Source organism: Amblyomma maculatum, chromosome 2 (assembly GCF_055883805.1).
Source record: "Amblyomma maculatum isolate TAMU_Amacu chromosome 2, ASM5588380v1, whole genome shotgun sequence".
Lineage (NCBI taxonomy): Eukaryota > Metazoa > Arthropoda > Arachnida > Ixodida > Ixodidae > Amblyomma > Amblyomma maculatum.
Window position 1 is genome coordinate 15463856 of NC_139345.1, and position 119266 is coordinate 15583121.

Genomic DNA, 119266 nt, shown 5'->3' on the forward strand with positions numbered 1-119266 from the left:
TCCTTAACGCTACCGCGTTAAAATCAAAGGGGCAGGGGAGGAGGGGGCAGCTTTGCGCATGCTTCGACGGCTACTCCCACTTTCAGCACCCCTTCTCGCTTCTAGCAACTGCGAGGTTATAAAACAAAAAGTAGCGTGGTTTTATGCTGTTCTCGACACTTTATCGGATGGAGAAATTCAAACCCGCCTTTTGGGAAGCCGTCACCAGCTATGAAGGCTGATCGAGAGCAAAATGATGCTAGCTCGGGTATCTTTGTTGTATGTGTTGCTTCATTTGTGTGCAGGCATGCTCTGCCCCATTGCGTATTTCATGTATTCCCTGTGTCAACTAGCTCACTGTTGTTCTCAATATAGTCATGTGCTTCGAGCTTCGTCGGATGGAATGAAGACAGAAAAAGCAGAAAATAGACAAAGTTGCTGTCATATGTGAAATTTGCCACATATACAATATAACACATTACCGCCATATATGCCATTATAGGACAGAGAAAATACTAAGCGAGTAAATGTTATCTGATGCTGCACGTTTACTCCATATAAAAGTCAAAGCCGACAGTTCAAATTCTCAAAATACAATTTTTTTTTGTGCACTTTAATCTACCCAGTATGTGTTTTCCTTACTTGATATGTCAAAATGTGATTAAAATAGTGAACTCGTTTAGTATGCTACGAGGCGAATTATCTGTACTGGCCAGTATTTTACAAATACGTGATCACCCACACAATTTTGGGAACTCGATAAAGTTTATTCTCTCTCTCCTCCGGGCGTGCTCTATAATCTCGGGCACGTTAGCAAAGCTCAAGAAAAATACAACGAAACATTTCCCTCAGAGTGCTTTAGTTAGTGCCAAAAAGATGTATCTGCATGCAACTTCTTCACTTGCATGAAATGGACCTGTCGTGTTTTAACGCACAGTAACGATTTTATTGTTTGTGAGGAAAGCAGGCTTATTTTAAAAGTTTGCTCATTTCGGCGAAGCCTGAAGGGGAAAAGGGACAGGGACGTGAAAGAGATACAGGACACAGCGCTGTCCAGGGGGTTTCTGAAGCCTTGATCTTTGAAGTTGGACCTTTGTCCTTTCAGCATCTGCCGACGTGACCACCTCGGGCTTCGCCATTGAGATAGGAGGGTGAAATTGTAGTGCAGCCTTCCAAGAAGGACCACCAGTGAACGCAGACACTTTCATATGGCTTGTTTAAAGCGAGATCTTAAATCTACGTCGGCTGGTCTTTTGTATAATTTGATCGTTACTATTATATGCTAATTAGTATGTGTGGGATAACAAGCAGAAATTGAAAGGTTAGTAGCAAAGTGAATTTACGGGAACGAGAATCCGCAACGGGAGCCGGCAAATGGGAACCGTGAATGCATTCACGCCACACCCTTAAAACAAACTCAACTCTCGTCGCAGTTTAGACTGCGTGTGCAACAGCGGCCGAGAAGACAGCGACAGCATCATCTACATCTACCATGTAAGAATAAACTACATCACACTAGTGCTTTCGCTCGTTATTCTGTCTTTAGCCACATTAAATCTCCACGCTAAATTTTATTTGCGAAGCTGACAGCATACAAAGGGTTGGCGCGCGGTTATAAGGAATTTAAGGATACAAAGAATGAACTGTTTTAGCCGAAATCGGAAGAAATCAAAGGATTATTCTTCTTGACAGGAAGAAGAGCAGCAGCTTTGTTTGTCCGAAGAATAAGCGGGGTTGTATTTCTGCTGGCTTATCGCTAAAGTACTAAAACTATATATCATTTTTGGTGACGACCTTGTAACACTTGCTTCCTTTGCCTTAAGTACAAGTAAGCGTCACCACGTAAAATATCTTCCAGTTATTTCTGTTCTCGGTCAAGTCTGAAAGACGAATCTCATGTAAACAAAACCGAAGCCAACTAGACGCTTATTGATGCTTAATTGGTTCCTTTTTGGTTCTGCTGTATCGCACTGTCATTTTGAACTAAAGAGAGGGTGAAGAGATACCGATAGCTTCTTGCTATGCAGTTATGCCCATACATTTATACGAGAGCATCCACTCTAGACCAACATGGATAAGTGACGAGCGCATTTAGGACTCGCGTCTCAGAATGTGACAACAGGGATTGCCGAGGACAGTGGCATCGCTTACAAGCAAAAGTACGCCACATTGTATTATTCGCAAGATTCAGGCAAGCGCGAAAGAGCGTCAATTGGAATATCATTTCTTGTTCCCTTCGGAGGTGCTTTTTCGTTTTCCCAAATACATAGGCCAACACAAAAAAAAAAGCTAAAAAAAAAACATATAGCTTGACTGACTTCTTTTTCGTCGTGTTTTATTTTTTAGTGACGTCACCCAGCACTTCCGTTGCTGCAGTTTTCAGGGAAATGACAATACTCCTCGGAGTGTCGATAGAAACTGTCTGCTCGGATGTTGTCAGCCACACAGTCATCACCATCGTCACCAGAATCAAACGACGCCTTGAGAACTGGATAAGGCTGACTAGATAAATGGTGTTGGTGGCGTTGCGCCACGGCGGGACAGACTCCGTCACAGTAAGAAATTTACTTGGCTAGGACCTTTATGGTCCACCTGGTAAAAAAGGGAAGCCTCATTACCAGTCCAATCCAATCTAATCCAATCCGCACTAGTAGCTTGTTTCACGTTGGCCACGTTCTCAGGAAGAACCTGGTCCGTCTGTCATTTGCTTAGTCCATGTCCCACTTGGCTCAGCTAGCAATCCAACGTTCTGATTCTGACAAACCAGTTCCCAGCCGATTGTTCCAGTTCTGCGTTAAGTCATGCAAAAACCGTCGGCCGTGCCTCCTCCTGCATCAGTACCTTCTGCCGAACCGATGTCGCAACAACCAGCGCAGTCTCCGCGTCTTGGTGCGCCTCCAGAAGAACCTCGGGCGTCCGCTTCGGGTTCCAACAAACCGAACGTGGACGCCAAGGGCGACGGAGTGAGCCTCGCCGCAGTGCCATTCGCTCCGCGGGCGGCTCAGGCGAGTTATGTTACCGGGAAGACGGCGCAATCCACAAATGTCTCCAAGAGCGTGAACGAACTCTTTGAAGGAGGCTGGACACAATGCGTGATGTACCTACTAGGCTTGCTTTGCATGCTGGTGGTGGTTGTCTCCGTTGTGATTGTCTACCTGCTCGTGACTTCGACACCAGCTGCGCAAAGGAAGGAGACATTTTGTTGTCCTGCTCCGCTGGTAACCGGCAACGAAAGCGTCAATAGCGTCGGCGAAAACGTTACTATTTCAGAGGATGTGGTGAGCGAAGAGCAGAGCTCTACCCTGGCGCCATATATAGAGAAAACAGACTGAACTGCGACCGCACAATCTGTGCCATTTGAATAATATCTGACTGTAAAAATATTCTCAGCTCATCGCTATAAATTTTCACTTTAAGAGAAGTAAAAGTAAATATCTGGTGCACTTCGTTTTGCCGGGTATTTTACAGGACACACACTCACTTTTTGTATGCTCAGTCTCGCAGCGTCAGCGAAAGTACATTTGAAAAAATCTGACCACTGTTTTGCGATTATTTCGCTTATTTTGCAAGAAACTGCTTTGCCAAGTTCCGGAATCCTTCATACCAGATGTTCTAGATGATTTTCTATAAAATGTCGGGTAAGATGTTTTGAAGTCGCACCCATTATTTAGTCCTCTTGTGGCATCAGTGGTTAGGATATCGTCATTGACAAACGTAGCAACAAGCAGAACAACACAGATGTTTAATATGGCGACGCTCGCCAAACCGCCATTCTCATTCCAGGGAGCAAGACGCTCGACGATGGGCCAAGTCTTACGGTTCGACCACATGTTTACACCGGAAGCGTGTCACCCGGTTGGCATCAACCCATCTCTTCCAAGAGGCATTGACTCCATGCCGCACGGGCAGGGAAGCAGTCTGTAAGTGGGGAAAATTATACAGCGTCAGTGTCTTCAGCAGTGGAGGGAGACCCTGGAAAGGGGCTAACGCGAGTGGCACGGCTTCATTCTCGCGGCATGGGCTACTTAGGAATAAGGCTGTATATATGAACGGGCAGTTCCTTGCGGGAGTACCTTGCAGTTCACCTCGGTGAGGTCTCGTTGTGTGCAGAGTATCGGCGAAGAAGCTTTCCATAGCGCCCTTGACGAGAGGCTTCTGCGTCACAAACAAATTGATCAGCGTCCACAACAGAGGAGGGAGCAGGCTCTGGAAGAAACATGTCATCAGTTATATCCAAGGCTTCGTAACCGTGCACTAAATGAAGTGAAGCGCGTCGTTTTGTGGAGTGCAGTGTTTACCCGGACTTGATTTAAGGCAGTATTCGGTCCCAGTTAGCGTGGTCGCCGTCGACAGGTATCGAAATCACATCTTCAATGGGCTTTTTAAATTCTCAGTCTATACATTTGTTTGAGGATGGTAGGCTGTTGTCTTCCGATGGCTGGTGCCACTGAGTCGAACTACCTCAATCGTAAATGCCGACGTAAACAAGGTTCTCTTTAGGTTAACATGACTGTTGAGTAACTGTGACAAAGCATAATGTTCTGCATGAAGAAATGGGCAACTTCGGCTGGTGACAACAGTGGCAGCAGCAGATAAGGAAGAACTCCGGAAATGCGCCGGGTAAGTTCATGGGGACCTGCTGAAAAGGAAATTGCGGGTGATCGACCGGCCCCTGCAGCCCGGCTGAATTAGACTGCGGCGTCTTCCGGCGCTCGCACTCACGGCAGGTTCGTACGTAGCGATAGACCACCGTAGCAAGCCTGGGCCAGTAGTACTTTTTCGGTATCTGCGCTAACGTGCGGGAAAACCCGAGGTGTCTGGATATCGGATCTGAGTCTTTGCCAGAACATTAGCTGTCGAGCTCATGCTTTACTTTAAATCAGGCCCAAATGACCTTCATGTAGACGCTGAAGCATTTCCACCCTCATGGACTTAAGGATGAGTATACCATGGCCCCCTTTTACACAATTCCTTTAAAGAAAGACAGCTCTAACCATTATCCCTCCTATCTCCAGCCGAGCTTGCCAACCATTAAGCCACGCCGGGCTCGTGAGAAACATTGTAACTCTCCTTCTTTTGCGTGAAGATGAAATCAATTCCGGCGCATCACCGTTTTTCGCAGCCCTAAAAGTTGTGACTACCGTAAAGGCGATGACAAATGAGCAAATGAACCAGCGCATGCTTATGACTATAGTGGCGGAAGGGCCTCTCGGGACTTGATTATATTTTTACGGATATAGCCGCTGTACTTGTCATAGAACTGAACCCTTACGTTTCCACGCAGAACTTCGCCATGAAGCGTTGTAGGTTGCAAACAGATAAACAGTTTTTGTTGGGCCGCAGTTTCTATATACCACACCACCCCACAAGCAAGACGACGACAATTTGAGCTTGAAGAGTCGAGGGGAAGATAAAGCAGTTCCTTCGAGGTACTCTAGGAGGGTCAGCAGTTCAGTTTTTGGTTTTAAAAAGTTGCCAGTTAACTTCAACAGGACTCTCTTTATAATTGGCTGCGAAAGTGTCACAAAAGACTTCTAGCTCAGCATTTATACCTGTGTAGTCACCTTTATCATAGATTGTTAAAGTTTTTCTTAATTTTTTTTTCTGACCGAACTGCAGTGGAGCGGGCCACAGATTACAGCGTGATCACTAGGAAAGTGAAAAAAATTAAGCTAAGAATAGATATCTGTATGTGTTGTTAAAATTAGGTCAATAATATTAGATGAGTGCTGAGTAATACGAGTGGGTTCAGGGACAAGTTGCGATAGACCAAAAGTCATGCACGTGTTCAGGAATTCACTTTCAGTGTTGCACTTTGACACGATAGAAGCGGGATTGATCCAGTTTATCGAAGGATAATTAAAATAACCAAAAGGAACGACGGCGGTATTATTATACATAGTCGAGGACTTGCAGTGAGCTATGAAATAAAGATATGAAGGAGTCGTCATTAGATGGAGGATAACAAACACCAATTAGCAAGCGCGGAAAGATAGCTTTACAACTAATCCAAACCATTTCTAGCGGGGTAGGAATACTGACCGGTATGCAGCGCAATGATCGGTTAGCTGCGATAAGAACACCAATACCACGTGTATTTCCAGGTCTACCTTGCGAAAAATATCGAAATGAGGGATTGAAAGCAAAATCTCGAGGTCGGGTATTGATGAATTAAGCCATATCTCTGTAAGAAGCAGCAAATCACTAGAAGAAGAAGATTGAGGCTGCAAATTTCATCACATTTTGATATAATACTACGGATATTGGTGTACAAGAAATTTATCGGGGAATGACTAACATTGGGGAATTTGCGTCGTACTTGCACTTCGCGCTGGGATTTTTCAACCACTTTTTGTGCTACATGATCATAAATGAAAGTTTTGCAGTTCGCGATCACCACATTCGCGATAACCATATTCACGATGACGCGATAGGGTAAGCTACCAGCCAAAATATAAAGCCCCGCTTTAACCGAGCTGTATAAACGGGCCTGCGTGGCCTAGGAATAATGTGAATGCAAGGGTTTTGGCATAATATGAATGCAAGAGTTTTGGCAGGCTGATTGCGATATCACTCTCCCATATGAACGGAGACCCTAGTTGGCAGCTCCTGCCAAGCGCAATGTCAGGAAGCCCTACGTCCAGTTAGTGCTCGGCTACCGCCTCCCATGACTACTTCTTCGCTCTTCAGACAGGCACGGACAGGCGCGATGAAATAGCGTCAGTCAGTCAGTTCAGTCGTTCAGTCGTGTCCGACTCTTCGTGACCCTATTGACCATGTCACGCCACGCTTTCCGGTCTCTCACTATCTTCCTAACATCACATAACTTCATCTGCAGTGCCTCGAGGATGCCATCTAACCATCGCGTTCGCTGCCTACCCCTTCTCCGGCGACCCTCAACCTTTCCCAACATCAAATCTTTCTCCAGCGACTCCTCTCTTCTCATCAGATGACCAAAGTAGCTGAGCTTTAACTTTAGAATTTGACCCTCCAATGAGCAGTCAGGGTTTATGGTCGACAATATTGACTGATTTGATCTTCTGGCAGTCCAAGGAACTCTCAAGAGTCTTCGCCAGCACCACAATTCAAACGCGTCAATTCTTCGGCGGTCAGCCTTTTTCACAGTCCAACTCTCGTATCCATACATCACAACTGGAAAGACCATATAACGAGTTATACGGATCTTGGTTGGCAGACTAATGTCTCTGCTCTTTACTAGGCGGTCAAGGCTAACCATTGCTCTCTTTCCCAGAAGCAGGCGTCTCCTAATTACATGGCTGCAGTCTCCTTCCGAGGTAATCTTGGAGCCCAAGAAGAGAAAATCTGTCACAGCTTCCACTTCTTGTCCCTTGATGCTCCAGGACTTGATAGGGCAAGACGCCATGATCTTTGTCTTTTTAATGTTCAGTTTAAGCCCAAATTTCTCACTCTCTTCTTGCATGCGCATCAGAAGTCTCTTGAGTTCCGCTTCACTTTCTGCCATTAAAGTGGTATCATCCGCATATCTAAGGTTGTTGATACGTTTTCCAGCAATCCTCACTCCAGCTGAAGACTCGTCCAGACCGGCCTTCCTCATGATTCACTCTGCATATAGGTTAAATAGGCAGGGCGACAGTATGCAGCCTTGCCTCACTCCTTTCTCAATCGGAAACCAATCAGTAAGACCATGCCCAGTTCTGACTGTGGCCTCTTGCCCTTCATACAGGTTCCTGAGGAGACAGATGAGGTGAATTTGAACTCTCATCTCTTGGAGAGCTTGCCACAATCTGCTGTGATCTACGCAGTCAAACGCTTTCGCATAATCAATAAACAGAAGTAGATGGGTTTCTGGAACTCTCTTGCTTTTTCCATGATCCAGCGAAGGTTGGCAACTTGGTCTCTAGTTCCTCTGCCCTTGCGAAACCCAGCTTGCACGTCCGGAAGCTCCCGATCCACATACTGCTGCCGCCTACCTTGGAGGATCTTCAACATCACCTTGCTAGCATGCGAAATAAGCGCGATCGTGCGGTAGTTGGAACAATCTTTGGCACTGCCTTTCTTTGGAATGGGGATGTAAACTGACCTCCTCCAATCCTGTGGCCACTGCAGGGTTGTCCAAATCTTCTGACATAATGTATGCAGAATGTTAACAGCGTCATGGTTGAGGTTTTGAAGCAACTCAGCTGGAATGCCATCAATTCCGCTAGCTTTGTTCTTATGAAGGCTGGCTAAGGCCCATTCAACTTCACTCTTCAGGGTGCCCGGCTCGAGATCAGTGATCGCAACCGTCTTATGTTGGGTTTGCACATTCGCGTCCTTCTTGTACAGTTCTTCTGTGTATTCCTGCCACCTCTTCTTTATCTCTGCGACTTCAGTGAGGTCCTTGCCTCGTCTGTCCTTTATCACGCCCAGCTTAGCACAGAAGCTTCCTTTGATATTTTTGATTGTCTTATACAGAGCTCTTGTGTTCCTTAATTGGCTGTTGTCCTCAACTGCTTGGCACTGTATGTTCAGGAAGGCATTCTTATCTTTCCTTGCTAATTTCTGAAAATCCGCATTGAGAACCTTGTATCTTTCTCTTTCCCCCATAACTTTTGCCATCCTCCTTTCGTCAGCTATTTGCAAAGCCTCTTCAGATAACCAGTTTGCTTTCTTGCATTTCTTTTGCTTTGGAACTACCTTAGTAGCAACTTCTTGTATTATATCACGAACATCGGTCCACATCTCTTCGGGCTCTCTGTCTTCTAGATCTAATTCTTGAAATCGATTCCTCACTTCCACAGCATATTCTAATGGAATTTGATCCAGATCATACCTGAAAGGCCTTCTAGTTTTCTGCGTTTTTCTCAATCGAAGCTTAATTTTGGCAGCAAGAAGCTGGTGATCGGTGCCACAATCGGCCCCAGGCCTTGTTTTTACTGCTTGTATAGCGCTTCTCCATCTCTGCCGGCAAAGAATATAATCGATCTGATTCCTGTACAGACCGTCCGGTGAAGTCCATGTGTACAGGCGCCTCTTGTGCTGTTGAAAATGAGTATTCGCTATGGTCAGGTTGTTTTCTTGACAAAACTCTACTAGCCTCTGCCCAGCTTCATTTGGCTCACCAAGACCGAACTTGCCTGTAATTCCGGATATTTCTTCACTCCCTACCTTAGCATTCCATTCTCCTATGAGAAAAACGACGTCTGATGATGGGGTGCGGTCTAAAAGGCATTGTAGGTCCGCATAAAATCTCTCAACGTCAGCTTCTTCAGCAGTAGTGGTCGATGCATAGACTTGGATAACTGTTATGTTGAAAGGGTGACCTTGGATCCGAAGTGAAATCATTCGGTCGTTTTTGGGGTTGTACCCTAGCACTGCTTTGCCCATTCTTCTGTTTACTATGAGAGCGACCCCATTCCTTCTCTTGGATTCGTGCCCACAATAAAAGACATAATGGTCGCCGGAGTTAAATTCTCCCATTCCGGTCCACTTGAGCTCGCTGATACCCAAGATATCAATGTTCAATCTGTCCATTTCTCGCTTGACGATAATCCAGTTTACCTTGCGTCATAGATCTTACATTCCATGTTGCTATGTGATACATCTCCTTGCAACATCGGACTTTCCGGTCGCTTCCCGACACATCCACGACTGAGCGTCCTTTTGGCTTTAGCCCAGCCGCTTCATTCGTCCTGGAGCTACTAGGAATCGCCCTTTGTTCATCCCCAGTAACATGTGGGACGCCTTCCAACCTGGGGGGCTCATCTTCCGGCGCCATATCATTAATGGTATTGTGACTGGCCATAGGGTTTTCTTGGCAGGAAATACTGGAGTGGGTTGCCATTACCTTCTCCAGTGAATCACATTTTGTCAGAACTCTCTGCCGTGACCTGTCTATCTCGGGTGGCCCTACGCAGCAGAGCTCACGACTTCATCGAGTTTCGCAAGCCCCTCCGCCACTCCAAGGCAGTGATCCATGATCCAGTGATCCATGAAATAGCGAGACTGTGGCAAATGTAGCTTTCGCTACAAAAACCAAGTTCAAGCGAACAAAGCCCTTTCTGTTCAGTTGAACGAGGCTCCTCAGTTCGTGGGAGGCTCAAGTAAAAGTTGGCAACAATATGCTCCCCCTTTCAACAGCACCATGCTGTTGGTCTTAGCTCTTCAGACATGGCAACTGCTAAAAGCCTTAGCCCTGTCAACCGTTATGACGAATGCCATACAAAGCAAACACTCGCAAATGGTTATACACGCAGTCAGCAGAAGACAACAAAGCTGCTGGATGGCCCTAGCCTGCTCATTTCATGAAGCAGATCTGTGGTCGGCGTCCACCGTGTCGTATGGTGTCGGAACGCCCAGTGCCGAGCTGCAATATCAGATGGCTTGTCGTGGCACTCGTGGCCCTATAGGACACCTGGTTCCCAGAGCTGCAAATCTAGCAGCCGTAAAAGATACAGGAAAAAAAATGTGTACAGCAAAACTCGGACCACTCCCACGACTTGTGAGTACTCGCATGCTTCAGGCTTGACTTCTCTGCTGGTGCCACAAAGCCCATGCGGACGCTTTTGACCCTAACCCCGGTTTACTTTAGCCATGTGCAGAACTTTAAGGCATTTATGCAGGTTCAGCGTAGCTACTCAAGCTTACTGGTCATGCACATAGTTACGCTCCCGGCTGCTACTAAGGAGGTGCAGTTATCCTCTTCGACGCATCCAACCAGGTTAGCCATGTCGAGACCAGTCCGCACTCACCTCTGACTGCAGTTACCTTGGCGAGAAGGGCCAGACGTGCTTCTTTGCACGCAACTGCTGCAGAATCCTGGCCTACAGTTTTTAGCCGGCCTTCTTAACGTGGATCCTCTGGATACGCAGTCTGCTTTCGTGGATAACAGGTACTTCGAATTTACAGGCATCTGGTTCGCCTCGCTACCCTACGCGGCATTCGGTAGCGTCAGTCTCCATCGGTATCTAGTATCTGGCTTCTAGACAGAGGCGCCGCGTCTACGGACTCCCGGCCACATCCCTCGATTGGGCCTCACTTTGTACCGCCCAGCAGACACGGAATTACTCGGACAATGCCAGTCATCCCTGCTGGGACCTTCACGTTACCCTTCGGTGTACTGCGGAAATCTGCGTGGATGACATTGGCACAACCCAAATGCTAGTCCAGTCTCAACTTCAAAAAGACCAAAACGCCTCCATAGAATTTACTCGCAGGCACGTGAATTAATTTGAGGTTGCAGCGATGTGGGGACTTGCCTCGTTCCGGCCTCTAAAGTCACGTCTTTCGCACGAGGACTTGGTAGTTACCTTATCGAGAGAGGGCGCCGGCGAGTTCGGCATCGAGGTCGGCATGCGAGAAATAGCGCTTGCGATCATGCGGTTACGTCAGTGATCCGAAAGGTAAGCCGCGAAACGACGGAAGAAACGTATTTATCTCCCTATTGTAGCCTCACAACGCGCAAATGTGCGCATTACTCCAAATGATGCTGCTCCTGAAGCCGTTCGTCTAATGAGGTCAGTAAGAACCGGCAAAGCGAATCGTAGATGATTTGATAAAATTCTGGCGAAACTTGCGATGAATATTTGGAACATATTGCGCCAATAGCCTTCCGCTGAGCAAATATTTTCTCCGTCAGTACTCTTTGAAATTAAGGTGAAATTTCGTAATGGATGCAGGCAGGCCATTGCGTAAAAATTACTGCCTCTCCATTAATCGAGAATAGGTGCAAGCATGAAAACGTTACGTTGTCGGAGGGGCGAGCATTTTCAGCATTGATGGACATCTTGCAAAGCGCTCTCTTTCCTCAAGTCGCTTTTTAATTGATCGTCTTAAGCAGCTGTGACGGCGACGGCGTTGAGATTCTGAACGATGTAGAGGCGTACGCGGCCATAAGGAATGAAGGAGAAGCAGCGCGTTCGAGTGCTTCCCGAGCGTGTATACAACACCTGCTGAAAAGGGAAACGCCGTGAGCTGACGCCGTAACTCGGCGCTGGATTTGATTCCAAATGACCGATCATGCTTTGAACGGCTGCCGCGTAAACCGCCGGCGTCGGGGGGTGTTCTACGCTTGAGTGTAGGGCACTGGGGTGCCATCCAAGGGGAAGATGCCTTAGAGAAAGGTAAAACTAGTCTCATTAAATCTAGTTCGTTGCGCGGAAGAAGGAGAATAAGTGTCCAGATATTCGCTTTCAATCTTGATAAACTTATCGTGAAGACGTCTAGCAGGATGGTCAAAAATCACATCAAATCCAACCAGGACTAAGCGTTTTTGAGAGGTAACTGACGGATTGCTAATTATACCTCCTGTCTTGCGAAATAGTCGCTGGTAAAAGAAGAGTAATCTACTGGTAAAGGCATCAGGAAAGTTTTGAAACGCACGCCCATTTCCGAATCTTGTATACTAGAAGCAGCACTAAACAAAGTCGAGTAAGAATCCACAAATACGGACATTACTTCGCTATTTGTTACCGGCATGCCATTGGGCATAGTTTCCGAAAAAGAGTTTCACAGCCCCATGACGGCACTAACAGTTGTCGTTCGTCTCTTGAAATGTGGCACGTACCCATCATGTGGGATAGACCGAGGAGTGGTGTCGTACACAAAGTCGATTACAGGCGAAAGATTGGCGTAAAGCGAGAATGTAAAGAATTATAACAATGTAGCGATATAAATTGTGGTTAGGATTTGATAACAACCATAATAATTTTGATGCAAAAAACCTGAAAGAATTTCGGAGAAAGGTTAACGATGGAACCGTTCGAACTGGGAAATCGCCAATATTCTAAAATTAGGGATGGTATATACAGAAGCACTAAGGGTTGATCTAGGTAAGAAATCAGCCACCTCGTTTGAACGAACGCACCACAGTGGCCAGGGACTCAGACAAAACGGACTTCTTTCAAGGTACGCGGAACAAACAAACAAAAAAAAAAGCGCGCAGGAATTGACTCAAAAATATTTTGTGAGGTTTCAAGCGAGACGAACGCTGATAAACAATCAACAAGGGTAATATCTAGTGACGCATGGCATGAAATTTTGTGTATAGAGAATCCAAGGACAGAATTCCGAAAAGAATATGGGAGCGGATTCATGTCAAATGCTACGAAAATATGCTAACTGCAGCTTTCTCGCTGCTGACTGAAACATCAGTAGAAACAGTTTGATAGCGATGCTTTTCAAGGTGATCAGAGAGAAGACCGTTTAAAATCCTCGCAGGCATAAATTTCGCGTGCAATGGGAAAATGTCGTCGTAATGGAAGTCCACTGCGGCCTGCGTTTCATGAACCCATTGCAAAAAAATGAAGTCGGCATGAACTGGTACGAAATTTTTCTGCGTTAACGTATCTCGTGGTTGTTTATAGCGGGGTAAATGATTAGAGGCAATAGGGTCAGTTGGGATGCCAAAATGCAAAAACGATTCTTTTTTTTTCTATGCATAGAAGTAAGCATCGCTAAATTCTAACATGTCGCGAAATGTCAACGCACCCAGTGAATCTTATTCATCACTGGAGCGCAAATACCAATCACAATATATTCGCCAGAACAGCACAATGGGCTTGTTGGTGATTCCTTATGGGTTAACAGCGCAAACAACGTCACGGAAACACCGGAGAAGAGGACGACAAAACGAGCAGCGCCCCTTGCGTCATCTTCTTTCTCATGTGTTCCCGTCACGCTGTTTGCGCTGTTAACCTATAACCAATACCTTCGAGTCAATTCTGTTCCTACTCAGCCGTGGTTAGAAGATTCCAATTAATTTCCTAATCTCGCTATTCTTTTTTAGTCATCCGCATGGACTATGAAGCACACTGCAAATACAAGGTATGAGGAGAAAGTGGTTGCTTTTGCTGAGGGTCAGCCATCATTTTTTCAAGACCATGACTTCAATATTCGGCAAGATACGGCATCCGTGAGACAGTTCTACCTACGGAAAGTAGGACTGCGGTGGGATTTTGACTGTGATTACAGGAAGTGGACGCTAAACGACCAGTTTATCGGCAACCTAGGTGATTATTTAAGGAAGACCTGTTTGCACTCTGTCTTCCAGCTTTCACCTACTCCCCGCTCCCTTTTCAATATGCCTGATGGCAAACTTCTCGAATTAAAAAAAAAAATGTAAGCAATGTTGTAATGAACATGGCGTCGCATGAATCAACCATAGGGTTCAACACCGGGTGGCGTGTGTATCAACGCTGTGGAGATCAGCGTGTTCTTGAGAGAGAGAGAGAGAGAGAGAGAGAGAGAGAGAGAGAGAGAGAGAGAGAGAGAGAGAGAGAGAGAGAGAGAGAGAGAGAGAGAGAGAACGTTTATTCGTCCAACAAAGTGACTATCCCGCTCTTCGGGGGTTAGAGTAGGACCGGGCCGCCAGGCTTACCAGAATCCAGCCTAGAGGATGGAGCCGCAGTCACGAAATCATACGCAAACACGCTTATTCGAGCGAACGTTTTTTTTTTCTTTATAGGGTTGAGCAGCGCCCTCTACAATCAGTACTGCCATCAAAACGGCGCCACTAACATCTGCATAATCACCATCATTAATGTTACGTTCTTTTTTTTTTTTCTTCAGCAGATTGTTCACGGGACTCGCGCAGCACGTTCTTGGAAGCCTTGCCAGCTTGGTCCCGGCCAACTTGATTTTGATCCTGCACGGTGGCGTTCTAATATTGACAAGGCCTATTCCACTCCTAGCTAAGTTTTCCAAACCTTCCAAGTCAAGACATGCAGATGCCATCGGACCAGCGGTTCCGCAAACGTGCATCGTCCACCAAATATTTTACATCGTTGACGCGCAAGGTGTCTACGTTTCCCGAAGTCGAAGAGTGGCCCCCGCAGCAACTGCAGGAACCGTCGCTACCGCAGGCACAGCAGGCACAGCAGGCACAGCAAGCACAGCAGGCACAGCAGGCACAGCAGGCACAGCAGGCACAGCAGGCACAGCAGGCACAGCAGGCACAGCAGGCACAGCCGCCACAGCCTCAAGGCCCTCCCGGACGGTTCGCAGCGCTCATTTTGGGCCGCAACAAACCGTACGTTACTTCTACCACTGGAAGAAAAAGCTTTTTCGCCGAGCCGTTTGCTCCTCTGGCCCCACGCGCAATGCAGGAGGCCCAGCCAAAATTCTTCATCAAAAATATTTCATCAGCGTGGTCGAATTTGCCAGACGAAGACGATATCTTCGAAGGGGGCTGGGCACGGTGCATACTGCACATAATTGGGTGCCTCTGCATGTTAGTGGCAACCATATTCGTTGTGATCCTCTACATGTACATAATTAGACTGATGCAGCCCCGGACCGGAGAGCAGCAGATTGCAATGGAGCAGTGGGACCCGACGCACTGTCACTCCCCTGATCCTGTGACTTTAAACCTCAGCGCGTCGAGTACGGACTCGAGCCATTACGTCGTCGAAGAAGTTTCTGTTGTAGGGACGCCGACGAAGGAAGGAGAACTCTACGCCAGCTCTGAGGGAGAATGAGACTGAATGACAGAGGAACAATTCTGTGAGGCTGAGTACCGCCGAACTCGAGAAATATCCGCCACTCTATCGTTGGACTTGCTGGTATGGATCAATAAGAATAATTTGTTCGTACGCTTCATGCTGTCAGATATTTTCCTTAGTGCGCTATAGTCTTTCGTATACGTTGACCTGAAACATCTTGACACTACCATATTGCAAGTGACTGGAGGTCTGCAGCTCTCAGAAATCAGGTGGATTTGGAAATTATAAATCTGAATCTGGCACGTCACAGCTCCAGCGAACATTGATCTGCACTTTGCATTGAAGGAAATACTGCTTCGAGTTTTAAAATATGCATGGCTGACGCTAAACGCATTGGTTTCAGCCGCACACTAAAAGGAAAGCATTATGGCATTATGTCGAAGAGCGGGCAGCTACAGCGCTCATATGAACCCGTGAAGATATTCGTCTTACGCAACGTCAATTCAATATTCGTAACGAACATGATGCCTTTGTTTATTCCGATTCTCGGACATTGTTCGACTGTGTCCTTTGAGAACTACGCACTAGTGTGCACGCTTGTTCCAGTTCATTGCTGAATATAGTCACATTGCATATAGCACAAATATGAGAAGTGTGTGTGCAAAACGCGCACATTCTTAACAGGCGCTATCGCTTTTTCAGTCTGCTTTCGTCAGGTCCAATTAAATAAATATCGAATGAAGCTATTCCATTAAAGGGGGTGATTTAACCTTAATCTCATCTTGGCTGTCTCACAAGGAAACTCCCATGATACAACTATATGACAACTATCCAAAACTACCTTCGGTTGCTGTCCTTTAGATGACCGTCTAAAGATGTTTTGTCACTTCATCTGGAAGAATAACTTTTTATATGCTCATAAAAGTCATTTCAGAATTCATAAGTCGTGCAAAATTTCGAGACGGAAACAATGACGAATGCCGCACTGAAAGAGCGTGAGCCATAATGCGAGCCTGAAATGAGCAGATGAATGATGGGCACGTTGACAGGTAAAAAACAGAGCTATTTAATTTTTGCAGTTGCGAAACTTCCCATTGGTCCCATGTATAAAAAAAAAACGGTGTTTTCTTTTTTTGGTCAAAATTCGCGTGTCTACGAATAGTGGCGGCACCCGCGGCCACAATAGGAAGCTGTGTCTAAATTGCAAACTTTCAGATTGTTGATAATTGCACAATAACTGGGAAAATAAAATACGTTCCAGAGTTGCAATAGCAAAAATTCTTAGACGCAAGATCCCTAGAGGTAATTTATGTTAAAGAGAGGAGAGAAAAAGAGTGCTTTTAGGAATGCAAGACGGCAATAGAAGAAAGCTTTTATTGACCGCTTCTAGATGGCGCGGCCATTTACAGGCATCTGGCATACAAAAAGATAATAACGAGCGGTTAACGGGCGTGATAAGGCTTCATTCGTGCGACGTGTACGACTTCGGATGTCGGCCGTCGAGAGCAACAAACTTCATAGTTAACTTCGCTGAGTTGGCGGGCCACCTCATACAGGCCAAAGTATCGACGAAGCAGCTTTTCAGACCGGCCTCTCATACGGATTGAGCTCCATACCCAAATTTGTTCTGCGGGCTCGTAAGTCGCATTTCTGTGGCGTAGATTTTACCGGTGAGCGCCTTTTTCTTGGTGGCGCCGGATACGCTGTCGAGCAAGTTGGCGGGTGGCCTCGGCATTAAGAAGGAATTCATAAGCAGCCATGACGTGGGGTTAGCATTATCAGGAAGCAGCATTGCGTCCAGTATAGTCATGGCTTCGCGGCCGTGGACTAAACGAAACGGAGGGAAGTGTGTCATTTCTTGCGGCGCAGTATTATACGCGAATGTGACATAGGGATGTATTACGTCCCAGTTCCGATGGTCCTCGTCGACATACATTCAAATCATATCGCTGATTTTCTTATTAAGCATTTTGATGAGTCCATTTGTTTGCGGGTGATAAGCGGTTGTTCTTCGATGACCTGTGCCACTGAGTCGCATAACTTCCTGTGTGAGCGCCGAGGTGGAAGACGTTCCCCGGTCAGTTATAATGACTGCGGGTGTACCGTGACGAAGTGCAATGCTCTGCAATAATAAGGTCGCAGTTTCAGCAGCGCTTCCACGGGGAAGAGCTTTAGTTTCACATATTGGTTGAAATAGTCGGTGGCGACCACAATGTATCGGTTACCGAGTGAGGACTCTGGAGACGGGCCGAGTAAATCAATGCCGACTTGATGGAATGGGACTTATGGCCTTCGATTTGCGTGACTTCACGAGAACATGTGGCTGAGTTCAATGGAGCAGATGTCGGGTCTGCTAGCGCCTTCCAGAACTGTAGGAGAACTGTAGGAGTCCTTATCACTATCAAATAAATGCACCGCCATTATTACTGCTAATGTCATCACTGTAATTATCACTAATTTAAGCGTTATTATCATCGCTACTATCATCCTCACAGTAGACGAGGAAAATTATGATGTGCGTTTCACGATAAATCGGCATTATTCCTGCAGCCAAAACTTCTTTCTTTTTCGACTACATAACGGGGCTTGCCGGTTAAAGCGTGGTTGCAAGAGAAAGGAATTTTTGTCCCATGCGGAGTCCGCTGTTTGTTATGTAATAAGGATGAAACCATAGAGCATGTTTTCTTGGACTGCTGAAACGCAGTTTTCTTCTGGGACGTCCTCTAAAGGACTCTTAAAAAGGATTTTCAAGTTCAAGTTCAAGTTTATTTCCTTTTAGCAAGAAAAGGAGGGGCCAGAACTAAAAGCTGTAAAAACAGCTTGACGGGGTCCTGGCCCCCTTGACCCTCACGGAATCAGGTATCTACCGATTGAAAATGAGGACGGACGGTATTTCATATGATCCTTTAATGGCGTTGGGCCTGCACAATATATGGAGAAGCAGGATGGCAGTGCGTGGTGTACATCTTGACGCACGGCCAGTTAGAGAATACTTCAAGGAAAATGTTGCAAGATATTGTAAACTTATAAAACTTGTGGATTCAGCACCTGACTGCCTCCAGCGCATTGAAATTTTGAAATCTTTTAAAGAATTTTAACCCTGGTACGTCAATTAAATACGGCTGGCGGTTCCTGCATAAGTATTGTATATGTTGAGTACAATAAAAAAAAAGTGACGCAATTGGTTAAAGCGTTCAGCTGAGGATGTAAGGTGTGGTGGTTCGATTCCCCGTGGAGGCAATATTTTTATTTTTCTGGTCGCGTCAACGTGATGTCATTTGATTTACAGCAGTAGCGACTGAACGAACACCGACAGTATGAGCCACTAAAGGCTTTCGCCTAACCATTACAAAGATCCTGTTGGTATAGACTTTATACCGCTTTCGGGCTTGTATCTCGAAACTGGCACCAGAAGATTAACTCGATTTGGATCTAAGCGAGTCACCAAAGAGAAAGAGGAAGAAGATCGCATGAAAATATTTGCGTCTGCTGAGGACACAACAACAACAGCTTACCAGCTAGGCATCGGTGTGGACTACGAGAGCCACAATTCTAACGTACGAAATCATCTTCATGCCCCTCCGCAGCCTCACCCCATCGGCCTGGCTCAGTGTGCTTTCTGGCGTCATTATCCAAATCGTGTCCTGAGTGCACAGCGTATAGCCTATGGCGTTGGCAACGTTCCGCAGGCTGCTGAGAAAGGGCTGCGTTCGGCTTCGCGCGCTCAGTCGCCAAACATTGGAGGACGTGGAGTTTATTACTCAGCGAAGGCAACGGTATGCTGGAAGCCTTATTTTTCCTTGCTGTTTATCTGAGTGCTATTCTTTACGCCGCGATAGGAGTTGTAGCGAAGTTCGACGAACCTGCTGCCTCATATCGTTACTTGTTCATTTTGTGCGCTGGGAAGCATCCCTATTTATTGTGCCTTCATATCCTCGCAACCGTTATAGATTCGTCTAAGATATGAAAGTTCACGAAGTACTGCTTTCACCTGACAGTTTTGTGAACTCATCGAGTAATAAAAAGGCTTATTCATGGCTAGCCTCCATGCCCTCGTTTCCTTAGTCCCCCTGGCTGCTCGGAAGTCTCTGGATACTTGATACTTATACTTTAGATTATAACAGTTTTGATAAGTTCGCCATGACTAATACCTTCTGCATTCTGCAATACCTGTCACAGCAGCCGGAAATGCTACTCGTGCTGTTTTTCCCCCTCCTCGTGACTAGTTTTCTAGCTTAGGCTGGTCACATGGCGCTCCGGCGGATTTAGTCGCTTAGCAGCGGCCGCAAGAACTGCTGCCGCGCGGCGCCGCAGCCGTGGAACAATCAAGGAGGCTATAAAAAAACTTGTAGTGGAAGCTGCCAATACTGGCTAATGGGCTCCTTGAGAAGCGCAAGCAGCCCCCCCCCCCCCCCCCCCCCTTCCCTCCTAGTGCTTGGCAGCATGTTTCATTTGTTTGACGCATTTTTAAGTTCTAATGCAGCACCGTGGGTTATCAGGCGAGCCATACTGGACATCTTATCGATTTCAACCATCTGGAATTGCATAAATCGCAAAAATATCCGAGTGTTAGGGTGATTTTAGCAGCTCTATACTGAATAAAAACTCTCTTCTGAGGAGGTGGAGGTTAAAAAAAAAAGCTATAACCTCCTTGATCCTGACTAGCTTAATGCGCAAGACTTACTCTTATTCTGGCGTTCTGTACGCTGTTTACGTATGTGGTGCTAGCGCAGTTAAAATTTGTCTTGTTATGCTGTTTTTGCGTAGGCCGTTCCGGTTTCGCGTGGCCACAGCCGCTTACCTGCTGACGTACGCGGGGTCAGTGTGCCAGTGGCCGTACGAGTACCAGTTCTACGGGCAGAGGGGACTAGCACGACGAGACATCTACGCCATCCTGGGCATGCAGCAATTGGCGCTGCTCTTGGGACCTTATATGGCATGGCTGAGCCGTCAGAGATCTACAGCATCTGCCATGAGCGTCAAGTATGCTGTTGTTCGACACTGGACTAATCAACCTCCTTCATGCTTTGTCAGGTGTGACTATATAAAGCGATCGCGGGTAGAGTGAAGTTAGATTCCCCGCACAGTACGATTGCGTGCAGTACTCTCTAGAACTGTATTCGCGAGCTCTGAGGCTTCTTTAGCGTTTCACGAAACACGACGCGCTCGCTGTGCACACGCTTGCACTTGATGACATAAATTTTTCATTCATGTTACGGTATGAAAGTAGATGTACTTAAGTTTGGTGATCGGTTTTTGCGACCGCATAGCGACGAGTGCTAGTGTGCCACATAAATTGGTGCTGCATGAAAATTTCTCCGCACGCTGAAGGGCTCGTGACATTCAAGTTAGCATGATGAATTTCGCGACATCTATTTAAATGATGCGCTGAGCCTTTTACAAGAGAGCTAATGTTTCTACAAGAAATGTTTGACAGCGTGATTGCTCGAAGAAGACCACTGCTTTATGCACTACTTGTAATCTTCTTATAGGTCCTTCAGTGGCCTTGGGCATAGCCTCCTATATAGGTGGCTATCATCTTTGGAGGACATAGAAGAGGTCATCTTTATTATAAGAGACTTAGCCCTGGGACATTGGAATTTTGAACAGTCATAACCATCAATGCCCTCGCCACATCTAGTGCATCTGGCAGCAATGGGAATGCAGTTACTTGTCGCACCCCACCTTGTCGCCGTGTCACTCGTAACAGCGATGTTATCGTTAGTTGCACTTTTTTTGCCTTGTATCTCGAGGCAGTGGTCGTGCACTGCGTTTTACTTCAGAAGATAACAGAGCATAGGGTTTCTTACTCTTACCTAGAGGAACAGCTGTGCCGCCATTTATGGAAGAATTTTCATGGACGACCGGTTCAGCCACCATAAGCGCCCGAAGCATTATGGGGCGAAGAGCTACCGAGTGCAGAACTACAACTTTTTACCAAAAATAAGGCAAGAATAAACGCATGTTCTACAAAGAAAAATGTCCTAACATTCAATATTGTGAATATTGTGCAAAAAATGAGCGAAACAGCACGCAAGTGTAAAATTTGTTCTAAATAAGCGATGGCTTTGTCTCCTGTTGGCTAAGTATTGAGCAGTACATAAACCAAAATTTTGCACCTATTAGGCACACTTCCAAAAGAAAAAAAAAGTTTTGAAAATATATATGTTTGCTCAATTAGTTTCAGAAGTTTTTTAGTGGCACTTCGGAAAGCGAAAACGTTTTATTGACATCGTCTGCTTTTGCACATTCACTACTATGGCTTTTGCACTCTCGAGATGATGGGGATGATGAAGAGGAGACACCTTAGAAACGCCACTCTGTGTTCCCCCAAAACTTCGACTGTCCCGCACGAAATAGAATACCAGCCCATGATTCCTAGCGCGTGCTCATAGTGGCTGAAGTGCTGAACCGCGAGCTTTCCTACAGGTAAGAGTAAGAAACACTATGTAACAGAGGTTGATCGACTGACAGTCAGCAGACTATTTACTAGTCTATTGCCTGCCAACTAACACCCTGTCACGGCCATATGGCGGGACAGGAGCACCATGATGCTGTGCCTTGTTGCCGCGGCGGCTGCCTGCGAAGCAAAGAGGTGCGGCCTGTACCGGCAAGCTGCGGTCGTCATGGGGCTCGGCCCGTCGCTGGCTACTTCGCTGCTCGACCTCAGGGAGCATGTGGTTCCCCTCAGACATCTCCAGGTGCGTGCGTCGTGCTCATTGCATACTGCTGCAAACTGGAAACTATGCGTAGTTGCTTCATGGTTACTAGGACAAGTGAAGCTCTGGCAACGAGTACAAGGAAGGACAACTCACGAGCTTGCTTCTGCCGTCGCTCCTCGTTCTCCTTGCCTGTGCTGCTGTTTTCACTGTTAAAGAAAAGACGCCTCAGTAATTTTTCTTTATTAGGATTATTAGTTTTATTTAGTTATTTATCGCGGGATCGAATCCCGGCCTCGGCGGCCGCTTTTCGATGGAGGCGAAAAGCAAGGCGCCCGTGTGCTGTGCGATGTCAGTGCACGTTAAGGAACCCCAGGTGGTCTAAATTTCCGGAGTCCCACTACGGCGTCTCTCATAGCCTGAGTTGCTTTGGGACGTTAAACACCACAGAACCAAACGATATTTAGTTATTTATTACGATTATTAGTTATTAGTTTTTATTTCAGCTCATAACAGGTCACTATAATATTAAGGCTTCTAATTATTTTGTTTACTCCTAAGGTATAACACAATACAAAGGCCCGATCTGACACTAAATCCCTTTAATGCGCGAAATAACTGCTTTAAATATTCTTTTCTTGCTAGGACAATTACTGAGTGGAACGAACTTAACAGCGAGACTGTTACTCAGAATCGTGTAGTAATATTTGAAAAGTTCCTGCAAATGTTATGATATTTATGAATTTAAGTTGTGTTTATATGCTTGTATTTCATTTTTTTCCCCACCCTGCTATGATCTGTAGTGAATCGCACAATGACACAACACAATGACTTTACTGTGAACGTAAATGACTTCGTGGGATTTCAGTTCACTGTACTGCAGAAACACTGCAATAGAATGTCACTGTTGGTCCTTTATGCAGGCGTACGTGAGCATCTCCACCTTTGCTGCAACAGGTGTGCTGGTGGACGTGTACGGCTTCGGCTTCGAATGCGTCTACTTCATGGCGTCCGCGTTCTACCTGACCGGCGCGTTGGTTGTTTTGCTGGGCTTAAAAGAGGCAGTCGACGTGGTACACCTCAGGCCACAGGTTGGAGAAATTACTTGTACCAATTCTCATCGTTGTCGCTATATTCTGCCTAGTGATTCCTTCCGACCGTTGCTGGTCATGTTGGTATAGCGGAGACAGCTTTCATCAAATGGCACTGCACTATAGCTGCCCATCACGTGCCGGCGCAGTCTGTGACATAGCCTGCGAAACTCACAAGCTTTGCGCAGCCGTGTGGTCTGCTTTCCGCAGCATTTAAGCATTTCCTTGCGAGCGCGCGGTTCGTGTTCGTCTCTCTTTCCGAGTCCTCAACGCCAGCGCAGTGCAAGTAAAATAAAGAAACAGCAATGATAAAACTGGCGTGGACTTCTATAAAAATACCAAAGTTTGAAAGTTTTTCTGAGGCTGGAATGTGAGGAAAAGTCGACTGCTATTTTCTCTTGCGTTTTTTACTTTGAGCAGAGAGAGGACAGCACGCGCTTTCAAGGTCTGCTTAGTTGGTCATCGTGGGTGGCTACAATTAGTTAAAATGCCCCAATGACAGTGTGAGTGGGCACTTTTGTGGTGAATGGCGATATGGGAATGCCGCGACTTTCTCGATTGCAATCTTCTGAACTAGCGCCCCCAGCCGGTTGAGTAAAGTCCTTATCCTCGTCGTTTAAACGTCAATGCGTAGTTTGCGAGTAAGGGCTTCATTCTTCCTTTCCTTAAACAGAAGAAACATAGACGATGACGCTAACTCAGTGCATTATAAGACGGTGCTAGCTTGTCGCATGCTTTCTTATTCTCTCCAACTTGATAACCCAAGAGATGCCGCCTCGAGTTTTTCAAATTGCCAAGAACGTCATTGTCTTTTACATGGTGACGCGCCATTCTTTATTGTTCACTCTGCACGATACACATCTACATCTATCCCACTGTGTTTTAAGACGAAATCCTTACTAGCCTTATTATACATGTCGTCGGTGACTGTTTTTGGAGCCGACCGATGGTCCAGCCACCACTGCGTCACACCATAGAGGACTCTCATGTCGAATGCCGGGGTATCGCATCGGTAATTAGACTGTTTTGGGCTGTACGTTTGTATGCGCATACTAAGGACCAAGACACGTTATTATTATTGCAGAAAATAGAATGCCGTCCAAATTTCACTCCCTACAATTAAGTTTCCAAACCAAATATGCGTTCTAACTGCAGTAAATGAAAACTAAACAATGAATTTTAATAAGTCACTGAGCTTAACAGCGCAATATGTTTTCACAGTTTGTGTACGTTTGGGCGTGTGCGCTTTACTCAAACGAATTTTCTACTTATCTTCCTACAGCATAAAAAGCTGAAAGTTTAATTTTGAGCACCCTGTATATAGATTAATATTGTTACAGTGTTCACGCGAATAGGCGTGGTACCGATATCCGACATCGTTGTCTCCGTCAGCGTGGGTTCAGCACGCTGACGGGGACAACGATGTCGGATATCGGTACCACGCCTATTCGCGTGAACACTGTAACAATATTAATCTATCTTCCTTGTTGTACTTTGGCTAGTAACCAAACAACAAGTAACAACGATGTCGGATATCGGTACCACGCCTATTCGCGTGAACACTGTAACAATATTAATCTATCTTCCTTGTTGTACTTTGGCTAGTAACCAAACAACAAGTAACAACGATGTCGGATATCGGTACCACGCCTATTCGCGTGAACACTGTAACAATATTAATCTATCTTCCTTGTTGTACTTTGGCTAGTAACCAAACAACAAGTAACAACGATGTCGGATATCGGTACCACGCCTATTCGCGTGAACACTGTAACAATATTAATCTATCTTCCTTGTTGTACTTTGGCTAGTAACCATGCAACCAACGGGTCAGCGTGCTGAACCCACTTATTGGCCTTTTGTTCGGCTCATTTTTTTTCGCGCACAATTAGAACCTTTATTCTCTCATATATCTCCCATGAAAGTTGACATCTCACTCTAGACTTTGCTTACATAAACTGTTGGCTCTTAATTCTTTTCATCAACCAAGTACGCCATTACAGTCACGGCAGGTGTCGAAAAACTAGGCTCTATTTAATACGCCGTGTAAAGCAGTGACTTGCCATTGATCGCAGGATCAAAAGTTCAGGCGGCACAACCGTTTATTTAGGCGGAAGCCTTTAATGCCTTATCGTTGTGAGCAGTTGTCGACAGAAATGTCACTCTTTTCTATTGGTCGAAATGGTCGTGACGTCACATTGCGCGAATTTCAAACGGGGCCAATTTTACTTTGGCTAAAAATGAATCATTACCAATTCGCCCAGTCGTCAACCTTGTTGTACTTTGGCTAGTAACCATGCAACCAATTAAAGGGATAGTATAGTCATGCTCCAAGTAAGTGAGGCTGAGTTTATTTAAATAGATAATTAGCCTAAACATCCTAATTAGGTTAATTAATCAATAATTCGTTTCCTGAATGGGGACGTACCCAAGCGAGGGTGTACTTACAATTCAGCGAAGTGATAGTCAATTACACTAATTAGCATGCGCGATTTTCAAACGGGGCCAATTGTACTTTGGCTAGTAACCATAAAACCAATTAAAGGGATGGTGTAGTGATGACTCAAGTAATTGGGATTGAGTATTGTTAATTAGTTATTTAGCAATTAGACTAACTAACATAATTATATTAATAATTAGCTAATTCCTAACAGTAGACGTATAATCAAGCGAGGGTGTACTTACAATGGCGTGAAGTGATAGTCAATTACTCTAATTAGCTAATTAGCATAGTAGGGCTAATTAACGCAAGTTTGCGCTTGCTGAACAGGAACTAAGGATTACTGATAAGTATGCCTTGTACTGGTAATTGACTGTACAATACACTAATTAGTTTGCTTGAGCTAGATTTCCAGTTCAGTCGTTCAGTCGTGTCCGACTCTTCGTGACCCTATGGACCATGTCACGCCACGCTTTCCGGTCTCTTACTATCTTCCTAACGTCACATAACTTCATCTGCAGCACCTCGAGGATGCCATCTAACCATCGCGTTCGCTGCCTACCCCTTCTCCGGCGACCCTCAACCTTTCCCAACATCAAATCTTTCTCCAGCGACTCAACTCTTCTCATCAGATGACCAAAGTACCTGAGCTTTAACTTTAGAATTGGACCCTCCAATGAGCAGTCGAGGTTTATGGTCGACAATATCGACTGATTTGATCTTCTGGCAGTCCAAGGAACTCTCAAGAGTCTTCGCCAGCACCGCAATTCAAACGCGTCAATTCTTCGGCGGTCAGCCTTTTTCACAGTCCAACTCTCGCATCCATACATCACAACTGGAAAGACCATAGCAGGAGTTATACGGATCTTGGTTGGCAGACTAATGTCTCTGCTCTTTACTAGGCGGTCAAGGCTAACCATTGCTCTCTTTCCCAGAAGCAGGCGTCTCCTAATTTCATGGCTGCAGTCTCCTTCCGAGGTAATCTTGGAGCCCAAGAAAAGAAAATCTGTCACAGCTTCCACTTCTTGTCCATTGATGCTCCAGGACTTGATAGGGCAAGACGCCATGATCTTTGTCTTTTTAATGTTCAGTTTAAGCCCAAACTTCTCACTCTCTTCTTGTACGCGCATCAGAAGTCTCTTGAGTTCCACTTCACTTTCTGCCATTAAAGTGGTATCAACCGCATATCTAAGGTTGTTGATACGTTTTCCAGCAATCTTCACTCCAGCTGAAGACTCGTCCAGACCGGCCTTCCTCATGATGCACTCTGCATATAGGTTAAATAGGCAGGGCGACAGTATGCAGCCTTGCCTCACTCCTTTCTCGATCGGAAACCAATCAGTAAGATCATGCCCAGTTCTGACTGTGGCCTCTTGCCCTTCATACAGGTTTTACGCTTACAGAATTGGGACTTTGGGTAGCCGGTAATTACGTCCTACTGTCGAACGGCACCCGTCTCTAATTACGGCTTCCGCCTTGAAGCACTTTAGTGAGCCAAAGTGCCCCCTAAATCTTTCTATTCATTAAGCGCCGAAAATAGCAGCGGTTAAAGCCACCATTCATTTACTCGTTGTAGACACCATCCTGTATTCTCGGCAGCTACAGCACGCTAGTCTCGCTTGAGCGGTACGATAGAGGTCCCCAATTTTGCATTTGCGCACTTCAGGCACTGTTGAATAGTTTATCTTATAAAATATTTACAGTTATTCTACTCATCGAATTGACTCGGCTAGGTAGTTGTAAATATATTCGCATACAAAAAATGTAAGGTAGCGCATTTCAGTACGTACACATTCGTACACGTAAGGCACCGTCATTTCACCACGGTGCTATGCGAGTTGGCGTTTTCTTCACACACATTAAAACGGTGCTTACCTCTGCATAGCTTCACTCATTCACCAGCACAGACATCGCGAAAAATCAAGTCCATTTGACTTTCGAAAACTATCAAAGCTTGCTGTCGTGGGGTGCCATTATAAACTTATGGTTATGCATAATAGCCAGAGGGGGTATGCTGGTAAGCACACGTGCAAACGCATGTCACCGCTGTGGGCTGCGTCCTATTTAGGAATTGCACGCTCCCAATAAATACAATCTTACCGGTAACGACTTACAACAAATATTTTATGGTCGAGCCTTTCATGAAGAAGCAGTGAGATCGCTATAATATCAAATAGATACTCATTTAACTCTTGCTACTGATTTTAGTCCCTGTTCAGTCGTGTATTGCAGCGCACTGAACAGACAAATGAACGAATCACATTGTGGTGGCATCTTCAATGTTACAGGTACTGCATAAAGTGGATTTTCTTCGATGGGAAAATAAAGAAATGAGCGTCGCTAAACTTAAGTCGCATTTAGGTGTTTTTGTTTTTCAACAAATAAACTAATGGCTTATTGTCTTAAACTGCCCGTAGTTACATTATCACAACATGTTAACATTTGTAATAGTAACTGGGATTTGGAATAGATGTCATCAGGCAAACTGCTCCGTTTGTTGGATGAGAACGTGAATTTTTAGCCAAAAGTTTTGCTTGACATAACCTAAGGTAGAAGCACCTTGTTTTTCCCAATCCTCTAGTTCTTCAATGATTACCCAAACAAGGACAATAATTGGAGTTGGCGAGAAATCGTCGATTGTTTACGGCAGGTAATCAGCCTATGCTATGTCCCCACCCCATCTCGCCAAAAATAGAAATATACCTTCGAAGAAGTAAATAGCAGTTATCGCGCCATCCCTGCAATTCTACTCGCACTATACTCGCAGTCTGCGCAGTGCACCCGTCAATTTAAAAGTGTTTGTCGAGGATGCGTGGTATAGGCGCCCTTTTAGCGAATGCGGCATCCCTCAAGCTTTTGGCGACGATGTGAGCGCGATCTCTAACCTGCAATCGTCTCTTCAATATACTCGGCAAAGACGCTGTCGTTGAGAAAACCGTGCCGATTGTGAGAACAATCACTAATTGTATTAGGTGTGTATTCACTTCGACAGGGAAACACTTGGCGTCTATACTTTTATCTGATTCTGTTTTATTAACTTCCATTCTGCATCTCAAGTGCTTCATTGTCGCCTGTCTCAGCAGAATGTTCTGATATTGTGAGAAACAACGTCGGAATTAAAAATGTTGCGATTTAAGCAGGCGGATGGGGAGAGTCGCGGTTTCTTCTGTACCTTCATGTTCACAACGTGCCTATCTGGTGCACTGCAATGTATCGTTTTTCGTGTCACCCTGGCATTTACAGAGCTGCGTGTCACGAAGATTATATGGCACGAAGGCGGCCGCCGCCCAGGAAACTAGGGAGAGGTTGGACTTAGCGCTCTGCCGCCTCGCCGAGTCGCTCGAAGACACTCAGAGGCTGGCAACTAGCATAGCGCGAGTCCTGATGGACGCTGTGGGCGTGCTGAACCGCGCTGTCTTCGAGGTGGCTGGCCTGTACCCGTGCGGCAGGATGGTGACTTCCATCGCCGCGGTCTTCCTCTTCCGTCAGGTCAGTGACGGCGCTGCTGTCGACTCAGAATTCGCCTAGAAATTAACGAAGCCGCTTTGGACGCCAATAACGTTGCTTGATTTCTGGCTGTTCAACGTTGTTCGGGAGATCCCAGGTAACATTTTAAGAAATCACAGCACGAACAAACGCGTCGTGTTTTTTGTTTGTTTATTGTCGTCCCAGTTGCACTTACAACATCGCATGAGCATGACAGCAGCAATTGCGTTAGCCGACTACCTTTGGCATGAGCTACACGCGAAGTGGGAGAGTGCGTTAATACCGGTCGTGTGAGAGTATAAATTTTCTGTCGCGCGCTCGTTCATTAAAAGCTCCTTCCACGTTTAGCCATGCACTGTGCAGGAACCGTGTAGCGGGCATAGTCTGCGAGGTGAATGAGCTGTTTTGGCCACAAAAATCTAATCTAAATACCGCTTGAACATCCGATATTGCCCGCAAGAAACTCTGAAGTGCTGTTCGCAGGAAAAAGATTACAACATTCTCTTAGTGCTTCGTATCGGACCTAACGCAGGACGCATACCTATTCGGCCGGTGCACTTCACTCTCCATCTGGAGTACAGCCGAATGCGGAGTAAGATGTTCAGTCGATCTTGGGACCATAACTTGGCATTGGTTACGCCTTCTTCCTCGCATAGCCGTCATTTTTCAGATGCCGCGTTTATGTCTGTTCATTTTGAGAGACTCCTGCCTCTGAAATCAATGAAATAGCGACAAGTAGTATCATCTCTTGCGCCTATATAAATTTGACATTCATATCTTGTTTAGATGAGAAAGGGCATCACATACGCGGTGAAGTATCAAGGAAATTATTTGTCACAATACCAGTAATTTATCTCCGGATTACGAAAAATTTGTAATTTCGAACGCATAAGCTGATATCCTTTGACTTGCACTGACACGATGGATTCGGCTATTGTTTATTAAGACGAAAGCAATTAATGGATCGTGACTCCAACGTGTCCGTGCGTTCGTCAAAAGTGTCCACGAGATTCCGCGAGACTGTGACGTCATCACCTGGTGACATCATGATGACATCACATCCGGTCAAGTCTAAAAATTCGAGGACACTTTGGCGAATTAAGTGATGAAGGCGAAAGCTATAGTGCTGCATTCTGCTACACGACTGTTGCGCATGTAGCGATGAATGCAGCTACGAGTAAAGCGAACGACTACTCTTTCATATTCTGCAAGTTCATTTATTCAGTGAATTCTGCTTGGCAGCGACCAGGTCGCACTGCTTGTATCTTCGCAAGGGTTCTACGTTGACTGTTGTGTGATTTATTTTACCGAGTGCGCGGCATCAATTAGTAATTGATTAATTACACAACTGTCATTAATTAGTAATTACGAATTAGGCAGTCATTATTAGTAGTTATGAATTGAATAATGAATTAGTCATCAATTAATAACTAGAAGTTTAATGATAATTAGTATCTAATTATGTGATTATTCATTAATTAGTAATTGATTTTTGATTGGAATATGGCCATATAAGGCACGTATTCGAGCATACTGTGGTGGTGTTCTGCGATTGGTCGATACCTCCATGACGTCATCCCGTCTCGACCGATCAGAGCCGCAGCAAAAGCGTGACACTTTTGCTGACGACAATGATGAGGCAATAAAGGCTTTCGCCTTAATAACCAGAACTGACGTCATGATGTCGTCACATGCGATCACACGTCACCAGGCGATCTACGCATATACGAAGATGACCCCGCCGGGCCTCCGATCCAGGCATCCGTGCGGCGCTTTTCATTTGCCGCTTTCTCGAACACCGCACCTCACAGCATATACATATTCCGCGGGATAACGACGGATTGCACTTGTCGATCATCCTGACGACGTCATCAGAAAAATAAAAATTTTCTGCAAGCGAGGATCCTGCTACGCAGAAAGACTCATCAGCCTGGCGCCGAGACTTTGACCGACCAACGACACCATCCCTGGCTCGGTAGCCCAGGCCCCGGGATTTCGGCTTAGGCAGAGTCCCGCGGGGGAGCAAGCTACCACCCTTTTGCTAAATAAAGTTGATGGACCGACCGACCGACCGACCGACCGACCGACCGACCGACCGACCGACCGACCGACCGACCGACCGACCGACCGACCGACCGACCGACCGACCGACCGACCGACCGACCGACCGACCGACCGACCGACCGGCTGACTGCCTGACTGACTGACGAACCTCCATCCCTCGGATCCCCAGCTGAGCGCATTAACCAACTGCGTCACGCCCGGGATCGTGAAACGCACATCATAACTCTCCTTGTCTACCATAAGGATGATAGTAGTAGGGCCCGTATTCCGAGTTCGCGCCATTATCGAAAGTGTCGCTGTCTTCCTGGCCTCGAGTCATCTGATCAGTGGTAGCGCCGGAACCGGAAGTGGTAGTGGTATCTGGTTCTGCTTTGTCCAACAACCAGATGACTCGAGGGCGGGGCGATAGCGACGCTTCAAATTCTCCCCTACACTCCGCCAAACCTCCAGCAAAACTATCCGTGTTTATAATAAAGAAAAATATGATGCTTTAATAATAAATTACTGGCTTTCCTGCCGTCTTTTTAATGTACGTTTCATAACCGAACCATTGAGGACAACTGGTTAGCCTTCGAAAAGAATATAAACGGACTAACTTGCAAGTTCATTCCTTGTACCAGTTTTCGGGCCAATCACCAAAAACCTTGGTTCACCAAAACTCTCAAAAGATTGAAAAAAAAAGAAAACGTCTTTATAGGTCAGCAAAAGCGCAATCTAATACAGAAGTATGGCAGCGATATTATGCAGCCGAGGACACTTACTGCACAACACTCCGTAGCGACAAAAAGACTTCTTTTGAAACTGACCTCCCAAAAATCCTCGTCAACAACCCTAGAAAGTTTTGGGAAATACTAAACCCACAAGGGACAAGTGCCATTACCCTTACTAACTCAGCAGATGAAGAGATTAGTGACGCCGACTGTGCCAACGAGTTCAATTGCCCTTTCGCTGAGGTTTTCAAAAAACTTTTTCAAGATCTTTTTTTCCCCCGAAAAATTGTGGACTGGAATGCCCTTCAAATTCGTCCCCACGAATTCGCCTCCCTCCCATGCCAATCTTCCTTTCTTGAAGTCATAAGAATTCATTTTCAAACACCTGTGCTTGTATTTTTTCATGCCTGTAATATCACCTCTAGATCTTTAAGGGAATAAAGTGAATTGAAGCTTTCAATAACGATCGACGCGAACTAGGAATAGCGGACCCAGCTTTCCGCGACTGACAGATACTGCGCCTTTTCTTTCCTGTAAATCAATTATAGAACGCCGGGGAACTTTGATGCTTTCCTTTAAAGGAACCAAGATGCGCTATAAAAAGACAGCCACAGGAAAAAGCCAAGGAGACAGACAGAGCGCTCTGTCTGTCTCCTTGGCTTTTTCCTGTGGCTGTCTTTTTATAGCGCATCTTGGTTCCTTTAAAGCAAAGCACCAACTCGCCCAACAAGAAGTTCTTCTAAAGTACTTGATGCTTTCAGCGCAAGGCCGGTTGTTTTCGACAAGGCGCTCGCGATGTGCCGTGTGCAGCAGCAACGCTCAGGCTTTCGCATTTCTACACTGCAGGTTCTGCCGCGCTTTGTTAATTTTTTTTTATTGTGTCAGTTTGCCGAGAAAAAGCTATTAAATTTATCTTGCACTTAACGAAGGCGCGCTCCTAAAGGGATGTGCCTGCACTGCGACAGATCGGCGCACTCGCTCTTCTAGGCGATAACGGCGTGCACAGTGCGTACGATAGTGTACAGCTAGAGCATGACGCTGCGCGCTCGCAGACCATCGAGGTGATCGCCGCGGCCTTCGCGGGCATACTGAAGACGGGCACTGCAGCAAACGCGGCACTGAAGGGGTGCGGCGCCCTCACCTGCCTGGCCACATTCGCGGTCCTTTACCAGAGTGTGACGCCCCTTCGGTGCCAGTTTTGCACAGCGCACATGGTCATCGCCTTCGGGACCACGGCTGCTACGACGGGGGACGTCGAGCCACCCTGGCACCAGAGCACACTGTCAGGCGAGTACACTGTGAGCAGCAGTCACCGTGCGGGGCAGTGAGTGCTCAAAATCAACACTTCCTTTAGCATTTGAGCAAGTACGGTCGAGTATAATAAAGAATCACCGAAACACTTCTGAGGTGATCACTGCATGTGGGTATTTCTACGCCATAGGAGTAGCTTGTCCGCACAGCGTATCAGCGGAAATCCCAGCATAAAAATTCTATCAGAAACCAAAGAGTATTTAAACACAGACCCTGTAGCATGAAGTCTTCTTGGCCTTGAACTGATCGCAGTGAGTTTTCGAGCCGGAAGGAAAGAGAACAGCTTTTGAGGTTTTTTTAGAAGTTGAAAATAAAGTGTGAAGACATGGGCCTGATAACTCAGCTTCCAGCACAGCGCGTTTTATTCGCTAACATATGGTTTAATTAAACCAATCGTTGAGACCGGGAAATGAATTTTCTCTTCTCTTGTTCTTTCTTCCTCATTTCGTTTTTCGTCTTTTCCGTCTTTCTTCTCTTCATCTTCTTTCTCTCCGTCATTGCTATTGGTCTGGCTTGCTTTGCCTTGGCACACACATATCGTCTACCTCTAACTGCTGCTCAATATAGCAAAATGACTGAATATAGTAAAAAAGAACGGGTGAGCGGGGAAGACATATAGTTGATAATTCGCCCAAATGGATATACGTCCGTAAATTTGTTTACCAGAAACATATTGCGGGAAATTACTTATGGAAGCAAAATAATTATATCAGTAATATTTGATGATTCAGTGCGGAAGGGTTAACAGTTGCTGCTTCAACATGGCATGATGCTGGAGGCAGGCGAACGGGTTAGCTCTCCCACGTATTGGGTCGCAATGGCAATAGCAAAGTAAGGGGCTACAACGTGCCTTGGACATGCCTTATGTGGTTCCATATACTTGACACGTAAGTGTCAAGGGCAAGAAAATAGCGCAAGAGACGGGACAAGGAAGTAGACACAACACGAGTGCTGTGTCTACTTTCTTGTCCCATCTCTTGCGCTATTTTCTTCTACCACGATCAGTCATTAACTCGCCCAGCAACACACTTTGATAAAGTGTCCAGGGCGCATCATCCGGCGCATCAGGCCTGCTCATAGTCGATTGTGCGCAGGTCTGCTAGCGGCTGCAATCCTGATGTGGCCGTGGGATGGCTCGCAGGGCGAGTTCGCGATCATGGCGGTGTGGATGTCCTCTCTCTCAGCGATGGCCATCTCCACTGTGATCACGGGCTTCCTGGTGTCCTTGTGGTTCCCTTCCACTGTGGGCCATAGGCCGGCGGTTATAGAGGCCGAGTATTAGTCCACTGGGAGATATCGCACTTGCCCCTTATTTTATGAATTTGGGTCAATGTTCTTCTTTTCATACGCTGCTACTCCGGTTCTAAAAACAACAACACTAATAAATAAATTATTATGTGGTAGTTGAGAATAGGTCTAGTTGATTCGACACCATGGAAAGAGAGCAGCCCTGGTTTCTCGACGCGGCTTCGCAAGAAAACCTTCGCCATGGAATAGCCGGTCTATTGGTTTAGACCGGGAAGTTTGGTTTTAAAATTCGCCATTACACTACACTCTGGGTTTACAGTTAATTTAGCTTAACATTGTTTAGGTGAATGTGTATACAACTTTATTATTGTGATAGTTGAACTTGGGCCCATTGAATGTAATTTAAACTTACTGTGCTGCGACGAAGAAACCGCGGTCAATAAAGTGGCGCAGATATGAGACGATTCTTTTTGTCGTACTGGCGGAAATATGAAATTTTTGTTTTTGTCATTGCTTTCTTTTATTTCATGTGTATATTTTTCCGGGCATATTTTTCCTCGAGGTCGGACATTGGTAAGGCTTTGTGGTTTTACTGTCGTTGAGGAAACGTTGAGACAACATGTCTTTTCGGTGATTGTATTCGAGGAATGAGTCACCGAAAGAAAGACAAAAATTTTGTGCCCAAAGCGCTTATGAAGGCAACCTAAAAGATAACATGTCCCTGGAGGAAATGATAGATTACATATATGCTGCCAATTTTTCGTTATAAAAAGCACCATAAAAATTGATAGATGATCACACGAACTGTTGCGGTGAACCGCGGGAGGTTTTCGCCTTTCGCTTTTCATCGTCAGCTTACTTTTGTTGTAATTTGATTTCAGTTTTTTTATTTCGCTTCTGCGAGAAAATCTGGTGGCTGGAAGTTTCGGAATGTGTAAATGAGTGGAGGTGGTTGTACTAAAGATTGCGCTGTGAGAGCTTAGTGAGCTTTTTTCAAGACCTTCTGGGGTGTGGAGGCTCCATGCGGGCGGAGGCAGATATCAAGGTGACATCCTTGATATGAAACATCCGGTGTTCATCCGCATTGAATAGAATACAAATGATGGCAAAAGAATGGAGGACGTCATCAGGCAGCCACACGACGCACACAGCAAGCCAAGCGTCCACGATGCATCAATGGATGTATCCAGACCCATCCGTGACCAAGGCCACCGCCATTGCAGACAATGCTGCATATGTCGCTTTTCTATATATACTCGCCACTAGCCAACTTCCACTTGGCGTCTGCTTTCCTGACATTGGCACCAAAATTATGATGCAACCATCTGCCGTATATTATTTCAGGTGGTACATACGACCTCTGGTGGAGTTGAAATTAAAACATTTTTTTTTTTTTAATACCTATGAAAGATAAGCCAGTGCGGTCTCTTCGGATCGACTGCATGGTAAGATGGAGATTATATACATTGTAAGCTTAATGATTAAAAGATTATTTGTTACCTAATAACGTTTTCAAGACGAAAGCCTTTTTGGCTCATGGGCTGCGGAAGTATTCCATGAACTGGAAGAAAAAACTTGTCTGGACCGGGAACCAGTTCACTATCCCTCCCATCTTCGGCCGAGCGTGCAAACCACTACTCCATATCGGGTTGTTTGGTGAGAAGCCGATCGTAATTCTTGTCTAGTTTGAGAATGATAGTAGCGATGATAATGACCCTGCAGCTAGTGATAATGATGATGATCATAGTAGCGATGACAATGACGGTGCATTGAGTGCATAATGATAGTAGGAATGACAATGACGATGCAGTTAGCGAAAACAGCCCTGTAAAGTGGCTTTCGCAATTTCCGCTCTTAAGCAGACATAACCGCCGTCCTGTAATTTTTAGTTTTTGTTTTAATGGGCAATAATATATTTTTATATTGAACACCCGCAAATTGAAAACGAGTCCCTTTCTTAAATTGCGTTATCGCCGATGTAACTCAAAATATCGAACGTAAAAATAAGCATCTGATAGTTCGCGGGGTAGTGTTTCATGCATTATGTATTTTTAAGAATTCCATCGTTTGAATTTATTTTGCATCAGTCAAAGACGCAATGGTTGTATTTGAAGGTGTAAAGGAAGCTGAGATTTTGGTGTCAATGCTCCGAGCAGCGCCGCCATTTTATGAATGTGCAATGCGTGAAAAGCAACTCAGCAGCGTTCATATGGGCACTTTGGAAGTTCGATATTTCCAGCTACCAATGTCGATTAAGAAAAAAAAAAAAAAACGACACTCACCTTTCATGCTGGCGACGTTTAATTTCGAGATATAATATTACCCCTTAAAATCAAAATAATAAAGCTGATTAGGCAGTTTCAGTTAATAACGTAATCACTAAGCTCTCTAATTTATACAATGTCCTTCTTACCGCACAGTTCTCTCGAAGAGACCGCGCTGGTGTATCTCTCATAGCTTCAGAAATAAAATTTTCATTGAAGAATTTGAAACGCCTAGCTCACAACTGGGATTTCAGTCAACGACTTATGTACAGTATGGTCCACTGTTAAAGGGAACGCGCGATCACGTGGCCTAAACACTTTGCAAAGCGCTGCCACCGACAAGCGGCGAGAATGGGCGGCACTATGTGCATGCTCGCGAAGAGCAGTCGGCCGTGCTTGCAGCGCATGCACTTTGTGCGATCATTTGTCGCCGGTTCTCTCGGAAATGCTTTGTAAAGCGCGGCAGCCATGCGTCTAACGTTCCCTATAACAGTGGACCGTACTGTACAAGCTGCTTCACAATTACATAGGAAATCTGGGAGCACGTTTTCGTCGCGTTTTCACGGCCGCTGCCGTCGAAAGGCTGTGATAAAAAGTGACCCCAGACTCATGCACTGAAAGGACAGCCGGTGGTGCTTGTTATCTATGACGCTTTGCTGGCTTTGCTTATTTTTTTTTTCTCTACTGTCGTCGGCAGCGCTTTTCGATGTGCGGCGGCCACGCGCTTTCAGTTTCCCTTCAAGAGTGAAACAGCCGGTTCCTCCAATGGTGTGCTCTCAAACCAAAGTTTTGGAGAATGCGGTTGCTAGACGGTGCGTGAAGCATGACAGTTTACGTGGAATGCACAAATATGCACGTCGCATACAATACCAGCAGAAAAAAGTTTAATACAAGTCGAAAATGTCACTTGAAAACATTTCTCCCGTGGGTTCTTCTGAGCTCACGCATTCATACACGTACGCAACATTAAGCATCTTCGGAATATTTGTTCTGCTACTGAATAGAAACTTAGCCCCGTTGCCCGAAATCAGATTAAATGTGTTGGACGTTTACAGCAATTTACAATAAGAGCAGCATCCCGAAACGATTCTTTCCGCCATAATATTCGTTTCTCCAAAACTTGAGACCATACCCTGTTGTGGCTCTTTTGATGTAGTGTTTGACTTAACATATTGTTAATTGTGCCCTCCATCTAGCGCTTCTGAGGTTGCTAGACAGTGAGGTCTCAGAAAAGGGCAGTGGCGCGATGTGCGAACAACTTAAAGGCAGTGAGCGAGTTCACCACTTTAACTTTTGTTCTGCCGATAGTAAAGAAGTACATATAAATGCACAGGAAATGACAGTATTTGTCCGACTTTATAGTATACCGCTTCTACATTGGACACTGCTCGTCGTTCAAGACGCTGCCCTGAAGTTTTGCATTAGGGGGTATCATAATCGCTGGATATTCTCTTTTTTTTTTGTGTATGTGTGTTTGCACCGGTGCCTCTCTCCTTTTGGGATGCGTCAGTGTCAAGACAGGATGAATCGACCTATATGTTAGTGCTCCCTGAAGACGAGTGGCACAGCGGAAAGACTGCAAGGCACTCGCTCTCCTGAGCAGAGGCGATTGCATCCCCAGTTGAGGTTCTGCGATGTATGCACGCAAATTCTAAACTGCGTAACTCGTAATGTTGACCGGATGTGAAGAAAAAAAAACAATTGAGTCCGTGATTTTGTAAGAGGATTTCAGCGCAACGATTCTGCGGGGACTGCCCGCGAGCCTGAGGCAACATGGCAAGACATCTGTGAAGGCGCTGCCGGAGTGTTTCAGCATCAGATTAATACAGACCGTTAAGCTTCGCGAGCAGTTCGTGATAGGCTCTAGTTCCTCAGTGAGTGAATGGACGAATGATTAAAACTTTGTTGTTGAGGAGGAAATTGTGGGTGCTGCCCTCAGTATACTGGACTCCATTGGAGACGGCTGCCTTTCCTGCCCGTCGTGCCGCTGCTTTCATCTTCCTGACCTGCGCTTACGAGCATCTCTACCCACTGCTCCAGTTTGGGTTTATACGAAGCTATAACTCTTACTTGCTTTGCATGACCACGACATACGATTTAGATTCAGAAATTCCTTAGAAAATGAACTGCAGTGTATCGTGGGATGTATCTCCGCACCGCAATCCTTCACTGCTGACGACAGGAATATTGCGTCAAGCCGCAACAGCTATAGAGCCAGCTCATGCTAAATTTCGTGCCGCTTTGAATGAACCTTCCCTCCGTTTTTTTTTTTCTGCGTTCACATTTATTTTTATCGTCTCGCTATATTCATGTTCTTCACTTTCTTCATGTACTCTCAGGGAAGATTTTTATTATATTTTGAATCCTTCACTGAAGGGGACGAGACAGCAGGCTCGGAAATCAGGGTGAATAATTTTTTTTTGTCTACATCAAACCCTAGCCAATACTCAACTTTTGGCATGTGCTATGCCACTATATGAGGCAAGAAGAAGAAGAAGAAGAAGAAGTTGGGTACGTGCCATTTCGTTTGCGCCTAAGTGGCCAGCCAAACCGCTAGAAGCATCCTTTCGAAAAGGTTGCCACGGTCACTGAGAGCCCAGAGGTCACTTGAGAAGGCGCTGAAAAGTCCATAGTGAGAGCCAAGGGCCAGCAATACCTCGAAAAAGCCAAAGGCAAGTGATCCTTTTGGACAAAAGCTTAAACACTCGATTATGGTCTGCGTGGTGATGTACGTCGTGATGGCACTCGCGGCCATTTTCCTGCTCTTCGTCATCATAAGCTCCAGCACGCAGCATAAGCCACCCGAGTCGTTCTCGGACATTCATCCAGCTAGGAAAGTTGCTACAGCCGCCATGCCACATACACCGCATCTTGCCAGCGATCAAGACGAAGCTGCGCCGGACACTTTGAATTTCGAACGCCGCCAGGGCCGTGCTGCTGATTCTCCGCAGGCCTCCAGCGATGACACCGGCGATCAGACATCTGGAGCTTAGAAAGCCGGCACATATTTATACATCATTGCAGAGGGGTTTTAGGGCAGCGTATTTGACTGCATTTTTGTTGCTGGATACTTTCGGCAAATAAACGCCGCTATTCCTTCCCTGAAGGCTGAGGAATCCTCTATTCTGGCAACGTCGCTTTTCATAGTAATATCCCCCTTTCTTTCCGCTACTATCTCCAATTGATTCGGTTCTTGGTCAATTCCTACTTAATACCAGAGGCGGCGGATGTCATTATTTTCAACACTGACCTCGCAAACTACGCCTGGCCAATCATTAAGGGCAAAATGATGATGCAGAAACGGATCGAGGCAAAATCGTACCTAATGTGCCACAGCTATGTGAAATGCAAGTGTACAAAGTTACGTCAAGCGCCACGGCGTTTATTAAGGCGCCCATCTACAGATTCAGTGTATGCCTCCTTTGCCCACTCTGCCCAAGGATGCGGGATCAAATCCTGGTCTCGGCGGCCGCTTTCTGCTTTCAGTGGAGGCGAAAAGCAAGGCGCCCGTGTGCAGTGCGATGTCGGTGCACGTTTAAGAGCCCCAGGTGGTGGAAATATCCGGAGCCCACTACAACGGCGTCTGTCATAGCCAGAGTCACTTTGGGACGTAAAACGCCATAAACGAAACTCATATACTGCTGAGTTATACTGTCTGAGGTCTACTGTCCGACTCTGATGCTTTGGAATTGCTTAACACCATTCTACATTATCTCGACCAGAAGGTATCTGCCGCCTAGGCAACTAAAGTCGCACTTCGCATCTGTTGGTGCACTCCTGGGAAGTATCACGTGCTTCCCCCTTTGCGTGCTTACCACTCTTTTTTGTTTTAATCACTAAAATATTATCTCAGAGCTATATTTCTTAAAGTGAAGGTTACTGGCACATGCGTAGGAGTGGCTGTTTTAAATTACACTATATCACGCATCTGCATCTAAACGTGACCGCTGCGGACTTGCGTCCTCGGGCTCTGCACCTGACCGCTATAACACTCAGCCGCGTCAGCGGGTGGACAGAGCGTTTGCGTCACTCGAACTATAAGTTAAAATGCAGGAAATTGTGGCAAAATTTCTGATATTGTGGAAAAGCGGGGTTGCACAGGCTTTGTTGTACTGTCGCCTGGTTTTATGTAGTTGGCTAAGATAAAACGCACTGTTGTCGCTAATAAAATCCTTTCTTTTACTGCTTGGCTGCGCGACTGAAGTGCCATCTGACGGGAATATCTGTTGCCTTAGAACGGCGTTGCTATGCAACTGTTATGCATTGGCTAATGTATAGCGACGCGCTTTCATAGCTTCTCAGTGCTTAAATATAATCTCAAGACACGGTGCGATTTGTGCTTGAGGATTAAATGAATGCGTCCGCGACACAAACTCCATCACTGCGTGTCATACAGACGCCGACTGCCGAAATTTCCTATCCTCGTTGCAATAAAAACTGCAGACGGTACTTAGAGGACTTCTTTGCAGTTAATATGAAAGCATTTTAGAGCGGAAGCTCCATTCTACGGGCTGCAACTCCCGTGTTCGCATGGTGTCGGTCGTTGTTGTTGTGCCCTCAAATAACGGTGTCGGTCAATGACCTTCAGTTCTTCGCGAGGCCCCACCTCGTCTTCTTTTCTTGAGCCTCTCAGCGGGATAAAATGACCTTCAATACCCCGCAAGGTCAAACTATGACTTCGTCGTTTTGCTGCTGAATTATCTAGTCCGCCTGGAAGAAAAACCATCGGAGCAGATTCGAACGTTTGGATTTAATCTCGGGTACTTCGGTTTAGGAGCAGAGCATATTGTTACGGGGAAGATCTACAAGATAGTGTTCCGCTCAACTATAGTTATGGCAGCTTAGGTCTGTCTACCTTGAGATTCGTCGTTTTCAGACAGCCTGTCCCACGTCATCATACTGTGGCGCAATATCAGCGAATACCGCAAAGTAACACTACCCCCGCTCGGTAAAAGCACAGTTCCGGTGCGTTCTACGTTTGTGAAAAAGAACGTGAATAATAGGACTTGAGACGGGGCACATGTGCAATTTCGGAGGGTGGCGCTGCGGATGAGGACTTGGAATAGAGAGGCTCAACTTCGTATGTGACTTTGGTCATGGAGCGCAAGATACGGTAAGAGCCGGTGTAACCGGCAAAAGTTTTTCGCACAACCCGACTCGACGGCACGGGAACCACAGCAGGACCAGAGATCCGGGAGTGTAGTGCACATCACGGTGGCTGCAGTTTACCGGCATTTTTGGGAGTCTTGGGATGCAGAGGGCCTTGCATGAGCAATCCGGCGGGCATCATGAACGCGGGCGACGGCATCACTGGCGTGAGTACTGGTGGCGTGAGGTTCCAAAGGGCAGTAGCCACTGTCGGCCAAATAGCAGGTAAAATTGCAAGTATCCAGCGGTAGAATGACAATACGGATTGTAGGCGAACGCCACGAGTAGTAGTGAACGTCCCAGTCCCGGTTGTCGTCAGACACATGCATGGACAGCAAGTCTGTGAGCGTACGTACGGCTTAGACGTTTCGTGAGGCCGTTGGTCTGGGGTGATACGATGGTGAATTTGTGGCGGACGGAGCTCAAACGGAGAATATCGTCAACCACTCTTGAGAGGAAGCAGCGGCCACGGTCAGTTAGCAGTTCACGAGGGGCGCCATGATGGAGAATCACGTTGTCTAGAAGAAAGTCAGCGACGTCTGTGACGCAGCTGGTCGGGATGACGCGGGTAATAGCGTATCACGTAGCGTAATCGGTGGCGACGGCGATCCATTTGTTTCCCGAGGCGGAGACTGGGAAGGGCCCAAGAAGGTCAACACCAACACGGGAAAATGGGTCAGTCGGTATGCGGATCGATTGCAAGTGTCCTGAAGGCAAAACGGTGGATTTTTTTCGATGCTGAAATAGTTCACATTGCTGGACGCAGCGGTAGTGCTCCGTGCCAGCAGAAACGTCAGCGCAGGCTGTCGTATGTGCGGGGAACACCTAGGTGTCTAGCTGTGGGAGCATCATGAAACTTTTCAAGGATAGTAGAGCGCAGATGTTGAGGAATTACGAGTAAAAGGTCAGCGCCATCTGGTCCCATATTACGTCGGTATAGCGTATTCCCGTGGAGTACAAATAAGGCGAGGGATGGATCAGAGAGGTAAGAGGTAAGACGGTGTATAAGGGAATGTGGTGAAAGATCCAAGCTTTGTACACCGGCAACGTTAGAAAAGGCCAATGCAGACAAGACACATGCGTCATCGTCAGAGTCGTAAGGGCGAGGTGGAGGTAAGAACATTTATTAGCTATACAAGGGCCAGAATGTATGTTTGGATCAGCTCATAGGACCGGTCCTTGCAAGCACTAGGTGGAGGTCCCTAGTTTAGGACCCCAGTGGAGGTTGCCGCCTCCCGGGCGCGCTCGAATAAGGCTTGTTGGGCCTGTAAGTCGTGGCAGCCGAGCAGGATCACCTCTCAGTTTTCCCGGGTTGGGTGCCTGGTTGGAGGGGCAGGCCCACACAATGTGATAGATGTCAGCAGACACCGCTCCACAGTGTGGGCAGTTGCCACTAAAGGAGGGGTTAAAATGTTTTAGGGCTGCTGGGCACATCAATGTATTGGTGAAAAGGCAGAGAAAGAGCCGCTCATCCGCCCTTTTGAGGCCTTTGCATGGGCTGGGGCATCAGCATCAGTAAAGGTTTATGGTGGTTTCTTTATGGTGCTTAACGCAAGTCCCAAAGCGACTTAGGGTATGAGAGACGCGTAAATGTTTATTGCTGCTACTGCTACCACAAGTGTGTGCGTGTGTGTGTGTGTGTAGGGGGGGGGGGGCGAAGTAAGCTCCTCTAGTGCGTGTATATTCAAGGATGAGTGTGTATACTAAAGGTTCTCTGAGTGGTGGGGATGTGTATTTGGAGGACACCAGCGCTGCTGACAGCACCTATGAAACCTGTATCTGTCTTAGAATGCACCACGCCTTTCCTGCAATGCATTCCGTGCTTGCACCTACTGTAAGCGTAAGTAGCGTAAGGGGCAGTGAGAGCGGTGGCCGCCGATTAGGATTAGTTTAATGCTGCCATCTTTCCGGGAATCGGCAGTGACTGTATTCAAAATGCTATCACTAAGCTTCATATAGGTTATCCGAAATATGCGCACTTTTCAGAGGCTTCAAAATCATAAACTATTCCAGCCTAATGATATCGGTTGCATAATTGCTACTTCGTTGCTTAAGTAACATCGCAGGTTAGAGCACATGTTAAGCAAGAAAACTCACTGAGCGCTTTCGTTCTTCAAATCACTTTAATTTACTATCAATCGATGACAAGAAAGGAGTTGAAATGAGCACTACAAATTTATGACACATTTATAGGACATATATAACAGACATGGGTGTGTGGTGGGCCAACATTGAAAGAACACGTGGCGTCATCGGCAGTAAGGAGATGGGCATACGCTTTTAAATAATCAGCGCAACACAGTGGCCCATGACAAAACACAGAGACAATGCCCTTTTTTACAAGCTCTCGCTCATATCCTGACGTTTGAAGACGCTACGAATACGTACATCGTTGAGAATTCCATGCGCGTATTGTTCAGCACTTTGTACGCTACAATAACTAGCCACACAGCGGCGGTAGGAAGAAATGCAACAGGAATGTAGAGCTTAAATATCTCTAAAATAGTTACAGCTTACATGTCGAGATAGGGTAATTGGCGTATTTTAGTTTCTGTCTGTGGAATTTCATCGTTAGAACACAATTAAGGACATGGTCGTGAATTTAAAATATCGATACGACATTAAAATCTTATATTTACGCAGACAATTTCAACTCGCACTGAAGTGAACGGAAGATAAGCACTGCAGATTTTGCGCGAACGAGTTATGGTCGATGGTACCTTAACAGCACTTTTCGAGGAGCCTTATATCAAATCTTGATGGCCTGGTAATGTTCTATGCGGTGTGCTAATAACTAATACTACTTTATACTTTCGTATTTTTATTTTATAACAATCTTATCTATTTAACAGCTGAAAACTTTTTGCGAGCTTCACATATTACGTATTCTTCAAAGCCATCACGACCCACCTGCACATGAATAGTATTAACACTTTCAATTGATGCCATTGAGCCAGATTAGTGTTCAAGCATTTCTGATTACTGATTAGAATACTTTGGTTCGTACGAGCGAATGAGCAACATTTAGGGCAATATTTAGCAATGGGATGAAAATCATATAGAAAAGATAGGGAAGGGGCAGTAGTCATCCCTACGCAAGCTTGACCATCGTGCGGGCAATGCCTGTATCTAACAATCCTATAGTCTATCGGAAATTAACAGCACTTACTTCTACTTGACAATCCCCCACAACAGCTCTTCAAGTTTTGTTAGCTGGATTGCACTTCAATATGTCAACATAAAAGGGCGAAATATCTTGCTCTTATTTGAAGCGTAACCGGAAGTTGACTAAGCTGAAGGTTAACTAGCTGCTATTGCTTAGCTAAATGACAAAAGTAGAAAGTTTATTTTGCAGTGTGTTCATTTCCCGGTTCAGGCCTGCAATTTTTGTTGAAAAACCACGAGCAAAGCGCTGAATAAAAAGAGGTACAAAACTTTATTACTAGGCCTTCTTTTTAATTACAGCGTCTCTCATTTTTTCTTTATACAAAGAAAAAGAAGTAAACTAGAAAAAAAGGTTTACTTTAGATGATTAGCAACCCTCTTGTGGCCGATTCTTCACAAGATGATACTTGTGTCGTGTGCAGTGCAGTATGTACAAGGTAAAATGAAATGAAAAACACAGTGGGACACAAGCTCCCCCTTTAGGGGTGTGACGCGATAGTCTACTGGCTCCCCTTGATGACCATCTTTCGTGTGCGTGTAGTTTGCTACATTCTTAGCAACGATTTTCTTAATTTGTACCGCTGTTATCTCACAGGCTCAATAGAATACTGTTGATAGCTACCGGATAGCTCGACAAATAAACCGATATAGATACAAAGCCCCACTTTAACCATGTCATGCTATTGTGCTTATTTGCGTAGCCTTGGGATAGCATGCCTGACTCGGGATCCTATTGTCTCAGATGGTTGGAATCCCATCCCTCACTTCCATCTCAAATGACGTATTTGAACTGGCTGCGCCTTAAAATTTCGGCGATCTACCGGCCAATCAGTGTTTGGACATGTCATCTGCAAACTACCACCTGTTAGGACCATGCCAGAATTTTATGTCTTGCCTCACAGAGCCGACACCCGATTTTCTAGAGAGCAGGGCCTTTAACGATGTCGCGTTAGACTGGCAGCCCTAACTGCACCGCTGTTAGCAGTAAAAGCATTGGGCCTGTTTCCAGAGGGAAAGTAGGTTAATTTCCGGCTGTACGCCGAAATCTGGGCAGATACTATCCCGAATAAAGTATAAATATGAACATAACCACGCTACTGCCATCAGCACAACACCGACCTGATTGTTTCCGCTGCCTTACTCGATAGCTTTGTGACTGAGCCCGCGGCTTTCACTTTTATCGCGTTAAGACAAGTAGCATTTGTGATTTGAGTGTACACAGTAAATGCGGTCTTCGTCATAGGTGCTCGCTATCGCAGGCCCGGAAGGCTGTATTGTGGGCGATGCGCTCCGCCGCGGTGGCCTCGAGGGAACTCCGCATCAGCGGGTACTGGAGCAGCACCTCGTTGAAGTTCTCCACAGAGAGCGAGAAGAGGTCGCAGTAGGTGTCCGCGATCACGCTCGCATTCCTTGTCGTCTTTGTGAGTAAACAGATCTCTGCAGATGAGATGGAAGGGAACGTGATAGAGAGAAAAGCAGAAAAGGAAAAGTGAAAGTATTAGCGAGTAAGCTACGCGGTCTCAGAACTGCTTATGGCAGGAAGAATTCGAATCGTTCTGACCTCAGGCAGTGAAACTAGGTAAAAAAACAACAACAACAACAAAGTTATTTAATATAATTTATTTATTTATTTATTTATTTATTTATTTATTTATTTATTTATTTATTTATTTATTTATTTATTTGCACACACCGCTAATCCTATTTGGGATTGTCGTAAAAGAGCATAATATGGCTAATAAGATAACAGTCTACAACTCACAACATTGGACATTAGAAAGCAGCCTACAGCTACGAAAAGCAATGGACACATTAAAATGTTATTACATTAAAATATACGATGCAAGCACAACAAAGCTGGACCGTGAAGAAATACAATGTGACGTAGGGCAGCTATAATTCGCAGTTAAAATAATGACTGTAATGTTGCTTAATAAAATATACAGAAGGGTGGCATGTATATCAAATGTTACCTAATGAGTTTGTGGGAGTTTAAGTACGGCTCTGTTAAGCATGTTTTTTTTTTTGTTTTTTTTTTTCATAATACATCAGGTTGTATATGCTTTGACTCTTTGCACTAGGGGCAAGTGTCTACTCTTAAATATTAATTTTAAATTAATTTCAATTTTTAAAATATTTTGTTAATAATATAATAATTGGCTCATAGGAAAGTAAAGGCCCAGTATCTATCACACTTGTTTTGTGGAGACCTGACCCACGCGTAAGAGAAGAGAGGAAGATGGTTAATTTGGTTTATGGAGAAAGGAAGACGCTGCATCTGTCTCACTTTTCGGTGGGAGCCTACACTTAATTAGGTCAAGGTCATTCGGTGCCAGCGAGGCTAAATCTAAGTTGCACCCCAAGTAGTAGAGCACGTACGCCCCGAAAACCAATCTTCTGTTCTTTTAGGTCAATACATCACGAGATTTTCACGCCTTCTTCAATTGTTTTCCCAATCACAAGGAATTGCATGTCCGTCGATTAAAATATAATGGTGTTTATTTACTGTTCCGTATTTTCCTTTTGTATTAAACTAGGCGAGCTCAATTTAAGTGATTCAATTTAAGCAAGGTCCAGCAAGATTAAAAAGCAATTATAAACAGCGATCGTATTCGCTTGCCTGAACATCTTCACCGGTAGCGTGTAATAAATTAAGCCCCCTCTGCATGAGCACACTACCCATGTGTGTGCGCTTCTATCATCGCACACTTTATCCTCGGCGTCTAAAAGTGCCGACACATTGTGACCTCTTCGGGTTCTAAATACACAAACTGCTCCTACGTGCTGGATACTAACAACATATCTCTGTCCGCAGTCACATGCTGTGCCTTAGCAAACCGCGATAAGCATCAGCGGAAGTATGCATAGGGTATGTGGGAGTGTTTCCCGCGCGTGCAACGTGCTCACCTCCAAAGTAGGTTCCCTCGGACAGCGTGCCGAGGAATTGCGTGCCATCTAGCAAGAGCTTAACTGTGCCGGACTGGATGAAGTACATCTTGCGGCCCACAGACCCCTGCTGGATGATGACGTCACCAGGTTGAAAGAACTCGTAACGAAGCCTGGTCACCAGGTCGCTCACGAAGCCCGGGTCGACGTTGGACAAGAAAGGCACCGCACGCAGCGTGGCACGGCAGTTGTGCTTCATCACGTCCTACGCCACAGTTAAAGCCATGCCGTTACGCTTGCGTTTATTATGTGTAACGATTCCATATCTCACAGTCACCCGACAGTCAATTAAGCCCACTTTTGGCTAAGCAGATCCAGGTAGTCTCAGCAAATCGCAGCGATTTGTCAAACATTGTCACTGTTTAGCAGGTTTGCGAACTCGATGCCGACTCACTCACGCCTGCTCTATTGCTGCTACAGATATTTGCTAATCATTTCACAAAACTGAAATACATCCTTGCATTAAAAATGCTTGTAATACGTCAGTCATCTGTTTATTGTGATGTATGTGACGACGCTGTGCTAGGGGAAAGACAGCTGCTAAAAATTGTGCCAAAAATTGTTTTCAAAAACTCACACCCAGCGCTATAGCATCGTACGTACCACACTCAACAGCAGTGCCCCTTTTGGCCTAAGTCCGATTCATGGCTCACCGATGGTTTCCCTGCCGGGTGTTACGATTGTACCGCCACCTCACTGAGAATTGGTCACAATTCTGCGGGCCGATCCGACCGTTACCTTATGCCTGACCCGCGTGAAGCGTTCTTTTCTTTGTTTCATCAGATTCAAACGCACGCACTCGTGTCGCTGAACTTGTACTATAATGGACGTTCACCGCGGTCCCTTCTAGCGCCAGTGAGGCTGAAAATTTGGTAGCATGTCCGCGCACATTTCACGAAAAGCGTTTTAACAAAAAGCCTGAGTGATATTTCTCATCTAGTTTGTTTGACTCCGGTGGCGAGTCAACGTTGTGCGGCTAAGGCCACGCTTTGGCACAGCGGCTTGCAAGCGATCTGAAGAGCAGATTATGATTTTCGCTGAGTGTTGTCATGCCTCGATTTACAGCGAGCATATCTTCCCTTGCGACATACAGGGTAAAAACATTTTGTAGCATTTCAGAATGTTACAAACAATATTAATATTATGTATACCATAGGGGTTTTGCGATACCATACAGAACAAGAATTGGCGGTATTCTAAGCCCTCAGTTCGCGGCATGATAAGATAGTGGCTACTGAGAATACCTTGGCACTGTTGTATACTGCTGTGGCGGCCAAATTTCACCGGCAGTCCCAAAGCCTGTACTTTTCTTTCCTGAGGACGCGGAACGTCAAAACTAGTGTATTCGAACTATTCCCAGCCATGAATACATGGTAACAGGCGCTCCGAAGGCAACTGTCAGTGAGTGATGTTACTGATCGTGCTATAGGCCATGCGGTCCCGCGACGTCCACATAACCTGGAGACCGCATCTCTCATAGTCCGAGTCGCTTTGGGACGTTAAACCCCACAAACCAACCATAACCTGAGTCAGTACACGGCCGTGCCACCTGCAAGCTGCCATCTAGCAGGGCCCGTGATGTTTCGATCACAACGCCGACGGAGGAACAACACATCGTTATCCACGCACAGAGCAGCTCGTAACATGAGCAGCCATATTTGTTGCTTATGCGCTGATTCCTCCAGCAGCAGCGCTCGCTTCAGGAGGCCAGCGAGCAGTGTCCGTGATGTCAGACAACGTGGCTGAGCCATTGCATAGAGAAGTTTGAAACAAAAAAAACGACGCGAATGAGACAATGACAAGAAGGAACGTAAACGAACAAGACTGGTGGAACAGGAACGTTTACGTTCCTTGTTCTCTCTTTATTTCATTCGCGGCGTTTTTCTGTTTTAAACATGTCGAACCAACTACTACTAGTGCATAGAGAAGGTGATTTCACAGATCGTTTGAAAGCAGTCGCCTAAAAGAGCGTTATGAATAGCCGTTCACCTTTCAAGCATCCTGGTATTGGAAGCAGCGAGAAGTCAACACGAACATCTGAACTGCATTAAATATATACTTTATCAGGGTTCATTGGTTCCTCTGGACGTATTCTGAGGTGTCGTAAAATATTGGCGCAACAAAAAAGGGAACGACAAAAACACGCGTGCTTACTCACCTCTCTGAGTGGTTGTGAGAGCTCGGCGAGGATGGCGTCTTCATCGAATGCTTTTCCTTCGTGCCGGTGCTCGAAGTAGTTGCGCACACGGAAACGAAGCTCCTTTGGCATGCGCCGGTATTGCATATACTCCTCCACGCGCTCCATCTGCGTGGGGCAGGAACGAAGCACGTAAATTATGCCCGAAGGTCGCCGTAACTGACCCAAGGATTATGCGCACCGTCTCACCGCAAATGGCTACATATCGTGGCAGACCTTTTTTAATAACCCATGGTTTCCGCGATGATAATTTGAAAACTTTACGAGAATTACCCTAACTTAAACGACATTTATTTTTCTGCTCTTTGGTCGGCGGGCAGCAGCTGCCTTTGCGATACATGTTACGCGTGTCTAGTGAGTGCCACAACTGCAGCGTACTTTGAGCCTTTAGATCACCACAGGAAATATAGCGCTGCGCGCCACGCAATGGTCAGTGATTTGGAGAAAACCCTTATGTTTGGGTTAGCCGCTTCAGTAAAGCGTACGCCTTCAAACAGTACCAGCTAGCCCTTACGATTATCCATTCAATGCTAGTACAAATCATTGCTTTCTAAAGGCTATTGAATGCATGTCAGTCCTCGTGGCGATTTAAATATCCTTCAAAAATTCTTCGTAATTTTACGTCATTCCGTGTGCTTATGATGAATGTGCCGCCGGGCTACAAAGTTGCAAGAGTTCTCGAGTGTGCGTAATGATTGCGTCGTCAATGCACGTTGTGCTGGCTGAAGCTACATATTCCTGAAAACAGGTAACAAAAGGTCGCACCTTCTCCCGGTGCAGTCTCTTAGTGTAGTCGAGGCTCTGAATGAGGGTGGTGGCGTGCCCGATGAGCAGCGCGTAGCCTGTGGCACCAGTGACCATACCAAGTGTGACAAGCCACATGTCCACGACGGTGGTCGGCGCATTCTGTCCGTAGCCAATGGACAACATCTGTGAGAGTGCGTTGAACATGGACCACGAGTACTGCTCGAAGAGCGGTCGGTGCTGCGATGAAAAGAGAACAATGACGACCGATTTAGCGAGGTTAGGAACAATGAAATTTAGATGCGAAAGCACATCTATTCTCAGTTCCGTTTCGGGTCGCTCATTTGTATTGACATACAGTAGACAAGTGCCACATTCTGTGAAAGACCGCCAGACATAGGTATAAAGACTCTCAGATCCTGAGTCAAACACTTGGCCACGCAGACACTTCGTACGGCTTGGTTAATGTGGGGCTTTACATGTATTTATGTCGAGTGGTTACTCACAAAACGTGGAAGCTTGTGACTTTATTGACAATACGTGTGGAGAATAGAGGCATATACTTCGAGATTAGCGATCAGGCGAGTAGGAATGTGCATGTACACGAACGAGGATCCGTATGAAGAGCCGGCGTACTGGAACGATCACCGCTCTCGTCTCATTCCCTTTGAGGTGAAGAAGTTCCCCAATTTCTTTCTAGCCGTAATCAAGAACAAATGGGAATATCCGGGCATGTAACCTGATGGCAAGACAACCGATCATCTTTAAGGCTAACGGAAAGAATGAATGCCAAGAAAATGCAAGCCTATGAGGATGTGGCAGGAAGGTATACGCGGTCGAGACTAGGGAGTTTTCGGGGATAAATTGGCGGCAGCTGTCACAGGGCTGGGTTATCATATTAATGTTGCAGGACAGGCGTTTGTCCTGCAGTGTGTGTGGTCAGGCTGATAAAAGGGTGTTAGAAAAATCACTGAGTACAGTTTTTAAAACAAGCATGACAACTCCTGCTGCAAAACATTCCCGAACCTAACTGTATATTTGCAAGGCTCCATTGAATGCTCGTTTCAAACAACAGCTTGTTTTCTTAAAGTGTTTTATTAATGACGTACAATTAAATGTGGGCTCTTCGCAAGCAGCGATCTAATATAGGAGCGCTAACATATACAGCCACAATTGTTCTTATGCGACTAGTGTTGCTAAGTTTCTTTATGAAATTTTCTACAGAGCTACAGACGTTTTAAAGAAACGAAAGTATGCAGGACCAGCTAAGTGATCTGCATTTCTCGATACACGCACCTGGATGCCGTCCCTCTGGACCCAACTGCCCTCCGGAAAACCTTGCATCATGGCCACGAAAAACTGCAGGCATCCGTTCCAGTGCGCAATCAGCAGCATCAGGCCAACCATGTTCGCCAAGCTGATGTACACCGTCGACGTGTAGGCGAACTGCGAGATCAGGACATGGAAATCGATGTGCTTATTTACACACTGTAACAATTACGGTTAATCAACCATATGCGAACTTCCGCTTGCATTCTGCCCACAAAAGGTCACGAGTCGGAATCGGAGAATGCATCTCCACACTACATGAGCCACCCTATAGCTCGGAACATCTAGAATCCACTCCAAAGGAAATTATATACACTCACTTTACCGTGGGCAACAGGCAAGGTATATCAACTTTAATTAGCTTCGATATTACAGATTCTTTTTGCTTTAATTTTATTTCTTTTTATTAGCGCGGAAGCGGCCCATCGCAGTATACCCACTTCTTAAGCAAATTTTGGAGAAAAGTACCATTTGTCTTCAGTTTCAGCCCCAATTGAAGGTAAAAGGTATGGGGGTGTTCATTCTCGTAAGAGAGAATGCGCCACGGGGGGGGCTAGACGCTACAGTCGCCTTCTAGCCCCGACGTGCCAGCCCTAGCAGACAGAGCTGTGACCCCCAACCCGCGGTGCGAGAAATCGCCACTGCGGCGGGTTCGGGCCAGAGGGGACAAACACCGAGTTGCGTACTCGAACAAGAGTTTATTGCACTGCTCGAGTACACGGCAAAGGAATAGCAATTAAGAACAACCACCGTGTAGCGAGCGGAAGCCGCGTACGGGGGTGAAATAACAACCACCTAATAGGGAAGCGCGTCAAGTAGGTGAGAGGAAGTGTCTGCTCACCTGACACAGCTTCTCGCTCACATCCCGTTGCGGTGCCTACGGTCAGTGTGCGATTCTCGGTGACGGCGGTGGTCTCCTCGGCGGAAATCATGAACCGCGCGCGTGCGCGCCCATTCGCCGAAGACCCCCAGCGAGTTGCTACAGTCGCGCTCCTCGACACGGAACGGGAGAGGATGCCTCCCGGTTACGCCGGCAGGAAAGAGGGAAGCCCGCGGCAGCGTCGCCGCAGGGCCCGGGAGGCGGCGGGGGGTGGCCAGCATGCCCTCTCCTCCGCCAACCTCTCTGCCAGCGCGCGTAATCACGCGTGTTAATTACGCGCGGGCGTTACAATGGAGGAAGGGGATTGTGAATCCCCACATCCCCCCCTCCTTAAAACCGCCGTACGGCTAAAAGTAGTCACGTTCACCGAGGGATATATCGAGGGGGCCGGCTAAACGCCGTTTAACTTTTAAACACAAAGAAAACCGTTTAAACCCAAAGAAAAGTGCCAATATATAAAAAGTTGCAGACAGCTCACAGCCACGGGTGTCGGAGGGGGGAGGCAAGGCCGACGACCACAGGAGACGACCTTGGAGCTGGGGACACACTTGCGGCGGCCGCAGGTCCCGCTTCTTCACCGTCACCGGGCCAGCCTTGGAAGTGTCGAAGGCTGCAGGCGCGGTGCTGCATTCATCGTCGGTCAGCCAGGGAAGCCTGCCGGGGGAAGGGCAGGAACTGCGTCTTCGCGTCGCGTAGCGTGTTGCAGGCCCCCCTCAGCGGGTCATCCGCTCGCTCCCGGCCGGCCTCTTTTCCCTCCGTCGTTGACGCCGCCGGTGGCGAGGGCAGCGGGGCGCCAAGCTGCTCCCGCTGGTGAAGTCACGGCCGCGAGCACCGAACGGCGCCAAGGCGGGCTCTTTGCTGCAGCTTTCGTCGTGCTAGACGCAGGGGCCCGTTCCACGAACTCCGACTGGCTCGCTCCGTAGCCGACCGGAAACCGTCCGTCTTGGCCCGGTTGACGGTGACAGCAGGCTCTGTGTGCGGGAACGCCACTCCTTGGACGGCCTGCTCCTCGATGCTGCAACGGTCGTCGTGGCCTCCGCCGGCTCCCCTCCTTGCTGGCTGCAATGCTGTCTTTTCCCTAGTTACATTTTTTTTTTTCTTTTTCAAATCTACCCCCGCTCGATCTTTTCCAAGAGAAAGCGCGTGCTTGCTCTGGAAGTAAAATGCGCTGAATATTAACAGAGCGTCCCATCTATATTCAGCACAAGAAATTACTCCCTGCGCATTGGTCAGAGTTAGTCTGCCGTGGGCGCAAGTCGTAACGAGGCGCGATGCTCGAAATCCCAAGCCTTGCCTCTCGCTGCAGCTGCCTGCTGGTGGGGGAGTGCGTCCTCCTCGGGCCACGCAGCGGGGCTCGGATTGCGGTGCGCTTTGTGAAAGTCTAGCTCCGCCATCTTTGCTTGCAGCTCTGTCGCGCGTCGGCGTGTGCCCAACGCAGCAACCGTGGCGTTGTTGCGAACTTATAGAGCAAGTTTTACCCATTCGACAACGTCACCATGCACATCACTAGGCAGCGAAATGACACAACTTGAAGAAAAGTCTTAGGGCCGTTCGCATGCTCAGCGATGCACATGTGCGATATAGCTCGTCTCAGCGTGACCAACCTCGAAGGACTCAGTGTATCCTTCGCGTGGGGAAAGGATTGCGCAAGGTGCTGTAGTACTGACGGCAGGGATCCAACGCGCTCACAGCAATACAAGCTGTGTAGCGCCCGCACAGGCAGCAATACCAGCGTGCCCTTATGTGCGCCGCGGCCGCGCCGCTCGGCTCCCGGAGCCCGTCGAACACTGGTCGACAAAATAAAAGAAAAAACAGGATCCTACCGCTTTCCTAAAGCTCCCTTAAGGCTGACTAGGCTCCCCACTGCACTGATGGAATTAAAACGGTCAGCACTTAAACTCAGAGAAGCCGGGTAGGCCGGCCCTTCTCTGAGGCTGCGAGCCATCGCGACGAACTGGCTAACGGGCGCGGCAGAAAGGATAGTAATAACACTTCTCATGCCTTCAACGTGCGCGTGCAAAAGTACATACGCTACAACGTTTCCAGTTCTCCCGTAGAGCATGGTAAGTCAAAACACTACGAGAGAATGCCCATCACACCAGCGTCCGCGCGTCACCCTGCTACAGAGCGGTGGAGTCGTGTATGACATCCTGCTCTCGCAGAAAATTACAAGATCACAGTGGCTAGCGCCAGCTCCTGATCTCTCGCAATAAGAACAGTTAAGGTGGTTTTGCTTGCTTGCCGTTGTGCAATCACCACTGCAGTATTAGAAGATACTGAAAAGTCAGTCCTGGGGCCAGATCCCGCGACGGTTCCGTTCGGGAACTGGTTCCTTTCGCCGCTCCTAATTGGTTGCTGCGTCACGTCCGGCGTGACCCCCAAAACTTCCGGAGGCGGCTCCACGTTTTTCGCCTACGTCACGGAGCGGCACGGGGCGGGGCCACCGCTCCGAAAGGAACCGTTTTGCCGGCCGGCGCAGGAACCGCGACGAGTTGGTCTGCTTCGAGATGGAACCGCTCTGCGCTCGCTGTGGCGCCTCATGGCCGTAGTCGAGCGACGGCGCGCGCCGCGCAGCTGCTTGAGTACGGCCGTGGTATCCTTTTTTTTTGTGTGTTTTTTTTGGGGCAGCGCTTTGCGGGTTTAGTAAACTAACGCAGTAAAAAAAAAAAAAGAAGAACGAGACAACGCCTTTTACATGTTTCAGGAGGTTTTGCGGCAACACTGGCTAAGGCTGCGTGCCGATCGCGAAGCGAAGTGGGGACGAAGGGGTATGCCGGGCTGCCGTCAGAAGCAAAGGTGCTCTACGCGCTTCGATCGCTACTTTGCGATCGGGAGCTCTCGGCCAACAGCAGTGCGACCATTTGAATCCGGCAGTCGTAGAGACAAATAATTCGCGTCCGTAAGTGCGGGCTGAGTTTTCCCTCCTTCTACATCAGCGGAAGGGGAGCAGACGGTGGCTGACTGGGTCGAGTGCAGTCGGATTCCATGTGTCATCGGCTGCGTCCTACATTGACAGCTATTCACGGAAAGGTCTCGCATACTCACGACGCTTGAGCGGCCGATAAGGCTACGGACGCTGCCCCGCTACATAGGCAGGCGCGGACGCGCCGGCGCGGTGCCGGTATCAAGCAGCTCGGTCGTACTCGCAACGGCGGCAGCAACTCCTCCGTCAAAGAGCTAGCGTGATTCGGACTGCATACTACGGGCGTTGTAGACATCGTTATTAGGATATTTGCCACTCTGTGCGAAAGGCAGAACTTACAAAAACTTCACAGCGAGCGAGAAAGCAGACGACGCCGCCGCGCGCGCAACACCATCTAGCGGCGAAGAAAGGTACTCATGAGCCAAGATAATTGCTTGGCAGTTGTTAACAGGATGCTTCTAAGAATATTTCAGTCTATTATTCACTAGTTTGCATTACTATGTAATTATTAGGTTTGTTTCGTGCTTAACACCACTTTGGTACAAGTATTTGGTACCAGAAAAAGCCACATGCTCGTGATGGACACGCCTACGATCTGTGGCCATCGCTGATTGGCCGCTGTCTTTCCCGTCTTCGCCGTGAGGTGGCGCCCGCTGTCTTGCTGACGTCAAATTGACGTCATCTTGAAAGAGAACGGTTCCCGAAAGGAACCTCCGCTGGATACGGCCCCTGCTCACTGCCATGGCTAGTCTATGTGTGGCGTCGTACACACACAGACACTCGATTTGTCACACCTCTGGCCCCACGTTGGGCGCCATAATATGGGGGTGTTCATTCTCGTAAGAGAGAATGCGCCACGGGGGGGCTAGACGCTACAGTCGCCTTCTAGCCCCGACGTGCCAGCCCTAGCAGACAGAGCTGTGACCCCCAACCCGCGGTGCGAGAAATCGCCACTGCGGCGGGTTCGGGCCAGAGGGGACAAACACCGAGTTGCGTACTCGAACAAGAGTTTATTGCACTGCTCGAGTACACGGCAAAGGAATAGCAATTAAGAACAACCACCGTGTAGCGAGCGGAAGCCGCGTACGGGGGTGAAATAACAACCACCTAATAGGGAAGCGCGTCAAGTAGGTGAGAGGAAGTGTCTGCTCACCTGACACAGCTTCTCGCTCACATCCCGTTGCGGTGCCTACGGTCAGTGTGCGATTCTCGGTGACGGCGGTGGTCTCCTCGGCGGAAATCATGAACCGCGCGCGTGCGCGCCCATTCGCCGAAGACCCCCAGCGAGTTGCTACAGTCGCGCTCCTCGACACGGAACGGGAGAGGATGCCTCCCGGTTACGCCGGCAGGAAAGAGGGAAGCCCGCGGCAGCGTCGCCGCAGGGCCCGGGAGGCGGCGGGGGGTGGCCAGCATGCCCTCTCCTCCGCCAACCTCTCTGCCAGCGCGCGTAATCACGCGTGTTAATTACGCGCGGGCGTTACAATGGAGGAAGGGGATTGTGAATCCCCACAAAGGCCAGTTGTATGCGATCACCTATAAGCGAGCAATATGTACAAGACAGCCTGTGTTTTTTCGGGGCGTACTTTTGTAAAGATCTGTTTGTAAATGCAGCCTATCTCACAAGGAGCTTATCTATTCAGAACTTTAAGTGTTTAATGTAATACTGTATGCGTCTGGATATTGCCACAAAGGGATCACACTGAGGCTGCGCGAAACAATCGCAGTACATACGTACCGAGTGCTCCTGGAGGCTGCTGAGGTACCTGCACAGCCTGGAAAGCCTGAACAGCTTGAGCAGCCCCAGAAGCTTGGCGAGGTGTATCAGCCGGATGGCCGAGAACGCTCCGGGACGACGCAAGCTCTCGAACGCGGTGTCTATGATCACGCAGATGTAGTCGAACGGCACGGTGCTCAGGAAGTCCAGCAGGAACCAGGTTCGCGCGTAGTGGCGCGCTATGAACTTCGGGTCTAGGTTCACCCGCTCCACGCCTTCCGTCGTGATCACGCCTGCGCCCGTGTGACTACGTTAGCGGTTGTTATGCTTTGGGGTACAGCGATAAAACTGCGCTCGGGAGAAATCGGGGGTGCAATGTAGATGCTTATTTTGCCTTTAAAAATAGCTCAGAATAAAATGGGCAGCAAGCGGTCGGCCACCTGCTGTCCTTCCACATTCTTCCACATTTTGACCGTAAGACATTAAAGCATTCAACAAGAACTGTTGGTCGAAAGCTAAGCCAAAAAAAAAAAAAAAAGAAGAGTCAGGTCAGCGAGTTTTGTAATGTAGCGCGCACGATAAACTTCAAAAGGAATTATTTGTCGTGTCGGTTTGCAGCCTTGACCTCTCCACGTTTTTTTTTTTTTTTTTTTTTTTTTTTTTTTTTTGCAGAGAAAAATGCTATGTCCCTCTGTAGGGGCTAAGTAAAACTAAAAGCTAATCTTTTTTTTCCTGTTTCTGATTTGTTACCTTATTATAAAAGCTGGATGAGCAGAGCTTCAACTTCGGCAGGCATCAGCGCATTGCTGCGCACACATTCCCGAGCAGTTATAAGGTTCTGGACACAACTTCGTACAACCTTATGCTACAAATACAAGCTTGGTTCCTTTTTTTTTTCTCTCTCTCTTCACTGACGCCATTTCAAAATTAGGTCAATCGTCATGGCTCACTTGCTATGCGAGCTGTTATGAAGGCGAAATTATTTCCTGTGCGTGTGCTTTCCTAAGTACTATATTTCGACCCCCATTTCGTTGAGGATCGAAATATTGCACGCAGTAAGGCGCACAAAAAGCGCTGATTCTCTAACAAGTAATTCAGTCTGAGAAAAAAAAAAGGCACATAAATGAATCATAAGTTACTTTATAATCTCCTAAATTGCTTGCCCATATGCCCCCCCCCCCCTCCCCCGCCCTCTTTTTCATCGGGGCGGAGAATAATCTTAGAGCCGAAATTTTGTCAATGTAATGACGCAGAAGTTTAGGTACGCCCAACAGGCCAAGACCTTTTTTTCTCTTGCCTAACAAAGTGAATTTGACGGCCTCTCACACTATTCTCCTCCTCCATGCTCCTAACTTTGAAATAAAGATAATACAAGCTTGGCTCTGCCCTCATTAATAAAAAAAGACAGAAAGAAAACAAGAATATTGTGCTGTCACGAGTTCCAAACTGCGCGAGTGCCATGAATTCAGGGGCGCAACGAACCGGTGCGGAAGTTGAAGACGATGTCCACAAAGAAAATTGTGTCCGAAGCCAGGTGAAAGGCCATCCAGTAGACATCGCCGGGGTCGGCGAAGAAAGCCACGTCTACCGGAATGAGCACCAGGTTGGCCACCAGCAGCACCGTGAGGCACAGGTCCCAGTACAGCCTGCACGGGGAAGAAATGATCTTTTATACGGAGGCGATCTCTTATACTTAAAAGATAGCGGAGTAAGCGGAATGGTGTTCGGGGAAGACAGAACGCCGCTTACGATGGTTCACAGGGGCCGAACACGGAAAATATATTGTCCCGTATTGTGTATACTAAATAATGAGCGCTCCGATTAATAAAAAACGAGGACTTATAATTTTAACACAATATCGTTATAAGCGCCGTCCTGCAGAAAATTTTGTGTCGGCGTTATCGGTGTTGTAAGCGAATAAGACTACTTGATATTCTTTAGGGGCACTGACACAGCGCAGCTCACTGATGTTTTCGAATGCCACCTACATCTAAATATAGTCGCCGAGGCAGGGATTGGTAGGGAACCGATCTTTCGCCCTCGCACTCAGCAACCGAGCGATATGACTGCTTGGCCATGACGACGAGTTCCGCTGGACACTGGCAGAGATTAGTTCAACCACTCCGGGCTACTCTCGCTAGTTTTTGAGCCGCCTACTAAATACGCCCGGCCATCATCTTAACGTGATAGCAGCAGAGCTCCCGTTCTCGAGAAAAGTCGGCGGGATCATGAGATTCCGATCGGCCGAGAAGGCCGTGACATGACTAAAAGACATTTCTATGAAAATAAAATAAAAATGGTGGTTGAGAGAGGAATCGAACCACTGTGTTTCTTTCGCGAGCATGCGCACTGTAGCTTTACGTCAATGAAGGACGTCAGTTCAGAGCGATAGTTAAGGGTACAGCATGCGATGGCTTCATATCGCAGAGTTGACAGCAGTGACTTAAAGCAACAATTAGTTCATTCGACTCGCTAATTACATACTTACTTTGAAAATAAATGTTACCGCCTTGTACTATGAATGGTCACCTAAGCGTCGTCGAAGTTTTACATGCAGTAACAGAAGTTCGGTAAAAAGCGCCAAACACATTTTTTCGCCGTCGGCTATTTCAGGTGAAGCATGTCGGCTCGCTGCCGTATTGTCTACATCTCTTGTGTTTTGCTAACCGAGTAATTGATTTCAAATTATCCATCACTCACACTTTATCTGCGTAGGACATTTGGCCGTCATCCTACAAGTATCACCTCCCTTTGCCCTAATATGTTTCTGCACCATGTTTTTAAGCGAGTCCATGAGCTATTCAGCATAAATTCTTTAAATTGGTTTATGGGGTTTAACGTCGCAAAGTGACTGAAGCTATGAGAGATGCCGTAGTGGAGGATTCTGGAAATTTGGATCACCTAGTGTTCTTTAAGGTGCACTGACATCGCACAGCACACGTCGCGCCTTGCTTTTCGCCTCCAACCTAAAGCGGCCGCCTGGGCCAGGATTCGATCTCGCATGCTGGGGGCACAGACGTTGAGCGTCTTAACCACAGCGGCGAGTCAGCATAACTGTCACTGCACTTCCACTGTGTTCATAGTGATTCGTTCCCTCGTACTTCGTGCAGAATAATTGGGGACAGTTCTTGCGTGACACAGAAATTGCGCGTAAGTATGGTGGTTAAAGTGATACGTTTTCACGCTAATATAAGCTCGCTGGTACCTGAATACGCTGCACGGGTGTATTACCCAGTGCCCCGACGACTCCTGACGGCTGCGCTCGCGGTTAAGCTCCTGGGTGCTGCCGAAGAAACTGGCGTTGCGGCGCCTTCGCGACGGCAGGCACACCGTGCTGGGGTCACAGCAGTCCGACGACCATCTTTCCGCACGCTCGGACTCGCCCGTCTCCTTCGGCTGGTCCGAGTGTAATTCCGGGTCCCGGCCCGCAGCGATGGTTCCATTGTACTGGCTTGAGGGCAGCTTGCCATTTGTCACTATGTGAACTGGCTCGACTGCGTAGAGAAAGAACAGGTCAGTGAGCATACATAAACAAATGCTTGTACTATTCTGTTAACTGTCACATATTTGTTACTCAAATGTATTAGTCATTGAATCAAGCAGTAAAACTGACAGTGATTGTCAGATTTAGCAAATAAATCACTTTACACACTTTTAAATTCCGCATTCTACTGTTAATTCGTCGTAGAAGGCGATCAGATTATGGTGGTTAGTGCTGCTTTCCGGTGATGATATCCCGTCATACTCTCCTCAAGTATGTTTAGGTGATGCCTCCATCCTTAGTTGTCATAGCGACTGTGATGTCATATGTTTTCGAGCCACCGGAGCGACGAGCTGTACTACGGCTTGCATTGGAGATACCGCTCTGGCAGGTCCACCTCCCCTACTACCTATGGAGCGCCATTTTCTCGTACGGCATCACTAACGGACTTTCATGTGCCCCACATTTCCCCTCTTTCGTATCAAAGCTGTGGAGCAACGACCTGTGTACCACCAGTTGTAATTTAAAGCGTTATGAATCTCTGCCAGTTTCTCAATGCTAAAGAAGCACCAAGTAGAAACGTCCAGGCGACAGAAAAAACGGAAGAGCAACCGTGACAGGCGATAGGTGATCGAGATGCTCCCGACAAACTCTGCAACAGCGGCGTTCAATCAGTTGGTATCGTCTTTTATAAAGACGATGAGTACTTCTTACTTTAAATGTAAAATAGGGAGGGTTTTGAATACACGAATATATTTTAACGGTTAAATTTCAATCTCTCTCTGCTCGCATATTTTTATAAATCCGTTCACATGAAGAGAAAAGGACAATCTGTAACAACGCCACTCTCCCTGCCATGTTCAGAAAAAAAGTTGTTGAATGGAACATGTGCAAAAAAAAAAAAAATAAACTTTTGTTGCCGCAACAGGCGCCCCTTATAACCTCTTTTAAACCGGTATCCACAATCCCTGCCGCCTGCAGATAACACTAGTTGACACAAGCATGCAGATGTCCTGAAAAGATAGAACAGGTTGTAGCCCAAAAAGCACAAGTGATACCTGACAGGTCCCCCTTCCCCCTCTTGCTCTCCCTCCCTTCCTCCACCCCTCAAAAACAGTATCAAAACGGTTACTATAATGCCACATCCTAATACCTTCTCCCCTCTGCTGGAGATAATATCGAAGGTTATGTAAAGGCCACCTGAGCTCGTAATAGTTTGCAACTGTCAGGACAACGGCAACACAATTACTAGAAAGTGGCATTAATTATATACGCAGCAAAACTCACGTACTTATGTGAAAGCAAGAAGTTATAAAAAGGCGCCCTACGAAGGGCAAATTTTAAACGCTTGTGAACGCACAAATCTCCATGAGATGACCTGTTAGGGACTCCTTGTAAACATGCAGCGCTTTATGATTTCGGGAAGCATTGAATGCATTTCATTGTGATACGCTGTCTCAAACGTTCGAGTTTTTTCGGTTCCTTAGCGCGGGCTTTTATTTACGTGATGCAGAGTCCGCACTTCCCTGTGCGAGCTTAGAATTGAAAGAGGAGGAGGAGGATAAACTTGTCAAGGAGGAAGTCAATAATGGCTCAGGACGTCATTGTCATCGTCAAGACTTATGAAGGGGCTTCCGCGTTAGGTGTCCTGGAGTCTTTGGGCAGACCTGCGTTGTGCGCTCAATAGCCCGCTTCGACTCACGGGTCCCAGCTGAGCTTAGCGGCCTCTTACTGCTCACAGGTAGAGAGCTGCAGATTCTACGGAGGGAGATATCTTGATTATGTTCATAGAATGCGCTCTTGGTTGGCCTTCTGTTCGCACAATTTAAAATATGGTATGCATGATGCAGGATATGCATGTGCGTAGATAACAGGTTTTGGGAAAGAATGCATCTGTACTTTTAGCCAGGTACCTCCTGTGCCGTTGTGTTATCTGTATCCCGGAGGTATATGTTACGTCAGCTTTGAACAGGCTGGACGGGTAGCAAAGACCGTGGGAATCGTAGAGTAAGGGTGCAACCACAGAGCTCTGAGAGATTTTCTCAAACACTGAAAGCTTACTCTAGCTTTCTCTGTTCCAGTTTGATAGCTTTTGTGTGTCTCGTTTTTCCTGACTCTAACACTTATGTCCTCGTTCCTGGCATCTGTCGAACGGTTCTCACCTGGAACGCGCGATAAAAGTAGGCAGTACATAAAAACTTAAACAGGCACTTTCGCTATATATACTCTGACAAAAGATGATCGATAGCAGGTGACATGCTGTACACGCTAAGTGAGTCGTTATTGAGTACTTGCAAGTGACGAAACGAAAGATGTGCGTAAATACAAATTCAGTGACAGTCGTCATTATAATAAATACCTTTACACAGAACGCATGTATTCCTAGAGCGGGATAATCTAAGAAAAGTGCGGGGTATAGCCCGCTTATTTTTGGAGCGCTTTCTTTTCTTAGCTTTACGCCGCTGTCGTCGGTGTTTGCACGTCCACGGCAAGACACCAATATGGTAAAACAACAAATACCACCCTCACCTATTAGCCCATCATCTCTTGTCAAGTATCTCCGGCAGAAGATGTGATTGACCTAACGTGTTCATTCTGATATATTTTCTTTATATAGTTACTGAGAGGAAGTAGCGGACCATGGCGTGGGCAGGAGCGCTCGCGCTAGGCCCACCGCGATTCATTAAAATCACCTCACCGTCATCGAACATCATTTCTCTGTTTTCTGTTCTGTGTATTCATCGGTTCACCGCCCCCTAAAATTCGGTTGTAAGTGCTGGTACGTCATCACCACTCGTCATACTGGCCCGGAGCTTCGGCGCCCTTTGTCTGCTTCCGCCGTCGGCAGCGGGCTTTCCATGGAGTTCATCCCTGGCTGTTCCCCAGCCTGCAGCGACCAACGCGATCTTACCGTTCCTCCACCCTGCCACCTGCCCGGACCACAAGACTCGACGGAGAGACCAAATGATCTCACCGACCCGAGACGCCCCACACAACCACAGTACACTACGAGAGACCAGACTGACCTGATCACCCCACTGCCGAGATGCTGACCAGAGGACCCCGTCGACCCAAGACAACATATCGCATCAGGACATTCTCCCCGCCAACAACATCGACAAACTTCCTTGTCCACGATCGGGACGATCGCTCGGTGGACCCGGGTAATGTTACGGACGAGGAAGAAGCGGGCAATGGCGCGAGCAGGAGCGCTCGCGCTAGGCCGGCCGCGATTCATTAAAATCTCATGGTTATCGGACATCATTTCTGTTTTCTGTTCTCTGTGTTCATCAGCTTGCATCCCCGTAACAATATATCCGTGGTTTGGCGATCACGAGGCAGCTAACGATGGATCATATTCACGGCAATCTAAAAGCCACCTTGTATTTTTCTTTTTCGTATAGTTTTCATTTCATGTACCCCCTTGTACTGCTTGTAAATTTGCTAGCAGGCGGCGATGCTTTTGCGCGTGCTTAATGAAAACCACCGGCGAAGCATTTTCCTCGGTGCAGATGCCAACCACCATATTTAGCTGGTGGAGTGAAAGGCTTCGTTCACCACCAAATCCGGCGTCGGCGTTGTGAGGAAAAATGCGGGCATGGCACAACAGGTAGTCGCTGGCAGCTGACATGAACGGGCGCTGATCGTTTTGTGCGTCTTAACGAGAAACCATGATATCGAAAAGTTTGATATCATGAGATCTCATTAAGTCGCGCAAGCAATCGAATAATCAGCGCCAGATAATTGTTTGCTCACTTTAACCTTTCAGTGCTCTTGGATACCGCGTCAGGCACTCTACACCTGGGCTACGCGGGAGCGTTCGTAAAGCTTGGTTAAAACGGGGCTTTATATTTTGATATTAGTGGCAGCTTCAATGTCATCAAGCATTCGACATTACGTGAGGAGGATGGCTGTTCCTTACAAATAAGCCATTCTTACCCGAAAATAATGTCCCTTACCGTCCTCCTTGTATGAAAAGGAAGGTCTCCAGTCCCGCATGCACGAGAACGTCCAGCCGTTTCCATTGCCAGCTAGCTTGCGCTCGTCCACCACGTGATACAGCATTGCGTTTACTCGAACTCGCGAGTACTGCCCGTAGTGGTGTGCAGAAACCTGCGCTCTTTCCGTTGCTTGATCACGTTCTGCAGCGAGTGCAGCTGCAGAGGCTGTCATTTAAAAAATAACTTTCACCCTCTGCAGACGGGGATAAGCGCGGCAGTAGTCGAGTAGCGGTATGCAATTCCTCTGTCACTGCGGAATCCCTACATTCCTTGGACGTCACTCACCGCTTTGTTAAATTGCCCGTCACCAGCGATCCGGGCCGTCGAGAGAAAGTGCAGCTGGCATTTATTGCCTTTCGGTACATGGTGTGCGCTGCACGTGTACGTGGGCCTTCAAACCTGAATTGCTAGCTTACAGCCACGGCTCTATCCTTGTCAATATCTTCCTACATTTTTGAGCCAGGTAATGATGGCATCGCATGCCGCCGAGGCAAAGACAGCGCGTGGCGGCTGTGAAACACTCGTGCGATTTAGCAACCTCAACAGCTGCGATGACCGCACAGTTGTAATAGATCGGAACCCAGAGCCACATTCCAGTGCGGCCCTTCGTGTCATGGAAATCGTGCCAGACATATTTGCACTATGCGGTTGTGCTACAGCAAGTTTTTTTCATTATAAGAGACAGAAAAACCGATTTATACTAAGAACATTTAAAATTGAAATTAATATTAAATTACGTCATCCTACAGGACGCATTCGTTCTAGGTTGCCATATTGATACCCACCCACAGAGAAAACGATTTGCATTGTTCCATACCATAGGTGTCTGGCGCGTGGGGTGGTTCGAAATTACAGTGGGCTCAGCTGACTCACAGAGTTTACTAAAGCCATGCTGGGCCGTGCATTATTTCAATCCCGCGCGCCGCCATCATGGCCCAGGGGTTAGGGTTGCCGACCTCGAAAACCCGCGTTCGATATATGCCGCGGCTGCGACGTTTAGATGGAGGTGAAACGCAATGCACCCGCGTACTGTTAGAAATTAGAAATCCAGGTGGTGGAAACTTCCCTGCACAGCTCCGCCGCTCACAGCCGACGTGCACCGCTTTGGCACTTAAAGCCCACAGACCAATCCAAGCCACAACGTTTGAACTTTCAGCGCAAATATTTGGTTTTCACTGACATGCTGTCCATGGCGGCAAGTACACCGAATAGAAGTATATTTCCACTCATTTTCTGCTTTTTTTTTCTTCCTAAAGTATTACATACCAACTCCATATAAAGTTCTACTTTTTTATTGCACTCAACCTTTGAAAGCACTCAGCTGCGCTCTTCCACCAATAAAGAGGTCGCGGCACTGTGTGTGTGTGTGTGTGTGTGTGTGTGTGTGTGTGTGTGTGTGTGTGTGTGTGTGTGTGTGTGTGTGTGTGTGTGTGTGTGTGTGTGTGTGTGTGTGTGTGTGTGTGTGTGTGTGTGTGTGTGTGTGTGTGTGTGTGTGTGTGTGTGTGTGTGTGTGTGTGTGTGTGTGTGTGTGTGTGTGTGTGTGTGTGTGTGTGTGTGTGTGTGTGTGTGTGTGTGTGTGTGTGTGTGTGTGTGTGTGTGTGTGTGTGTGTGTGTGTGTGTGTGTGTGTGTGTGTGTGTGTGTGTGTGTGTGTGTGTGTGTGTGTGTGTGTGTGTGTGTGTGTGTGTGTGTGTGTGTGTGTGTGTGTGTGTGTGCGTGCGTGCGTGCGTGCGTGCGTGCGTGCGTGCGTGCGTGCGTGCGTGCGTGCGTGCGTGCGTGCGTGCGCGCCTGCCCGCCCGCCCGCTTGCCCGCCTGCCTGCCTGCCTGCCTGCCTGCCTGCCTGCCTGCCTGCCTGCCTGCCTGCCTGCCTGCCTGCCTGCCTGACTGACAGGCTTTTTGGCTCCACTGCGAAGTACCACCCTTCCAGTGGAGGGAGGCTGCTGCTTGTCATTTAAAAAAAAATTAGTTGTGGTTTAGCTCTGGTTAACTCTAGTTGAATTGCGAAAACAACGGCGGAATCTTCTTTTGACTGCCACATTATTTCCCTACGTGCCTGCGTGTCGTACGGGTAACGAAAATGCAAACGGTTCTGGCAGGCTGGATATCACCCTCCCATATGAAAAGAGCGACCTCAGTTGGCAGCTCCTGCCCGTGGGATAGAGGTAACGTGAATTCAAATGACATGAGGGACAACGGACACGGACGCGGCACACAGCGACGAGCGCTTAGACCTGGCGTAGTATTGCTTTCGCAATAAAACAAACAAACAATCGCAAAACGTCATTGCCAATGCACACAGCTAGTAAGTTTTATGTATTGCACTCGTTTATATGGTCCAAAATACGTAAATCGACTTCTTACCCAATCCTCTTCAAACGCTTCGCATCCCCTATTTGCAATGCGCTTCTACCGTATAATGAGACACCGGCGGCTAGAATTCGATCCCACGAATTCAAGATGAATAGTCAGAAGTAATACCAAAAGCTCTTCAACCTAATGTGCCTATTTAGAAGCACTAAAAGCGGAGGTCACATTCATGACCGTGAATTCTGAACATTTTTTGAGAAAAAGTTCTTGAAAGTAACTTTTTTTCACGTATTGTTCTCAAATATCCTGATAACAATCAATATATTCGAAGGTCTTCCCTCGGCAGGATTCTAATTTTTCAATAGTAATTTTCAATAACGCACTCAGTTGGTCTTCACCCACCGCGGTGATGCAGTGGTTAGGGCGCTCGACTACTGTGCCCAAGGATGCGGGAACGAATCCCTGCTGCGGCGGCCGCTTTTTGAGGGAGGCAAAAAAGCAAGGCGCCCGTATGCGCTGCGATGTCAGTGCGAGTTAAAGAACCTCAGGTGGTCTAAATTTCAGGAGCCCTCCACTACAGCGTCTTTCATAGCCTGAGTAACTTTGGGATGATAAACCCCACAAACCAAATCAAACCAGTTGGCCTCCTAATATAGTGTGACCTGTTAGATGCGGATGCTGGACAAAATACAGAACCAAAATGTTGGTACGCCACGGAAGCTCTTAGACCATAGATATTTATAAGTTCAGAAAAGTATCTTACATACTTTCACAGCCGCCGCAAAGTTATTTCCAAACGAATCCCATTGTTCGTTTTATGTCAAGAGCTAATTACACATATTTCACACAAAACAAACATCAGAAGCAAACTTTTGCTCAGCAATGTCAGCATCGCCAGCTTGGACCACTTACATCAATGTGTTCATGAAACTTATCTTAAAATATTCCACAGTTACTTTGTTTTTAATTCAGCTCATTGGTTTTGGCAAGCGATTTCCCCTTCTTGGTGCGATCGCAGAAAAATCTTAAACGAAAAAGTCTGGCTACGCATCGGAAGCTTTTGACTACTCCCATCAACATGCGCATAATAGTATCATATATCTCACATTTGCTTCGCGATTAAAAAGTGGTTCAGAATCCTGGATTTGGTGTAGCGTTAGGATTGGAAACGAATGCCGTCTTTACGTAGTATTGACTTGAAGATCTCTTATAGCTGTCATATGTGCAATCCTGCGCAGGGGCGGTGCAAAGGCTCACTAAATTCATTTTACATTGTTAGAAATATACAGGCGCCACAAATCATATGGTGGGCATTTAAGCTCCTCCTTTAAAGGTATGATGCGACATCGTTGATGGCTCCCGCTTACCGGACCCTCCTGTAGATCCTCGTTCCTGTACGCATAGTTTCTGCTCGCTTAATTGCCAGCGCACCTTGTGCCTCTAATATCTCATACATTCTTATGGACAGACAGTCATAAGCTACCACATTATCCAGCTTCTTTCGTAAGTAACCACCCGGCCTAAATTCTCGTTTCAGATAAAGCGTATGAAGGTCCCTCCCTGCATGGAGCGTGCCTGACTCGTAACTCAAAAGAACTGGAAGGTTGATTCCTCTTCTGCCCTCCTCCTAACTACAATGAGCAACCCAAATTTGCAGCTCCTCCCATCTTTGCGACAGAATGAAGCATAGTTACAATTTACACTTTTAAAACTAAGTTCCGAAACTTTTGCAGGCAGCCGTAAAGCGCATAGTCCCCAGGGCAAGGTACGAGACGAATGACGATATATGCGCCAACCGCGGCAGTTGCATAGGTTGCGCCTCACAATGTCCCCAACGCCTTGTCGTTATACAGGGCAGGCAGAAACTGTCAAGCATTGTGCTTTACGACGACACCTTGGGTCACAGAGCTGCGCACATAGATAACGAGTGCCAAAGCGATCTGGAAAGCAAAGCCCTGGGAAGACGCACTGAAGAATATGGTCGTCGTCGGCAATGTGGAACAATGGCACAGCGTTCAAGGATTTCCAGTCATTCAGACAGAGTATAAAGAGAATTGTACAAAAATCGCTCCCAATCACTTTGTTTCACTCCAGATAACGGCAAATAATCGTTTCTGCATTGTCCTGGTCATATTTAATTCACTTCGTTCGTGCTGATGATTGGATGCGCTGGTTTTTTAGTGGCATGTGACTGAGCTCCCGGGAATACGGATGACCAGACATGAAGACAGTAGCCTCGGCGTCGTCCCCTGTATTCACGAACCGTTCGCGACGCTTATTGAATTTCTCTTGAATAACAGGCGGACTTGCTCACTACAGCCAAACTCGGGAATACGTCACCACGCCATTCCTGGGATTATTTGCCGTCACAAGGCTTGACAAGCTGAGTCAAACGTTAGCTGGGTCATCGGCTACTCTCCAGCTGTTATTTCCCTTCAAAGCGAGTACAAAAATATAAGACATCTGTCACCTGTAATATTCCATCGAACGCTGTAATGCCGGAATCAAAATGTATGACCAAGTGTCCACTCGAGACTTGTTTTGAATCAAACGTGGATGCCTATGCTGACCCCTTTTGTGCTTTGTAAGAATTTAGGCATATTGGCTGTGGAATTAAGTGCGGGCGGCGGAAATAACGCGCGTATTGTTGCACCGAACAGAAAATCTATAACTACAGCGCAAACGACAGGACAGAGATGAAGGAGGGACACCTCTCTGTCCTGTCGTTTTCGTTGTAGTTATGGATCATCAAAAACACCAACTCGCCCAACAAATGCTTTTGTCGAACAGAAAGAGAGAGAGTGAAGTGTACGTTTCATTTAAAGACGTACGTTTAAAGTGCACGTTTCACATATATATATATATATATATATATATATATATATATATATATATATATATATATATATATATATATATATATATATATATATATATAGACATTCGTCCCGGCATCACACGCAGCCGCTATGAATAACACGAAAGGCGAGATCACTGTAATGTACGCTGCCCACTTGCACTAAGAATAGCGGGCAATAGTACGTCATCTTCGTTTCGCCCGGTGCAGTAATTAATAGATATCGGCTCAAGACACGACGTCCAGTGTAAAACCATTGATGCTACTGACCCCATGCGCATAGGCGTAGGAGAAATAAACATAAATGTAAATTCAGAGACGCATTATCAATGTCAGTTACCAAATTCACATTGGTGTAAAATTCTTCGTCAGTGTGTCATTAATTGCAGAAGTACGAAGCATAAGAACACCAAGCAAAACAGGAGGAACGACAAATACATGTGTTGCTGTGTTAGTGGTCGTTATTGCTATCTATTTTTCTGGCGTGCATATTAAAAGTGTCATTAAGTTACAATATTCGAACTACGCGCGCGTCCTTCGAGTGAACATTTAGCACAAACCGGTATTACACATAAATGTAAGCTCGTCGCGACGTTGATTGTGAGCGATGGCGTCATGTATAATATGATGTAAGTTTACACAAAAATTCATAAATTTTTGAAAACTGTTCACTTAAAGAACTTACTCTCTAATGGTGTCGTATCATAGCCTTGCTGTGGCTGGCGGTGTCGGGTGGTCGTAAAGTGCATTTATTTCACTTGGAGACCGCAAAACTCAAGTTCTCACTCACTGAATAGATATCCTGAACCGATCTCAGGCAACTTGAACATCTGTAGCTGCGGTATACAAAGGCGGTCGAGTATCACAAAAAGAAGCGGCCATACATCAAGCCATTTCTTTGCTGACCTCGCATACAAAGTTCAGCGATGACGCGCTTGCCTGCATCGGCCCACGTGCCGCAGCAGATCTCGCTCACAGCCATACTCAGCGCTTGGCCTCAACTAAGTTATTTATTCACTGTGACAAAACGCCAGAGGCTTTAGCACAACTTTGAAGCGGAATGATACACTGGGGATCTTGTTGCACGGTACGAGAAACGTGCGGAAACAGATTACTCCGCCTTTTACTCTCTTATTTACTCCCATACGGAGTAGAAAATACACACTAGAGCTCTGGCAGCTGAGAGGTTACACCAATGCTGTAAGTTCAGGATTAAAACACTGGGCAAGGCGTTCACCCGGGAATTGTTTTGAAAAGAGGAATATATCTTCAGAACCGTCCCACCCTGCGAATAACAAGAGCGAGATATAAAAAAGAAATGATCAATAGCAGGACAGACGGAACAGCTGTACTGGAATTTCCCATTACTATTCATTATCCCAGCAGTGCTTAATAAGCATCGTTTTAGCGGCAGATTGTTTCGCCATCCTTCGTAATTACGGCTTTTGGAGCGCCACAGCTCCGGCTCAAGTCGGACAGCGAATCAGGTTTCTCGACAACTGGAGATCGCTGTCATTTCCGATACAGCACAGAAAGATAAACAACACAACTGCATTTCAACATGCCGAAGCTGCTCGTGCTGATGTTCAGTGCAATGCTCCTCGTTACTTTGATAGCCCGGTTATTCTCTCTCTTTCTTTTTTTTTTTTTTACTCTCAGTAAAATGACGCCGAAACGGCGGGGCATGTGGGTAAGATTAGATGTTCTGATTTCCAGCGGAGGAACGAAGAGAAACCGCTCGATTTCTGGTGGCACACGACGATTTTTCGTGGTAGCAGTTATACGTAACAAAAGCATGCTAGATCTTGTCAGTAACAGTGCGTCTAATTATAGGCACTAAAGACTCATCTCAAGGGTATACGCTTTGACAAGCTCAGCGGTGACAGATTGCGCGCTCGCAGCAGAGAAAGGACGTGTTGCCAGAGTCTAGACGGTTCGCGTCATGGAGAGTTGCTGGCATCGAAGAGATTCTTCAGCGCGTGTTGCGCGTATGGAGTGAGCGGTCCGCATGCCAGGCAAGCGGCCTATGAGCCACTGAAGACCTGAAATGGGCTCGGGGTATTATGTGTGGGCTCACACCATGGAGCCGATGGCTCCATCTTCCAGCGACCGGCTCGAAGTCAAGACAATCCCTCGAAGTATATTGTGCGTGTCTTTCCTCTTATGTGACCATCATGCGTATGGACTGTGGATGGTTTGCTGGAGTAGCAGGTGGCATCTGTGTAGACTGTGGACGGGTGCTTTTAATTTGAGCGCATCAGCGTTCGCACTCCGGCCAATCGTTTTGCTTCGTGGGGGTCGGGGTGCATGTTTCGTAGAATTGCTGCCGCTTGTATTTTGCCGCTTGTAGTTACAGCGGTGGCGTAGCGGTAGAACATCCGCCTCGCATGCAAGAGGACCGGGGTTCAAATCCCGGTGCCGCGCAATTCTCCACCGGAAAAAAAAAAAATTCCGCGTGTCGATGGAATTGCATACACAGGTTCGGGGTGCGACCTGATGCCGGTGAACACCTCCGGCAACGCACTCCCTCACCAGAACAGGAGTTGGCCACCCTGGTGCAGTAATTGTCCACAACCTCCTATGATAAGCTCCATAAAACCCCGGCCCTCAGTCACCAGCGGCTGCGGAACAACTGACCACGGCGGCGGTCAGACCTGTGACGCAGCAGGGGGTGCTAAGAAAGCCTGGCTCCGCTGGACAGGCCGCCATTGGAAACTGACTCTGGCAACGTTTAATGCTAGAACCCTAGCTAGTGAAGCTAGTCTAGCAGTGCTGTTAGGGGAACTACAAGGCATGAAATGGGATGTCATAGGGCTTAGTGAGGTTAGGAGGCCGAATGAGGCATATACTGTACTGAAGGATGGGCATGTACTGTGTTATCGAGGTTTACCAGAGAGGCGACAACTAGGAATAGGTTTCCTTGTCAATAAATATATAGCGGGTAATATAGATGAACTCTATAGTATTATTGAGAGGGTTGCAGGCATCGTAATTAGGCTTAATAAGCGGTATAAACTGAAGGTTGTACAGGCCTACGCATCTACATGTAGTTATGATGACCAGGCAGTTGAAAGCTTCTATGAAGATGTAGAATCGGCAATGCGAAAATTAAAGACGCAGTATACTGTACTAATGGGCGACTTCAATGCCAAGGTAGGGAAAAAACAGGCGGGAGACAAGGCAGTAGGTGACTATGGCATTGGTTCTAGGAATAGCAGGGGAGAGTTACTAGTTGAGTTTGCAGAACGCAGTAACTTACGAATCATGAATACCTTCTTCAGCAAACGGAAGAACCGGAAATGGACATGGAAAAGTCCTAACGGAGAGACTAAAAATGAAATCGACTTCATAATGTGTTCAACCCCCGCCATTGTGCAGGATGTAGAGGTAATCGGGAAAGTGCGATGCAGTGACCACAGGATGGTGAGGTCCCGAATTAGCCTAAATCTGAAGAAGGAACGCAGTAGATTAGTAAGAAAGAAACCCATCAACGAATTAGCGATGAGGGGGAGGGCACAAGAGTTCAGGATCTCGCTACAGAATAGGTATTCAGCTCTAACTGAGGATGGCGACATTCCCTAGAGGCAAGGAACAATAATTTCAGAAATATCATTACTGAGTGCGCGGTAGAGGTAGGCGGTAGGATAGTTAGAGAGGATACCGGTAAGCTGTCTAAGGAGACGAAATATTTGATTAAGAAATGCCAGAGTATGAAAGCTTCCAATCCAACAGACCAGATCGAATTGGCCGAGATATCAAAGCTAATCAATAAGCGCAAGGTGGCCGATATAAGGAAGTATAACATGGACAAAATTGAGCATGCTGTAAAAAACGGGGGAAGCCTTAAAGCGGTAAAGAAGAAATTGGGCATATAGGCAAAAACCAGATGTATGTGATAAGGGACAAGGCGGGCAACGTCATCACTAATATGGACAAGATAGTCAAAGTAGCCGAGGAGTTCTATACAGATCTCTACAGTAGCCAAAGTAGTCAGGACCGTAATGAGATTGGCGGTAGGGAAAAACAGTCAGACGTTCCACTAGTGACGAAGGACGAGGTCAAGAAAGCACTAGAAACTGTGAAAAGGGGGAAATCAGCTGGAGAGGATCAGATAACTACAGATTTGCTGAAGGACGGGGGGGATATCGTGCTAGAAAAACTGGCCACCCTGTATACGCAGTGCCTGGTGTCATCGACGGTACCGGAACCATGGAAGAACGCAAACATTCACAAGAAGGGAAACTCTAAGGACCTTAAAAAATTACAGACCAATCAGCTTACTGTCTGTTACGTATAAGGTATTTACTAAGGTAATCACTAATAGAATCAGGACAACCTTAGACTGCAATCAAGCAAAGGATCAAGCAGGGTTTCGGAAACGGTACTCTACTATCGATCATATCCATACCATCAATCAGGTGATAGAAAAATGCTCGGAATATAACCAGCCCTTATACATAGCATTCATTGATTACGAGAAAGCATTTGACTCAGTTGAAACCTCGGCGGTGATGCAGGCATTGCGAAATCAGGGGGTAGACGAGCCGTACGTGAAAGTGCTGGAAGATATATATAGTGGCTGCACAGCAACCATAGTTCTGCATAAAGAAAGTAACAAAATTCCCATAAAGAAAGGTGTTAGGCAAGGAGACACAATCTCCCCAGTACTATTCACAGCTTGTTTAGAGGAAGTATTCAGAGACTTGGAATGGGAGCAGTTAGGGATAAGGGTAGGTGGAGAATACCTCAGTAATCTGCGATTTGCTGATGACATTGCCTTGCTAAGCAACTCGGGGGATGAACTGCAAATAATGATTGATGACCTAGACAGAAAAAGTAGAAAGGTAGGCTTGAAAATCAATATGCAGAAGACTAAGGTAATGTTCAACAGCCTCGGGAAGGAACAACAGTTTACATTAGGTAGCGAAATACTGGAAGTAGTAGGCGAATATGTCTACTTAGGACAGGTAGTAACCGCAGATCCGGACCATGAAAAGGAAATAACAAGAAGAATAAGATTGGGATGGAGCGCATTTGGCAAGCACTCGCAGATTATGACTAGCAGCTTACCGGTATCGCTCAAGAGGAAAGTATACAATAGTTGCATCTTGCCTGTACTCACCTTTGGGGCTGAAACGTGGAGGCTAACCAAGAGAGTTCTACTTAAGTTGAGGACAACCCAGAGGGCTATGGAACGAAAAATGGTAGGGGTAACATTAGGAGATAGAAAGCGTGCAGAGTGGGTCAGAGAAATAACTCAAGTTACCGACATTCTAGCGGAAATTAAGAAGAGGAAATGGACATGGGCAGGACATGTAGTGCGAAGAGAGGATAACCGATGGTCGCTGAGGGTAACAAACTGGATTCCAAGGGAAGGAAAGCGTAGCAGGGGGCGGCAGAAAGTTAGGTGGGCGGATGAGATTAAGAAGTTCGCAGGGGTCAAGTGGATGCAGCTAGCACAGAACCGGGTTAAGTGGAGAAATATGGGAGAGGCATTCGCCCTGCAGTGGGTATAGTCAGGGTGATGATGATGATTATGACGATGATGATGATGATGATGATGTATTTTTACACGGAGCGTGGAAAACTGGGTAGGATAGCGAATGAAGGTAGAATGCCGGAAGAAAATGTGATGATGACCTTCGGAGCTGCTCAAGTTGGACGGCGAGCTGTGCTTCAGTCAACTGTTCGGCCGAATTGTAGATATACCTGCATGGCATAGGCATCCACAACCGTCCAAGCATGCGGCGAAAATACGGTCGCCGCCTTGATTGCCGTATGGAGGGCTCCGTTTAAGCCATGCAGGTCTGTACGCGTGAGTGATTGGTCTTTGTCAAAAGTGTAGAGCCTAGGGGCTCTGCTTCTGAGCCACTTTGTGCGGCTTGCACGTGCCAGGGGTATGAATTCCGTGTCAGAAGGTTTTTGTCCTGCCCTCTCCAATAGGAAGGACTTCCACGAATGCTAAATCAGCGCCACTACACGGCTGAGAAGCAGACCCGCTGGGCTCTACAATTTTGACAAAGGCTGTACATACTGTGATCCGTGAGGCGTGCGACGAGAAATACTTAGAAGTTGCGCAATGTGCGCGTCTTGAGTCCGCCTCGACATTGGACACGTCGCCTATTATGTGGGCAATCTACATAATCTCTTTGTGTGCAGCTGTATAATTCTAGCGGCTGTGCTCCTAGCTCGAATGGAGAATGCAAAAAACTTGCACTTGCTGTAATGGTATCCCCTTCTTTCGGATGGAAATAAGAAAGCCAGTTCAATTGTCGGAACTGCTTGCGTGCGCATACCGGCTTTCCTTTCTGCCGCCGGTTTCAGACGTAATAAATTCCTGATTATTTTATATTAGAGTAAAAAGTTGTCAAACCAGTACTCAGCAATACTAGTCGCGCTTCTCGACCATAAAGTTTTGCGATCTGGAGAGAAAGCTGGCGGAACCGTCTATGCGAGTTTCTAATAGTACACTTCATCCGTAACGGACGCTCTAAGCATGCTGGCCAAATGAGACAATGTAGGCGAGACAGCGACTGCAGAGCTACATTCTTTGACACCGAAATTTTGCAAGACATGCGTTGTATAATTATCTCAATTACATTCTCTAATATTCAATATGCTTGCTACAAATAGCACTTAACGAGCACAAAAATATGTGAATGTAAAGAGATTTACCCGGATTATGAGATGGGCTTCTCTGCTGTTAGCCAAATACAGTATAGGGCTGTTGAAACCACTTTCTTTTTTCATTGAACATGCATACTTATACACACTTATATACTTATATGAAAAAAAAAAATATTCACGCGTAAAAACATTCTATGCGTGTCCTCGTTGGTATTGTCAAAACCGGAGTGTTCGATTGCCGTTGTCTGCTATTTGGTATTCGCCACTATGGTTTCCGCGCCCTAAAACTCTCCAGCGCGCGCCGTGCCGACTCTCAACACGTCCGGTGCTACACGCACTGATTTTGCAAAAATAAAAAAAGAAAATTTGAGCTAAGAAAAACAGGAAGAAAAACCCTGTCCAGCACAAATAAGTGACGGTCGCGGTCATGCTGACAACCGCACGATGCAAATATATATGGTCACTTCAGTCTTCCATGCGATCGCGCAAATGCGGATGGCTACGTTGTTTCCATCACGCTATGCCCAACGACGTCCTATTTATAGGCCTTCAAAAAATGCTGTCGCGTGACCAGCTTTTATTTTAAATCATTCGCCAAGTGCGTACAGCCAGCTTCATCGCAGAGAACATGATGCTGAAAAACGGGTTTTGTTATCTCCGACGCGTCTCGGAGGGTTTAAAGAAACGCCGCAGTCCCGAATACGTTTTTATTTTTTTTATAGCCCCAGGCGGTCGTTTTTGACTGGTAAAACTATAACTTTACGTAAAAGCCAATTTGATGGAAACAACATAGATATCCGTTTTTCTAGAAGATTCACAACTTTCTTTTTTTGCATTGATACTTTTTCTCTCAAGCCAATTATAAAAAAATAGCTAATTAGTCTTTACTAATTGATCAACTGTAGTGAACGAAAAAAACTACTGGAGGTTAGCATAGGCGACTCTGAACATCTCTGAATTTGTTTCACTGTGCAAGGGCAAACCGTACTTTTTAGAACTTTGTTCAAGTTAGCTCGGACCCCCCCCCCCCTCTCTCTCTCTATATATATATATATATATATATATATATATATATATATATATATATATATATATATATATATAACATTCGTCAGCTCTCCACTTTCTCTTTTTGCCCCTCTCCCCCCCCCCCCCATTTTTTTTCCTTCTCTCTCCGTCTTTGTTGCATTACCAGCCAATAATCAACGGGAGCTTTTCGCCCTTTCTATCTGTTCAGTAATGTTTGCTTCTCCACAAACGGAGAGCGATAATTCCTTCTCCCTTTCCTAACAGTGGCGTAATGTGCGGACTTGTTCTCCATTCTCAATTCTACCTTGAAGAAGGACGGTCCACCGTCCTAAACTGTTGAAATAAAATAGATAATCGGGAAAGTTGTGTGACATCCAGTTTGAATTTAACTCTGGCCCATTAGTAACAAGCTTGCTTCACTCCACAATCGTCTTGCGTCAGCGGTCGCAAGACGATTCCGAGCTTCCAGTGCGCCAGCTGATTGGCCAGGAACCCAGCAGTCTCCATCGTTGTTTGTGTCGCCGCTGTATCATCGTCTTCGTTACAGTGTGAATATTGATGAGGCAGATCAGTATAATGCCGCTCTACGAGCGGGAAGGGAGCACAAGTTTGTGGCTCATCTGCCCGGCATGCGTACAGCATCCACAGGGGATGCTGTGCACGGTAGCCGAGCCATGCAAATCTCGAACATATTTAAAGCCGCAACGGGGTATGTGAAATGGCAAAAAAATCGCGTTTTCTGCACCACGCAACCTCGGTTGAATTCTCGCATCTGTTCAAAATAAGTGAGAAAAAAGACGAAAAACGGTAAATTTGTCATAAATTGTGCATGCCATGGTGAGAAACAAGACAAGAAATTGGAAATTTGTCTTACATCTTGCCACGTGCTTTGTGCCTGGCGCAAAGAAAGTAGTACACATTATTCCTCGTTCTTTACCATTGCTTATTTGAACCACGCAGGGTTTGCTAGTGCGTGGACGAGACGTGTGGTCTCGCAAAGTACAATGTCGCCCGGTGTGAGCTTCTGTTCGGCACATCAGCCTCAGCGCGCTTGCAATGTTTCTTCTGCCATTTTTGCAATATACATCCTGTATTCGAAATATGTGCGCCATATCTGCTTCAACGTAGTGTCGGTGCCATGGAAAAGTTTGCACAACACGTGGTGGTTCGATCCTGTGCAGCGCTGAAGCTTGAAGGAGACTCCCGCTCATAGACGACCGCTATGACCAAGCTGCTGAGCTCTGTCTGCTTGCACCTTGCTAAGGCAATCGACGGAGTTCACTGGACAGGTAAATAGACGTCGTTAAAGACATCTTAAAGGCTCGACCAAGGTACTACGTAGCTACTGCCAGCACCCACACCTTTTCTGACAATAAATTTTAAGCATGGCCACCTAGCAAAACGAATGCAATAAACAAATTAGGGGGACACTTAAGTTCCGCTGTTACGGGTAGGACGTCATACGGTAGCGTTGAAAGAACAATGTTTTCTCCTCTCTTATTTTATTCTTTATTGTATTTACTTTTCAATATATTTTATTTTTTATATACCGATACTTAGGATCAGAAATAAGGCTTCCACCCTGGGAAGTTCGAAACCTTTCAATACATTTCCACACTTTCAATTCTATCAATTATATTAATTGAATAACAGGTCAAATACAAATTCTAATTTTCACAATTAGCACCATCAATCAGTGGCTTTTCATTGTGAGCATTTCACACATTTGAACCTGCTTTTTTTCTGATTTTCATTCTTAGAATATTTCAATTATTAACTGATCGATTACAAACTCTAAACTTCCTTAATTAGTATAATCAAACAAGGGATTTATTTCTGAGCATTTGACACCTATGAAACCATTTTTTTTTCTAGTTTCTTATTTTATTTCTTTTTTCATAGTTATTTCGAATGATTCATCAACACGTCATCGCCTAGCTATCAGAAACCAATTAATCACAATTACTAGAAAGAAGTAACATGATAGCAGCCCCTGATTATTTTCGGCGCACTGTGCTTTTCGACCGAACAAGCTGTATAAACTATCGCTTAAATCATACATACCCTTGCGGCCATTTTGCATTTAGGTCATGCTTATGCGAACAGGAGCTTTCTTATGCTGCCTTTTATTATATGTCACAAAAACAGCAGCTTTGCTAAAAAGTGGCTGTAATCAGATGCGTATAAAAGCACAATGAGCGAAACGAGTAATTCTAAAAAGGCTCCTATACTCTTATGGTGCGAAACAGCGTTGCCGATTAATTTTCCTTGTGCTTTTGTTGTTATTCATTTATTCGTACTGCACCCGAAAAATCGGTTTTGAAGAAGAAGAAGGCAAAACATATAGCTTTCTCATTTCCGGCGGAAGCCTCAATAGCGTCGTGAGAGGAGAGCTTCTAGTGGAGCCCGAAATGGTACCAGCACGCGTTGTTCGGCCGAAGAGGAGGCCCCTGAGTGCCACATACTTAAGGGACGAAGGGGGCAGAAGGCGCTGTTCAACTATATCAGAACAGCGGCTGATGGCTTCTCATTTCTCGAGTACCATTGCCATCATCTATTAGACGCCTTGAGACATGGTATGAATTGTCCGAAATGCATCTGTCATCGGCCGTTCCACTACCAAGAATGAGCCGCTTGCTCTATTCCAATCAATGTCGGCGCCTCATCTGGTGCTGTCTTTATACCAAGCTTTACGGGAAGTTTCATGCTTATAAGAGCAATTTAAGCCCTCTGCTTATACATATATTTCATGTATACTTATCAGATATTTTCATGCATGCTGGTATGCGTCGCGCCACAAGGATATGCTACTTCAATTTTGAAGGGCATCACATTATGTATGCGTACGCCACGTCAGCCGCCATTCCGCTTCGAGTTCCTTTCTCCAGGTCATTTGGCTGAAACACTAAAACGCAAGCCCTTTATCGGTCTTAACGTCGGCGGTACTCACAATTGTGCCTCACGGCCAGGCACATACCGATAAAGACGATATCTGGTAGTTCCATGGCAACAGTTGGGAAAAACCCTAAAGTTGGCGATGCTCATATCAAGAGCACATGCCTCGGAATTCTCGGACGTCGCATGAAGTTCTCTTACAACTGAAAAAAGTATGCTACGCAAAAATCCCCTCGCATGCCTCAGTTTATCTTAAATACCACGAATTCTTTTTCGCAACTGAACAGAAAGTTCTTAAAGTTATAAAGAAAGCAATTTCCTCGCCTATAACAGTCCCGAGGTTTGAAGTACAGGCAGCAGGAGCGAATTAGTCTTTTCATTCAAGGCTCCTTTATGGGAGAATTACGGTTCTACTCTCCCTCTCTTCTTCATTCCTCTTTTCTTAAAATGTATTCATGCTACAGAGGCTGAAGTAGATGCCCGCCTTTTTTATTGCTTGACTGGTTTGGGCACCGCAGAGAGTTCCCTAATGTAAAAGAGCGTACACGTAGTTAAAGTACAATGACGACCTTCTCTATCGCCCCATGTGTCGCCGTGATATATCAAGTGCACGGGTTAGGTGCTAGCGGATGTCAGCTTCGAATCCGAGAGACGTGAGCACGAGAACACAAGACTGCACAGGAAAGAAATAGGTACCCCTCCATCGCAATGGTTGTTTCATCTTGCCTTCGGCTACTGAACCGAAGGTCGCTGAATCAAATATCGCGTTCTTCGGCCACATTTCGATGGAGATGGAATGTAAAGAAGCACGTATGTTGTTCCGTGTTAGCGAGCTGAAGTACCCCAACTTAATTCGGAGCCCTCCACCATTATACCTTCATAGCCACATGTGCCACTTACAGACGTACCATAAACTCCACTTACAACCTACTGTAACAGCGCGTTGTGGTACGTACCTTTTTCTAGAGGCCGTTTGGTTTGGTTTGGTTTGTGGGGTTTAGCGCCCCAAAGCGACTCAGGCTATGAGAGACACCGTAGTGGAGGACTCCGGAAATTTCGACCACCTGGGTTCTTTAACGTGCACTGGCATCGCACAGCACACGGGCGCCTTGCTTTTAGCCTCCACCGAAAAGCGGCCACCGAGGCCGGGATTCGATCCCGCGTCCTTGGGAACAGTAGTCGAGCGCCCTAACCACTGCGCCACCCCGGCGGGGTTTCTAGAGGCCGTTTGTTTTTATGTGACAGATTGAGCTTCGCAGCGGCGCAAATTTGATCCAAAAGGTCGCATGTTCGGCTGTGCGGGACCAATGGGTAGTCTGATACTCCAGGCCGGAAATACTTATTTTCAGCAATAATTTCCCAGCTCCGTATTCAAACCAGAGATCCACGTAATCGATGAAAAAAAAAAAAAGAATGCTGCTTCCAAAATAATGTTACACTGACATGATATAACCCTGTCCTCGTATGACGCATCAACGAGAGCTTACTGCCGCTGAGAGCGAGTTGGCGGAACAGCTGCCGAGGTAACATTTCAACCAAAGTCACATACAAAAACGGGGATGTAGAATAAAATTCCAGGTCAGGTTGATGGTTGAAGTGAGTAGCCTGTCCATTTGGTACGTGGCTGAGAATTTGAGACGCGCAAAACGGAACCCAGTAAAAGAAATTCGCGGATGCAAGCCCTAACGACTTCTTTCTTTTACTGTAGCAAACGAGATATGAAAATATATTTATATATTCTGCGCTTTCTTATTTTATACTCTCCGAAAAAAGAAAGAAAAAGGAAAGCAACATCTTCCAATCACTGGTAAACCAGATGCACAATTTCTTTACCCGCCACGGTGGCTCAGTGGCTATGAGTGCTCAGCTACTAAACCCAACGTCTCGAGATTGAATCCCGGACGTCGCCGCCGCGTATTGTTGGAGGGACATGGAATAGACGCCCTTGTGCTGTGCGATGTCAGAGGAACACCAAAGTGTTCCGGATATCTCCAGTGAGCTTACTCTTTCCGTCTCATTCCCACCCTCGTCTCCACCTCGACGGTGTGGTTGCGGTATCCACGCAGTGGTAGACGCGGTTACTACTCCTTCCTTCGCCTCATAATCAGTTAGTATAATTATTATCCCTATATATTTTTTCAGCTCTATAAGATGAATTGTACCGGAATAGGTTTCTTTCCTAACTGTTTCTTATGTCTCATAAGTTATTAAATCTAGATCCGGCAAATGATTCATTGGGGGAGTTTGGCGACGCCGGGCATGACTTCATATTCATATTCGAATGAATTGAATTGAATTGAATTGCCTTTATTTTCATAGACATACAATTTATGGGGGATTGAAGGAAAAAGTTTTGCACGGCAACTTGACGGGCCTTAAACCCAGTGTGAGGGCAGCGGCAGCGGACACAGGCACTGATTCAAGAAAAAAAAAAAAAAATAAGAACATGTTGGCTTAGACATTATGCCAGCAAACAAAAATGCAATATAAGAAAATATTACAAGAACCAAAGTAAAGCCGCGCAATCCAGAGCGTACACTTGAGCAACAAAAATAGTGAAAGAACTATTAACAAAGTAGACACTGCGAGAAAAGAAAACGACATACTTCAGCCATTGACGAAGGCTGATATCAAAAGGAAATACCCATATAAACGCGAGGTAGGGCAAGAAATGACATCAATGCTTTTGCGTGTGAGGGTGTTTAATAGGCGTGGTAAGCGATGGTGTAACATTTGAAGAGCATAGTTAGTGCGAGGGTGCGGCACATAGAGACCGTGTACTGTATTCTGTTCTGTTTCTAATTAACTGCGTTAAGGACGTGATGAAAGACTGGTTTTGTTTTACGTCTTTACGATAGGCTAGAAGCAGCCTGAAATCTAACGGAGAGTGCAGGGTGAGGAATTTTAACTGTTTGAAGAGAGGTGCAGTATGAGCGTCTACTGGAACATTACAGATACTACGTATTACCTTTTTTTTTTTTTTGAAGCAAGAATAACCGATTTATGTTTGTAGCAGACGTCGTACTCCACACGAGACAGCAGTAGTGTACGTGACTCAGGAAAAGAGCGTTATATAGAAGACGTTTGGCCTTACATGACAGCGGTCTTAAACTGAACAGTACACCAGCGACTTGCGCAAGTTTCCCTGCAAGAAAGCCTGTGTGATCAGCCCATGACATATGGCTGTCAAAAAACACATCTAACGTTTTCGCAGACCGGACAAGCTCAATTCTTGAGAGACCTATAACAATGTCGGACTGTAAATTCACACCTTTATTTTTTGGTTGAAATAAAATAGGTTTTGTTTTGTGAGTATTAATTTTTAAGCCATTATCCTGTGACCATCTCTGTATTTTTGCAAGAACAGAGTTTGCGGTTCAAACCAGGCTCGCGATATTGTTCGACGAAAATAAGGACCGTAGTATCATCTGCGTCATCTGCTTAGATAATGTACTTGGGTTCATTATCAACATAAACAAGATTATTTACATATAAATTAAAAAGAAGGGGGCCCAGTATGCTCCCTTGGGGAACTCCATCTGTTACTTGTTTGAGCTGAGAGCAGATGCCATTAGTTTCCACAAGTTGATTTCGTGGATTTAAATAAGATTTGACTATATCTAAAGCAATACCTCGAATACCATACTGCTTCAGCTTCTTTAACAAAAGTTCATGATTGATAGAGCCGAACGCTTTACCGAAGTTGTTTAGAACTGCTAATGTGAGCCGCTTTTTGTTTTTTCAAAGTTTCTCAGTATTAGTTTCTTTTGTGCTAGTAACGCGAGCTGGGTTGACCGTTCTTTTCGGAAAGCAAATTGACAGTCCGTTAACAGGCTGTGTTCTTCAAGGAAAACTGAAATACATCGAAATATTATTTTTTCAAGTCCTTTTGAAAATACTGGAAGTATAAAAATAGGTCTGTAATTAAAACACACAGTTTTATCATACATACTTTTTCTTCGATTTCGTAAACCTGCATCTCGTTCAAAACGATTACGCCACCCCTTTCCAACGATAAATCAACAGAACTTTTACCTTGTGCTCTTCACTGTTTCTTATGACGTCTTTCGTAGACAAAGCGCTTATTGAGATGAAGTACTGATTGCAAACAGGGAGGTCGTCGTCTTCCCTCGGAAGGCGGCAGAGATAAGGTGACCAGAGTGCGCTGCGCATTTTCGCGTGTTGTAGTGAACGCGAAGGCCTTTGCTTTTGTGCGATTCGCAGCATGCAAACATATGCCGTTTTCGGCAAGGTTACCCCGAATGGAGGGGAGGATTCACAGAAGGCAAGAGAAAATTGACAGGCAGGGGCCGACTCAAGTAGAGACAATGTCTGATGTAAATTTCAGTTTTCTTCCAAATGAAGAACATTAGAGCGAAGTATAATTGTCGCTACGAGAGCGACAAGTGACTTCCGCAAACACAGTCTACCCCGCAGCGATGTGGCACTTGCACGACGTCTGTAGTAGAAGGAAGCTTCACGAGCGATCTCAACAGTTAGAACAGAGCACTGAGCGCATTTTCGGCCTTTTCGGTCGTCTTCTGGCATCCAAGTTCCAAAGAGTGTGGATGTTTGCAGGCTACTGCCACCAACGTCAAGGGAACTTGAGGCTCGGCTTGTTGATATCGTAAGTTGTGAAGGCATCGCGAAAAAGAGAAATTGGACAGATTAAGGAACTACCAGAGAAGACGTCACCAGTCATAGAAGGAACAGATTACGTTGCAAGTCCTCCTTTATAGAGCCGATAAAATATATATGGATAATAAAATTACAAAAATTCAACGCTGCTGAACCAAATATTGAGTGAAAGCGTTAACTGCGGGTGACCGAGCGTTCTTCTCTTTTTCTTCTTCCTCAGCCCAGATATAAAGCCCCGCTTTAGCCACCCCTTATGAACGTGCCTTAGTGGCCTATAGGGGTAACGTGAATGCCAGGGTCCTAGCAGGCTGATTCTGACATAACCGTCCCATGTGAAACGAGAGACCCAAGTTGGCAGCTCCTGCCAACTGAGCTGCAACTCCGACCGCGCCACGCCGACCGCTTGAGTTGGGAGCCCATCTCTCGCTTTTGTGTCGCGTGGGGTGTGACGTCACAGCGTCATGTGGGTAAGACGGGGCTACCGCCGCGCCGCGCTGAAGGCTTGAAACCTAGAGTAGTATTGCTTTCGCAATAAAATAAAGGAGAGGCAACCCTACAGCCAGTCAATCACGGCCATGTCAGCTGCCAGCGCCATGGTCATGCATATGGAATGACCAAGCTATGGAAAGACGTAGTACAGCTTTCGTTTTAATGTCATCATCATCATCAGCCGGACTATAGCCACTGCAGGGCGAAGGCCTCTCCCATATTCCTCCATGTAATAACTAATTATTCGGAAGGCACAGTTCACCTCCTACCCCAGGGTGGACACCTCAAAACACCTTTGTGTAACAGATGAAGGTGGGAATAGAATACTGCAGAGTACTGTAGGCCCCTCTTATTGTATGCTCCCTACTCCGCCTTCACTCACGATAAGCAACATAGTAGGTGAATTTTCTGCAACGCCTATTCTTATATATCGCCCTATTCATGTCAGTTTTCAAAGTGCTCGATAGCGACCTCTGTCTTAACATCCTAGACTCTGCATGCTTAATTGCTTTATAGCTGTGCTCTTTCTTCACAGCAGGCCTGCTATTATCTGCAGTGTCAAACTTTCTACGCTCTTGCTGTTGTACTTTCATTGCGGTCGCCGTCATCACCACTCCCCACGTAAGCTACGAGTGTGCGATATAAATGTTTGTCAAAGAGATCGCAATTATACCCTCTCTAAAGCTGGATGGGATAATATCTTCAAGAATCAAAACAAACTCAACGGTTTCCTCCCACTCGCAGGAGTTTCCAGTCAATATACTCGGCTATACGCTGAGGGGGAAACGCCTACAGTGCTGCCACATTTGTATCATTGCCAAAACTATTACCGTGCGCTCGCTTTTTAGCTCAAGTCGGAATCCTAATGACGAATTTATCCTGGTTAACTCTGACTAAAGTGTGCGTGTTTTTTTTTTTGTTTTTTTTTTTTTTGTTTTTTTTTTTTTTTCACTATCTGCAGCCTAATCCAGTATTGCTGCAAACTTGCAGCTGCGTTCTATAGTTATGAAAATTCCCAGCCTGCCGGTTCGCGGCGCGAACCCCCAACTCACCGACAACGACGGTGGAGGCGCGGTCCTCAACGACCTTCAGAAAGTCCCTGTGCAGCGGATCGTCAATGTCGAAGGTCATGAGGCGCTTGCGGTAAGTGCTCGACTCTGGCTCTGCGATGCACTCGCCGTCGTCGCCGCAGCTGCAATGTAGGGCGCCCTCGAAGCTGCCGCCAGTTCCCGGCCGGCCCGACCGCCACGCGGACGATGATCGAGGCGGCGTTTTGCCCGTCAGCGACGCTCCCAACTTCCTGCGCGTGCAGTGCGATGTGCAAGACAGGTGAACGTTGAGAAACCTCCGCCATCCTCCTCGCTGCCGTGCTCTTACACCTCCGCGGTCCGGATAAGCTTCCTATCCTGTGTTGCTGAATGTAAGTATTCGCCTCCCACTATGATACATCCTCTTGAGAAGAGTATCAGATACTCTGACAGATCGCCTTATGTTTCGGGAAAATTTTTTGTGGATATTGAATAAAATGCGCGCAGTGATATACTCTTCTTTTCACGGTCTTTACCACGGTGAATGTGGATGCTCTAAATGCTCTTTCCAAGCAGCTACCACGCAATGCTAGAGTTGATGCGTTCAAGGTGGTTCTACATTAATCGCTTTCGGAACGAAATGCGGAAAATTTGCCCCATTGGTCTAACTGCAGCGCCTTCGTCACTATCACCTATTCACTATTCCATATCATTTAAAACCAATCGGACTACGCATTTTGTTATCTTTCAGGCTGTAACGAACAACATAGTATCCCAGTTGTCTTTTCTACTACCACAGGTGCCTATGTATGCGCTCCTTGTTGCCGCTTAGCAACGCATACATTAGCGTCAACTCTCGGCACAAGTCTATTTATTGACATTAGTGACAAACATTCCCCATATTTCCGGAACCCCTCTGAAACATTGCCAGCCAGTAGGCTGTCACTTCGGTGGAACAATTTCCGTTTTCTTTGTTTTATTTGCGGCGAATAGATTAGAGAAGCACGCAGACACGCAGTCTGACAATCTCTGTTATATTTTTTCCTCGCGCGTGGGGCCATAATTGCCCCTTATCTCATTGTCAGAAAACAAAATAAATCAAGAAAAAAGCGGGCGGTTGCAGTTCATGCCGGCGCGAGCCTGACGTTCCAGACTGGCAGGAATTCAACAAGCGGGCCGCGGCGCTGAGTAACTGCTAAAGAACGTCGCTATTTGCGGCTTTCTTTTTTTTAGCGTTTGGTTCCTTTTATATGCTTTTGTGCGGCATTTCCGTCTATGTGCATGTGTTGCCGTCGCCTTTGTCACTGCGATCGTGGTGCAGGAAATTCCATGTGTATGGCTGCCCACTATTAATGTGAACACGCGGACCGTTAGTCGCTATCCTAAAGGCGCCATTGCGTGCTACATGGCTTCTTATAGAATCAATGTGGCGCAAGAGACCTGGAGTTGTGGCTCCACGTGCCCCCTCTACACATCCCTTAGCTTCAATACTCGGCTGGGCCCAGTGCTATGGCACTTTCAAAACTATTACCAACTGCTCGCTCTTTCTCATTAAGGGACGACTGTAATTCCTTTTCATTGACGTATTCACCCAATACTGCCCAGTGCTTACTTAAATTTGCATTTAAACACCATCAAAAAATGGTTTCCATTCTGAGTTAGCCACTGCAAAAACTACAAATATTACTCAACTGAGATATGCGGTACATTGTATAGGCACGTACCGCTTCCTGAAATACTGAATGTCGGTTTCATTACTCACGAAATTTAGTATTAAGCCAATATGGAACCCCGATTGGTAAGCAAATAAATGTTGTTTGCTCGTATTGTGCACGCAAACTTTGCTTTCACTTACACTCCCAGCGAATGTTTTTATTCTCCCTAAATGGGCGCTTCTATTTTTAAAAACTCCCGATCATATTGCCTTGACTAGAGGTTTGGCTGCAGATGCTGTATAGGAATCTGTTATGGACTTTAGCGACCGAATCCGCTTGCTATGCTCAATGGCAAGCGCTCACTCCGGTGGCCCTCTCTCTGTGATGTCTGTTGCTGAAAAGGATAAATTTCCGTCTGAAAGGTTCCCCACATACTTGTCATAGTTAGCAGCTTAACTACGTCCAATGCGGGACAAAGGCCTCCTTCACTGCACTTAACTCTGCCCTTGGCGAGCTGCTAGCTAATACCCTATCCTCGAAAAATTTCTCAGGATAGGCCATCTATATCTGATCCTTGGCGCGAGGAGTACGCAAAGCATGAGCAGGGAAGTAGCATGACTGCCTATTTTGCCGCGATAGCGCTAAATGCTGTGTTCTCCCGAAAATCTGCCGGCGTAGTTGTCGTTGTGAACGAAAAATCACGGCCATGGTTGTGGAAGGTGCTAGCTGGCAGCTAGCATGGCCGGGAGCTGATTGGGTTGCGTAACGTCATGCCATCATGTGACATCGCCGATTTGCCAGGAGCTGCCAACTGGAGTTTCTCCATTAAGATTGTAGGGTGAAAGAAATCGAACCACCCAGGACCCTCGTATTGCGATTCAGACTACCGCTAGGCCATTGAAACACGTTCGTACGGCTTGGTTCAAGTGGGCTTTATGCCTAGGTCGAGTGGTCTTTTACATATAGCTTACGACTAGACACTGAGTATGTGTGAAATAATAGAGGCAGAAATTCCGAGGTTAGGGCTTAGGAGATTCGCAAAGTGCATGAACGCGAACGAGGCCCCGCAAACCAAAGGCATTGAAGTTGTCGCATAGTACAATTAGTACCATTAAAGCAGCAGCTGAAGTGTGTTCCAAATTTGATTCACAATTACCGTGCTAAATTTTGGAACATGGTGTCAATGCGTAGCTGTAAACTTAAAAGGTGATTAAGCCTTCTGCAGATAGGGAATATGCATGAAGATGAAAAATGCTTAGGGCTTATCGGGGTGAGTGGATTAGTAAAATACACATTCAAGGTTCCCGGACATGCCTGGAAATTTTTGGTGTCCTCTAAGCTAATAGCATCACAGCATGACGTAACTATACAAGCGATAAACTCAAGAAGAAAACCTATATGCAAATTTTGTATTCTCATAGAACCTCCACGTGGTACCTATTTGCCTTACCAATTTATGGCCACAAAGAAGTCGCAGTAGACATTGACATTGACAGTCTACGACGTGAGGGGCAACACTGTATATTTGAAATGTTTAACTTTTTTAATTTAAATCTGTATGCATCACCGTCCTGGGCGAAATGAGTGGAGGGCAATTCGGCAAAGAACTTTTTTGCACTTCATACATCGGCTTCATTGTGAAGAGCCAGCTGTGCCTTCCATGCAAAGCCGGCCACTGACAGTACTCGTTTAGCTTTCAGTCATGACGTCACAAGCTGCAGCAATGAATTACAGAAGAACGAACAATTAATCCACAAAAATAACCATTACAAAATATTACGCACTTTCTTCTTTTAAAGATCCGCATTGACAAACCTTATTACATTTGTTAGGCTCGCGTCTGACCAGCGCCATTCACTCACTGAATCCAGCAGGCAAGGCTCTGATCAATCACAGACTGAAGTTTGAATCGGTGTCATGTGACTGTTTGCTATTGTCACAGACGCACCATGCGAATCTCAGGCACATGCTGATCGACTGTTGCTCAACTAACTTCCGGCGCCCGTGGCTTACCCTGACACAATGGCCATGATCCTGCGCTGTTCAAGGTGTCAGCCGTCTCTGTGAGCCTTACGACAGGCACCGTTGCTACGGCGATGCTAAGGCAAGCCACTACATCTCGTTTTGTCTGCACAGCGGCTGACCTTAGCGGCGTGTCTGGGGCTGCCACGGGTACTGGCCGCTTATAAAGGAGAACGTAAAAAGAGCTCACACTCTCTCTGCCTAAGAAAACCCGCCTTGTCCAGATAAGCAGAGCGGTTCGGAATGGACGCGTAAAACGCTGCGAGTAAAACACGAGTACAGAGAGTGACAAGGAAGGCGCTTATCTAAGACAGTACACGTCACACGGATAGCCACGTGCTGCTCAGCAACGCAGCGGTCTCAAAGACGATCCCAGACACTCCTCAGTGTCTTGTTCCTGTGTCTTTGTTTTTGTTTTTGTTTTTGTTTTTCAGAGCGCGTGCTCTTTCGTGCGCGCTTCTGCGTTGCGAGATATGACATGTTCCAGCGTTCGTCTATCCGTAAGCTAAACATTCGTGGGAGCTTCCCCCTCTCAAACTGTTATTAAACACCCCCACAGCCATATGCAAATGCGTATATTACAAAATCGACACGAGGCTGTAGAACATACATTTAACACCACGAGTTCGAAAGAGGCCATCCTCGCCTTTCTTGTGCATTTTTAGAACACAGAAATTCACCCCGGCCAAAATACCCCCTGGGATACGTGCCATCACGACTGAGGACGTCATCATTATCATCTTATGTGTGAGCCATTTTGACGGTTGAGCCGCATCGCCGCTGGTACGTTGCCGCTGTGGCTAAGCGAAAGAGAGCCATGAGCCACGAGAACGAACCAGAAAGAATTTCTGCAAAAGGCCCCGCCCCCACCCCCCTTCCCAAAAAAAGGCCAAAAATAAAAATAAAAAGTGCTCTTTAGCTGCAGGTAAAGCGCACGCGCCTTATTACCCCGTGCACTTACCCCCTCTCTCATAACCTAACGAGAATGGAGGAGAGGTGTCCCTTACCAAGATTAGGGCTGGGGCGGCCCTTACCCTGTCGGTGACGTGCCGATGGGGTTCTCAAGACGCAGTGCTGAGCATATGCCTAAGAGTCCAAGCCCGGCCGCCGAGAAGGATTTTCGCCACCTTTCATGGACGTGCCCAGGAATGCAGCCGTCAAGAATAAGAAGACTACAAGAAGTTAGACTGTCGGCTACAAAGGAGGAAGACCTACACTTGTGGCTAATAAACAATATTAAGAACCGGAGCTTACTCCGGTTTCTTGAAGAAAATAGACTCCACGACTTACATGGCCGTCTTCGAATGGAATAGAAAAAAAAAACTGCACATACATATATGCAAGCATCTTAAGGAAATTCACAAAATTCGTAATTTTATGATATCCGCATTTCTTTATAAGTTTTACTGTTATTTTCACTGGATTATAGTTTTCCTAATATACTAATGTTGCTTATGTGTTGTTTATTTGTCCGTTAATTGTTAAGACAAAAACGCTTATGCTAATAGACGTGCTTGTAATTTTGAGCATTTTAACGCGATAGCGTTAAATGCCTCACTCTCTCTCTTTCTATGAAACTCTCTAGGAGAGTATACTACACAAATCCCTAACAAGACAAGAAATCGTCTGGAGGATACAGACCAACTCCTTCCCCAACCCTCGGCTCTTACACTGAGAAGACCCAGTAACGCTTTATCTCTCTCTCTCTCTCTCTCTTTTTCTCCCTCTATAGGAAATACAGCGTTGGCGTTTCCAGCGTTGGGAGTGAGACATCACGGGCATAGCTACTAGAGTAGGTAGCTGGACACGACATGACTGGGCACTGACTGGTCGCAGGGTTTGCATTCCGTGAAGGATTTTAGCTCGACGCGGCAGCATGCCCGGACCATGATAACAGGACAATAGAGGCAGTGGGCAACCGCTTGTCCACTGTCCTCACTGCCCCGATAACAGCCGAAACCCATGGCGACCGCAGAGGCCACCACCTGAGCCACTGCCATTAGGCATTACGAATCTGAAGGTTGAAGCGAAAATGTGGTCACTGACTCACAGTACGCTTTTAGAAACATGCTGCCTAGTTTCTAAGCACATCCTCGTCATCAACTCCACAATATAAATAATTTCACACCAAGCCACAAGTGACCGGAAGGAAAGAGCGGGCACATGCTCTAGCTCGAGAGGCATTATCAACTGAGCAGGGACTCCTACGATATCCACATTTATCACTCTACCGCGCACTTATACCGAATATCTCGAAATTCAGCATCTTGAGCGCAAGCGCAGTCCCCCCCCCCCCCCCCCCCCCTTCCCATCCTCCATAGTGAAATCAACACCCCAAAAGTTGTCTTCTTGTGGCTGAGACTTTTTGAAGCGTCTGTCGACTACACCTCACACCCAACATCATACATCGACACATGTTCCTGATGCCAGGCCTGAAGTCTCGCTCTCTTCCACGTTTCGCGGAGATACGCTGTGCCAAACCAAAAATCTACAGGCGCAAAACACGCAACTTCAGCGGTGGTTAGCGCTGCTGACCAGCGATGACCTGTAGCACCAACGATTCTTATTAAGCAGGCCCGCGGGGATCTCAAGAAAGTGGAGCTCCGAATTAAGGAAACCACTCATAAGGTCGAGAGATACCTTTTTCTTCAAAAAAGTTTTATTGAGCTAGTCATGCGCCCGTAAATGGCTTGAGCTTGAGTGGCATCCCCGTCTGCGCAATTGACGCATGTAGGGTGGCTCGCTGTGCCATCCTAACATAGTTGACGCTGGTCAACCTTCTTGCCAAGCTTATTCTGGGCCTCCCGCAATTCTCCACGGCATCCGGAGGAGGAATCAACATTTATTAGGCCCGAAATAATTCGGTGGTGCATGCTTGCACCAGACGGGGTGGTTCTCTAGTTGCGGGACCCGTATGTTCCCAGCAGCTCCTAGCCCCTCTCCGTCAGTGCGAGCTGGATGGATAGGGCGGGGCTGGATAACAAGGTCTCCAATCGCTCAAGGGGTTGGCGATTGGGGATATTGGCGGGAAGGGGAGGAGGGGGGGGGGGGGGTCTTGAGTTGTGCATTCTGCCAAAACGTGCGGCAGGGTGCCTTTTTCTTTTTTACAAAAAGGGCAGAGCATATCGTGTTCCGCAGGGCACATGCGGCTCATCAGTACGGGATGCGCAAGCGATCCCGCCTGCGCTCGACGCAGGATCGTCTGTTGTTGCCTGGTGAGTTTGGGGCTGCACCTTTCCTCTCGGTATATACGGGTTATCTCCAGAAAGCTGGTAACTGGATGCGGTGGCTCTTCCGGCTCGTGCTCGCCCCGGATTGACATTTCTCGGGCATGTCTGCGATTATTTTGCCTGTACCTGTGAGTGAGCCGGGACCCACACGAGGTCTATGGCTCTTCCCGGGGGCTTGCACTTGGATAGAATGGCTCGGGCCGCGCAGTGGATCATCCTTATGCGGAACCTTCTGTAGGCTGTCTTTGAGTCGGCAGCTACGGTGTCTACGCTCGGCTGTGCGAGTGCGAGGTCCACGGCCGCTTCTTCGGCAACTGCGGGGTCTGTTGTCTTTATGGGCGCTGACGAACAGCCTGTCTTTTCACGTAACCACCACCGCTGCACGGTCACCGTGTTTTCGGAGCGAGGCGTCCGCGTAAAGGACCCTGGAGTTCTCTTTCAGCTTCCGGGCTATGGCTTTGGCCCGCGCGGTGCGCCTCTCGTCGTCCTTGCCCGGCGTCATGTTCCGGGGAACGGGTTTGATCTGAATGGTCGTCTTCATGTGTTCCGGAAGAGCTTCCTTGAGGGGTACTGGCTCAATCTGCCATCCTACATTGCGTAGGACGGCTCGTCCGTGTTTCGTGTGACTGAGCTGGATTCTCTGATTAGAGAGGTGGGCTTCAATGAGCTTCTCCACCGTGTTGTGGGCGCCCATGTCTAGCAGTTTTTGCGTGGAGGAGTATATGGGTATGCTCAGTGCTTGCTTCGTTGCCTTACGAAGCATCGTGTTTAGGGTGTCCCTATTTGCCTTCGTCAGCTGGAGATAAGGGGCGGAGTAGGTAACCCGCGACACGACGAACGCGCGTATCAGGCGCATGGCACCCTCCTCTTTGAGGCCTCGGTTTCTGTTAGATACCCTTCTAATCATACTGAGTATTTGTAGTCTTGATCTTTGTGACGACGGCGTGTGCCTTCCCGTCGGTTTGAAGTAGTAGGCCGAGGATCCTAATCTGCTGTGTTGGCTTAATGGCCGTTCCGTCGATGGTGACGATCATAAGCAGCTCTGATTTCTGGGGAACGCAGTTCAGTCGGCACGACTTTGCGTACTCGTGCACGGTCGTTGCCGCCTTCTGCAAGACTTCCTCCATCCAGACATCAGACCCGGCTCGAGCCGTCCACACCATAATATCGTCGGCGTAGAAAGCGTGGTCCAAGCCTTCGATTTGCTTGAGTAGACCGGGAAGGGGCAGGAGGGCCAGATTGAAGAGAAGGGGCGACAAGACCGATCCCTGTGGGGTGCCACTATCACCGAGCTCGACAGGGTCTGACTTCTCCTCCCCTATCCTGACGGTCGCTGTTCGGTTTGACAGAAAATCTTTGATGTAGCCGAATGTCTTTCGGCCAAACATAGAAGTCTGATGAACGGCCGCGCTGGTGTACTGGGGGATGCCTTAACGCTGACGTTTTCTACGCATTAGGGCACCCCCAAGTTTTGTTGCATGTTCAAAGAAATATCCGATAGATCATTAAAAGAAAAAGAAAGGACCAGAAGAAGTGGATTCGAACCAGCGTTTTTCACGTTCAAAACCGAGCGCTAATACACTGCGCCAGAGAACTTTTATTTTTTTCTGCATGGTATTTATTACATGGCTTTAAATGCAGGAAAGAACAATACTATACATTGTTTACAAAGTAATCAGCCTGTAGCCGAAAAGTTCATTTGAAACATACAACACAACACCACACAACTAGAATACGAGTTAGCACAACTCCACTAAAACGGTGGCAAGGAAAGACAAGTAGACAACACATCAACAATGGCAGCCAGACCGGTTGATAGTCACTATCTTCGTAAGTGTCTCTAAGCTGGTGCACCATCTGGCCGAAATGAGTACTGGGGGAAACGAGAGGTTCAGCATTCCGATCCAACATACGCGTTTTCCGCAGGCTGTGGAGTCCAAGGAGGAAAATGATGTCAAAGGGTTGATGGTCCTAAAGTTCGGGCTATGAAAGACGCTCGGGCTATGAAACACGCCGAAACGGAGGACTCCGCAAATTTCGAACACCTGGGATTTTGTAATGTGCGCTGACATCAAACAGCACACAAGCGCCTTGCTTTTCACCTCTACCGAAAAGCTGCCGCCGCGGCCGGTGGCTTTTTCAAAAAGCAAAGCGACCGTGTGCTGTGCGATTTCACAGTACAGTATGATGCTTCCGAAAGCTCTTTGTCGGTTGTACACGAGAGGACGCCAGCATGGCTGACGGGAGCTTGATGAGATCTCCTGATTGTTTTCGCTACAAGTTTTTTAGATTGCGGATGGAAGCGGAATCATTTGAAGAATGTTTTAAACCCACCGGAAGATAGAGGGCCAAACTTCCTTTAAATAAAAAAATATGTGGTAATGAAGCCAGTGTCGTAGTCTTTGTCAAGAGTTTAGAACCCACGGGGGTTTGCTTCTCAGCCACGCCGTGTAACTCTTAATGCATTTCCAGTGTTCGAAATCTTCTGAAGGTAAAAAAATATTTTTCTCACCATCTCCAAAGAAAGCGACTTCCATGAATGCTAAACGAGTGCCACTATAAGATTTAGAAGCGAGTGCGCTGGACTCTAAACTTTTGGCAAAAACCGTGCGTGCTCGACTGATTCTTCAACTACTTCAGTGGCACTTCAGTCTAGTTTCCAGCGTACACAACTGCCAATTCACTTTTTACTGACACTCGTTGTAGCCAGACATTCTCACGGGGAGACTGCCAATGAATAGTCCCATGTATGCAACAGAGGTCATAAATAACACGTGCTGGCAGTGCAGAAGGAAGAAGAAGAAGAAGTAGATTTTCTCTACCTGCGTCCCCCTGAGCTGACGCTTCTTCTTTGCGGTTCTTCATTATTCCACAGGGAACATTTGCTGAAGCTTTTCATGCTGGCAGGAGCTGCGCAATGCAGCACGTTGGGCAGGTGAGCGGAAGAGGAAGCCGTGATCTGGGAACGCGACCCTTTCACTGTGCCATTACCCGAGCATACTTCGAGGCACGAGAGCGCGTGCTCTGTCACCGCCATATGCAGCATGTGTCCGCGTTATAAAAACATGTCGGCGAATGAAAACAAGAAACTATGAATCAGGCGCGAGTTCATTCCATCATGGTTCAGAATGTGCATGGCCTCGCTTTTTTTATGTCTGCGTGGCAATTGACGCTATTTGTTAATGGCGCAGTGGATGTTTTCTATTGCAAGTTTTCCTGTTGAGAAACGCACGCCGCCGCCACGGCTGTGTGCGTGTAGCTTAAACAGTGGCATTTTGTGCTCAAAGATCTCAGAATACCTGCTGTTTTCATAACTGGGAATGCGTGCAGAAAAGGTGCGAGCACCAGGTGCACACAGCAAGTTGTTCGGCGAGGAACAACGTGACGCAAAGGGCGAACTGTTCCAAAAGGTTTTTGCTTAGTGCTTTTTTTTAATTCCTTTTTTTCTTTTTTTTTGAGGTTTGAACTGGCGGCTTGTGTTTTTTTTCCCTCTTGCTTACTGTTCGTCGCTGTGTGTTTCAAACAACCTTCTTAAAAGAAAGCTGCTTAATTTTTCGAGAATTCCGCGATATTCAAAGAAACAAATGCGTACAGGCTGTAGGTGAAGCATGGAAAGCCTTTTCGCACTAACATTGAAACGAATGACGTAATCGACGATTATAATGCGACCTTCGCCTCGCGTCACGGAAGGACGGCGAAGAAGCGTGGTGATGACGTCACAGACGGTGATATACTTTTTTATTTTTGTTTCCTTCGCCCACATTTGGCTGTTCTTTTTTTGATGCCACCGGACATTGTGTCTAGGGCTTTGCTTTCGGTAGATTTGTTTTTACTTCTTCAGCCATCGCAGTCTTAATAACTGATTGTGCTATGGCTTCAAATGCTTCCCATATACTTCGAATGCTTTAACTACAGGTTATAATCATTCGACGTCCTGTCGTTCGTCAAACATGTTCGTTCATTATGGATCCAGGTACGAAATTCTAAGCCCGACAAACCTAACTGAGTCCCTTATAGCAGCTGACTTCTCTAGTTTCATTTGTACCACTCACGGCGGCTCAGATATGCACGGCAGGAAATGAAGTTTGCCCGAATCCTGGCAGGCTCGTCAGACTGTGATGGGTTTAAGGGCCTAGGATTGGTCTACTCGTGCTGGGAGGAAGGCGAAGGGTTCCACTCGCCTGTCAGTCGGCGGTGTAGTCGGATCCAGTGCTGTCGTGGACACTGCGAAGACGTGGCTATGGTTGTAGTGTGGACGCATAGAGGTCCGCTCCAGACGCCCGGGGATGGCCACAAATAATAAAAACCCCGAGCCAGAACAATGAAGCCAAGCGAACACGCTCCTACGCACTTTTACTTTTTTTTTCCACTCCACTCTCCTTCTTTCTTCTTTTCCCTTCGCGCTACCACCATGCACTATGCTACAATTTTCTACTATTAACTTCATGACAGCTACTTTACTCTCTGTCTCTCCATATAACTAAGTCTTCGAGTGATAACTCAGATAAATCGGATACTTCTTTAGAAAAACGGTTAGTTTCATTTATGGGGTTTAACGTCCCAAATCGACTCATACTATGAGAAATGCCGTAGTGGAGGGCTCCGGAAATTTTGACCACCTGAGGTTATTTAACGTGCAATCGCACAGTGCACGGGCGCCTAGCGCTTCGCCTCTATCGAGAAGCTGCCGAAGCGGCCGGGATTCGATCCCGCATCCTTGGGTACAGAAGTTGAGTGCCGTAACCACTGCACCACCCCGGCGGGGCCTTAAACAAAAAGGCAACGTAAGGAACTCGCCTTAACAAAATTTTAATAGTGAAGCGTTAAAACTAACAAGATGCAGCAAGATTCCAAAGGGTCATTTATCAATGGTACGCTCTTTTACCTTATGAAATGTGATCCAAACACTCGCATCTCCGAAAAAAGCTTCAACAGCTAGTCTTTTCTCGTGCGTAACCGCTATGAAATGGAAAATGGTTGGTGTAACGTTAGGAGACAGGCCGCGTGTAAAGTTCATCAAGGAAGCAAACGCGAGTTAATGATATACCAGTAGAAATCAACAAAATCATTGTATTAGTAGGGCACGTATTGCAAATGCAAGATATATAAATGAGTGAGTGAATCTCAAAGTGCGAGCGTATCATTCATGTGTGGGCAAAAATTCGAGTGGGCGGATGTGACCAGGAAGTTTGCGAGGATTAGGGGCTGCAAGTGGCATAGAACCGGGTTAACTGCAGGAATATGAGAGGCATTCGGCCTGCAGTGGGTGGAGTCACGATGATGATGATTATGATGATGATGATAATAATACTATCTAATTAAATGCAGAAAATACTGTCGAGACATACAATGACAGAACGTAGATGTAATCGAACGAAAGTCAAGCCGTTGTGACGCTGACAATAGCTTACACTGTATAGACACCTACAAACATACAGCTGGTTGCAATTGAGCCCATCGTTCTGGTAATAAAACAAAAACCATAAGGACCAACTATGCTTGTGCGATTCTTTTCAGCCAAAAACACCGGCGTGGAACACACGTTGCTATTTTTCTTTTTTAAAGAATTGCTTCGGCGGAGTAGGCAAAGACGAGACGTCGGAAATAAAAACTGCACTGCAAAGTGCTTTCTTATGTCGTCCCTTGCCTGTCTGCCTCACCTAGACATTTTTTTTAGACGTCGATAACCACCTGGCCTACACCAGAACTTTGTTGAGCACTTTTTCTTCTGTCCGTTACTTCTAGTGTTATGTCGCCACAAGACAGCATCAAAGGAGATTTGCAGATTATTTTTTTAGGCCATTTTCCTCGTTCTTGTATTCACCAATGGACATAGCGCTTAAGGTACTAAAATGATTCAGGGGATCTTCATTTGTTTGTTTGTTTTTTATCATTTTCTAGAAAACAAAATCACCGACCGACGGCTCAACACATCATACTGGACTGGCTACGGGCGACACCGATTCTTTGACATTCGCATCTTTACACGTGAGATGAAAAAACGTTCATTAAACAATAGCTGTGTTTCGAATAATGATTATCATTATCCTAGCATTTCATTATTCAATATCAAAGTCGATCGTAAACGAACGCTCATTAGTTTTACGTCGAGGAAATCAGACACCGCGTGAGGCCAAAACAAAGGAACTCAGGGGAGACAGCTGATAACGAGCGCTGTTTCTCGAATTTTTTATTTTCGTTTTATTGTCTCGTACCCTGTGTCGCTCGTTTCCCGATGGTAAACAAAATGACCTGTCAGACGTTTTGGGGAGTACAAAAGCGGCTGCCCTTCCATAGGTTACAACAGGCACTGTCATACCGCCAGGTTAGGACTGACGTTATAGAGGTACGTTGCTTGTTTATTTCCCTACTTCCTGAATTGGTGGCCTGCTTTACGTCGGATACGCATTCGATTTGATGCAGTCTAGCTTAAATTAGCGATGCTGCTTTTCGTTAAACTGGGGAGATTCCGCACCGAATAAACCAGTCAGTTTTCGAATATTAAGCCGTTCCGTAAACATTTTGAAGTATCAAAACGTTGAAAATCTATGTATTTAGTTCATGAAGATACATTTAAGGGCCGATATAATGCAGAAGGTACATGCATGACCTGAGAAAAACATAGAGCCTACGACCAGAAGACGATATGGTTGAGGCAGTTAGGCTGAGAAAACATTTTACAGCGAAGCATTTAAGAATTGAAACGAAATCTCCATCGGAAGCGACCAGATGGAATTTATGGCAGCCGTTTTGACCAAGCAGCGACATTCAAATCGATTCGAGTTGGGCGGAGTTTGTAACAATTACAGGCGTGGGTCAAGCAGAGAGCACAAAGAGCCGTCTTTGCCAAAATTAACCCGAATGAACTGTCTGCTCCTTAGTCGTACAGAAAAACACGTATGTCACCTCATAGGCCCTTAATATCTACAAAGTAAGGGTAAATCTTTTTATTCCCCTTCGAATCCGTTTGATCTCAAGGCAATTCAGTCACGGGTTCACTGCAGAAGTGAAAAGCATGCAGGTTGGTAACTTCTGGGCAAGCCTCGGAGATTTTGTCGATGCAGGCCTAACGAGCAAGCCTTAAGGCGGTCGACAACAAATGAACCAACGCCCGCATTGGTCGCCGTGACTGTGGTAGGTTCACATATGCCCGCCCATATGCCTAGAGCAAAGTTCACCATCAGAGCTTTACATATAAGAAGTGTTTCAATCGATCAGAGATGATACCAAAATAGTGAGTATTTAAAATATCTTGTATACAGGGAGAAAATTAGCGTCACCTTAAGATGAACCGTTATGTTATTAGATATACGCTTATCGCCCATGGGCGTTTTCACTGGCCTTATGGGATGAAATCTGCGTGAAATTCGGCTCGTCAATACTTGCGTTTAGTTAGCTTCAAAAAACAAACAAACAGACAAACAAACAAACAAAAACAATTGGCAGTGGCTTAGTTTGGTTAAGCCTGGATATCAGAAGCGAAAAGCTTGGGTGTGCTTTTCATTTTTTCGCCGCTGTTCAACAACACACAATGCGTAGTTGGTTGGTCGTTTTCACTCACGTTAAAGAACTCCAGGTGGTCGAAATTTCCGGAGCCCTCCCCTACGGCGTCTCTCATAGCCTGAGTTGCTTTGGGACGTTACACCCCACAAACCAACCGTTTTCACTCATTTCGCTGGTCTCAATGGCCGTGGACGCGGCTAAAAGCCGCCTTTCAGCTTCTTTTCTGCGTCGTTTAGCGAGGTTTTCCTCCCGTTCTTCGGGTGTTTCGGCCGTTGGTTTAGCTTTGAGCTTTTCATTTCTTCGCAGCTTTTCAGCCAACTCCCTGGATCGGTAGATTTTCTGCGTCGTCTAGCAGCATCCACACCCTCTTCTCCTTCCATGGCAAGTGCGCATGCCGGTTTTCTGGCAAGCGCATTTATAGCCCTCCTTGCGCACGTGTAGTAGGTTAGTAACTTAGGTAAACATGCGGCTGCAAGTAAAGGTCAAATGGTGGCGACGAGGCGAGCGCGCAGTAGTATATAGCGGCCACGCATGCGCAGTAGCGCGCCGGGCGCCGCGGCGCAACATATGTAGGCTCCCTAGTAGCGCGCGGCTGCGGCGAAAGATCAGGTGGTGGTGTGGCGGCGGCGGCGACGGCGGCCATCTGCGGTGCGCATGACGTCACTCGGTTTAGCGCATGCGCAGAATGTGGCTTTTTCAGCATACGGCCCACGCGAAGCTTGGCTCCGACCCCCGTAGTGAAGCTTTTCGCTTCAAAATAAAAAATGTGAACTTGTTGCACAAGTCGTATTGGAAGCTGCAGTTGAGTTCCGCGGTAGAGTACACCTAAAGCCACCTTGTATTCTTGCAGTGTTCCACGATGTCCCTGAAGTCTATCTATGTCGTTCTTCTTACTGCAGTCCTGGTGGCTATGGCAAAAGGTGAGACATGCATGTGCCACTGACCACTTATAACTCATTGCAATAGTGGTGTTTAATGTGATTTGTTTCTTGGAATACATTCATGATAACCTGCGTAACATGGACATTGAGGAGGCGAGAATTTCTTCGAAAATAATGTTTGAATCATGGCGGAGACTGGCTAAACAAGACAACGCTATAAAACAGTGAGCGTTAGAAGCAGGAGGACGGCGGCTGTATATAGCCGATAAATAGATGAATGAAAAAACCTTATTTCGGCATAAGCGCTTGTTCTTTCTGTCCGACCTTACATCCCCCACAACATCAGCAGTTCTATCGTTGAAGACATATTTAATATACCGAATGGTCCTCACCCCTCCTTCTTCCCGGCTTCATCCTAAATATTGTCAAAAAGGCATCATGGGCCATATTGTGAAAGACCTTAAGTCTCGAAAAGGCTTTAGTTCCCGTAGTATACACTGGGTACCATCCTCGGTGGTCACGCTGCAAATTTCCTGCCCCGGAGCGAAGGCAGCATAGCAGACTTACGTTCTCAGTATTTTGTCCCATCAGCCATCGTGGTGGTATAGTGGTTATGGGGTCTGTACCAAGTTGTGTACCACTTTTTTTGCGCGCCGGGGCCCGGTGCTCACTGCGCAGGCGCGCACGGCGCCCGGCCCGTAGGACGCAGAGGTGTCTATGGAGTCGAGCCTTTAGTCACTTTCGGGCGTTCACCCTTGTAAAAAGTTATACTGTCACAACAGTGGTGAAGACCGTCCGGTAGTCCGGTAGGAACCGAAAGACTTTAAATGAAACTCTTGATTGCGCTGGCTCGTATACCCCCAAAGAACTCAGAGGCGGCTACAGCTGCAAACACGCTTGGAGGTCGATGAAAACAAAATGGTGGGTAAAAAGAATGGCAGTCACTGACCAAGTCAACCCATGCGGGTTCCGAAAAGTCTCTTTTCATGTTGACTTGTTCAGTGACTGCAATTTCAACCCATGCGGGTTCCGAAAAGTCTCTTTTCATGTTGGCTTGTTCAGTGACTGCAATTCTTTTTACCCTACTACCATGCCTGACCAGACGAACATTCGTCGAACCCTTGACTACTTGAAAACAAATTGCCTGCGACTGTCGGCTGCGCTCAATTAAAAGCTTGAAAGAAAATTTCTAGATGCTATAAAAAATACTTGCGGAACAGTTGTCAGATAGTTTATAGATGAAGAAATGCAACACAAAGAGCACACATGCAGAGGTATAAGAGAACCGACTGCACTTTCGCAACTTGCAACTCGATAAATTTCATAAACAGCTCATTATAGTCACTGTAGGAGAAAGAGGCAGGAGGGAGCAACAAGTAGATGAGTACGCGCCGGAACGCAGTTAGGCAAATAAAGGTATACGTCTAAAACATATACGTACATTCTGTCTTATAAATCTTGACCGATGGGTGGTAATGCAAGCACCCCCACTCTTTCTAATCATGTGCGTACTTATCAATTCACGCGTGATTGTGACGTTGCTTTTGCTCACAGTGCTAGTACATTGAGGCCTTGTTTCATATATCTTTTGTTCATCATTCCAATACTGCTTGCAGGGAAGAGGAGAGTCTGATCCTGTTCCGTTGTTAAGCGACTGTTTATGGCATACAGTGGACGTTCATGCACACATCGGCCAAACAGGTTGAAGTACACTAAATTAGCCCAGTGAGACCTCACACGGACCGTCGCCTGCGAGACGGAAGAGCAAGACTGCTGCTCGAGAAGTCTCATCCGTTGATCACATTGACTTTTTACATGTCCATGCGATTAGTCGGTCAGCTTAGTTCTGCTATTTTTATTTTACGGCACATTAGTTCCCGTTCCTCTTGTTGTGACGGCTTGCAGCATATCTTATTTCTTTGAGCGTATATCTCATACTAGCGACTGTGTAAATGTGTGACTGCGGGAACTCAGAAGCCATTCGTCAATTAAGCAGGGGCTGTTCACGTCTGGTGACATTATCCGCTGTCGGGAGTCACCTTTCTGTGACAGATACAATATCTCCAATGCAAAGTGTGATTATATGCGGATGATTGGTGTTACTTAGAGGAACGTAGAAAATGATCAAGATGCTAGCAGTTTGCAGGGTGCTCTTAATTAAATTCAGGTTTGGCGCACTAAGTGCGACATGTCTTTTAACAGTTCCAAATGTCAACTTGTGTCATTCGCCCGTGAATGCCTTCCTGTGAGATCAGCCTATAATTTTGACGGACTACATCTTGCAAAGGTACACCATTGCAAATATCTCGTGGTTTATTTTTCATAAAATTCGACGCTGAACAAACTCGCTTAATATTTAACCTTAAATTCGTTTCGAGTCCTAAACTTCGTTAGGTGTAACTTCTATTGTTCCGCCGACATTAAAAGAACTGCTTTACATAACAAATGTTCGTTCTATACATCGAGTACGCTTGCGCGATAGGAGGTCCTCAAAACTCTATCATTACATGAAAGATTGAACGCATCTATAACCAAGCAGCAAGGCTTGTTTCTTGTTATAACTTCCCTACCAGTAAACATCACTTAAAAAGAATCTTGGTAGGAAAATTGAAGCGCACCGCGGATTAACTGCTGAATTAAGTCTTTGTTTCCGAATTTAGTCTGCTCATACAGGAATAAAGAACTCTTACATTTTGTCTCCCAATTTCATCTCTAAACGATTAGATGACGAGTTGAAAGTTCTTGAAACCCGCTCTCGAACAGATATCTATCATAAGTCATTTTTTCCCCCTTATACTTCCGCGCAATGGAATAAGCTTCAGAAGAGCATTGGTGAATGTAAAATGCATTTGGAGTTTCCGATTTTTTCTTTTTTGTGTGTGTGTGACACAGTCTGCCCTAGATGCATATATTTCCGTTTAGTTCATTTCTTTTGTCGGTGGTATTGAGCCTGATACAATTGTCCATTTACTATGCTGCAATTTCTTGAAGCACTTTGCCTTGAAGACCGTTGGCACCGAAATTATTTATTGATGTTTAATTTTTTTTTTTTTTCTGCGGACGACTGTGCATAGTTGTTTTGATTTCTGTGGACATTAGCCATTTAATGATTGTATGTTCCGGCACTTGTCCCACCCTGCAATAATGACCTCGAGGCGCTGCAAGTACCTATATCAATCAATAAATAAAATAAAATAAACCTTGATTCGGCGCCGTGAATGCAAGACCAGGGGGTTATTGCGGACTTGTCATACCTTAAGCAATATATGGCTATGACGATATTGAACCCAGAGATTTGAAATAAGAGAGAAGGATTTGTTGAAAGCTATAGCTGAAGTTCGCACATTCACGGCGATTTTTCTTATACGTTCCCCCCGCACTGGGACTCCAAACAAGCTCATTGTAAAGCGCTGGATACTGAGTGCGCGTTGACAGCGAGCATACTCGCAAGCTTCATGTACTAATGCGCACGCGGTGTAAGTACATAAATCGAGAATTCGCGAGGCTTAGCACTGAGATGTTGATGGCCGGCAGGTCTAGCGCGAGTGTTTTGCGCTGCGCCCATGCAGGCGTCGTGTTCTGTCTTGTGACAATATGAAGGTTTAAAAATAATAAAAGAATAAAACAACGTCACGCAGGACGCTGTGCGCCGGCCTTTCCATGTGATTACCCCTGCGAGTTAGGCATCGCGTTCCCCAGCCTGTGCAACATCTGCGTCTGTCGTAAGTATTACTGCAAACATTTATTTAATTTCTTACTCGGCACTATGAAGCGGAGATAACATGGCGTCTGCGATGAAAATCATACAGGCAGTACAACGGCAGCGTGGTTAGTATCGACAAGAACAGAAAAAAGAAACACCCTTTGAAGCTGAAGCTGTACGGCAGCTTAGCCTTTTCAGCTGGCGCCTGCCGCCTTTCTCTCTCTCTCTCTCTCTCTGGGTGGCTTTACTGACTGAGAGTGCCTGTCTCCTTGCATTGCATACTATTTGTCAAGGGATTGCATATATACAAGTGATGCACAATTTGAGAGGATCGGGAACTAAAATCTGCTTTGGACCTTTGGTCGCATGAACTTGGCGGGGAGCCCTAAAGCTATTCTTCCTCTCACGCAATTCTGTCCTGTCGTCGCGCCTCCGCTAGCCACGGGTCGCGCTGAGCTTTCCACAGGTGCGTCGCACATGAGAGTTCATACTGAACAGTGTTGCGGGATACAACATAAAATACTTTGCACGCCGCAAAGCTATACTTTTTTTAAGCTACACAGACTGCATTTTCGAGGTGGCAAAGTGGGGCATTTTATTATACGAGACAAATGCTCGTGTAACCTGTCACATATCTTTTTCAGTTGATAACATGTCAACCACCTGGGCTTTGATGTAATTTTCGAGAAGCGCAAGATGACAGAATATTGAGGCCAAATAGTTTGGTCGACGATTTTCTAATATAAGCAGTAGCATATCGCGAGTGTGTATTTACACATACTTGGACAGTTAGGAACCGTGTTATGTACACGGTACTGCAGGTAGCTAATGGTTCAGCACCACTAACAGGGAACGGGAAGTTTGCACGGCAAGATTTACGTCTGCAAAGCCAATGTTCTTACAAAGGCAAGCTGCGAATTCGAATTATTGAGAAGAGCGAAGTCCGTTTGACTTCGCAATGCTTAAAGTTGAGCAGCCTCGGAACTCAGTCGGCAGTGTTCCATCAGATGGAGCGTGCATGTTCCCTGTAATTCAAATTTCTCTCCTTGAGCAAGTGTATGATTGCGAAGAATGCTGTTCCGCTTACCTTAGACTTTCGTCCCGCAAGGCTCAGTGCTATCGCCTTTCTTATTCAACGTGGCAATGAGAGGCCTCCCGGGTAAACTTAACCAAATCAAAGGGCTAAATTTTAGCATGTATGTGGACGATATTAACCTCTGGATTAACCATGGATGCGAGTACGGAGGAACGCCTGCAGGCAGAGACCGACATCATTGTCGATTACGCGGCTAAAAGGGGACTTTCGTGCTGCCCGCATAAATCTGAGTTGTTCATTTATAACCCAAAGTACCTCCGGTGCAAGACTAGCGGGGAGTTTCATATTCAGGTGGAGGGCAAACCGGTGCCAAAAGTAGATCAGATCAGGATTTTGGGGATGGTCATTCAATCCCACGGCCATAACGGAGAGGTCCTGAAAAAATTAGAAAGTTACGCGATGCAAACCCTCGGGCTCTTGAGGAGGGTCGCCACTAAAGGAAGAGGCCTCAAGGAGAGAAATTTACTAAAACTAATCCAGGCATACGTAATAAGCAGAATCAGTTACGTCACGCCCTACCTGGACATCAAGGCCGGCGAAAAAGAGAAGTTAGACTGCCTAATTCGAAAATGCGTTGAGAAGGCGCTAGGACTGCCCACGGGTACCTCGAGCGAACGACTACTCGAACTCGGGGTGCATAACACGTGGACAGAATTGGCGGAGGCAGTGCGAGTCTCCCGATTAGAGAGACTAAGCACGACCGAGACGGGCAGGGTAATCCTTGCAAAAGTAGGCCTCAACCCAGACAGAGGAGTTCAAAAAAAAGTCACAATTAATAGTGAAATCAGGAATGCCTTGGTATATCCCCCCTTCCCTATAATATGCATTCAGAATTTAATGTCGAAAGAAGGGTCAAACGAGCCGAAGCTCTAGAGCGACGGTTCAAGAACATGGGAGCAAAGTAAGTAGTCTATGTTGGTGCGGCAAGTGGCAGAACAGGTGCGGCGGTAGCTTCGGTAGTCGATGGCCGAGGGACACAGGAATCCCCTCGGCCGCAACATAGAGACTGCGGAGAAGTTGCGATAGCGCTAGCTTGCGTAGTAACAGAAGCCAAGTTCATAATTAGCGACAGAAAAACTGTCATTCAAAATTTTGAGAAGGGGAGGATATTGCCGTAGGCGGCCAAAATCCTCACCCAAAGAACGATAAATAGGAAACTTCAGTTAATTTGGACACCCGCTCACGCTGCCGTCCCTAACGAGGCGGCTCACGAGCTAGCCCGAGCTCTCTACTTCCGGGTAGCCGTCGAGCCCCTCGAACACTGGGCATACGACGAGCGTCTGCAAAATAACGGGGAAATCATCGACCATTATAAATTGGGACGTAGACTGGTACCCCCGCCAGATGTTCGACTAAATAATAGAGAAGCTGTCGCGTGGAGGCGGCTACAAACTAATACGTTCATGAACCCGGTCTGGGCGTTTTACGCACTACCAGACCTTAGGGACAATAATCTCTGCAAACACTATGGGGCGAGAGGGACCCTCGACCACATAATTTGGGAGTGCCCACAATCTCCAGGGATAGGGCAAAATATTACAAGAAGAGAAGCCTGGGATACCCTGCTGCGAAGCGCGGACCCTGCGATCCAGCACCGCACCGTCCATCTGGCGGAAGAGGCCGCAACAAGCCAACGATTCAAAGTCAGAACTGGCACGTGGGGAACAGGAGCACCGCCAGAGAAGAATTTTCCTTTCTTTAGCGACACGGGTGAGAGGGCACAAAAAGAAGAGCACTGTTCTCACCACCCGTACGTGTCATTAGACTTTGTCATTTCGCGTTGTTGTCGTTCACCCTATATCAAGGTCAACTAGCTATCTAAATATTCTAGTAGGCTTTATGCCTGAAGGCGGCTACCGGTTATCGAGAGCATTTTTATTTATTTTAGCGGTTATTTTCAGCGCTGTTACTGTGTTCGCGATGCTAAACATTTCGGGAATGTCCAATTTTGACAAATGAGCTTTAACGCGATGCTAAACATTTCGGGAATGTCTAATTTTGACAAATGAGAAAGCTCATTTGTCAAAATTGGACATTTCCGAAATGTTTAGCATCGCGAACACAGTAACAGCGCTGAGAAATGACGCGGGGGCTGGTACAGGTGGGTCACCGCCGCCTGTGGCGGGGGCTAGCCTGGCACCGAATTTTTATCTGTTCTAGGCCGTCATTGCACACGCCACCGCTGGTGGTGGACGACGGCTGTTGTTGCGGCGCGCGTCTTTCTTTCCCTCTTCCTTTTCTTTCTTATCTATATTCTCTTCTATCTGCACGAGGCAGCGGAGGTGGCTCAGCTACAGAGCCAGTAGCAGGCCCGTGCATTTTTTTTCTTTCTTCCTACAGCCACAACAACAACAACAACAACCTTGAGGCATAAAGCCTACTGGAAGATTTAGATACCTAGTTGACCTCGACAAATGAGCTTTTTACGACGCCCCGCCGGGGTAGTACAGTGGTAAGATGCCCGACTACTGTCCGGAATACCCTGGTTTGAACTCGACCTCGGCGGATGCGTTTCGAAGGAGGCGAAACGAAGAGGCGTCCGTGTGCTGTGCGATGTCAGCGCATGTTAAAGATCCCCAGGTGGTCGAAATTACTCCGTAGCCCTCCACTACGGCTCCTCTTTCTCTCTTTCCACTTTAACTACCACATTCCTCCCTTCCCTTACGGCGCGGTTCAGGTGTCCACAGACACAAATGTGACAGATACTGCGCCTTTGCCTTCCTGTGACCCAATTATTATTATTATTATTACGACGTTATGGCTGTGATGCGGCACATTTTGCATTCATTACTACGTCGTCGAGGAACATAGGCGCGATCGACAACAGTTATTTTTTCAAGCAAGGTGGTTTTGCAGCAATATTCTGCGCAGAGCTGACATGTTCGCAAAACCTAGCTGCTCAGAGCACATTGCGGTTTGCCAGAACATCAACGCAAGCGCTTCCTGCACAACGCACACGAGGCCACACGATACCGCGCCGATAAAAGCAGTAAGCATGGTTACAGTAAGGCTGGTTGCTGGTTACAGCGGGTACAGCGCCTTGTCCCAGGTCGCACTTACGGTTCGGGGGCGAAGTTCGCCGTTTACTTTTATGCCGCAGATGACGCTCCTTGGTGAAGCACCAGCGCCGCACTTTAGCAAACATGCCACTCTAAAAGCTCTTATAAGCGCAAAACTGGCGTAAAGTCGAATTCACGTCTCGCGCCATCACTGGTGGATTCGCGCAGCCACCATTGAAGTATTTGCGAGACTTTCCTTAGAACGCTAATTCGCCAGCTCAGTGGACAACTACCGTCGAAATACGAGGAAGACAACTAGCACGGTGAGCACAGTTACGGATGCGAGGTCTCCGACAAAACAGCGCTAAATAGACAGGGGAGAGAAAGACAAGGCGCAAACACGGGCACTCTGTACTTTTGCGTGCGGCCGGTGTACGGGAACCACAAGCTTTTAACGACATTTAGGCTCTGCAGTGCTTACTGGTAAGTCAGTGAAGCGGTTCCGTTCTCACTTCAGCTCTTCGAATCTTCTTGCTACTCTGGCCATGCTACGGGCCTAATGAAATTGTTCTTTTTTTTTTCGGCCGATGTGTACACACTGCCAATGTGCGAAGCTTGGTGTAAGCGCGTGTTCTGCCATAATATTGTACTGACCGAGTCAGTTGGCAGGAGCTTCGCAATCTCGACTCGGCAGTCCAGGATGCCCTTCTCGACATAATTAATTCTTACTGGGAGACCGGAACGGTACCGGATAACCTCAAGCTTTCTCTTATTCTTCCTATTCCTAAACCTGGCAAAAACCCTCGACTTCCTGGTAATTTGCGTCCAATCGCCCTGAATTCACATCTCTGTAAACTCATCGAGCGCCTGCTGCATACCCGAATTAGTCACTACATTGAATACGTCAGTCCTGGATTTCATCCAGCTCAGGCCGGCTTCCGCCCTAACCTCGGAACGCATGACTGCCTTTGGCTTTTGCGAAGAGTTCTGAATAGAGCTCATCGTAAAGCGCTACCTAACTATCTCCTGGTTGTCGATATACACAAAGCCTTTGACAATGTTCGCCATGAGGTTATCCTGGAGGAATTCGCCAAACGCTTTCCTAGTACTTGTGCCCAAATCTGGATCCGCATTTTTTTTTTACATCTAGACCCATTCAGCTACATGGAAAAGCTCCGGGATGGGTGCCCAAAACCTATTACTTGGATAGGGGTGTACCTCAGGGCTCCATTCTTGGACCCATATTGCTCAACTTGGCCATGACACGCGTCGCCGAGAATCTGGAAATCAGCACAAGCGCAAGATTCGCTATGCCGATGATATTACCGTCTGGACTGAGGCAGCAGATTACGCAGACAAATATTCTATGGAGACTGAACTTCAGGCGGCCCTTCTTTGTCTTGAAGATACACTAACCAAAATTGGCCTCGAACTCGCACCACATAAAACAGAATTGATTAGTATCTACGCAAAACATAAAACCAACCCCAGTATGCAGATCCATCTTCACATCGCCTCCTCAAATGGGCAAATCCGCATTCTTGGCCTGTCCATCTCTAGCTGCAACAGTCCCCAGAAGTGGGTTCATGAGCTACAACGCCTTTGGCCAGCACTGCTACATACTATTCGTCGCCTGTCCAACCGGCCCGGCGGTGCGCGGCAACATGCCTGCCGTGCGATGGCCAGAGCAGTGGCGGTCGGAAAAATACTCAATGGCACACCCGTCCTCCAACTGTCGAAGACTGACTTCGCTAAGGTCGAACGCCTTCATCGCGCAACACTACGCACTATTACCGGTCTACCTAAGCACACTCCTATAGCCGAACTTGAGCGTTTCGCCGCTCTTCCACCGCTAACTACCATAGTTTAAACCGAGTCACAGACTCGTCATCGAATACGTCTAGAGAGCACTGTCCAAGGACGTCGCCTGCTGTCCTGGGATGAACAGCGTAACGACAAAACGAGCCCTATGTGCATCTCTTCCCCCTTGGGAGATGAGTCACAAGCCTCCATCGCCGACCTATAAACCGCGATTTTGTCATTCCCCGGGAGCTCCTCGCTGCCCATCACCGACAAGAGCGAATCCCTGATACGACTGACATATACACCGACGCATCGATTACAAGCGATTTTGCATCTATGGGCTGGGTATGTAATGACAACCCTTCCCCACGGCCGCTCAATGGACCTCCATTGAGCGGCCGTGCCTTCCCTTTCAGGCGCTTATGCCTGCCACCTACCTCAAGGTACCCCTCTTCATGCAGAACTCCTCGCGATTTGGGGAGCCTTGTCAGAAGTGCCTTGCACCGGAACTGGTTCAATTCGTATTCTTACTGATTCCTATGAAGCTTGGAAGGAAATCGCTACTCCGGGTTCACAAGATGCAACAGCTACGGCCATACAGCGCCTCCTTAAACGCCACCAACTCGCGACCAGAACTGTCGCTATTCCCTGGACCCCAGGTCACTCGGACGAATCAGGGGGCAATGCGGTGGCACACGCCGCGGCTGCCTTGGCAGGTGGGATGTCCACATTTACTTCCCCACCCCCCTTGCTTCATCCTTATTCGACCTTGGGCGGGCAACTCACCCCTTCTCTTGCCCTTATGCACTATACTCGGACCAGTCTTCGTAGCCTCAGTCAGCATCGCATGCAGGTGGCCACACCAGACCCACCTTTTACGAGAAAAACCCATCTTACCTGAACTCAAGAAGTCTTTTTGAATAAGCTCATCGCCCATGCGACTTACACGCCACGTATTATTGCCTGCTGGCGTCAGTATACGGAGAAAATGATTACGTGCCCCCACTGTACGACTCTAACTCGCTGCGGCATATCTCATCTACTCTGGGATTGCCCTGCGTTTTCTACTGGACGCTCCGAGATCAAACCCTACCGCCTGAACTACCGGTTCCCTTCTAGAAACTGATGCTAACACACAGATGATATTTGCCAAGTATGGCTCGCTTAGTGGCCTGGTTAGAGCAATGTGATTCGAGTGACGACCTAAACAATGAAGATTCTGTCTATTCCCCTTTATCCCCATCCATGGCCATGAGCCTTCCCAATCAATAAAGGACATTCAATCAATCAATCAATCAATCAATCAATCAATCAATCAATCAATCAATCAATCAATTGTGCTGAAAATTAAGTGATCGCTTGTCACATGCATGCAACATTAGCTCTTATTTGGCTTACTAGAAAAATCATTTCCAAGCGCAGGTATTCACTCACGAAATACGTGAGCTGTCGGCACGCAATAAGGCATGGATTTCCAAGATAACTATGTTCAGTCGGTTGATGCGTGTTCTTCAAGTTCATGCATACATCCCCTGCCGACAGCCAGCAGGCTCAGGCTTGGTGGCATTTTCGACGTACAGTTGACCACCGATACAGCAAATTAGCATTGCTAGACCGTACCGTCATTCATTTCCGCTTACAAATCACAGGAAGAATTTTGTCAACGTAGATCGTAACTACCGCAACAGGGTCGATAACAAGTGTCGCCTGCAACCATACTTACTGCGTATCTCGTGGAAAAATACGCGGTAGCAAACAGCATAGTGCACCGTTTAATGAGCAATGTTAATTCAGTTTTATACTCTGATGGGCGTTGAATAAAACGAGCTGAGTGCGACTGCTGCGAACCACCTTTTGAAGATCCTTCTAAGTTTCAACGAACGCTTTACGGAATCGAACAACGCACCGAATGCCACGAGCTTGCGCCGTCAATCGTCACCGATGTATACGTGTATAAGCGGGTGTAAGCGCAATAAGCAGCTTCTCTGAGGCTGCGACTGGCCACCATAACTTCGCACAGTTTCTTTCGCATCCACAGAGCCAAGCGCGTTGAAAACAAGGGCCACATCCGCTTGGCCAGCCATGTCGTGCCGCAGACACTAACGACTTTTCGGACTGCGCTGCAACCTTTATGTGTAAAATAACAGGACTAAAGGGCAAAGCATGCCGTCAGCGCTCTCCGCATAGATCCAGAGCCTTCTACTCCAATCATACCATGCTGCTCGATGCGTTAAACGACTAAGCTTATAGCTGCAGCAATTTTTCTCTCGTTTTCTTTTCCCTTCCTTTCAGCCCCGAGATGCAATACCTGCAAGTCTGGGTGCTATCAAGAAAAGGTGTCAGTGCATGACTGCCCGCAGTGCTTGCCGCGAAGTGCCTGCTACGAACGTCGCAGCGCATTGGAGCTCGTATACATGTGAAAGGCAGGCTTGCTGACATGCAGACGTCTTGAACCAATCACCGCAAAATGACATGGACGGCGAAAGTGAAAGAAAGATGGAAGAAGCCGAGCTCTGCCTGCATTGCAGTGTTTGGGTGAGCAATGAATAAACTGTCTGCAAGAACTTTTGGCAACGGCTCTTTTTTTTCTTTAATAACATGGCATCATAAGCCTTGTCAAGGGAAAACATGATTAGTCATAAAAATTAGACTGGGTTAGTCGCAAAGTTTAATGACTGGCGCTGACAATGATGGCGTCACAGCTGGCTCTTCCGACATGTTCGAGAGCTCATTGCACGACGAAGTATATGACGTTATATTGTCACCCATTTTAACAATAATTGCTGCTGCCTGCATGGGGCGGAACGGCGGCAAGAAGAAGAGGAAGATCGCTTGGAGTGCGTGTAGAACTAGATTACAATTCTTGACTGTCCAGACGTATCTGAAAATATATGAATCACAATTCCACCGCTCCATATCAATTTTTTGTTGCGAGCCAGACTCCTTTTTTGGAGTCGGATGGCCTCGGTTTCATACCCCGCACGTAATTCTAGTGCAAAATCTGTTACAACCTTTGCACGTAGTCCTTTCTAACATCCTTCCAACAAAAGTAAGTGCATCGTCGGTTCAAATTGTCTATGATGACATTTTCCCAAATAATGCAAAACACTTATCACCTCACATTTTAAATGGATTATTAGAAGATCATTTACAAAGTCTTCCCGTTAGCATAACGATAGCAACGGATGCTTCTCAATTTAATGAAAAAGCCGACGTTGGAATATACTGTCCGCTTTTAGACTGGGCTTTTTTAGTCCGTCTTCCAGATTTTACTCCAATATTCCAGGCGGAGTTGCTGGCGGTGGTGCTTGCTCTGCGCAAACTAGACCCAACATACTCAACAGTGGCTGTAATTACAGACTCTTATTCTTTGTGCTTGTCGCTTTCTTCGAATATGGACTCGCCAATTTTAAACACCTTTCTTTCATTGCTCCCCTCACATTTGAGCCTCATACATATAGTGTGGGTACCGGGACACAGCAATGTGACAGCCAATGAGGTTGCAGACAGACTAGCCAAAGATTCTCTGAACGGCCCTGTATTGCCCATCCTCCCGGCAACAGCGTACATAACAGCAGCACGATTTCGGCGGCGTGCCTTATTAAGCACGCAGTCTGGATCTATTTTATCCTCGGATGACTACCTGCACCTCAAGTATTCCTGGAATAGGAAATCATGTCAATCAAGGCAGACTGAGGTCTCTCTAACCAGGCTACGCTGTCGTATTCCGCCCCTAAATTTCTATATGCATAGGTCTGATTTGGCGCTTTCTCCTGTCTGCGCATTCTGCGGGGAACCGAAAACAATAGATCATTTCTTGATATTTTGCCGCCGTTTTACCGTGATGAGAAAACGGTACTTAGGGAAGCCGTTACAACAGCTGGGTCTTAATTTGAGCAGCCAAATTTTATTATCGTTCGGTGCCACCATGCTTGGGTACAGCCACAGGTATGTTTTTAACGCCATTCAAAACTTCTTATTAGAAACAAAACGTCTACCTTGCTAATATGCTTTGAAGTTTTAATCTGTACATATAAATCTTACTATTCTCCTACTGCGTGCGTTAGTATTTACTCTTATATATTTTGGTTTATCATATTTACATTTCCTTTTCTATTCCCTAGCATTTATTTATATTTTTTTATTTTTCCGATGTAGTTATACATCTCAAAATCTAATATCTCTGCACCCCAATTCTTGGCCGATTCCCCTGTGTGGGTATGTGCCATCACATTAGAGGAGAACAACAACAACAACAACAACAACAACAATCGGCCGCCGCTTGGCCTAGGCTACCTCTCCTGTTCGTTCCTCTTGCGCCTGAACGCTCCAGCCCTCTTCTTGGCTCAGTCCATCTGGAGTGCCGTATCGAGTCGACAGAATAACCCGTGACATTCTGGTAGATGGTTGCTGGATAAACGCAGCGCAGCTTCTCAACGCCCGCTGCTCTGAGTCCGTTCCCAAGTCTCAGCCACCGCCCCTTCGACAAGCAGGCCGGGATACATGCCAGGCGGCGGCTTCAGGGACTCGCTCCCGAATTCGTTCTTTTGCCTAACTCCGGCAACAACGCTTGAGCGTGACTTCCAATAGCCCGGAGTATCACGACCTAATGTCAGCAGACGGACTCCTTTCGCGAACCGTCCGTAGTCTATCTGCCGATGACTCCTCGTACGGCTGCTACGTTCCATGGGGATGTCTTTTGAGATGTAAAAGACTGACTGGAGCAGTATGAGCGTGTGGCCCGCCACAGTGGCTGGACTGCCGAACACTGCCTGCAGAATTTGTATTTTTGCCTGGACAGTACTGCTCACCATTAGCCTGAAAACCACGAGGCCTACCCTTAGATCCTTGGATGTCTGTAAGAACGAGCTATGGAAGACTTTCATCATTAAATATGATCTACAATGAGCAGAGGACTTTCAGCAAACTTGACTCAAGCGACCTGATGGTTTTACTCTAGACGCGTCTTGCGACTTAGGGCTCAGGCCGACCCCCGAAGGACAGAGGAAAAAAGGGGCGTGCACTCAAGCGGGGTGTTAGGGGTGATATTTTCTGCGGTCATATTTGAGATGTGCTGACAACACTAGCAGATTTTATAACAGAAGCGAAGAACATCGAGCGCGAACCTTGGTCACTCGGGAGGAGCATTATCGTCATCTTGCGGGAGTTCCCAGCGTTTCGAACCTTTCAGCTGCCCGCTTTCCGGTCAATTCTCGTGATGCCGCGAACCTCCGTGACATAATCCACACGGTTATTCGAGATGAGCTTCGGCAGCTGCTTCCGCCTGCTGATAATATGGCAACCTGCGCCCTCACGAAGTACAACGTGTCCTTTACCCACAGTGTTCCATCGCTCCTTCGCCTGCACAACCCACCGAAACATACGCGTCCGTAGCTCGTCGCTCGCCGCCACAGCATCCACCGCCAGCGCCGCCGCCAGTTCACCGTAATTACCTGTCTACAGCCCCGTGACATCGCGGAATATATGCGTCGTTCACCACCACCCGAGCAGCTTTCCCGTCTTGGCCTTCGCTCGCCGCTGCCTCGCCTGTATAGCAGCACTGGGCGGGAAGGCCTCTCTCCTCGTCGGGAATAAAGTCCCTTGATAATCAAAGTATCAAGGGGCTTTAGTCGGGAAAACAGCCCGGCGACATCTGGAGGTGGCGTTGCCGAACCCGCCTCTGATAAAGGCCCTCATCGCGCGTCGCACAGCTCCACAACGTGAACTGACGACCTTCCCGACGGACTTTTCGTTCAAGAAGGCACCACCCCACGCGTCTTCGCACTGACGTTTTGTACAGGAAGAACATTAAGAACTTCGCAGCGAGTACGATGTCCTGGCTGCTGGTTGTTCCGACGTAATGAAGTTATTAAGGCCTCTCACGATGGCCCAACATCCGAACATTTGGGGTACAGTTGAACACACACGAATTCACTCTAAGTACAACCGGCATCAACTAGCTAAGGTAGTTCTTCACTATCCCAGGATCTGTCGAGAACACCTGGACACGCCTCCCTTCCCGGCAACGAGAGTGCGCACGCGCTCGCCTGAGCAGCAACCTTCCGGGCATTGTCGACGGAAGCAGCGAAGGAAGCAAAATCAGCGGGTGCCTGCGCAGCTCTACAATTTTACACGAATATCAGACAGTACTACCGTACACAGAGTACACTGCCAAAACTTATCAAGACTGAAGCTGTGGCATGTCGTAAACTTCAGACTCGCACGTATCGTAACCTGTACCACAAACACCTGATTTTCCCCACCCGGACCAAGAGAAGTGTCCCACCTGCTATCAACTACCCACACTACATTCTGTTTGGGCCTGCCAAAAACCGCCCGGTGGTGTTCCATCCATAACTCTGCCCATTCCCTTCTCTTGGGAATGCCCCTTGCCTTGTCAGATGGAAGGAAGGATGCACTAGGTGCGATCCTCCTGTGAGGGTACAGACCTCAACCTGCGACCATCATCATCCTACGGCTACCCCAGGCAAGGCCTCCCGCACCATAAGGTTTGGGGGTTTTTTTGTTTTGGGGAGCGGGCTTTTCCCAGCCAAGGGGCTCATGCAATCCGGCCTGTTCCCACCGGGGCGGGGTCGCAGTGCATATGCACCACGTCCGCACCACCCCGGTGGGTCGAAGCCTGACGCGAGCAAGTCTTCTAATATCTCACTTCGAGTTTTCCGTTTTCTTCTTTGAAGATCACCATGGGGTGTCCCCATTCTTCAAAAAACTTCTTTCTCCCTAAGTGGCGTCTCTCTCTCTCTAGGTGGAACCATAGTTCTTTTCTGATTTTGGCCTTCACTTCATGGAGGCTCGGAGTCTTGTTCGAGTAGGCCGCTTTGCAGCGGGCCAACCACACCTGATAGTTGACCTCTGCCAGTGTCAAGACAAACTGTTTGCGCCCTTCCTTTGGAAGCGGGTTGAAATAGCGCACGGTGGGGTATGGGATCCCGGGGAGGCCGAACATATCTCTCAGACGCTCTAGGAGTGCTGCGGGAATTAGGCAGTCAAGAAAGATGTGCTCCGCTGTCTCTCGGGCCAAGCAGAAGGGACACAGGTCAATCATTCCTGACGTCGCAGGGACGAAGGCACGCCTTCTGATAGGTAAGATGTCTCTTGCGAACCTCCACATCAGGGAGGCTCGGCGTGCGTCGAGGAAATGGGCGGTTATGTACTGCCAACTGGGTCTTTCTGCACATAGCATGTATCTTGATAGGCGGGCAGGGAGCGGAGGGGTGATCATATTGATAATATCTTTCAGGTGCATGGTTCGTGGGTCAACGTCAGACGAGTTTTCTTTCAGGTACACTAAGTCTGTGGCTGCG

The 119266-nt window shown here is 46.8% G+C and overlaps 2 protein-coding genes and 1 long non-coding RNA gene across 4 annotated transcripts; 2 read left to right on the top strand and 1 right to left on the bottom strand.

The window, feature by feature from the left end:
• Positions 1 to 21928: 21928 nt before the first annotated feature.
• On the top strand, positions 21929 to 34423 carry LOC146198020 (uncharacterized). The gene is made up of 5 exons (XM_084591835.1): positions 21929 to 22081; positions 22963 to 23130; positions 28814 to 29059; positions 32883 to 33144; positions 34236 to 34423. The coding sequence occupies exons 1-5, from the start codon at positions 21929 to 21931 to the stop codon at positions 34421 to 34423; spliced, it is 1017 nt and encodes a 338-aa protein (XP_084447961.1).
• Positions 34424 to 45005: 10582 nt separating this feature from the next.
• LOC146198021 (potassium/sodium hyperpolarization-activated cyclic nucleotide-gated channel 2-like) lies at positions 45006 to 90864 on the bottom strand. Of its 2 annotated transcripts, XM_084593338.1 has the most exons (10): positions 90718 to 90864; positions 87074 to 87321; positions 60905 to 61193; positions 59182 to 59345; positions 57721 to 57992; positions 52150 to 52299; positions 50875 to 51093; positions 50071 to 50217; positions 47874 to 48117; positions 45006 to 46403 (listed from the first exon to the last, which is right to left on the bottom strand). In XM_084593338.1, the coding sequence occupies exons 1-10, from the start codon at positions 90732 to 90734 to the stop codon at positions 46204 to 46206; spliced, it is 1950 nt and encodes a 649-aa protein (XP_084449464.1). In that variant the 5' UTR covers positions 90735 to 90864; the 3' UTR covers positions 45006 to 46203. The 2 variants fall into 2 exon arrangements, with proteins under 2 accessions (XP_084449464.1, XP_084449465.1); XM_084593339.1 differs by lacking the exons at positions 87074 to 87321; positions 90718 to 90864 and adding an exon at positions 71029 to 71162.
• An 11312-nt stretch (positions 90865 to 102176) lies between these two features.
• LOC146198022 (uncharacterized) lies at positions 102177 to 114513 on the top strand. The gene is made up of 3 exons (XR_014704937.1): positions 102177 to 102379; positions 105979 to 106062; positions 114234 to 114513. It is a non-coding gene; the product is annotated as an uncharacterized LOC146198022 (long non-coding RNA).
• The last annotated feature ends 4753 nt before the right edge of the window (positions 114514 to 119266 follow it).

Bases quoted from the DNA above. Each gene is read 5' to 3' on its own strand.
- LOC146198021 (XM_084593338.1), bottom strand. The intron at 57,993-59,181 runs GTTCGTTGCGCC...ACACGGGCGCAG, and splicing joins CGTCTTCAACTTCCGCACCG to GCGTGATCACGACGGAAGGC. The intron at 50,218-50,874 runs GTGCGACCTTTT...TGCCCCACGCAG, and splicing joins AGAGACTGCACCGGGAGAAG to ATGGAGCGCGTGGAGGAGTA.
- LOC146198020 (XM_084591835.1), top strand. From the start codon at position 21,929: ATGATGCTGTGCCTTGTTGCCGCGGCGGCTGCCTGCGAAGCAAAGAGG. The intron at 23,131-28,813 runs GTTGGAGAAATT...TGGCATTTACAG, and splicing joins TGGTACACCTCAGGCCACAG to AGCTGCGTGTCACGAAGATT. The intron at 29,060-32,882 runs GTCAGTGACGGC...GCGCGCTCGCAG, and splicing joins CGGTCTTCCTCTTCCGTCAG to ACCATCGAGGTGATCGCCGC.